General features: G+C 43.0%; 3 protein-coding genes across 5 annotated transcripts in view; 2 read left to right on the top strand and 1 right to left on the bottom strand.

Moving 5' to 3' along the window:
- LOC129868075 (creatine kinase M-type) overlaps positions 1 to 2,646 on the bottom strand; it is an 8,500-nt gene extending 5,854 nt beyond the window's left edge. The window contains exons 1-2 of the mRNA XM_055941682.1: positions 2,540 to 2,646; positions 825 to 1,033 (exon numbers count right to left, since the gene is read on the bottom strand). Coding sequence (XP_055797657.1) covers positions 825 to 1,017 — 193 coding nt within the window. The 5' untranslated portion in view covers positions 1,018 to 1,033; positions 2,540 to 2,646. The remainder of the gene's footprint in view (positions 1 to 824; positions 1,034 to 2,539) is intronic.
- Positions 2,647 to 37,775: 35,129 nt separating this feature from the next.
- On the top strand, positions 37,776 to 40,624 carry nccrp1 (P1, F-box associated domain containing). The gene is made up of 6 exons (XM_055941281.1): positions 37,776 to 38,051; positions 38,735 to 38,815; positions 38,956 to 39,052; positions 39,678 to 39,773; positions 40,057 to 40,195; positions 40,314 to 40,624. The coding sequence occupies exons 1-6, from the start codon at positions 37,910 to 37,912 to the stop codon at positions 40,458 to 40,460; spliced, it is 702 nt and encodes a 233-aa protein (XP_055797256.1). The 5' UTR covers positions 37,776 to 37,909; the 3' UTR covers positions 40,461 to 40,624.
- Positions 40,625 to 41,353: 729 nt separating this feature from the next.
- Positions 41,354 to 106,037, top strand: slc8a2a (solute carrier family 8 member 2a). 3 transcript variants are annotated; one of them, XM_055941678.1, is made up of 15 exons: positions 41,354 to 41,542; positions 72,707 to 72,769; positions 73,525 to 73,949; positions 74,240 to 74,377; positions 75,000 to 75,227; positions 75,355 to 75,636; positions 75,852 to 76,307; positions 76,992 to 77,356; positions 83,336 to 83,439; positions 91,976 to 91,993; positions 92,238 to 92,350; positions 92,490 to 92,528; positions 97,033 to 97,135; positions 102,997 to 103,263; positions 103,849 to 106,037. In XM_055941678.1, exons 3-15 carry the CDS (start codon positions 73,587 to 73,589, stop codon positions 104,223 to 104,225), a joined length of 2,853 nt encoding a protein of 950 aa, XP_055797653.1. In that variant the 5' UTR covers positions 41,354 to 41,542; positions 72,707 to 72,769; positions 73,525 to 73,586; the 3' UTR covers positions 104,226 to 106,037. The 3 variants fall into 3 exon arrangements, with proteins under 3 accessions (XP_055797653.1, XP_055797655.1, XP_055797656.1); XM_055941680.1 differs by lacking the exon at positions 72,707 to 72,769; XM_055941681.1 differs by lacking the exon at positions 92,490 to 92,528.
- The last annotated feature ends 1,036 nt before the right edge of the window (positions 106,038 to 107,073 follow it).

Raw genomic sequence — 107,073 nt, 5'->3', positions numbered from 1 at the left:
ACCGCAAGGCACTACAGAGATTCATCTATGCATAGTCACTTTAATAAATCTACCTACATGTACATATTACCTCAACTAACCGGTGCCCCTGCACATTGACTCTGCACCAGTACCCTCCTGTATATAGTCTCGCTATTGTTATTTTACTGCTGCTCTTTAATTAGTTGTTACTTTTATTTCTTATTCTTAGCCGTATTTTTTTAACTGCATTGTTGGTTAGAGGCTCGTAAGTAAGCATTTCACTGTAAGGTTTACACCTGTTGTGTTGTATTCGGCGCATGTGACTAACCAAATTTAATTAGATTTGAGTTATATGGTTGTGGTGTTAGTATGTCTTGAGCTAGCTGAGGATTTAAAAACAAAGTATGTATTTCAGCATCCCGGTGCTGAAATACACAACCATATAAATAAAATCATCCCGGTGCTGAAATACATACTTACATTTTTTTTAAATCCTCAGCTAGCTCAAGACATACTAATACCACAACCATATAATATACTATACCACAACTATATAATATAACATTTCAGAATTGACATTATTACAAGTAAGTTGACTGATGGTCTCAGTGTTGTTGCTAGCAAGTAGCGTGAACAGGTCTTGAGCAATGTATGTACAGCTTTGTAAGTCATTTTGGATATAAGTGTCTGCTCAATGGCATATATTATTTTCATATGTAATTATTGCAATGGTATTAGAATGATCAATCCCTAGAGCGCTAACTTGGTTGTGCAGACCGTCTCAGTTCTACCTTTGACAGTTGTGTGTTTCCGATGGTTGGTGGCTATCCTCAGCAGGTGTTTGGGAGATATGTGGCACTCACCAGGGTTGTCGACACCGGTCTGGATGACGTCATCCAAAGTGAAGCCAGAGGGGGTCTGCTTGTCCCTCAGCTTGGCGTACATGTCCTTGGTCAGCACCTTGGCCATGTGGTTGTTGTGCTTGGTGAGGTCAGGGTACTCCTCCTCAACTTTAAAGTTGAGTTTGAAGTTGTTGTGGGTGTTACCGAAAGGCATGATTGCGTTTCTAACACTGCAGGAGGGAAAGAAAATAAGAAATCTTCAGATATTTATTGTCTAGTTGCACAGAAAATAATCCACAAATCCTAATAGTGACCGATTTGAAAGGAAGTTCCCTGACACTGACAGCTGAGTAAAGTCTACAAGGAGTGCTCTGTCTCAGGGCAAGAGAAACTTCCTTAGCCCAACATTTAAAAGATTACTGCCGGATACTCAATAGAACAGCTGCAAAAACCCCTAGTGGTGTGGATACCCCGTATCCTAGTTACAAATGTCAGTCAACGTCCCCGTCCATTGGGTCATGTTTCTGTTCAGAATAGATAAGGGGGAGGAGCACTTGTGTGTTGGGTATTTTTAACACCCTCAACCCAAACCTCACATCCTCTTCAACATTCCACCCTTATCCTATATTCCCTTTGCCCTCTTACATATGCAACATATTTCCAACCCCTCCTCTCCACTCATGCAAAGAGCCCCCCTCTTCATGTCATTACCCTTTGCAGCCCCTCTTGGTTTTCCATCACAATATCTTGGAACATTTAGCTACCTTGATGCTCATCACACATGAAGTCTTATGAAACAACATAGCTGTTTTAAAGGTCAACTCATCAATTAAATTGTATTCACTATACTTGATAGGCCATTCTCAAATTCACAAATTGTATTTAATTTATTTTCCTTAAATGCATTTGGTTGGCATGGAATTTACCTCAACCTTTCTTGAAATATTTATTTAAAAAATTAGCACATGATCTGGACTTAACTATTGACGCATTTGTTGCATCACATGCCCATGTCCAACAGCAATGAAAATGGTGTGACTGTTACAGTAACTGTCCGAAAGCAATTGCTGGACATTCTAGACCAGCTAACTTTTTACACCTGTTCCACAGCTGCGTATAGCCCTCATACTGTATCTGATTGTGATACACTTACTTATTTATTTCAGTATCTGCACCAGAGAACCATTTGCTGACACAAAGCTTATAAAACTTTGCAACAGTTCACAACTTTGCAATTCACATCTTCATTTCCAGAAAAATAAACAATCATCAAATGAGCCAAGAGAATCAGACTCCTACTAAAATATGCTGTTCATTATCGAAATTCTGATCTAAAACCCTTCCAGATTGCCCCCATATGTACATTTACTGACCCAGGACTTATTTTTGCATCATTAAGTATATGCCTCATTTAAGTATATTGTTATTGAATTAATTATTTGCACAGAAGAAAAATACCAAATTATATGATTCAACTAATAAACAAAATAAAAGTGTGTAGGAGAGGTAAAAAAACCCTGAGGAGCTTAAAAAGCACCTCTCCATTTCAAATAGGGACACGCCAAAATAACAGAACTCAGCTAACTCAAAAATGTGCACCATTCAATTTTTCAAACCTTTTCTCCCAAAAATGTTTTAGGTCAGAAGCCTTTCCGAGTCCAACTAATCCAAACCGCCACACTGCCCTTATCCCAAAGCATTAGCTATTCATACAAAGCACAGCGTTGCATTTTTACCTGCACACCAGACAAGAAAAAAAGTAACAGTCCTTGGGATCAGATCCTGTTCACCAGAGCCAAAATATAGAGGTCACCCAACTCCAAAGATTCTTGAGCTCTTCTTATATACCGGGCAGACACGCAGCCATTGGCTGCACATTTTACTGCATGCTGGTCTCTCATTGGCCCAATCCTGTCTCTGATACCCAGTTTAGTTTACGGAAGGACTGGATTTACATCTGTCATCCAAGGTACGGCTGCAGCTGCACCCTCACCCCTCCCTGCTCTCCCCTCTCTGTCCGCCGCCATAGTGCCTGTGGTAGGGGATCTAGTGTTTTAGTGGAGTCGATCCAGGATTTTTGCAGTCGACTCCTGACTCTAGCTATAATTGAGAGTGTGTGTATACGCACTCATGAACTGTGTGATTGACTAGCGATGTATACGGAGCTGTCTGACAATCTACTAACCAAAATAATCAAGGCTAATCAGTACATCAGCCTAGCTGCCTAAACCTTCATTCATTAATTCAAAACTCAATGAACAGACAGCTTGAAGCTGCTCTTTAGTCTAAGAACATGCTATTGTATTGCAGATATGTGTTACTTACATTATTCTAAAATAATCAATATTAGCAGCAATCAATTCTTTTTTTAATAAAATGAGAGTAGACTCACAGAGTCGATGGTCAAGGAGTCGAGGAATCGAGTATTTTGGAGTCGACTCTCCACGGGGTCATCAGGATGGTGGGAGGGGTTGTGCGATGGGGTGGGAGTAGTAAGTAACACGCTCCAAAAAAGCTGAGCAATGCTTTTGCCAAACATGCCATGGATAGCAGGGGTCCTTATGTCAGTAGCACAGGTTGGGAAAAGCTGGAATTCTTTTTTCTTATCACATGGATTCTTATACCCCACGAACGCTACTTAGTTTAGCCTATATTAGGTTTGTCTTTTAATGTGTTTTGTATATTACAGATTAATTAGTAATGCATGTGTAATGCATCCTATTTACATGTGAAGTGAATGATATTAATGTTATCTATAATGTCACCTTAGATCAATGCAGGCCATATTAGATCAACGATCTGGCATTAATGATCACATGTACTCTTAAATCTCTACCCGGTACAGCCAGAAGAGGACTGGCCAATCTTCTGAGCTTGGTTCCTCTCTAGGTTTCTTTCTTCCTAGGTTCCTGCCATCTAGGGAGTTTTTTCTATGCACTGTGCTTCTGCATCTGCATTGCTTTCTCTTTGGGGTTTTAGGCTGGGTATCTGTAAAGCACTTTGTGACAACTGCAGATGTAAAAAGGGCTTTATAAAATGCATTTTATTGATTTATTGAACAGCAGGTCTAGTTTGCTCATCTTTATGTTTTTATCCAGACAGAATATTTGCAAAAGGACATTTTAGCAGCGTTGGAAGCCCATCATGTGGGCGGGGATGTGCATCTGTTGGCAGATGAGGGCAGGCCCATTGCTGATGATCCAGGTTTGACAGATGCCTCCGTGATGGAGCGTAATGACCCCCCTGACGGGGATCAGTCATTTCTTCACCACGGCAGCCCCGGAATAAAGATGATTGAACATGCCACTGCAGTAGAACAAAAACATCAAAAACAAAGCAATGAAAAATAAAGCAAAGGAACAATTACAACTTTAAAAAAAGTATACTCTGACCAATTCCTGTCTAGTGCAAATTCATCCATGCATCTGACACTATAATTTTAATACACTGCTCAAAAAAATAAAGGGAAAGGGCCTCCCGGGTGGCGCAGTGGTCTAGGGCACTGCATCGCAGTGCTAACTGCGCCACCAGAGTCTCTGGGTTCGCGCCCAGGCTCTGTCGCAGCCGGCCGCGACCGGGAGGTCCGTGGGGCGACGCACAATTGGGCTAGCGTCATCCGGGTTAGGGTGGGTTTGGCCGGTAGGGATATCCTTGTCTCATCGCGCTCCAGCGACTCCTGTGGCGGGCCGGGCGCAGTGCGCGCTAACCAAGGGGGACAGGTACACGGTGTTTCCTCCGACACATTGGTGCGGCTGGCTTCCGGGTTGGAGGCGCGCTGTGTTAAAGAAGCAGTGCGGCTAGTTTGGGTTGTGCTTCGGAGGACGCATGGCTTTCGACCTTCGTCTCTCCCGAGCTCGTACGGGAGTTGTAGCGATGAGACAAGATAGTAATTACTAGCGATTGGATACCACGAAAATTGGGGAGAAAAGGGGATAAAATTTAAAAAAATAAAAAAATAAAAAATAAATAAAAAAATAAAGGGAACACTAAAATAACACATCCTAGATCTGAATGAATGAAATATTCTTATTAAATACTTTTTTCTTTACATAGTTGAATGTGCTGACAATAAAATCACACAAAAATTATCAATGGAAATCAAATTCATCAACCCACGGAGGTCTGGATTTGGAGTCACACTCAAAATTAAAGTGGAAAACCACACTACAGGCTGATCCAACTTTGATGTAATGTCCTTAAAACAAGTCAAAATGAGGCTCAGTAGTGTGTGTGGCCTCCACGTGCCTGTATGACCTCCCTACAACGCCTGGGCATGCTCCTGATGAGGTGGCGGATGGTCTCCTGAGGGATCTCCTCCCAGACCTGGACCATCCGCCAACTCCTGGACAGTCTGTGGTGCAACGTGGCAATGGTGGATGGAGCGAGACATGATGTCCCAGATGTGCTCAATTGGATTCAGGTCTGGGGAACGGGTGGGCCAGTCCATAGCAGCAATGCCTTCCTCTTGCAGGAACTGCTGACACACTCCATCCACATGAGGTCTAGCATTGTCTTGCATTAGGAGGAACCCAGGGCCAACCGCACCAGCATATGGTCTCACAAGGGGTCTGAGGATCTCACCTCGGTACCTAATGGCAGTCAGGCTACATCTGGCGAGCACATGGAGGGCTGTGCGGCCCCCCAAAGAAATGCCACCCCACACCATGACTGAGCCACCACCAAACCGGTCATGCTGGAGGATGTTGCAGGCAGCAGAACGGTCTCCACGGCGTCTCCAGACTCTGTCACGTCTGTCACATGTGCTCATGTGCTCAATGTGAACCTGTTTTCATCTGTGAAGAGCACAGGGCGCCAGTGGCAAATTTGCCAATCTTGGTGTTCCCTGGCAAATGCCAAACGTCCTGCACGGTGTTGGGCTGTAAGCACAACCCCCACCTGTGGACGTCGGGCCCTCATACCACCCTCATGGAGTCTGTTTCTGACCGTTTGAGCAGACACATGCACATTTGTGGCCTGCTGGAGGTCATTTTGCAGGGCTCTGGCAGTGCTCCACCTGCTCCTCCTTGCACAAAGGCGGAGGTAGCGGTCCTGCTGCTGGGTTGTTGCCCTCCTACGGCCTCCTCCACGTCTCCTGGTGTACTGGCCTGTCTCCTGGTAGCGCCTCCATGCTCTGGACACTACGCTGACAGACACAGCAAACCTTCTTGCCACAGCTCGCATTGATGTGCCATCCTGGATGAGCTGCACTACCGAGCCACTTGTGTGGGTTGTAGACTCCGTCTCATGCTACCACTAGAGTGAAAGCACCGCCAGCATTCAAAAGTGACCAAAACATCAGCCAGGAAGCATAGGAACTGAGAAGTGGTCTGTGGTCACCACCTGCAGAACCACTCCTTTATTGGGGGTGTCTTGCTAATTGTCTATAATTTCCACCTTTTGTCTATTCCATTTGCACAACAGCATGTGAAATTTATTGTCAATCAGTGTTGCTTCCTAAGTGGACAGTTTGATTTCACAGAAGTGTGATTGACTTGGAGTTACATTGTGTTGTTTAAGTGTTCCCTTTATTTTTTTGAGCAGTGTATGATCAAATGACCCCCAGTATTCAATCACATTACTTTGCACGCATAATGGACACTACAGACCCCTTCCCTAATTAAATTAATTTATTCATTCTTATGATGTCGTGCTGCTCTCAAATGCTCCTCTGTGTGTTATATTTCCTAGTTATTGAGGTCATAAATATGACATGATGGCGTTCAAGTGTTTTTTATTCAGAACAATTCTTTTGCCAATTTAGCAGGCTAGATAAGCTAGCTAACATTGCTGATAATAAAGTTGTCTAACTTTCTAATCTTGACAGTATCGTCTTGGTTGAAAAGGTGAAAGGAGGGGCCTCCCGGGTGGCGCAGTGGTCTAGCTGCGCCACCAGAGTCTCTGGGTTCGCGCCCAGGCTCTGTCGCAGCCGGCTGCGACCCGGAGGTCCGTGGGGCGACGCACAATTGGGCTAGCGTCGTCCGGGTTAGGGAGGGTTTGGCCGGTAGGGATATCCTTGTCTCATCGCGCTCCAGCGACTCCTGTGGCGGGCCGGGCGCAGTGTGCGCTAACCAAGGGGGCCAGGTGCACAGTGTTTCCTCCGAAACATTGGTGCGGCTGGCTTCCGGGTTGGAGGCGCGCTGTGTTAAGAAGCAGTGCGGCTTGGTTGGGTTGTGCTTCGGAGGACGCGTGGCTTTCGACCTTCGTCTCTCCCGAGCCCGTACGGGAGTTGTAGCGATGAGACAAGATAGTAGTTACTAGTGATTGGATGCCACGAAAATTGGGGGGAAAAGGGGATAAAATTTTTAAAAAGAAAATTAAAAAAAGAAAAGGTGAAAGGTCAGAATTTTTGGACAGCACTTGAAGGCAGCATCATTGTCATCCTCCTGTCGAATGTACTGCTTGGTCTATTTGCAGCAGGGTTACAGAGCCTGGACAAAGCGAGAGGAGACCAACACTGATGCAGAGAAAGTCCAATGAGCGAGCCATTGTGACGGGTGAAGTGCCTTGAGATAGCCCCAGGGGAGACGGGCATCCTGCCAATGCTGCAAGTCTATGGTGTGATCTGGCCAACAGGCAACAGCAACAGCTTGCACCCCTGGTTTGTCCCACCACAACACTTGCCTTACCCAATCACACCTGTCACCCACCACGCCACCTTGTTCCTAACCCTAACCGAACACTCAATCCCACACACTATGTCTTCACTCTTTCTTTCTTGACCCCTGATAACTCCCTCGGTCCCTCTGCCTTCCCTCACCCCAATTGCAACCTTACCTAGTAAACCCCAACCCATTAGTCTACTCCCTCCCTCCTCTACCACTGTGAGGGGATACGGAGGGGTGGAGTGTGGGCTGGTCACGCTGCCCTTGCCCTGAATTGACACTCTGTCTCTTGTTACACAGCTGTCTGCGGCATGTCCACCTTCAACAGGGGGCTGACCAAATTAGTCTCTTTCCCAGCTCCTGCCACCAACCCCTCTCCCTATGCCCAATCCCCCACACCCCAAGACTCATCAGCAATCTTAACTGTCAGACTTTCTTTATTTTATTTTTATTTAACCTTTATTTAACTAGGCAAGTCAGGTAAGAACAAATTCTTATTTACAAAATGCCTCCTGCGGGGACGGGGATTAAATATAGACATATAAATATAGGACATAACACACATCATGACAAGAAAGACAACACAACATAAAGAGAGACCTAAAACAACAACACAGCAAGGGAGCAACACATGACAGCACAGCATGGTAGCAACACAACATGGTAGCAGCACAAAACATGGTACAAACATTATTGGGCACAGACAACAGCACAAAGGGCAAGAAGGTAGAGACAACAATATATCATGCAAAGCAGACACAACTGTCAGTAAGAGTGTCCATAATTAAGTCTTTGAATGAAGAGATTGAGATAAAACTGTCCAGTTTAAGTGTTTGTTACATCTTGTTCCAGTCGCTAGCTGCAGCGAACTGAAAAGAGGAGCGACCCAGCCCTGATTAAAGCTGACCATACAACTTTTTGCAATGGATACACGTTGTAAATTAAAGATTGTGTTGTTTTTGCATTATGAAATTGGAATGAGTCTACTGGGCTGGAATGGGTTGACAACACTGTTAACTCACAATTTGATAATGGTAACCTAAGCAGTGCAGTAATTGGCCTGTGTGTTTTGAGTGTGTTTCTTCCGTACCGATCATTAGTCGAGCTGTAGGTTGAGAGACAGTCAAGTAATAGCGTCTAAGAATGACTCTCTCAGTCTCCTTGATATAGCAGCTGCAAAGTGCAAACGTCACACACTACAGCCGCCCAGATCCGAGCTAGAACAGTTATGCAACGGAGGGCCGTTATACGATGCGTGTGAACCGACAGACCACACTACAGAAGCTACGGAATCACTGCGACTTCACAAGATATGGAAACCCCTCTGCTCCAACCTCAAAAATGAACTCACAGTCTGTCCACCTCGCTACATACAGATGTAGGATCTTAATTTGACCTGTATTGTCACAGCAAAATAATACTGCAGCAACAGGATTTGAACGTTTAGTCCATAATGTCGCTTGATCGTGGTTAAGCTAATAGCTGGACAAAATGAGGCTACATGAAAAGTGGAATAAAGTTAATATACAGGTGTGTTAATGCAGGTTTTCAGCGAATTTATGTAAATCATAAAGCTCATCTGCATTTCCTGCGGCAGAGAAATTCTCAGCAACGAAAGAGTGATCGAATTAAGATCCCACATCTGTAGACTACAGATGCTATTTATACTGTCTTGTTGTCAATGGTCAATGGTCAATGTTTCCTAATGCAGAGAGTTGGTTAATCTTTTTGGGGTTATGCAGGGATGACGAGTTCAGGAACCACCGTCCAAGGCTGGAGAAACCTAAATGCCAGTGCCTTCTCACCCCATAGACTACAGACTACAGCCACATGTTTTGGGCATACACTATCCTTTCAAACGCAGACAGTCCACAGACACTCTCCTAGCGCACTGCACACTGATCAACGGATGTTTGAGCCAAATTTGGTTAGAAATGTTGTTTCATGTAATGTTGTAGCTATAAAATATGAACATACTGATGTATGGATTACTTATTTATCCGGCACTTTAATGACTACATTGGTCAATGTAGTCATTGAGGTTTGAGGTTTCATGATTTATATTGATTGAATTGATTTATTGATGGATTGATACACTTTTTGGGGGTAAAACTATTTGTACAGTTTAAAAACTACAAGAAGCCCAGAGGATGACACATGAACAGACCTGGGTTTACATACATGTTTATTTGTGTATTTATTATTTAAAACCTTTTTCTGTGTATTTTTGTATTTTCAAATGCACAGCCCAAAACAAGTACATTTGTTTGAGTATTTGAACATTTTTTTTTTTTACCAAATAGTGTAATTGAGTTTGTATTTGAATCAGTGTACTTGGGTATTTTCAAATACTTTCCAAGTGTATTTCCAAATACATCAACATTTTAAACTAGAAGATATCTGAATACTTACGTCGAATGCATGTGAAAGTAATTGAGATATTTGAAATAGTATTTGAACCCAGGTCTGGACGTGAAAGCGTAACAACACTTATTTCAATGTGTCCTCGGTGTAAGACCAACACAGGACAGAAAACATAGGAAAATACATGGAAATACACAGGAAAATACATCGGCCTATGATAAGCAACTAACTAGTCTACATCTCAATTTATACATAATTAATACAAAAATGCAAGACTAAAATAAGTCTATTTCAGTCATTCTCTTTTGTGGGCCTGTAGACGTTTTCTAACCTGCCCTCTAAAAATATTTTTGGACTGGGACAGCTTTATGGCTATTGGGAGGCTATTCCACAGTTGAATTCCAGTATAAAAGAAAACGCTCCGTGCCGCATCATTGGCTCTGGGCACCTTGCAATAGCGGACACTGGCTCTTGTATTGTGGCTATATGCTGCACCATGTGTATATGAGTGTTCAAGTACCAAGGGGCAGTACCTTGTTAGACGTTGTGCATGTGGCTAAGTTTCAGCTGTGCTACTTTTTGCTCTTCTGGAAGCATACCAGCGTGCCTTGCACTGACTAGCTCCTACATGGGTTCTGGCGGAGACGTCCAGCAGATATATGATTATGTTGTTCTTTGCAACCTGCATTCTCTTATTTTGCTTCACTGTCAGCCCACTATACCATGTTGAACAGGCATAACTTAAAGTGGTGTACTGTATCAACATTGTCACCGGCAACTTCTTGATCAAGTTCTTGGTCAAACACCCTAGTTTTGGGAGCACGTGATGCCGCGGAGCTGAGCAGACGTTGACAAACCGAGCTCTTCAAAGTTATTCTATTATTACCTAAATAACAACGTTGAAACAATATTCTAACATCGGCTGATAAATTGTCAAGTACTTACCTTCCCAAAGAGCCATGGACCTCCGACCGAGAGGCAAGAAGGACGACCAAAACGTCATTGATTCCCAAGATAACGATAACACTACAGCTAGCAAGATTAGCATTAGCCCTCATAACTCAGACGACAGTTCCAGACTGTTGCTCTCGGCAGCCTCTTGCGAGCCTGCCGGCATGCTGTCTACTCTCCTCCGGGGAATTCAGGATGGTAACAAAGGTCTTTCTATGAAAATTGATAAGAAATCGGCTGAACTCCATTCTTCCATTGACGACCTGAAATCCTCCATGAATGATCTCCTTTTGAGAACGACTGAGGCAGAGTTGCGCATTAGCACAGTTGAAGATACCATCGCTCGACATGACCAGGTCTTGATACAACTGCAAAAGGACAATGCCTACCTCAAAAACAAGGTAGATCAGATGGAGAACCAGAGTAGACGTAGTAATATCCATGTGGTGTGATTGAAAGAGGACAGCGAGGGCCGTGACCCGGTCCGTTTCTTCACTCAATGTATCCCGGATGTCCTAGGCATAATCAACTTCACCAAGCCACTGGAAATCGAACGCGCCCACAGAACATCAGCGCCGAAACGTAAAAGGTCTTAACAGCCCGATTTAAAAGGAAAAGAGTCTATACATACCTTAAGAAATTAAAGGCTGACATTGTGTTTTTACAAGAAACACATCTTACAGCCAGTGAACACAAGAAATTGAAGAGGGAATGGGTACGACAAGTTTTTGCGTCCTCTTTTAACTCCAAAGCAAGAGGAACTGCAATTTTGATAAGTAGACACATCCCCTTCTGCGTCAACAACACCATCTCTGATCCCTCGCAGGTTTGTTTTGGTGCAGGGGCATATGTTTTCAGAGTTTTGGACCCTATTGAATATTTATGCTCCTAACTTCGATGACCATACGTTTATTCAGAATGTCTTCCTTCAGGTCGCTCAAGCACCACCAGGATGGCTACTGGTTGGAGGAGATTTTAATTTTTGTTTAGATACAGTTCTTGATAGGTCCTCTGATAAACCCTCACTTCTTACCAAGGCCGGCAAGCTCACCATGTCATTCATGAAAGATCTCAATTTACTAGACATCTGGAGACAGTTGCACCCACAGGATAGGGACTACTTTTTTTATTCACACCCACACAAGACACACACACGCATAGATAACTTTTTACTATCGACACAACTGTTTCATAGAGTGTTAGATGTCGAGTATCACCCCAGATTGCTTAGTGACCATTCTCCTCTGGTATTATCAATCTCCATTCCTACCAAGGTAAATGGAGCATATAGATGGAGACTAAATTCTACACTCCTAAAGCAACCTGAATTTTGTGCATTCATCAAAGAGCAGATCAATATTTTTATTTGGACAAACAAACCCTCCGCTCCTGACAGTTTCATTCTTTGGGACACATAGAAGGCCTATCTGAGGGGACAGATCATTTCCTATACTAAAGGGCTGAAGAGAAAACACGGTGCGGAACTGAGTGCCCTTGAATCTGAAATCTCCGAGCTAGAGAAACCCTACCAGAGAGTCCCGACTAAAGATCTATACAGGCTTTTGGTAAATAAAAAACTGAAATATAATATTCTGAACTGTAACGGCTGTCGTCGGTGGAAGAAGGTGAGGACCAAGGTGCAGCGTGGTAAGTGTTTATGATATTTAATAATAATCAAAACTGAACACTTAATAACAAAACAACAAAGAAACAACCGAAACAGTTCTGTCTGGTGCAGACACACAAAGACCGAAAATAACCACCCACAAAAACCCAAAAGAAAACAGGCTACCTAAATATGGTTCCCAATCAGGGACAATGATTGACAGCTGCCTCTGATTGAGAACCATATCAGGCCAAACACAGGAATAGAAAATCATAGAAAAACTAACATAGACCCAACTCACGCCCTGACCATACTTAAACAAAAGACAAAACAAAGGAACTAAGGTCAGAACGTGACATGAACACATATCAAGCTGAGAGGGCCATCACTAAATCAAAACAGCGTTATTACGAGCTTGGAGAGAAAGCTCACAAAGTATTGGCATGGCAACTGAAAGCAGAGGAAAGTAAGAGGACAATTAATGCTATAGAAACTCTTACTAATGAGATATCTTTCGACCCTACTGAAATTAATAATACTTTTAAGAAATACTATGAAGACCTCTACACTTCCCAATCAAGCGATGATCTATCAGAGATCGACTCCTTTCTCTCCTCTCTCAACCTCCCATGCCTGTCAGTGGAAGACAGCGAGCGCCTGAGTGAACACTTCTCAGTTCCTGAATTGTTGGAGGCCATTAAATCCTTAACTTCTAATAAATCTCCTGGGGAGGATGGCTTCCCTCCAGAGTTCTATAAAGAATTTAGGGAGCTGTTGGTCCCCTACCTTATGGAGGTACTTAAAAAAGCCAGGGAAGACAACTGCTTTCCAGAGTCTTTCTCTCAAGCAGTGATTACTGTAATCCACAAGCAAGGGAAAAACCCGCTAAAGTGCGCCTCCTATAGACCAATCTCTCTCTTTAACACAGATTGTAAACTGGTCACCAAGATGCTATCTAAGAGACTGGAGTCATGTCTTCCCCTGTTGGTCAACCCAGATCAGACTGGCTTCATAATTAATAGATTGTCCTCCAATAATCTCAGAAGGTTCTTTGATATAATTCACCTTGCTAACAAAAACAAAACACCGAGTGTCGCAGTCTCCCTCGACGCTGAAAAGGCCTTTGAAAGGGTTGAATGGCCATACCTCTTTCGCGTCTTGGAAAAGTTTGGTTTAGGTACCGTGTTTGTAAATTTGATAAAATCACTCTACAAATGTGCTAAAGCTAGGATTGCTACCAATGGGATTACTTCCTCCTCTTTCCCTCTCTATAGGGGGAACAGACAAGGTTGCCCAATTAGCCCCCACCTCTTTGGCCTCGCCATCGAACCGTTGGCTGAGGCTATTAGAACGTGCCCTGACATACATGGCTTTGAGGTGGGCCCCCATACCCATAAATTATCACTCTTTGCGGACGACCTTATCTTATTTCTAACAAACCCAGAACACTCCCTCTCTCACTTGCAGATCCTACTACAGTGTTATAGTTCTTTCTCTGGATATAAGGTCAATTTAGATAAAAGCGAAATCTTACCGTTGTCTGTCTTTGACCATCATATCATCAAGCACAAGTTTCCTTTTAGATGGTGGCATATTTGGGCATAATGGTGGATGGTAACCTGAACAACCTCTATAAACTCAATCTGGCCAGTTTGTTGCAAAAGGTGGAGGGTGACCTTTGTAAATGGATGGACTTACCTCTCACCCTACTGGGTAGAATCAATGTAATTAAAATGAATACCCTGTCCAGATTTCTATATCTGTTTCAATCCCTCCCTATCCCTGTTCCCGCAGCATTCTTTTCCTCTCTCGACAAGCTGACCAGACGGTTTATCTGGCATGGCAAAACCCCTAGGGTTGGCCTGGATAAACTGACCCTTGATTACAGTCAAGGGGGCTTAAACCTCCCCAATTTTAGAATGTACTACTGGGCTGCACAGTCTAGGTTTCTGGCTCAGACGTTTGACAATGGTCCCTCTCCCTCATGGTTGAACATTGAAAAGCTTGAGGTAAATGATGACACTGGGGCAGAATTGTTTTACAAATGGGACAGAAAATCTGTAAAAACCATCACAGACAATCCTTTAATCATACATTCTGTCCTGGCATGGTGCAAACTGCATGAGCTGTTCGGACGAGGGGGATTCCTTTCCCCTAAAACCCCTTTATGGAACAATAGATTGATTCCTATGTTTTTCCAGAATAGTAACTTTAGACCATGGTCTGATAAGGGGATCACTCTTCTGGAACATTGTTACGAGGAGGGAGGTCTTATGTATTTTTATCAGCTGAAACAGAAATACCACTTGCCTAACAGGGACTTATTTAGCTACCTACAACTTCGAAACTTTATTAGGGTGACTCTCAAGGGACAATGGAACCTACCTAAGATGTCACCTATTGAACAACTCTGCCACGCAGACCAACCACTGTTCAAGACCATTTCCCATGTTTACGATGCCCTTATGTCAGGACTAACACTGCCTGAGCTAGATAAACCCCGACTTAGATGGGAAAAAGATCTGGGTATTGATCTTGATGAGGGTCTATGGAGTGACCTATGCAGGGATGGTGTTACATCCACATTGAACTCCAGATACAGACTGATTCAGTTTAATTTCCTCCATCAGCTCTATATCACCCCATCTAGACTGCACAAGTTCAACCCTGATATCTCCTCCCTATGTTTTAGATGTGGCTCAGATGAAGGAACATTCCTCCATTCCACTTGGCAGTGTTCAAAACTACATGGTTTCAGGCAGGGGGTATGCAATACCATATCCTCAATTCACGGGGTTGCATTCCCTTTAGACCCGGAGGTCTGTCTGCTGGGAAACTTTACTAACACCAATCTTAGGCAAAGCCATACTATAAAGCTAACAGAAATATTGCTAGCGATTGCCAAGAAATGTATTGCCTTGAAATGGAAATTGGATTCCGCCCTGCCAGTTGCAATGTGGTTATCGGAAGTTAATAGTTGTATCCCACTGGAGAAAATCACTTACTGCTTGAGGAATAAGTTAAAGACATTTTACAGAATTTGGCAACCTTTTATTGACTATATGGAGAATCTCCCCGCACATCACATTGATTGAATCTCTATATAATCCTTATATAATGTTTCACACGTAATGTATAGTATGTAGCCTACGGCAGGTGACCATATGATCCAATGTCTCATTATTAATTGTTTTATTGTATGTTTGTATATATAATTATATATATATATTTATTTATTTATTTTACGCTCGTCTGTTACTGTCACTTTGTCCTATTGTTGTCTAATATCTTTTCACTTTTGTTTTGAATGTTCTTAATTGGAAAATGCAAAAATAAAATATAAAAAAATATTTAAAAAACACCCTAGTTTTGCGATTTAAAAACTTGAGCTTGTTGGCACGCTTGATGAGGACTCTTGTTGCAATAGCTTGACATGAGAGAGACTGATCCACAGTCACTCCCAAGTAAGTGACACTTTCTTTCGACACTATGTATTTTCCTGCACAAGTCACCTTGATCCCATCCACTTTGTTCAGTCTCCGTTTTGATCCAAATCATATGGATTCGTGGCCGGGGACCCTAAGCGAACACTTATGTTGATTATTCCCAGAGCTGGCCCTGCATTTCACTGCTGCTGGCATGTCATTCACAAATATCAGGAACAGTAGAGGGCCAAGTATGGACCTGAGTTCCATTCTCAGGTCTCTCTGTAAGAGAGTAATGGTTCTCTCTGTAAGACCTGAACCATTTCACTGTCATCTCGTTAAGATAAATATATATATATTTAAATGTATTATATGATGAAATGCACATTTATGTTTGATAAAAAAGTTTTTGACACCAACTCCATTCACCACACTCAACAGATGTGGGTAGAGCAAGTCTACTAAAGGGTGAAACAAAACATATCACAAAAGATCTGATGAAGGCCGAGAGGCAGACACGTAAGCTTGGTAAACCAAAGTGATACTGGCAAAAGCGGTGTGTGACTTTTTGTAAAATGTTGGACTTTTTTTGTGTAGAGCACTAATAGTACTGGATCAAAAAACAAAAGCACAATCACACTGTAAGGTTTCCTGAAAGTTACAAGGATGGCATTTTAAGGAAAGTGATATGTTGGGAACATAAAAACATTGTACATGGAAGATATTTTCACTTGTAGCCTACTCTGGATACGTGTTGGAAGAGGTGAGAATTGAAGCCCCTGAGGGCGCCTTGCTTGGAATCCATACAACTTGACCCTTTGGAGGAGCTAGCCATGTTAACTGTACATCCCATGTCAGAATATCATGGTGGCAAGCTGCAGCTGCCCAAAATACGTGTAGCCTTTTGAAACCTGATTCTGAACACTACATACATAACATGTTCCTCTACAGGATCGCCCCCCCCCCCCCCCCCCCCCCCTTAGCATGAGGTTATAAGTAACATGAACATTTGCCAGGACATAGACATACCTGATATGGGCAGAAAGCTTAAATTCTTGTTAATCTAACTGCACTGTCCAATCTACAGTAGCTTTAACAGTGAAAGAATACCATGCTATTGTTTGAGGAGAGTGCACAATTATGAACTTGAACATGTATTAATAAACCAATTAGGCACATTTGGGCAGTCTAGATACAACATTTTGAACAGATATGCAATGGTTCATTTGATCAGTGTAAAACTTTGCACATACACTGCTTCCATCTAGTGGCCAAAATCTAAATTGAACCTGGGCTGGAATACTACATTATGGCCTTTCTCTTGCATTTCAAAGGTGATGATACAAAAAACGCATGTTTTTTTCTTTGTATTATCTTTTACCAGATCTATTGTCTTATATTCTCCTACATTCATTTCACGTTTCCACAAACTTCAGTGTTTCCTTTCAAATGGTATCAAGAATATGCATATCCTTGCTTCAGGTCCTGAGCTACAGGCAGTTAGATTTGGGTATGTCATTTTAAGTGACATTTTTTTTTAAAGGTTTGGATCTTTAAGAGGTTGGGGCTTCAACTGGTGGCTCAATGCTTAAGGTGGGAGACGAAGGATTAGGGTTGTGGAGGGGCTTACTCATCCAAAGCAGGGGGCTCCATTAGGATTCCACATAGTCTTTCCTAGACCGTTATCTTACCCTGATCCATAGTCTTGTGGAATACTTAAGAAACATGACATAGAAATAAGATTTCAAAATTGTTCTTCACCTCTTGTCCTGAACAGCAAATCAAGTTGTTCCAGCTTTTTAAAAGCCCCCAATAAATATAATCTTAATGGTGACAATTGTTTTCACCACCATGTTAGCTTTGTTCACCTGTCCAACTGCTAAGACATTTTAGAGAAAATATGTGTAAATCCCACAAAACGTTGTCCACCTGTCTTTTGAAAACAGACTAAGAAACATTAAGAAAGCTAGTGAACACAGATTGTGTTTATTGAATTTTCTATTTGAAGATCAGTGCTGTTATATGGTTGTCAGTGAGAAGAGAGAGGAGTGCTTGTTTGCGTGGTACCGAGCCTGCAGGGTCACGTGTATGAGGTCAAGAGGAGGCTATATTTATCACACCCCAAACACTGCCACCCACGCCACCACCTACCTAAAGTGGTGATTACATTTCATTGAGTCAGTTGCTTGTCTGTCCACCATCCCAAAGATCTAGTCCAGGCAAACTGTTCCCAGAAAGCCTGTAGGTTCAGCAAAAATGTCATGCAATTGACCACAGTATACTGTATCATGTAGGTGCTAATGGGCATAAAAATGCATGCTACAAAGCCAACAGCCCAGCATATGTGGAACATATATGTATAGGACATACTCTTTTATGTTATCATGTTTGTTTGTTTGTTTGTTTGAATGTGCAAAGGACATGTATTTATGTACAGTGTGTGACCATAGATGACACGTACTTATGTATATTATACCACTGGGTTGGCACGTTTCTAGTTGCTGTGGCAGAATATTTTCCTATCCCATCTGAGCACCAGACAGCCTGCATCCTTACATACCCCGAAATCCCCCAGCACCGACGATGCACGGGTGTGTGATGAGTAACATCCGGGTAAATCCGTTTGAATTCAATCACTTTTTGACAGCATCCCTTTGATTAAAAAATACACTTTCCATACATGTTTGCCAATGGAAGAAGTGGTCAGAAAGTTACTTTTTGTACCTGAATGCCAAAACATTCAGGAGATAAAGGTACTCAAAGTTGACCCATTTGCACAGGAACAGACACGTGGTCTTTGCCAGCTGTCCCGTGGGCATCACCTGGTGTGGGTGCACGGATCCCGGTATAAACAGCCTCTAGCACAGGCATTCCCAAAACTAAGCACAGGCTCAGACAGTACACAGGCCTTCACCCAGTGCAATGGAAAACATCCTATGCCAGCACCACTCCCTTCTGTTGGGGCCTGCCTAACAACACATGCTGCTACATACTGTGCATATATGAACACACAAAATACACATACGCACTTGTTCATGTCATTGCAAAATATGTTATTGCGTAGTTCGTGCCAATCCCAACCCCACCGATCCCCACCCTTAAAACACATCAAGTACAAAGCAACAAAACTTCAAGCAAATGCCGATCGTTGGACAGCTCAGCTATCTACAGTCTACATCCTTGAGGCTTTTTCACTGATCTCAGTACAGTTCTGTTCAATAAGAACGCAGTGTTTTCTTGTACCGCGTTTCACAGAGCGTTGAAATGTGTACTGTGAAATACAGTCTTGGCACTTGACTTTCAAACGTATTCAATTTGTTGGTTAATAAGTGTCTTGGCTCAATGAGAGAATTCGGGTACATTTCACTGTGTCATTCCCCAGTATGATTCCAGGCCCTGTGCTGCCCCCTGACAGATTTTTGCCAGCCCATATAGGGTGTGGTTGTCTCTCTATGCCACTAGCAGCTGAACCATAAATTAGCTTGTATAAAACTCCAGCCGTAGTTGCACACACACACGCACACACGCACACGCGCACACGCACACGCGCACACGCACACACGCACACACGCACACACGCACACACACACACACACACACACACACACACACACACACACACACACACACACACACACACACACACACACACACACACACACACACACACACACACACACATACACATACATAGTGACAGACAAACACCCTTTCAATAATTCTTGCACCTAACATGCTCTACTAAAGGGCTTAGTACATTGCATGCCCATATAGCTCAGGGCCGACCAAACTGTGGCCCGACAATGTTTGGTTTAGACCGTCAAGGGAGGGGGAGGTGATAACTTAGGGCTCTATTCAAGCATTACAGATTCTGCAATAGAAGTTTAAAAGTAATGTCCGATTGAGCTGACTTAAGCATTGTTTTTGTGGAAGCAGTCTCCGCTAAGTAGCTAAGTAGAAGGTAGCCTAGTGGTTAAGTGCTTTGGCCATTAACCGAAAGGTCGCTGGTTTGAATCCCCTGAGCCGTCTAGGTGAAAAATATGTCCGTGTGCCCTTGAGCCTAGATGCACTGGATAAGAGTGTCTACTAAAATGTACAATGTCAATCATGCTGTAAAGCTGAACTTCTGCAATGCGGAACAAATATAGCCCTTAGTTTTGCTGTTTGGAGTTAGAAAATTAAAATACACAGGTGCAAAATTGAAAATTAGTAGTGCATAAGCATCTTTCACTTTTCAGCACTCCACTCACAGTGTGCACAGCCCCGTTGCTGTGCGAAGAATGTGAGGATGGATTTTACCCTCTGCAGCAACAGGGCTGTGCGTACTGTTAGTGAAGTGCTGAAACTGAAATATTCATTTTTAGGAGCGCGCAGGGATAGAAGTTGTTCCTTGTGTTTCTTGGCTATTTACATTGTTTTGTTCACACGCTAGGTTGGAGAATAGCGATTGGAGAAGAGACATCGGGGTATCTCCTCTCTGACATGCCAGTGCAACCAACCACCCGCATTTAAAGGCGACAGCTGAACATTTTTGTCTCACCTAAGTGATTCAAATATTTGAGGGTACATTGTGCTTGATTGAGCATTGACATTTTCAATACAGTTTTGATGCATTTCAGTCACTTACTGATGCAAATACAAATTGTTACACCTTTCCCTCAAGTAATTTGACACATATCCTAGTTATTATTCTTAGGAACTGTGGCGTACAGCAGGTCAGCCACCAGGGGGAGACTCGTAGAGGCCTGGTGACAGACGGAGTATACATCACGAAGCAATGGCTCCCTCTGCTGGACGTGCCAGGTCTCGACGGGATCTCCGGCCAGGACTAATTGGGGCTGATTGGGGTTGGTGAGTAATCAAGAGCTGATTGCTCACCAGTCGTACGAGTCCCATAAAGCTGCCAGAAGGGCAGCACACAGGGGAGAGGCTGGGGGAAGAAAGGACTCTCGTATAGTTGGGGATGGTTCCAGACATAACAGGAGGGAGTTCAGTTTTTGATCCCCACAGAACACAGCAAGACCCGGAGCCCAGAAGACGCTATCCCGGAGAGGGTCTCATGGGTGAGACCTGTTCTTTTCTTTTGAACTATCATTTTAATAAACACCTTTGAAACTGAGCTAATCCTACTCTGTCCTTGTCTGATCTGTGTAAACGTTTTGACCCAACCCCCTGGTTTGCCACAAGTGGTGGAGAATGCGGGCATTCTGATAACGTGGTCAGATCAGGGTTGACGTTTACGCAGCATCAGCATAGACGAGTTGATAGCTCAGTTCATCCAGGCCCAACAAGCCCAACAGGCGGTTCAGCAACGAACGCTGAAGGAACAGCGGCTACAAAACATCCGCCTCATTGAGGAAATCAGGAAGCTACAAGGAGGAGCGTCTACTGAATCACATCCAAAACAGTTTTTAATCAAGCTAACAGAAGATGACGACATCGAAACCTATCTCTGTACGTTTGAACGGACAGCACTACGGGAAGGATGGCCAAGGCAGAAGTGGACCAGTCTGCTGGCCCCATTCCTCTCTGGGAATGCCCAAAAGGCGTATTGGGACCTGAACGATGAACAGGCGACTAACTACGACGGACTCAAACGGGAGCTACTCAGCCGCTACGGGTACAGCCTGGCCCATTGGACTCAACTCTTCCACAACTGGAGGTTCGTAGCCGACGCATCCCCCCGAGCCCAGATGAGCGACCTACTACGCGTCACCAGGGGATGGCTCCTAACCGACGTATCCACCCTCTCCATCCTAGACAAAGTGGTCCTGGATCGCTTCCTACGGGCACTACCCCACGACATGAAGAGGGCAGCGAGTCTATGCGTGCCCCAGACCTTGGAGGGCCTCCTGGAAGCAGTGGAGATGCATCAGAACACTCAGGCCCGGCTGAGTGGGAGCTGGGCCGAGTCGTTGAGGAGGACAGCCCCACTGCTGTGTACCCCGAACCGACAGTCAGCAGGGCCAAAGGACAAAAAAACCCTGGAGAGACGGCTGGGCACACTGCCTGGAATTGCCCAGCTCGAGAGGAGTCGATGTCATCAGCAAGCCCCGGAGGCGAGGTGGGTCACGCAGTGAACTACGTCTCCTCCTGTTGGGCACACCACAAATCAACTGCACCCATGGTCCTGGTGAAGGTTGAAAGACACGACACGGAAGCTCTGTTGGCTCCGGATGTATGGTTATCCTCGTAACCACGAGCATGCTGAACCAGGTGACCGAACGTGGTAGGGAGATGTGGCCTGCTGGAGGTCATTTTGCAGGGCTCTGGCAGTGCTCCTCCTGCTCAAAGGCGGAGGTAGCGGTCTTGCTGCTGGTTTGTTGCCCTCCTACGGCCTCCTCCACGTCTCCTGGTGTACTGGTCTGTCTCCTGGTAGCGCCTCCATGCTCTGGACTCTACGCTGACAGACACAGCAAACCTTCTTGCCACAGCTCGCATTGATGTGCCATCCTGGATGAGCTGCACTACCTGAGCCACTTGTGTGGGTTGTAGACTCCGTCTCATGCTACCACTAGAGTGAGAGCACCGCCAGCATTCAAAAGTGACCAAAACATCAGCCAGGAAGCATAGGAACTGAGAAGTGGTCTGTGGTCACCGCCTGCAGAATCACTCCTTTATTGGGGGTGTCTTGCTAATTGCCTTTAATTTCCACCTTTTGTCTATTCCATTTGCACAACAGCATGTGAAATTTATTGTCAATCAGTGTTGCTTCCTAAGTGGACAGTTTGATTTCACAGAAGTGTGATTGACTTGGAGTTACATTGTGTTGTTTAAGTGTTCCCTTTATTTTTTTGAGCAGTGTATATACATCTTTAATACAGGTAATCAGAATGTGTTATTAGGTGTCAAGTTATATGGCTACAATTGTATTAATGATTGAAGTGTGATTTTTAGGATTGCTTACTAAAGACCTATTGTTTAAAGACCATAAATAGCTATTGTTTGCCTTCTATGTGTCTAAATGCATAGGCCTAATGTGTATTTGTTTGGCCCGCAGTCCAACACGCAAGGCCAAAGATTTGAGCACCCCTGCTTATCTAAGCACATACAGTCACATCCTAAATGATTGCCACCCTTCATGTTATGGTTATGCAACTTGTCATGGATAGGGGGCAGCATTTCGGATGAAAAGCGTGCCCAGAGTAAACTGCCTGCTACTCAGTCCCAGTTGCTAATATATGCATATTATTAGTAGATTTGGATAGAAAACACTCTGAAGTTTCTAAAACTGTTTGAATTATGTCTGTGAGTATAACAGAACTCATATGGCAGGCAAAAACCTGAGAAAAAATCCAACCAGGAAGTGGGAAATCTGAGGTTGATCGTTTTTCAACTCATTCCCTATTGAAGATACAGTGGGATATGGGTCATGTTGCACTTCCTAAGGCTTCCACTAGATGTCAACAGTCTTTAGAACCTTGTCTGATGCTTCTACTGTGAAGTGGGGCCGAATGAGAGGGGAATGAGTCAGTCTGGCAGAATGCTTTGAGCTTGTGACGCTCATTCACGTTAGAGCGAGCTCTGTTCCATGGCTTTTCTACAGACAAAGGAATTCTCCGGTTGGAACATTATTGAAGATTTATGTTAAAAACATCTATAAGATTGATTCTATACTTCGTTTGACATGTTTCTACGGACTGTAATATGACTTTTTGTCTAAACTTTTGCCTGGACCTGCCTGCGCGTCGTGAGTTTAGATTGTGTACTGAACGCGCGAACAACAAGGAGGAATTTGGACTTAAATTATGGACTTTATGGAACAAATCAAACATTTATTGTGGAACTGGAATTCCTGGGAGTGCATTCTGACGAAGATCATCAAAGGTAAGTGAATATTTATAATGCTATTTCTGACTTATGTTGACTCCAACATGGCGGATATCTTCTTGGGTTGTGTTGGTCTCTGAGCGCCATACTCAGATTATTGCATGGTTTGCTTTTCCCGTAAAGTTATTTTGAAATCTGACACAGCGGTTGCATTAAGGAGAAGTATATCTTTAAATCTGTGAATAACACTTGTATCTTTTCTTAATGTTTATTATGAGTATTTCTGTGGTTTGATTTGGCTCTGTGCAAATTCACGGGATGTTTTGGAGGCAAGCGAAATGTAAACTGAGGTTTTTGGATATAAATATGAACTTGATCGAACAAAACATACATGTATTGTGTAACATGTTGTCCCGGGAGTGTCATCTAATGAAGAATATCAAAGGTTAGTGATTAATTTGATCAATATTTCTGCTTTTTGTGACTCCTCTCTTTGGTTGGAAAATTGCTGTATGCTTTCTGTGACTAGTTGCTGACCTAACATAATTATATGTTCTGCTTTCACCGAAATGCTTTTTTGAAATCGAACACTGTGGTTGGATTAACGAGAATTTTATCTTTAAAATGGTGTCTAATACTTAAATGTTTGAGAAAATAGAATTACGAGATTTCTATTGATTGAATTTGGCGCCCAGCTAGCGGAACCCCAGTCCTAGACAGGTTAAGATGAGCAAAAATACTGTATAAAATAAATAATATAAATACTGATCTATATAAAAAAATAATGAAATTATATTATTTTTTACTAATGCATTTGCACAGAGAAATATAATTTGTTTAACAAGTGAAAAAAATCTAAAACAGATAGCTGTCAAAATTATTGCCACCCCTTATGATTCTTATCAATAAAATCAAGCACAGTTATAAGGAACTGTATTGTGGCCTTACACGGCTTTGGGTTTCACTGAGCTATAAAAATGAGGTAACCCGCATGTAAAATCCATTTGTCATCCATCATCCATCACCATGGTGGAAGTCGGATGGCTCTGGAAAAAAAGACAGACGTTTTACGTGCCCCCAGCCGATTGTGTTTTCTTGTTTGTTTATTTGCGTTGTTGTAATTTTTAAACTTATTTTGTACATAATGTTGCCGCTACCATCTCTTCTGACCGGAAATAACTTCGAGACATCAGGACTGCGATTACTCACCACGGACTAGCAAAATATTTTTTTTCCTTTCATGACTCTGACAAGCCCGACGCAAAGGATATACTGCTTCCTCGGGAACAGGCCCAGATACCGGTGATCTGCGTGAAGAGGAGGCGGAGAAAGAGGGGCCGAAGGTCGGCTGAGAATTTGTAGGCGATCGAATGAACCCGAATAAACATTCACAAGGCCGCAGGGCCAGACGGATTATCAGGACGTGTACTGCAAGCATGCGCTGACCAACTGGCAAGTGTCTTCACTGAAATGTTCAACCTCTCCCTGTCCGAGTCAGTAATACCAACATGTTTCAAGCAGACCACCATAGCCCTGTGACCAGAACACTAAGGTAACCTGCCTAAATGACTACAGACTCATAGCACTCACGTCTGTAGCCATGAAGTGCTTTAAAAGGCTGGTCATGGCTCACATCAACATCATCACCTCAGAAACCCTAGACCCACTCCAATTTGTATATCGCCCCAACAGATCCACAGATGATGCGTTCTCTATTGCACTCCACACTGCCCTTTCCCACCTGGACAAAAGGAACACCTATATGAGAATGCTATTCATTGACTACAGCTCAGTGTTCAACACCATAGTGCCATCAAAAGCTCATCACTAAGCTAAGGACCCTGGGACTAAACACCTCCCCCTGCAACTAGATCCTGGACTTCCTGATGGGCCGCCCCCAGGTGGTAAGGGTAGGTAGCAACACATCTGCCACGCTGATCCTCAACACAGGGGTCCCTCAGGGGTGCGTGCTCAGTCCCCTCCTGTACTCCCTGTTCACTCATGACTGCACGGCCAGGCACGACTTCAACACAATCATTAAATTTGCAGATGACACAACAGTGGTAGGCCTGATCACCGACAACGACGAGACAGCCTATAGGGAGAAGGTCAGAGACCTGGTCGTGTGGTGCCAGGACAATAACTTCTCTCTCAACATGAGCAAGACAAAGGAGATGATTGTGGACTACAGGAAAAAGAGGACCAAGCACGCCCCCATTCTCATTGACGGGACTGCAGTGGAGCAGGTTGAGTGCTTCAAGTCCCTTGGTGTCCACATCACCAACAAACTAACATGGTCAAAGCACACCAAGACAGTCGTGAAGAGGGCACAAAAAAACGTATTCCCCCCCAGGAGGCTGAAAAGATTTGGCATGGGTCCTCAGATCTTCAAAAGGTTCTACAGCTGCACCATCGAGAGCATCCTGACTGGTTGCATCACTGCCTGGTATGGCAACTGTTCGGTCTCCGACCGCAAGGCACTACAGAGTGTAGTGTGAATGGCCCAGTACATCACTAGGGCCAAGCTTCCTGCCATCCAGGACCTCTATACCAGGTGGTGTCAGAGGAAGGCCCAAAAAATTGTCAAAGACTCCAGCCACCCTAGTTATAGACTGTTCTCTCTACTACCGCACGGCAAGCAGTACCGGAGTGCCAAGTCTAGGTACAAGAGGCTTCTAAACAGCTTCTACCCCCAAGCCATAAGACTCCTGAACAGCTAGTCAAATGGCTACATCTAGTCACTTTTATAACTCTTCCTACATGTACATACTACTTCAACTAACCGGTGCCTCCGCACATTGACTCTGTATCGGTACTCCCCTGTATATTGTCTCGCTATTGTTATTTTACTGCTGCTCTTTAATTGCCTGTTACTTTTATCTCTTATTCTTATCTGTATTTTTTAAAACTGCATTGTTGGTTAGGGGCTCGTAAGTAAGCATTTCACTGTAAGGTTTACACCTGCTGTATTCGGCGCATGTGACTAATAAAATTTGATTTGATTTGATAGGCAAAGAACTAACTGGAGTTTGCTAAATGGCATTGGCACTTGGATTAGAACCAGGTGCTATGGTCAGATGAGTTGAAAATGGAGCACTTTGGACACTCAGACCAGTTGTGGGTTTGGCCTTAAAAAAAGGATGCATATGCAGAAAAGAACCTCATACCTACTGTAAAACATGGTGGTGGTGGATCCTTGATGTTATGGAGCTGTTTTGCTTCCACTGGTCCTGGGGCTCTTCTTAAGCTCAACAGCATCATGAACTCTACCAAGTACCAGGATATTTTAGCCAAAAACCTGGTTGCCTCTGATAGGAGGCTGAAACTTAGCTGCAAGTTTTTATATTTGTACTTTTATTTATTCAGTGTAATCCAATTGAGACCAGTGTCTCATTTACAATGGTGCTCTTAGGACAAAAAGTTACATCAATACAGAAACAACAAAAATATTTAAAAAATAACAATACATCTATAAATTCATTATAATAATCAACTGAAACAATTGCACACCTCAGTGAACTCATCTGACAACAGAGTTTTAATATTTCCTATTGCTACCAGGGAATCCAGGTGTAATTTGTTTTGTAAGGAATTCCAAAACTGTGGTGCATTGAAACTAAAGGCGGATTTACCAAACTTTGTGGAGACAGGCGAGACCTCAAGAGTTAACCTACACTGTGAATGACTTTGGTACCTACAATTTTTATAGTAAATCTTCCAGTAAAACAATAACTCCAATTATACAGTGCATTCGGAAAGTATTCAGACCCCTTCCTTTTTCCACAATATATGACATTACAGCCTTATTCTAAAATGGATTAAATCATTTTTTCCCACACACAATACCTCACAATGACAAAGCTAAAACAGGTTTTTAGAAATTTTTGCAGATGTAAAACAAATAAAAAACAGAAATAGCTTATTTACATAAGTATTCAGACCCTTTGCTAGGAGACTCAAAATTGAGTTCAGGTGCGTCCTATTTCCATTGATCATCCTTGAGATGTTTCTACAACTTGATTGGAGTCCACCTGTGGTAAATTCCATTGATTGGACATGATTTGGAAAGGCACACACCTGTCTATATAAAGGTCTTACAGTTGACAGTGAATGGACATGATATGGTGAAGCCCCAAAATTGCCCTCCCTGGAAGCCTGTGTTTCAGACATAAGGAAGTGGATGGCTGCAAATGTTTTACTTTTAAACTCAGGCAAAACTGATTTCAAGGTTTTACTGCTAACCTACAAATCAAAGCAAATCAAAGTTTATTTGTCACGTGCGCAGAATACAACAGGTGTAGACCTTACAGTGAAATGTTTACTTACAGGCTCTAACCAATAGTGCGGAAAAAAGGTATGTGTATGTGTGTAGGTAAGTAAAGAAATAAAACAACAGTAAAAATAAATTTGAAAATAAGAGTAGCAAGGCTATATACAGACACCGGTTAGTCAGGCTTATTGAGGTAGTATGTACATGTAGATATGGTTAAAGTGACTATGCATATATGATGAACAGAGAGTAGCAGTAGCGTAAAAGGAGGGGTTGGCGGGTGGTGGGACACAATGCAAATAGCCCAGTTAGCCAATGTGCGGGAGCACTGGTTGGTCGGGCCAATTGAGGTAGTATGTACATGGATGTATGGTTAAAGTGACTATGCATATAAGATAAACAGAGAGTAGCAGCAGTGTAAAAGAGGGGTTGGGAGGGGGAACACAATGTAAATAGTCTGGGTAACCATTGGTTACCTGTTCAGAAGTCTTATGGCTTGGGGGTAAAAACTGTTGAGAAACCTTTTTGTCCTAGACTTGGCAGTCCGGTACCGCTTGCCATGCGGTAGTAGAGAGAACAGTCTATGACTGGGGTGGCTGGGGTCTTTGACAATGTTTAGGGCCTTCCTCTGACACCGCCTGGTGTAGAGGTCCTGGATGGCAGGCAGCTTTGCTCCAGTGATGTATTTGGGCCATACGCACTACACTCTGAAGTGCCTTGCGGTCAGAGGCCGAGCAATTGCCGTACCAGGCAGTGATGCAACCAGTCAGGATGCTCTCGATGTTGGGGCTGTAGAACCTTTTGAGGATCTGAGGACCCATGCCAAATCTTTTTAGTTTCCGGAGGGGGTATAGGCTTTGTCGTGCCCTCTTCACGACTGTCTTGGTGTGTTTGGACCATTCTAGTTTGTTGTTGATGTGAACACCAAGGAATTTGAAGCTCTCAACCTGCTCCACTACAGCCCCGTCGATGAGAATGGGGACGTGCTCGGTGCTCCTTTTCCTGTAGTCCACAATCATCTCCTTAGTCTTGGTTACGTTGAGGGATAGGTTGTTATTCTGGCACCACCCGGCCAGGTCTCTGACCTTCTCCCTATAGGCTGTCTCGTCGTTGTCGGTGATCAGGCCTACCACTGTTGTGTTGTCTGCAAACTTAATGATGGTGTTGGACTAATGCCTGGCCATGCAGTCGTGGGTGAACAGGGAGTACAGGAGGGGACTGAGCACGCACCCCTGGGGAGCTCCAGTGTTGAGGATCAGTGTGGCAGATGTGTTGCTACCTACCCTCACCACCTGGGGGCGACCCGTCAGGAAGTCCAGGATCCAGTTGCAGAGGGAGGTATTTAGTCCCAGGTTCCTTAGCTTAGTGATGAGCTTTGAGGGTACTATGGTGTTGAACACTGAGCTGTAGTCAATGAATAGCATTCTCACATAGGTGTTCCTTTTGTCCAGGTGGGAAAGGGCAGTGTGGAGTGCAATAGAGATTGCATCATCTGTAGATCTGTTTGGGCGGTATGCAAATTGGAGTGGGTCTAGGGTTTTTGTGATAATGGTGTTGATGTGAGCCATGACCAGCCTTTCAAAGCACTTCATGGCTACAGACGTGAGTGCTACGAGTCTGTAGTCATTTAGGCAGGTTGCCTTTGTGTTCTTGGGCACAGGGACTACAAAGCATTACATGGGCTTGCTCCTACCTACCTTTCTGATTTGGTCCTGCTGTACATACCTGCACGTATGCTACGGTCACAAGACGCAGGCCTCCTTATTGTCCCTAGAATTTCTAAGCACACAGCTGGAGGCAGGGCTTTCTCCTATAAGCTAATTTTCTATGGAATGGTCTGCCTATCCATGTGAGAGACACAGACTCTGTCTTGATCTTTAAGTCTTTATTGAAGACTCACCTCTTCAGTAGGTCCTATGATTGAGTGTAGTCTGGCCCAGGGGTGTGAAGGTGAACGGAAAGGCACTGGTGCGACGAACCGCCCTTGCTGCCTCTGCCTGGCCGGTTCCCTTCTCTCCACTGGGAATCTCTGCCACTAACCCTATTACAGGGGCTGAGTCACTGGCTTACTGGTGCTCTTCCATGCCGTCCCTAGGAGGGCTGCGTCACCTGAATGGGTTGAGTCACTGACTTGATCTTCCTATCCGGGTTGGCGCCCCCCTCGAGTTTGTGCCATGTGGAAGATCTTTGTGGGCTATACTCGGCCTTGTCTCAGGGTAGTAAGTTGGTGGTTTGAAGATATCCCTCTAGTGGTGTAGGGGCTGTGCTTTGGCAAAGTGGGTGGGGTTATATCCTGCCTGGTTGGCCCTGTCCGGGGGTATCGTCGGACGGGGCCGCGGTGTCTCCCAACCCCTCCTGTTTCAGCTTCCAGTATTTATGCTGCAATAGTTTGTCGGGGGGCTAGGATCAGTCTGTTATATCTGGAGTATTTATCCTGTATTATCCAATGTCCTGTGTGATTTTAAATTTGTTCCCTCTAATTCTCTCTGTCTCTCTCTTTCTTTCTCTTCTCTCTAAGAACCTGAGCCCTAAGATCATGCCTCAGGTCTACCTGGCCTGATGACTCCTTGCTGTCCCCAGTCCACCTGGTCGTGCTGCTGCTCCAGTTTCAACTGTTCTGCCTGCGGCTATGGAACCATGACCTGTTCACTGGACGTGCTACCTTGTTCCGGACATGCTGTTTTCGACTCTCTCTCTCTCTACCGGACATACTGTCTCTAACTCTGAATGATTGGCTGTGAAAAGCAAACTAACATTTACTCCTGAGGTGTTGACCTGTTGCACCCTCTACAACCACTGCGATTATTATTATTATTTGACCCTGCTGGTCATCTGTGAACATTTGAACATCTTGGCCATGTACTGTTCTAATCTCTACCTGGCACAGCCAGAAGAGGACTGGCCACCCCTCAGAGCCTGGTTCCTCTCTAGGTTTCTTTCTAGGTTCCTGCCTTTCTAGGGAGTTTTTGCTAGCCACCGTGCTTCTAAATCTGCATTGCTTACTGTTTGGGGTTTTAGGCTGGGTTTCTGTATAGCACTTTGTGACAGGCTGATGTAAAAAGGGCTTTATAAATACATTTGATTTGAAATTCGATTGATGTCAGAGCAAAAACCAAGCCACGGGGTTGAAGGAATTGTCCAAAGAGCTCCGAGACAGGATTGTGCCGAGGCACAGATCTGGGGAAGGGTACCAAAACATTTTGGCAGCATTGAAGGTCCCCAATAACACAATGGCCTCCATCATTCTTAAATGGAAGAAGTTTGGAACCATCAAGACTCTTCCTAGAGCTGGCCGCCCCGGCCAAACTGAGCAATCGGTGGAGAAGGGCCTTGGTCGGGGAGGTGACCAAGAACCCGATGGTCACTCTGACAGAGCATCAGAGTTCCTATGTGGAGATGGGAGAACCTTCCAGAAGGACAATCATCTCTGCAGTACTCCACAAATCCGGCCTTTATGGTAGTGGCCAGATGGAAACCACTTCTCAATAAAAGGCATATGACAGCCCGCTTGGAGTTTGCCAAAAGGCACCTAAAGGACTCTCAGACCATGAGAAACAAAATACTCTGGGCTGATGAAACCAAGATTGAACTATTTTTCCTGAATGCCAAGCGTCACGTCTGGAGGAAACCTGGCACCATCCCTACTGTGGAGCATGTTGGTGGCAGCATCATGCTGTGGGGATGTTTTTCAACGGCAGGGACTGGAAGACTAGTCAGGATCGAGGGAAAGATGAAAACTTGCTTGATGAAAACCTGCTCCAGAGTGCTCAGTAACTCAGACTGGGGCAAAGGTTCAGCTTCCAACAGGACAACAACCCTAAGCACACAGCCAAGACAACACAGGAGTGGCTTCAGGACAAGTCTCTGAATGTCCTTGAGTGGCCCAGATTTGAACCCGATCGAACATCTCTGGAGAGACCTGAAAATAGCTGTGCAGCGACGCTCCCCATCCAACCTGACAGCACTTGAGAGGATCTGCAAAGAAGAATGGGAGAAACTCCCCAAATACAGGTGTGCCAAGATTGTAGCATCATACCAAAGACTCAAGGCTGTAATTGCTGCCAAAGGTGCTTCAACAAAGTACTGAGTAAAGGTTCTGAATACTTATGTAAATGTGATATTTCAACAAACAAAAAAACAGTTTTTGCTTTGTCATTATGGGATATTGTGTATAGATTGATGAGGGGGAAAAAAACAGAATAAGGCGGTAATGTAACAAAGTGTGGAAAAAGTCAAGGGTTCTGAATACCTTCTGAATGCACTGTACATCCACAAATAATGGTTAATTGACCACAAAATCATTTTGCAATGGCCATCTCAGTCTCGGGACATGAACCCCATTTGGAAACCTGTGGTTTGATTTGAAGAGGGCAGTCCATAAGCGCAGACCAAAGAATATAAAGGATCTGGAAAGATTCTGTATGGAGGAATGGTCAAGATCTCTCCCAATGTGCTCTCCAATCTCATAAAACATTATAGAAAAATCCTCAGTGCCATTATCCTCACAAGGGAAGGGTACACAAGGTATTGAAAACAGCGGTGCCAATCATTTTGACACCTATCTTTTTTTTAACATTATTTTTATTTCAACTTTTTTGTATTACTTTTTCTTTTAGCAATTGTGCATGTATAAACAAATATATTTTTTTATTTTCTTTTTGCATACAATATAGCTCAGTTTTTGTATTATTTATACCGTCTTTTTTACTCATCTATATCAAGGGTGCAAATCATTTTGGATGTGACTGTATATTCCACTGAAATCACAGTATGATTGAAGTAAATTATTAAATCATTAAAGAGTTAAACAATTGTATAATCCCGTGGATTTTGATGGTGTCTAAAGCTACCAAAATCCTGAGTGAAGATACAGCACACATTTCTCTACAGCGCTCTATGATTTTGGCGCTATTAAATAAGTAGCTTCAGACACCATCAAAACCCACTAGGTGGAGCCATTTCCACAGTAAGCACTGTCAACTAGCCCCTCAAAATAGTCAGCCTACATTGTCAAGTAAAGGAACAGAAAGTGCAAATATTCTACTCTATATGACATATTGTGCAATGTCAACTAAATCAATAAACAATCAAATAAATAAAATCATAAATGCCTTATAACATTCTGTAGGAATGGATAGAAATGTATTAAGAAAGGTCAAAGGTCAAGTGCGGTGTGACGCCGTGGGTCAGTGGGTCTCTAGGGCGTCCTGAGGTTTCTGTACTGGAGCAGGTAGAGAGATCCAAGGCCACTGAGGACAGTGAACAGGCACGTGATGATTCCTCCCCTCCAGGTCTGCCACTGTGTGGACCCCACCTAATACACACACACACACACACACACACACACACACACACACACACACACACACACACACACACACACACACACACACACACACACACACACAAACAGAACATCAGGTGTGAATGAATGACAGATTGTATTAGGAATCTCTATGAAGGAGTACATCAAGCAATCAAATGTATAAAGGCCTTTTTACATCAGCAGTTGTCTCAAAGTCCTTTAACAGTATCCTGGCCCAGTATGACACATTCTCTTTCTTCTTGATTGTTATCCCTCTGTTAACCTATTGTTCTCTTTCTCCCCTCCTACCCCATTGAACTTACACACCTTTCCCTTGGAGAACATGCTGTTCACCTCATCCCCAATCACCCTCAGCTGGCCCCTACAATGCTCAGAGGATTCCTCTACAGGACACAGTCTGTGGAGTCGAATGGGCTGTCCTATTGCTCTTATCACACTGGCCCTCTTCACTGGTTCAAACATGAATAGAAGAGGAAGAACACTTTTATCCATATCTCACAATATATGAAAATCTAGAATTGTTTGGGTATTACCTATCATAAATGTTAACACAGAATTGAGTAATTACATTACTAAATGGACATGACTAAATTGTCATATCACATAAATAGAAATGCAATAATATATGCACGAACTGTTTAGGTTGGGAAGCATGCGGCCGCCCTAAAGGCATCAGCATGCTTCAGTTTGGCTGTGCTCGCATACTTTTAAAGACCTTAGTTTGGATTTAGGTGAGGATTTTTTCCGCTCTTCGGGCACACAAAATGTTTTCTAGAGGCAAGCCAAAGTTCAGAGCCGAAGTCTACATTCCTTCGTCGCACACAAAATTAATGACAGATTTCTTGAGATCATTTAGATTCATTCGGACTATTTCTCAAAATGGACAAACAGCACTATTGCCGCTTTTTTCTCGTATTTCAAGTGAATTTTAAGGGAGTATGCAAGTACACTCGTTCGATTAAGCTAGCCGAGTTCGCCTAGATGCTAGCCCAACTGGAACATGCTGACGCTATTAGTCGAGCAATTTTACATCCAACTAAGATGTTTGGTGCAGTATTTCGCAATGATAAAAAAAAATAATAATGCCAACTAATACTTTATTGAAGAATCCCTACAGCTGTTGACCAATCACGTACACTTCAGCTGCCGAATTTAGGGTGGTCTTGAGCAAAAATGTAGTGTGCCCGACCACCCGAAAAAAACTTTACTGAAGTCCAAACTGACAAAAACAAAATTGCATCATAATATATGCATGAACTCTTCCAAAATGTTTCGGCTGGGAGGCATGCGGACCCTTGCCTATACTAATAGAATACAGGCAGTCTATGCCGCATTATAAACAGATTACACGGTTCATAGACATTATTATAATTTCCGACTCCTAGCACTCAACCAAACAAAAAATGCAAGGCTGGTTGGAATATGATCCTTATTAATTAACAGTGCACCAGCTGTTTTCTGAGCGAGTAACTCTGCTTAAAAGTAATAAGGACTGGCACACTGACAATAAACAAGTATACTGCTAGCTGGTTAACTGACAAACATACAGTAATCTACACAGTTAAACAATTTCCATGACCAATCGACAAGCCAATGTAGGTAAGACAGACCTACTGTGTGGGATCAATGTTTTGTCTTCTGAATGAAGATGCAGGATTATAAAAGGCTCACACACCCTCAATGGAGGACAAATCAACCTTCTAACTTTTATTTAATCTCATTGAAATGTAAAGTGTACCCCTGATGTTTGACACCCACCTGCCTCCCCTGTTTTCAGTGCAGGTGTGTGGGTAAGGGCACAGATATAGGTCTGAGTGACGGCATCACGGGAGGAGCAGTAAGGCCCTATGTCTTTCTGCAGGACCACCTGATGTGAAATGGCCATAGGTTGGTGCTGCTGCCGAATGCTGCTGTGCTGGTTCCTTTCCATCGCACTTTCCCTCTGGGCCCTAAACACTACAGGCCAAGGTTATAATAGGAAGTAATCAAACAATGAAAAATGGTTAAATTAAATAATGTACCTTTTTGAGATACAACAACTGATCTGAAACTAACATATTTTCTCTCTCTTTCCTGTTGCACTTGTGTTCTGATGCTTCCTGATGAACGATGATAACTTACCCATGATAGGTTCAATGTCAGGGCCTGGGATGGAGTGAGGACTCTGGGCTAGGGCAGTCAGGTGTGTGCCAAAATCACAGAGCAAGGACCTCGACTGATATCTGGCACCTCCGTCCCAAACCTGCCACGGGTGCAAAACATTGGACTGGGATGGTGATGTCCCAATGATGTTGGTCTCCAGGTCCTTTGACCTCTGGTCATCTGAGACTCCAGAGTGATGATCTGCAATGTCTGGCCTACGGAGGTCTCTACCCAGATCTATCCCAATGCTGTCTGCTTTGGGGTGGACTGTCCGAAGTTGGTCCATTCTGAGCTGCTTACAATCATTTCTAAAGTGAGTGTCTTCTCTTAGGGCCTCTGCCCTGTAGCTTAGGTGGCCCAACTTCTCTGTGCTAATGTTGTCTCTCACAGAGATGCCAGTCCTGATGTCTGTCCTGTCACTTTGGCAGTTGTCTATTTCGACTGTTTTGGTGTTTTTCCTTCTCTCTGTGCTGAGAATGTTGTCTTTGCTGAAGTTGTCTGGCTGTAGTGCTCTACGGTATTCTTCTATGGTAGTGTTCCCTGTTCTGTGGCTGCCTATACCATGGCTCTTGGTTCGACCTGCCATTGGAAGCACTGTTACAACTGGTGTCTCAGGAGACAGCTGTCCAGGAGACTAAAGGGAATAATGTCTGTATGAGGGCAGGCCATTTTTGTTTATGACACATTTTTAGCAATAGTGGGCCAACCCCTTCTTATTAATTTCCATGGCTTGTGTTTGAACAGAGGACTAGTGTTTCCCATCAAACATTTTCGTAGGCAACCAGATAAATAAACATGTTCATTTCATGTGCTACAGGTGAAATTTACCTTCAACCGGTGGCAATGGTCCTTTTCAGTTTTCAGCACAGCTTCCCTCCACACACGTTGTGGCGTTTTATCTTTCTGGAAACTCATAATTGAAAGGCGGTCGGCGTATGCTATGTTCCTGAAGGTTCAGACCCTACATAGCGTCATTCCTAGACCTTCTTGTTTGCCTGCTATTTTGTGTTTTTATCCTATTGATTGTGCTTCATTAGAACGTTGGTTTAGAATCCTATTTGAGGTCATAATTAAAAACGAAAACCTTCATTGTGATGCCCATAGAGAAGCCACCAAACATCAGATAGACCTAAATAACCTCTGGCATAGTCTGTAAAGCAATATGTAGCCTATAATAAAGTCTAAATTAGCTCTAATGAAAGTGTAGTCACACATTATTTTATTTTTTTCACCCAGACCCTGTCCCCACAGGAGGTCTTTTGCCTTTTGGTAGGCCATCATTGTAAATAAGAATTTGTTCTTAACTGACTTGCCTAGTTAAATAGGTTAAAGGTTAAATAAAATAAATAAATAAAATAGTGAATAATAGCCTAGGCTAATCCTTAGTTATTGAACAGATATGCCCTATTCAATCTCTATTTTCCCCAATGTTATTAGTGTTTTCTAATAAGGAAATGGGTTGATGCTTCAAGTTGACCAAATTAATGTAAACTAAATGAATGAATGAATGAATGAATATCCTTTATACATTACTTAGAAGTAGTTCTGCTGCGTTCATAACCAAGTGGGAAGGTGCTGTGAAGTCACCAGTCGGATGCATTCACATGCTTTTAACTAGTTGAGAAATGCTAATTGGTTAATGGCCAACAAGCTGCATCAGCCATAAACAAAAGGTAGGTTACAGCTATCATGCTTGTAAACAAATGTTAGTGTTAAAAAATATATATGAATAGATTGCTTTTTATAAATAATATTTTGTTATTAGCGAAAAAGGCTGTTATCAAGGTAATTTCCTTAGTAGGTCATTTATTTAGTAGGTGAGGTCATAGGTCAGCATGTGGGTGAGTCTGAGCCAGGGATAATAGATGAGTTTCCCACTAATAGCCTAATTACGAGTTGGATGGGAGTTCTTGTGGATTTTTCCCAGTCCTATATGGTAAATACCACTTTCCCAATTGGTTATGAATGCAGCATTACTTGGGCATCTATGACAACTGCAACTTTAAGAAGTAGGAAATAAGAGTAAATGTCACAATCTTCTCCAGAGGTGGAGCTTGCCTAGAAAAGTTTCCTCAACTGACCTCTCAAAGACATGTTGAATAAAATAAAATAAATGTTTAATGTTTCTTTACCCTAAATCTGAACGCACTATCAGGGCTTTAAACAGTTCATGTAGCCTAATTGCACTTTAGTGTGGATATGTCTCACATTCCTATCGCCAAACGGACCAAATTTTTATTTAACCAGGCAAGTCAGTTAAGAACAAATTCTAATTTACAATGACGGCCTACACCGGTTCAATTTTGCGCCGCCCTATGGGACTCCCAATCCCTGCCGGTTGTGATACAGTTTGGATTCGAACCAGGGTGTCTGTAGTGACGCCTCAAGCACAGTGCCTTAGACCGCTGCGCCACTCTGGAGCCAAGCACACAGACAACCAGTAAAGTAGGTTAAAATATAATTTTATTCAACATTCCTGCTTGTAGAGGTCGCGAGAGCAAACTTTCCTTATTCCAACGCTCATTTCTGCGCGACGTATCTTCGGGTTTCCAGGTAGGCTAAGGGTGGGGCATAAACTACTATTATCAATTGCAGCTTTCGACTTTACACTTCCTGTTTCACTGTACGCTGGATACGAACACATCACACAATGGCGACCAATGAATGGAAAAAAAGATGCGAGACAGAGTGGAATATCAAAGGCATTTCGATGCCCGATGGAGTGGATTGGAAGTTCGTCTACGAAGCAAAGCCGTTCGGTCGAAATTTGTTGAGGAATCCTGCGCCTCACGGTAGCTACGTCACAATATGTCGAATTGTATTGAAAGTGTTGTATGTTTACTGCAGCTGTCGTGTTAGGTTTCACTGGAATAAAAAGTATAGTAAGTAGTAAAGCTTGATCTGGCATAGTACCTTAGTCTATGTTAGATATGTAGGAGGCAAGGGTTGCCAGGGGGCAAGGGTTTTGAATAACTAAATGGTACAAATTCAGGAACACTACGACCTACAGAAAATAGTGTAGTGTTTGAACATCAATCGTTGGTTTGCTTTTATTTAAGACCGGGTTGGACTACTAGAGGGTAGGTCAGTGGTATTCAAACTTCTTCAGCCGGGACCCCATTCTTTTCTGCAATAATGGCTCGCGACCGCTCCAAAGCTAATGACACTATTTTCAAATGGGTGAATTGTCGATTTTTACATCAACAAATAGCCTTAAATTCTTTGCATTTTCATCTCTTATCAAAATGAAAATAAACCAATAAATACATTTACTAGGGAAATTGTGTTTTTAAAAGTATTTTTCAAAAACGTTTGTATATTGGCCCATACAATAATATGTACTCTTAATCTTTTGTTACATTTTTTGAAATATCTGTGTAAATGTTGACTCACGACCCCGACTTTGAATACCACTGCTGTAGGTTAAAGTCCTTTTGTTGTTATATTGACTCTGTCTTCCTCCTTCCCCACCCAGGTGTGAGTCAGGACTCCCCTCCTCCCGAGCGGGAACTGACAGAGTTTCCTCCAGAAGGACCTCCTCGCTCTGAACCAGAGGGTACATAGTTACAGTATACAAGAAGAAAATGTTGACTATTATTTCCATTTATAAGACCATAAAGCAATAGAGGTGTAGGCCTAATTGATTTTTAACATTAAGAGAAATTCCTTTCATGATTCATATCTTTCAATCTATAGGTGACTATACTGGCTGGACCACCAGCAGAGAGGACCTTGGTTATGATGCCAGCGGCGTACCACCAGGGGTCACCATCTGTTACCTGCCTAACTACAGGTGACATGAGCGACAACCAACTGTCACCTTTGTTCAAATGAGCTACCCCTCTTTACCTTGTCACAAGCCTCACTATCAGTCAAGCTAGTCGTATAACCACTCCCTCTAAAGGCACATTTCCTGGACCCAGATTAATGGAATATGTCTAAAATGTTCTACTTCATATTCATCATCTCCAGCACCACCCTAACATCAACACATGTGAAATGGTGTGTTTGTATGTTTTGTAGTAGAAAATAGAGGAAGATAAGTGTTTCAATGTCATCATCAAGCAATTAGTAGGCAATGCCTACTCATAATTATTTAGAATAACACTATGTACACTGATTATGAAATTGGAAACACTTATCTTCCTCTATATTTTTTACTACAAAACATAGAAATGTGCAATTTCATACATGTTGGGGTGGTGCTGGAGATGTTGAAAAATTGTGACATTTCTCTAAGCCTTCCCTGAATTTAAAACATTCTCATTGGAGATTCTTCATTGAAAGTGCTTTTTGTCCAAGACTAGTCTTAATCTGGGTGTGGCCGGTAAACCAGACCAAATGCTTTAAGTCTTATCAGAGACGGTGGTAGATAGTTCAGTATCTATCTCTGACTGGTGCTGTGTTTGTGTTCTCAGCTGGTTTACCTTGGAGCAGAGAGTGAACCTAAAGGCTGAGGGAATATGGGACGAGCTGCTGGATGTTTTCCAACCTGACATTGTCATCAAAGACTGGTGGGTTTCAACCTGACAGCCTAAGCATGCATTCATGACTCATGGTACATTACGATGAGTCTATGTCAACATCACAACCTGGGACTCAATCGCTTGAAGTCAGATAGCAATAGGCAATTGCAATACCAACGGCCTCCAATAATGTTGCAATCAGTGTAGAGTTTCACTACCTCTATCCAGAACCACAACATTATGTAACAAACACTGCTTTAGATTGACCCTCCTTGTATTCATATTTAGTTTTTTAAAACATAGGAACTGTTTTGACCTTTGACCACTGTAGGTATGAGGAGAGCCAACTGCACGAGTCCATCTACCAACTGCGGGTGAGGTTGCTGGGAACAGATGGACAGACGGTCATCTCCGAATACACCATGAGCCCTACTGAGGAGCTTAGTGAATACTCCCACAACTGGAAAGAGGTGGGGCCTAGACATGTTTTGTTATGAGTTTGTATTATACATATTAGCTTGAAAGACTGATTGTGTTTGATCATTTTATATACTTATTTGTGCAGTAAGTCATTTTCTGTCTATGTAGGTGTCCCATGTGTTCTCAGGCTACGGGCCTGGGGTGAGGTATGTCCACTTCCTTCATAGACTGAAGAACAAGTTCATGGTGGAGTTCTTCCCCACCCTGGTCACAGGAAGTACTGTCGTTGTCAAGCCAAACAAATCCAGCCAATAGAAAACCTTCTAAAGGACCACAATGGACACTTTGGAAGTGATCTCCACAATGGACTATGCGTCCAATGTCCATATTGTCAGTCATTGGTAGTGGAAATGTAGATCATATTCTACATTACAAAGCACTTTTGAAAATAAAATAAAGAAACCATCTTCAATGAAAAACTTTGATATTCTTTTTGAGAACCAAGCATTTGGAGTACACATCATTCGACATCTTTCAGTCTGCTATTTACAAATAGATCTACAAGAGCAGTGAGGACCAATCTTCATACCGCTCTATTATATAACCCTAATAGGCTCAAATGCAACTAGAAATGTGTAGACTAATATTCCATTTAAGTAGGATATAAACATGTAGAACTTTAAGGAGGGCTGAACGAAGGTCTGCTATCAATCCAAATATTTTTTTCCTGAATATATATATATATATATATATACTTAAATGCAAGTATTTTTTTCTGAAATTAAAGGTAAGTTCTCTAGTACTTCATATTTGTTATAAGTAGCCTAGCTTACATAATGTTAAACTTAATACTTTGATTTAGAGGGGTTGGGTTAAATGCGGAAAGACACGTTTCAGTTGAATGCATTCAGTTGTACAACTGACCAGGTAACCCCTTTCTCTTTAATTTGCTTCTTTAAACAGGCCTACTTTTGTACTTACATTTTTTTTTTTTTTTCATAGGCCTTCTATATATGCCGCATTCACGTGCTGGTCGGATCTAAACTCGGAATGTCCGACTTGCTAACTGGTTGAACGCGGTACGTGTACAACCAGAACCAGTAAGGAATTCGGAAATATGCAGGTTCCAACTAGTACGTGAACGCGGCAATATTCTCTGCTATAAAGAGACGGGTTCGTTGTAGGACCAATGATCGTGTCGGTTTCGCGGTTGCGCAGTTTACGCTGTGTGTGATCACCCGCATGGATTCCAGCATCAGTAGGGGATTGTGAGTAAACGGGAACGTGCGTCTGTGAGTCCACCTGTTTGGGAAGAAGAGGACAGTTTTACTGGGAACTTGTTCTGATTGTTTCGACGCAATGTCAGCATTACGGCGAAACGTGCCATAGGCGACGAGGTAAGAATTAATGGTTAGAATAAATGACAGGTGGACGCAAATACTTGATCATAGTTGATCGTTATACTTTTCTCGGTTATTCACAATATCTTTGTTTTAACATTGTGCGTGTGTACAGATTGTTTCATGTAAATAATGTAATGTAAATCAGCTATTATTTTTGATAAACTTCAGCAGATCAGCTAGTGCGCATCTCTCTGTTGATTCTCGTCGCTGCGTAGCCTACGTTCATTCTAGGCAATTGTAATTGTCATGACTGGAAATGTACAATGCTTGAGCATGTTTAATATAATGCAGGTGTTCATGTTATCCATGCTGTTTGAATTTAAATAGAATATAACGTTTAAATATCAGACACCTTTTGTCATGTCAAACCACAGAACATAGTAGCTTACTAAATTGTTGTCTACATTTCCCATTTATATCTTACAATTTCAGTGTTATTCAATGGAATACAAAGTATCTTATTCGCATAGGCCATGTTTATTAGCCTATTATAAGTGAGTAATGTCCGTGATTTGAACCTAATTTCCAACTTTATCGCCTACATTTTATTCTGTTGCGTCCTATTTATAGACAGTCAGTCGTTAAAATCTGTTGTAAGACAACAACAAAAAAGTTTTAGGATGGTGTTACATTTTTTCACAATCGCGTACAATCGCGTATAGCAGAACAGAAATGATCAAATGTTTAAATACATTAATAATGTATTAATAATGTAAAATACTAATAATCATTTTCTTCGCTTTGTACCTGACTTGCATATCTTAGACCACCCTTTACTAAATGATCAACTGATACAAATGTGTATCAGTGAATACAAAATTCACTGTTAAGGGTTTTGTTCACCGAATATTATCACATTGTTTTCATCAGAAGATAAATGTGTGCAATTGTGTTCACTTTTTTCGGCAAACAGTAAATACTACTGCACAAAATTCTAAATCACCCCATCAGTGTCATACCATGTACAATATAGGGAAATATCTAGGCAATGGCGACTCTAATTTAATGTGTTTGCTTTAAAAAATATATATATTGCAGACATGCAGAGAGGTAGAAAATGTAGTTGGGTTACTTTCAAGTAACTCTGGGTTACTTATAAGTAATCTCCAACATTGTGACCTTTCATTTTAGAGCTTTGCATTAGTGTGGGTTGTGGCCTATACAATCATATCAATTGTGTTCCTTCATTTTCTTCACCTTTCCTTATTTCTACAGTGGATTGTGTTTCTGTACGCCAATGTAAAGTCTACAAAACTATGAGAAAAAAAAACTATGTATTGATTACATGGATTTGGATTGTGATTATACCAGTGAATGAATCTTGCACACAATGTGCTTTTGCCCATAATTCTGAACCTTTGGATAGTTGCACTTTCAATTTTGATCATCATGATTTTGTGACAGCAAAGAATATGCATTGATCTACTTGGATATTTTCTGTTTTGCTTGCTTGGACCCGAGATATAAGTATGGTTGCATTGCTCTTTTTGCAGGCAGTCATGTTCTTTTGATGAATGTATTTGCAATTCTGAGTGTATAATATAGTTTTGATTAATGAATTTGTTGTGAGAAGCCAACTACATTTTTTTTAAAGCATTTACTGTTTTGCGAAAGGCCACGGAGTTCTGTGGCTTGTGGACTCTGTTTTGTCATTTAATTTTTTTTATTTCACCTTTATTTAACCAGGTAGGCTAGTTGAGAACAAGTTCTCATTTGCAACTGCGACCTGGCCAAGATAAAGCATAGCAATTCGACACATACAACAACACAGTTATACATGGAATAAACAAAACATACAGTCAATAATACAGTAGAAAAATAAGTCTATATACAATGTGAGCAAATGAGGTGAGATAAGGGAGGTAAAAAGGCAAAAAAAAGGCCATGGTGGCGAGGTAAATACAATATAGCAAGTAAAACACTGGAATGGTAGATTTGCAGTGGAAGAATGTGCAAAGTAAAAATATAAATAATGGGGTGCAAAGGAACAAAATACATAAATAAATACAGTAGGGGAAGAGGTAGTTGTTTGGGCTCGACATTGTTCCGAAAAATGTTTGTACACGTTTGATTAAAACTGTAAGACATAGCCTCCCTAGGAGTAAAATCGACTCATAAAAGTTTCTCAGCTGGTAATCACGACAGTTTGATGTACCGCAAAGGAAAGATAGTGATGACGCTTATTGACGTTTTTGCAAATTGTGGGGAATAACCAATCACGATGAGGCATTGCCAGCTGTGAACTAATAGCGCACTTCAAACAACCACAGTGAATGTGACTGTACATCAAATGTTGTAATGGTAAAGCGTCTGATATAATTTCCGGCTGACATATACTGTATGTTGGTATGCATAACCCCCTTTTCTTATATATATATATATATTTACAAATTCAGATGTTTTGAATAGTGTGATATTGCACTGAATCATACAAAGCTTGTTAAAAGTGGAATTTTGTTAATATTACCGTTATATCAACCAACCCGTTCAGCAACTCTAAATCCCTTTTTTCACAGTAGGCATCAAGTCACTTGTGATAATGTTACATAAAACGTTTGAAAACATTAGTCACGACCACTTATGGGTATGTTCAATGATTTATATATACACTAGATTACATATAGGGGGCGCTGTGTAGAAGCCACCATGTCGCCATCTTGGCACTTTCCCACCATTGTAAAAAATATTTTGAATGCTATTGAAATGCATTTATCAGTGGTGTGTATTCATGAATGCCAAGGCTTCCCCCAAAAATTGACCAAGAAAAAATGCAATAATAATAATAACACATATTTGTTTCTGTGTTTCATAATTTCCCTTCATGTCACAAGCGGCTGAATGTATCTCACAGGAGAAAGCATCTGAGCGAGTGAAACAGCACCCCTCTGTCTCTCTATGTGTAGGCCATCTATCTGATGCTGTCTGGACCAAACCACTATGACATTGTTGCCGCCCATAACATTGAAGGCAAGGGAAGCCAGCGAGCATCTGGCCTCTCTTGACAACAAAAAGTATACAAAATTTGTCAATCAGCGTTGAGCGAAACTGAGCAAGCTCAACTGTGAATGGTCCAGGTGCACCAAAAAAAAGTGAAAACGTGATTATGGAGGCGAGGTCATCTGTTGCAGCACTCCATCACTCTCCTTCTTGGTCAAATAGCCCTTACACAGCCTGGAGGTGTGTTTTGGCTCATTGTCCTGTTGAAAAACAAATGATAGTCCCACCAGATGGGATGGCATATTGCTGCAGAATGCTGTGGTAACCATACTGGTTAAGTGTCCCTTGAATTCCAAATAAATCACTAACAGTGTCACCAGCAAAGCACCCTCACACCATCACACCTCCTCCTCCATGCTTCACGGTGGGAACCACACATGCAGAGATCATCCATTCACCTACTCTGCGTCTCACAAATACACAGCAGATGGATCCAAAAATCTCAAATTGGGCCTCATCAGACCGGTCAAATGTCCATTGCTCGTGTTTCTTGGCCCAAGTAAATCTCTTCTTATTATTAGTTTCCTTTAGCAGTCGTTTGTTTTCAGCAATTCAACCATGAAGGCCTGATTCACGCAGTCTCCTCTGAACAATTGATGTTGAGATGTGTCTGTTACTTGAACTCTGTGAAGGATTTATTTTGGCTGCAATCTGAGGTGCAGTTAACTCTAATTAACTTATCCTCTGCAGCAGAGGTAACTGCGTCTTCTTTTCCTAAGGCGGTCCTCATGAGAGCCAGTTTCATCATAGCGCTTGATGGTTTTTGCGACTGCACTTGAAGAAACTTGAAGAAACGTTCAAAGTTCTTGAAATTTTCCGAATTGACTGACCTTCATGTGTTAAAGTAATGATGGACTGTCGTTTCTCTTTGCTTATTTGAGCTGTTCTTGCCATAATATGGACTTGGTCTTTTACCAAATAGGGCTATCTTCTGTATACCACCCCTACCTTGTCACAACACAACTGATTGGCTCAAACACATTTCGAAGGAAATAAATTCCACAAATTAACTTTTAACAAGGCATACCGGTTAATTGAAATGCATTCCAGGTGACTACCTCATGAAGCTGGTTGAGAAAATGCTAAGAGTGTGCAAAGCTGTCATCAAGGCAAAGGGTGGCTACTTTGAAGAATCTCAAATATTTAACACTTTGTTGGTTACTACATGATTCCAAATGTGTTATTTCATAGTTTTAATCTCTTCACTATTATTCTACAATGTAGAAAATAGTGAAAATAAAGAAAAACCCTTGAATGAGTAGGAGTGTCCAAACTTTTGACTGGTACTGTATATACACTGATCAAAAATATAAGTGTTGGTCCCATGTTTCATGAGCTGAAATAAAATATCCCAAAAATGTTCCATACACACAAAAAAACGTATTTCTCTCAAATTTTGTGCACAAATTTGTTTACATCCCTGTTCGTGAGGATTTTATCCTTTGTCAAGAGGAGTATTTCTGTCTGTAATAAAATCAATTTGTGGGGAAAAAATATTCTGATTGGCTGGGCCTGGCTCTACAGTGGGTGGACCTGACTCCCAAGTGGGTGGGCCCATTCCCTCCCAGAAATCCCTAGATTAGGGCCTAATTGATTTATTTAAATTGACTGATTCCCTTATGAACTGTAATTCAGCAAAATCTTAGACATTTTTGCATTTATATCTTTGTTCAGTATATATAAAAAACATTTTCCTTGAAGTGTAATTTTGATAGATTACAAATGTTACTTAAATGTCACTGAAGCTAAGCAGGGTTGGTCCTGGTCGGTCCCTGGTTGGGAGACCTGATGCTGGAAATAGTGTTGGAGGGCCAGTAGGAGGCACTCTTTCCTCTGGTCCCCCAAAAAACATCCCAATACCCCAGGGCAGTGATTGGGGACATTGCCCTGTGCAGGGTGCCGTCTTTTGATTGGGACGTTAAATGGGTGTCATGACTTTCTGTGGTCACTAAAGATCCCATGGCACTTATCGTAAGAGTTGGGGTGTTAAACCTAGTGTCCTGGCTAAATTCCCAATCTGGCCAGCTTCCAACTTGATTCCCCTGGTCAGTCTGTCATGGAAAGTGCAGGTGTTGTTAATGTTTTGTATATGTGACCCTCTTTCTTCAGGCAGCTTTTTTATGACTAACTAGGTTTGTACTGATAGAGAGATAAGACCTGGGTTCTATCAGGTGGGGCCTATACTGTATATAGGTGAGGCAATAGTCGACAAAGGGGGTGTATATGGTAGCATGTAGGCCTACAGGACACTGTATGTGTATTACCATGAGTCAGTATGCCCATGGATGATACAGGGTAAAATATACCATAAGAATGTATGTGTATAGAATAATGCGGTGACTCCACCTAATAACCATAAACACTTCATAGATTATTACTAGCTTATTAAGAAACTATAATACATACTGTAATGACCTCCCAGGATCGTTAAAATACTATGAAACACCCACAGAAACTATGATACATCCACACAATGGAATACAATTACCTTTTTCCTCCACGTTAGTGGAATTCAATAAAACAAAAGATAATGGTCAAAAATAGATTAAAATGTAAAGGTAAAACATTTAAGGACATAGCAATTATCACAAAGGACACACAAGAGGACAACATAATAATCCTGGACCTAATTAAACCCTGAGATGAATTGTTAACAGGAAAAATATTACAACTTAAAAATGTGCAAATTATTTGAATAAGACAAATAAATAATCACCGGTATTGCAATTGTTCAGTCGTGGCTAAAGGTTTTGAGAATGACACAAATATTAATTTCCACAAAGTTTGCTGCTTCAGTGTCTTTAGATATTTTTGTCAGATGTTACTATGGAATACTGAAGTATAATTACAAGCATTTCATAAGTGTCAAAGGCTTGTATTGACAATTACATGAAGTTGATGCAAAGAGTCAATATTTGCAGTGTTGACCCTTCTTTTTCAAGACCTCTGCAATCCGCCCTGGCATGCTGTCAATTAACTTCTGGACCACATCCTGACTGATGGCAGCCCATTCTTGCATGATCAATGCTTGAAGTTTGTCAGAATTTGTGGGTTTTTGTTTGTCCACCCGCCACTTGAGGATTGACCACAACTTCTCAATGGGGTTAAGGTCTGGGGAGTTTCCTGGCCATGGACCCAAAATATTGATGTTTTGTTCCCTGAGCCACTTAGTTATCACTTTTGCCTTATGGCAAGGTGCTCCATCATGCTGGAAAAGGCATTGTTCGTCACCAAACTGTTCCTGGATGGTTGGGAGAAGTTGCTCTCGGAGGATGTGTTGGTACCATTCTTTTTTCATGGCTGTGTTCTTAGGCAAAATTGTGAGTGAGCCCACTCCCTTTTCTGAAAAGCAACCCCACACATGAATGGTCTCAGGATGCTTTACTGTTGGCATGACACAGGACTGATGGTAGCGCTCACCTTGTCTTCTCCGGATGCCCCAAACAATCGGAAAGGGGATTCATCAGAGAAAATGACTTTACCCCAGTCCTCAGCAGTCCAATCCCTGTACCTTTTGCAGAATATCAGTCTGTCCCTGATGTTTTTCCTGGAGAGAAGTGGCTTCTTCGCTGCCCTTCTTGACATCAGGCCATCCTCCAAAAGTCTTCGCCTCACTCTGCGTGCAGATGCATTCACACCTGCCTGCTGCCATTCCTGAGCAAGCTCTGTACTGGTGGTGCCCCGATCCCGCAGCTGAATCAACTTTAGGAGACGTCAGATTCACTGACACAATGTCTTTTTGTGGCAGGGCTGAAATGCAGTGGAAATGTTTTTGGGGGGATTCAGTTCATTTGCATGGCAAAGAGGGACTTTGCAATTAATTGCAATTCATCTGATCACTCTTCATAACATTCTAGAGTATATGCAAATTGCCATCATACAAACTGAGGCAACACTTTGTGAAAATTAATATTTGTGTCATTCTCAAAACTTTTGGCCACGACTGTACAACCATATATAAAATATGGGTCAAACCTTGTAGACAGGTGCATAACTACGGGAAGTAGTTTGGGGGTTGGTGTGCTGCAACTTTCTTTGTCGCCTGGGGCGAGGGGGGGGGGGTAATGTTTTGTCCACAGGATTTTTTGTGTGCCAGTGCTGCAGTCTGTCCACTAATACAGGACTATTAAAGGCCCAGTGTGAACATTTCCATTTTTTTGTTATATACATTTCTTTAATATTCCGATCTTTCAGGGAGTGCTTTCCCAACCTAGAACCCTGGAAAGCTGAAGCTAGTTTGAAACTGGTACAATAACGTTATACACTACATGACCAAAATTATGTGGGCACCTGCTTGTCGAACATCTCATTCCAAAATCAGGGGCAATAATATGAAGTTGGTTCCCCCTTTGCTGCTAAAACAGCCTTCACTCATCTGGGAAGGCTTTCCAATAGATGATGGAACATTGCTGCGGGGACTTGTGTCCATTCAGCCAGAAGAGCATTAGTGAGATCGGGCACTAATATTGGGCGATTAGGCCTGGCTCGCAGTCTGCGTTCCAGTTCATCTCAAAGGTTTTTGATGGGGTTGAGGTCAGGGCTCTGTGCAGGCCAGTCAAGTTCTACCATACCGATCTCGACAAACCATTGCTGTATAGAATTGCTTTGTGCATGGGTACATTGTCATGCAGAAACAGGAAAGGGCAGTTGCCACAAAGTTGGAAGAACAGAATCGTCTAGAATGTAATTGTATGCAGTAGGATTATGATTTCCCTTCACTTGAAGTAAGGGGCCTATCCCAAACTATGAAAAACAGCCCCAGACCATTATTCCTCCTCCTCCAAACTTTACAGTTGGCACTATGCATTATGGCACGTAGCATTCTCCTGGTATCCGCCAAACCCAAATTTGTCCGTCAGACTGCCAGATGGTGAAGCGTGATTAATCACTCCAGAGAATGCGTTTCCACTGTTCCTGAGTCCAATGGTAGAGAGCTTTACACTACTCCAGCCGACGCTTGGCATTGCTTATGGTGATCTTAGGCTTATATGCGGCTTCTTGGCCACAGAGGTAGCCAGCATCCGTCTACGAGAGGGCCAAGGATTCCATGGGATTTAACAGGTGGAAGAATGATGTGATGATGTAGTGGTAGGATGCTCCTGGTAGGCTAGGTAGCTTATCTAGCCGTACCGACTAGCTTGGCTAGCCAGCAGTTTGTTTGTCTGTCCCTCGAGGATGATGACGACTCGGTGAACCACAAAATTAAAAGAGAATAGCGAGTGAAAAGGACCTGGCTAAACTCATACTGTCCCTGACTATTCAACGAAAAGCTAATCGAACAATACACTGGTGTCTCACTCTCAATAGCGATCGCTGTCGTTGTTCCTCAAGATCACCTCAGTCCAATCTGCGCGTACCCGGCCAATATACTTGGTGCCACACCGTACGTGGACGCGGTTAATTCCAGAACGCGGACATGAGTATTGCCACACATAATAAATTAAATCCAGTCTTTACAGGGGGTTACAAATAAAAAAAGCTTATAGATCTAACTTCATTAGATTTTATATATAACTTTTTCTAAATGACAAAATATTAGATAAATTTAACTCAAAATTGTTTTGTTGATTTAAAAATGTTGAGATGAGACAGATTACATTTTTAGTTGAGAAAGAGTAGTGGCAGCCAGGTAAAGTGTGACAGAATGTGGTTTCTGTGAGAATTACAGGCAGGGGGCGTTTTACCCCAAGACACCCAAGGCCAGCAGTTCCCAAGCTAGAGTTCACGACCCCATGTGAGGTCGCAGGAGGAATTTCCACATTTCTGAAGAAAAAAATGTAATATAATATATATTTGTAACTCGCATCATTACTTTGTAACTCGCATCAGTACTGTTAGAATGTTTTTCATTTGACTGCCATAGCTCCAAATAAAAAAGTTAACATTTCCTGTTCATTACGCTTTTTTCCCCCGCATGGTTGTGGTCGTGAGCAAAAAAGTTTGGGAACAGTCCCCTAGGTCTTAGATGCTGTCAATTGCATGCCCAATTTAGGGATATTTTTTAACAATGTGATATTGCACTCCAAAGGGATAACTTGAAATAACATGATGTAGGTTAATTAAATAATCAAAAGAAAATGATGTGATTATTTATTAGGCTAGTGGTTATAAGTATTTAGGCATATCATGTGAATTAGGCCTCATGTAAAATCATTGTCAAAAGCACAAAAGATACTGTTGCATGTATGGGTCTAGGTTAGGGTTGCAAAGCTACTGGTAATTTACCAAAGTTACTGGAATCTTCAGTAATTTTTTGTAATTAACAGAAAATCTATGGCAATCTATCCTAAATTTGGTAATTTATAATTTAATGTATTCCTATATACAGTGGGGCAAAAAAATATTTAGTCAGCCACCAATTGTGCAAGTTCTCCCACTTAAAAAGATGAGAGAGGCCTGTAATTTTCATCATATGTACACTTCAACTATGACAGACAAAATTAGAAAAAAAAATCCAGAAAATCACATTGTAGGATTTTTAATGAATTTTATTGCAAATTATGGTGGAAAATAAGTATTTGGTCAATAACAAAAGTTTATCTCAATACTTTGTTATATACCCTTTGTTGGCAATGACAGAGGTCAAACGTTTTCTGTAAGTCTTCACAAGGTTTTCACACACTGTTGCTGGTATTTTGGCCCATTCCTCCATGCAGATCTCCTCTAGAGCAGTGATGTTTTGGGGCTGTTGCTGGGCAACACAGACTTTCAACTCCCTCCAAAGATTTTCTATGGGGTTGAGATCTGGAGACTGGCTAGGCCACTCCAGGACCTTGAAATTCTTCTTACGAAGCCACTCCTTCGTTGCCCGGGCGGTGTGTTTGGGATCATTGTCATGCTGAAAGACCCAGCCACGTTTCATCTTCAATGCCCTTGCTGATGGAAGGAGGTTTTCACTCAAAATCTCACGATACATGGCCCCATTCATTCTTTCAGTCGTCGTCCTGGTCCCTTTGCAGAAAAACAGCCCCAAAGCATGATGTTTCCACCCCCATGCTTCACAGTAGGTATGGTGTTCTTTGGATGCAACTCAGCATTCATTGTCCTCCAAACACGACGAGTTGAGATTTTACCAAAAAGTTATATTTTGGTTTCATCTGACCATATGACATTCACTCAATCTTCTTCTGGATCATCCAAATGCTCTCTAGCAAACTTCAGACGGGCCTGGACATGTACTGGCTTAAGCAGGGGGACACGTCTGGCACAATATCTGTGTCCATATCTTCAATGAGTTTCTAGTAGATAGACTATATGGTTCAAGAGAAAATGGCCTAATTAATTTTAAAAAAGCATCTACTCAACAATGGCATTATTTTCACTCTGAACCTTTTTTAGGACTGCCACCAGTTTGAAGCAAAAACATTGACAGCAAATGCATATTCACATAGTTAAAATAAATAAAAGTTTGTAAAAATAATATTTCATGCTGAAACCCACATATTAAACACAAATGGTATTCACTAAGTTGATGGTATATATTTAGGATGACGTTTTACTCCTTTGTCATTCTATGTTTTTTGTAATCATCATTCAGTTTTTTCATATATTTTGAATGGGAAGAGACTGTCACTGGCAAACAGGGTTACAGACCCAACAACATTATATAGCATCCCCTGCTTGAGGAGAAAAGCACATGAGCTAATTATAATACTTGGCGGTTGAAAACAATATCCTCAGCTAAACCCCATGCAATATACCACTAAAGATCACTGAAATGCGACCTTCCCTCTTCGCAGGCATGAGCACAGATTGGGGTCTACCTGTGCCCGAGCACCTGCCCCTTTGCCCTCCCACTCGCCAAGTGCCCTTTTGGGTGGTGGTATAATTGTTTTTTTTTTGTATACAGTTTTTGTCGTTATTGTTCTGAAGCCACTGCCCCCAACTCATTGTGACATCCTGAAGTTTGTGTGTTTCAACCTATCCCCAAATTAATATAGTTGGTTCACAGTTGGTTTTAGTATTTTAACCTGCATGTCATGAACATGTATGCATAGTCACTTTACCCCTACCTAAATGTACAAATTACCTCGACTAACCTGTAGCCCCGCACATTGACTCGGCCTATTCGTTCAGCACTTTCGAAATGGACAGTAACAGAAATTCATATAGATGTTAGTTCAGATAAATTCAAGCAACATGTTGAGTTCTTTCCCTTTTAGTCTTCTTTAAGTCACAGACAGGGTGATTAGATTCACAGACAGGGTGGTTAGACTACCATTTGAAGTATTTTATTTTGTGGTCTAAAAAGGAAGGAAAATACAATCACAAGGATCCACTTTTATAGACAATATATCAACACACAGACAGTGCATTGCGCAAACAAAGCGACCCTCGCTGTATGAACTGGAATTACATGGGTCTATTACTGAAGTTTTTGTTGAACAAAAATATTTGAATGGGAAGAGATTGTCACTGGTAAACAGGGTTATAGACCCAACAACATTATATAGTATGCCCTCCTTGTGGAGAAAAGCACATGAGATAATTATAATACACAAAGTAAGCAAAACAATGACATGCATCATTCTAACATTTCCTAAAATTATGTATAAGATTCTAATGAGAGAGACCTACAGTAACAGTTAAAAGTTGGACACACCTACTCATTCAAGGGTTTTTCTTTATTTTTACTATTTTCTACATTGTAGAATAATAGTGAAGACATCAAACTATGAAATAACACATATGGAATCATCTAGTAACCCGTTTTTTTTTAACAAATCAAAAGATATTTCATATTTTGGAATATTCAAAGTAGCCACCCTTTGCCTTGATGCCAGCTTTGCACACGCTTGGCATTCTCTCAACCAGCTTCATGAGGAAGGCTTTTCCAGCAGTCTTGAAGGAGTTCCCACATATGCTGAGCACTTGTTGGCTGCTTTTCCTTAACTCTGCGGTCCAACTCATCACAAACCATCTCAATTCGATTGAGGTTGGGTGATTGTGGAGGCCAGGTCATCTGATACAGCACTCCATCACTCTCCTTCTTGGTCAAATAGCCCTTACACAGCCTGGAGGTGTGTTGGGTCATTGTCCTGTTGAAAAACAAATGATAGTCCCACTAGCACAAACCAGATGGGATGGCATATCGCTGCAGAATGCTGTGGTAGCCATGCTGGTTAAGTGTGCGTTGAATTCTAAATAGATCACTGTCAAGGGAATTTAATTATTCCTCTATGTACTCATTAATTAAAATCAATCTGTCTATTTATAAGAATTTGTAAGATACTTATTAACATAAAATAGACAGGATACAGTCTTATTAAAATTACATAATACTATTTATTCTCGGAGCACGCTCCCATTTAACCATAAACAACGGTTTATATACAAGATATGACGTCATTGGTTACAGAATAAATCTCCTCCTCTTGACCAAGATAAAACAGGGTTAAAAGTTCATTCCAAATCTCCAGCGCACACACATGACACACAATACAATTTATTCTCCTGAAGGCTCACTATAATTTATTACCACTTTAGCAGACAACTCAAGATAATGGAAGACCTAAGAAGTAACTCACTGCCTTATCTAAACATCTCAGGGCTAAGTTGGGTCAGTTCAACCATAGTTCAACGAACATTTTTGCTTACTTTATAACCCTTCCTTATGAATTAGTATTATTAATCTGATATAATAATACTAATAATACAGGCAAAGTTTAAATTAGTTATAGTTTTATCTAAATCTAGAAATTGTTTAGTTATTATTCATAAAATTCCTAACAATCACTTACAGTGTCACTAGCAAAGCAACACCACACCATCACACCTCCTCCTCCATGCTTCACGGTGGGAACTACACATGTAGAGATCATCCGTTCACCTACTCTGCGTGTCACAAAGACACAGCAGTTGAAACCAAAAATCGAAAATTTGGACTCATCAGACCAAAGGACAGATTTCCACCGGTCTAATGTCCATTGCTTGTGTTCTCGGCCCAAGCAAGTTTCTTCTTCTTATGGTGTCCTTTAGTAGTGGTTTCTTTGCAGCATTTTGACCATGAAGGCCTGATTCACGCAGTCTCCTCTGAACTGTTGGTGTTGAGATGTGTCTGTTACTTGAACTCTGTGAAGCATTTATTTGGGCTGAAATCTGAGGTGCAGTTAACTCTAATGAACTTATCCTCTGCAGCAGAGGTAACTTTGGGTCTTCCTTTCCTGTAGCAGTCCTCATGAGAGCCAGTTTCATCATAGCACTTGAAGGTTTTACGACTGCACTTGAAGAAATGTTCAAAGTTCTTGAAATTTTCTGCATTGACTGACCTTCATGTCTTGAAGTAATGATGGACTGTCGTATCTCTTTGCTTATTTGCGCTGTTCTTGCGTAAATATGGATTGGGCTTTTACCAAATAGGGCTATCTTCTGTATACCACCCCTAACTTGTCACAACACAACTGATTGGCTCAAACACATTTCGAAGGAAATAAATTACACAAATTAACTTTTAACAAGGCACACCGGTTATTTGAAATGCATTCCAGGTGACTACCTCATGAAGCTGGTTGAGAGAATGCCAAGAGTGTGCAAAGCTGTCATCAGGCAAAGGGTGGCTACTTTGAAGAATCTCAAATATTTAACATTTTTTTGGTTACTACATGATTCCAAATGTGTTATTTCATAGTTTTAATGTCTTCACTATTATTCTACAATGTAGAAAATACTGAAAATAAAGAAAAACCCTTGAATGAGTAGGTGTGTCCAAACTTTTGACTGGTACTCCTATGGAGATATTCCATTCTGCCGTTTACAACTACAATAGTCATTTACAACATTAACAATGTCTACACTGTATTTCTGATCAATTTGATGTAATTTTAATGGACAAGAAATTTGCTTTTCTTTCAAAAACAAGGACATTTCTAAGTGACCCCAAACTTTTGAATGGTTGTGTATATAGAAATTTCAACAACAAAAAAACGGTGGATTTTTCTCCAATACATCATTTTAATAGTCAGGCACGCTTGGTTCAATAGCTATTGACGAGAGAAAAATTAATATCACTTTTTTTTTTTTACCCCTCGGTAGTTAACCACCATGTACAGTGCTAAAATATCTACACATGTGACTAGCCAGCCATATATAAAGAGTTGGAAGATTATGTATATTAGGCTATATTATGAAGTTATTATTAAAGAGCATTGAAGATAAATAAATTATCGAGCTGGCTTTACATCAGTCATCAACATCAATTATCAGCTGATAGGCTACCCTCTTTTCCCATTGTCAATCATGTATTTACGAGGCACTGTAACTAGCTTACTTAGAATTTTCGCTACAGAGGCAGTTAATATGTTATACATTTTGAGATATTAATTAGGAGATATTCATTTTGAGCACCTGCCCCCTGATTTTGAGCACCTGCCCACTGAAAGGTCTGTGCACGTCCCTGCCCCTTCGCATGTGTCGTCAGAAGTAAACCAATGCTTCAGTATTGTAGCACATCCCACTTGGGTAAAGTGGAGGAAGATGAAGAAGGGGCCATACGGTTCTCTAACACACATACCGGATCAATCATTAGATGAGCCATATAGGCCATCGGACACACTGTCTAATAGACTGTTTCATCCCGACCATTCAAACAGGCACAGGTGGATTGATGACTGATGGATGATTGATGGATTCCCTTGATGATTGATGTACTCCCTATCTATCTCCTAACTATGAGATCTTCTTCCACTTTCACTGTCTCCCTATGTTCGCTTATAATGAGGGTGGAGAAAACGCAGCATATCCAATAACAAAAAAGGCATTCATAGCTTTGTTTCTATGAACAGTTAGTAATACCATGGTTTAGAATATTGATTATGATGGAAAAGTATTGAAGGTTGGCTTTACTGGCTACAAATGTGAATTGGTCATGCTTCAAGGCTGTCCTACGTAGCAGGACAAAGTGGTGTGTTTCCTATTGGGAAGTTAGCAGCGGTAGTGGCACAGAGTAGCGCGGTCATGGGGAGTACTCTCTCTGGTACTGGGAATGAAGTGCTTATTGTTGGGTATTATTAGCCTGGTCCGAAACAGCAACTGTGTGAGTGTGTTAGGGTGCCTGTTTTGTTTTCATTCAGTGTCTATAGCTTTGTCTGTGAGGGCCTGCTGGCTGCCTCTGTGCTTTTGTTTAACACTTTGTTGTTCTGACTAAATTGTTGCCCTGAATTCAAAGAGCAGCTTGGAATGGCTTCAAAAGGCACTGCTATGTATTCATCTCTGATATAATCTGACTTGTTTAATCTGTTTTGTTTAAAATATTTAATTCCCTCATTTGTAACTAGTAACTCATAAATTAAATTGTAAACTGTTACCTATTTTCCACACACAACATGATTATGGCTTGAATCCGTATTAATTAACACTGGCCATCCGGATGAATTGTTTTTACAGTGTAATGACATCACTTTGTGCTTAAACGAGTTTTGCGTCATAACGGTCTCTTCTACCGTGTCGAAGGCTTTATTCAACTTTAATGTATAACAAATGGTTATGTCATGTTCCGTCACATTTCAAAAAATAGTTTTAGGCTTTTATACTCAGTGATCTGAAGAAGATGTTTCTGTGGGATTTCTACGAAGTTTGGAGTGAAAACACTAAAGTCCTGTTTTTGGCACTAGCAGGCTACAATGTCACTCTCCCAGTCCCGGCCAGTGTGTGTACGTACGTGTAGTAAGGGAGGCACAAGCCCTGGCTTTCATGCTGTATGTGTTTGTTTTTCGCTGCCTCATTGTTTCTTGCTCAGCCTTGAATATTGCACAACCAGTGTTTCTCTCTGGGTCCGTGCTGCTCCTTCTAAGGTGACAGGACCGCAGGACGATTGCTGGGCTGGGCGGGGTGTCATGGCAGTAATAAAAACCTCAGGAGCGGAGTCGCTGTCTGCTGGCTGTCACTGGTTCATCTAGCGTCCTCTTTCTGTCCACCTCTCTTCTTTTGGCGTGTACCCATGGAGCCTCTCTCTTTTTCATGATTTTTTTTCTCTCTCATAATTTTTTCTGTCTTTCTTTCTTTTTGTCTTTCTCTCTTTCTTTGGTATTACTTATATGGATAGTTCCAAGTAGATGGTTTGTAGATGTTCAGCAAATGTTAAATAACTGTCAATAACATTTCAAATAACTATCCACTAACTCTAACCTTAACCCTTATCCTAACCCTAAACTCAACCCGTACCCTAACCCTAACCCTTAACCTAACCCTTATTCTAAACCTAAACCTAACCCTTACCGTAACCTTGGCAAGGAGTTGTATATTAACTGATTTTTTGACCATCTGTAGATCGTCTATAGGGACTACCCAAATAAAGTGACTTTCTTTCTTTCTTTCTTTCTGTGTCTGTCTCTGTGTCTCTCTCTCCTGTTACGTATTCCCAAGGCACATGCAGGGGAAACTTTAGTGGGTAGAGGGCAACATTTTGATACAAAGAGGAGATATCCAGAGAGTGTGTGTGAGAATTTCTAAAGAGCGAGGAAACAGGTACCAAAGAGAAACCAGAGAGATGAGGACAGAAGAGGGCGATATGCTCAATTCCAAATTGACCCCCCTCTTCAGCCCTCTTCAGCACTTCGATCTAACATTGGGCCCTTTGAAAGGTGGGAATGTTGACCAATGGGGTAATATTATTTAGTCAGACAGTAGAAAAGGAGTCTGACTTGGTCTGACTGAGTAAGGGAGATTTTGGAGCGACGACAAAATTTTATCCTGAACCACCAGAGACGGATGAGGAAAACAGACTGTTCACAGCTTGAGTTGTCTTTTCAATCCACTTAAATCTACAGTGCCTTTGGAAAGTATTCATACCCCTTGACTTATTCCACATTTTGTTGTGTTACAGACGGAATTCAAAATATATTCGTTTTTTTCAACCATCTACACATAATACCCCGCAAAGACAAGTGAAAACATGTTTTTATATTTTTTTTGCAAATTTATTGAAGATGAAATTTAAATGTAACCTTCATTTAACTAGGCAAGTGAGTTATGAACAAATTCTTATTTACAATGATGGCCTAGGAACAGTGGGTTAACTGCCTTGTTCAGGGGTAGAATGACAGATTTTGGCCTTGCCAGCTCGGGGATTCAATCCACCAACCTTTCGGTTACTGGCCCAATGCTCTAACCACTAGGCTACCTGCCGCCCCAGAAATACAGAAATATCTAATAACATAAGTATTCACACCCCTGATTCAATACATTGTAGAAGCCCTTTTGGCAGCGATTACAGCTGTGACTCTTTCAAGTCTCTAAGAGCTTTCCACACCTAGATTGTGCAACATTTGGCCATTATTCTTTTAAAAATTCTTCAAGCTCTGTCACATTGGTTGTTGATCATTGCTAAACAACCATTTTCAGTTCTTGCCATAGATTTTCAAGTAGATTTAAGGTAAAACTGTAAGTCGGCCACTCAGGAACATTCACTATCTACTTGGTAAGCAATTACAGTATAGATTTGGCCTTGTATTTTAGGTTATTGCCCTGCTGAAAGGTGAATTAATCTCCCAGTGTCCGGTGGAAAGCAGACTGAATCAGGTTTTCCTCTAGGATTTTGCCTGTGCTTAGCTCCATTCCGTTTCTTTTTCATCCTGAAAAACTCCCCACTCCCCAGATTACAAGCATACAGTACCCATAACATGATGCAGCCACCACTATGCTTGAAATAAGGAGAGGTGTACTCAGTAATGTGTTGTATTGGATTTTCCCCAAACATAACACTTTGTATTCAGGACAAAAAGTGAATTGCTTTGCCACATTCTTTTGCAGTATTACTTTAGTACCTTGTTGCAAACATGATGCATTCTTTGGAATATTTGTATTCTTTACAAGGCTTCCTTCTTTTCCCTGTTGTTGATCCATCCTCAATTTTCTCCTATCACAAACCCAGAGCGGTTTCCTTCCTCTCCAGGCAACTGAGTTAGGAAGAACGTTTGCGTCTTTGTAGTGACTGGGTGAATTGATACACCATCCAAAGTGTAATTAATAACTTCACCATGCTCAAAGGGATAGTCAATGTCTGCTTTTTCTTTAACACATCTACCAATAGCTGCCATTTTTCGCGAGGCATTGGAAAACCTCCCTGGTCTTTGTGGTTAAATCTGTCTTTGAAATTCACTGCTTGACTGAGGGACCTTACAGATAATTGTGTGTGGGAGACATGGTAAACATTTATTTCAGTGTAAGTGAGTCCATGCAACTTATTATGTGACTGGTTAAGCACATTTTTACTCCTGAACTTATTTAGGTTTGCCATAATAAAGGGGTTGAATACGGGGCGGCAGGTAACCTGGCGGGTAGGAGTGTTGGACAAGTAACCGAAAGGTTGCTGTATCGAGAATCCCTGAGCTGACAAGGTAAACATCTGTCGTTCTGCCCCTGAACAAGGCAGTTAACCCACTGTTCCCCGGGCGCCGATGACGTGGATGTCAAGTAAGGCAACCTCTCTGATTCACATTTCAGTTGAATGTTTTCAGTTGTACAACTGACTAGGTGTCCCTTATTGACTCAAGACATTTCAGCTTTTCATTTTTTATTAATTTGTAAAAAATTCTAAAAAAATAATTCCAGTTTGACATGATGGGGTATTGTGTGTAGGCCAGTGACAAAAATCTAAATTGAATACATTTTAAATTCAGGTTGTAACACAAAGAAATGTCAAGGAGTGTGTATACTTTCTGAAGGTGCCATATGTCTGTCCAGTACTGATTTGGTAGTGGTGATACATTTACAGCACTGACTAACCCAGTTCACACTACACTCTCAGAAAAAGGGTACAGTTAGGTTACAGTATTGTTCCCTGGGGTACAAAAATGTCAAAATACACAATGTACTTTCAGAGGTACACATATGCTTTAACATGGTACTCTTCAGTACCCTTTTGTATGTAAAGGTAAATCATCACACACTCTCCAAAAAAGGGGTACAGTGAAGATACATCTCTGTTTCCAAGGGGGGACATGGATTTCAGTTTGTTATTTTTGTCCACCCGTGAGTGGAAGCGTTGTACCAGTTGAACTGGTCTATGGTTATGTTAATTAACGATTGAACATGTTCTGAAGTCTTTATAAAGGCTTGCATAAGAGCATGTGACAATAAAGAGCTGTAATTAATATTGTAGAGACCTTTATCTACCTTGTTAACCTCTCTAGGGTATGTGGGATGGTAGTGTCTCACCTCGTCAACAGCCAGTGAAACTGCAGGGCGCAAAATTCAAAACAACAGAAATCCCATAATTAAAATTCTTCAAACATACATGTATTTTACACCATTTTAAAGATACACTTGTTGTAAATCCAGCCACCGTGTCCGATTTCAAAAAGACTTGATGACGATAGCAAACCAAACGATTATGTTAGGTCAGAGCCAAGTCACAGAAAAACACAGCCATTTTTCCAGCCAAAGAGAGGAGTCACAAAAAGCAGAAATATAGATACAATTAATCACTAACCTTTGATGATCTTCATCAGATGACACTCATAGGACAATCCATGTATATTTTGTTCGGTATAGTTCATATTTATATCCAAAAATCTGAGTTTACATTGGCGTGTTATGTTCAGTAGTTCCAAAACATCTGATGATTTTGCAGAGAGCCATTTACAGAAATAGTCATCATAAATGTTGATAAATACAAGTGTTATACATGGAATTTTAGATCCACTTCTCCTTAATGCAACCGCTGTGTCAGATTTCAAAAACACTTTACGGAAAAAGCAAACCATGCAATAATCTGAGTACGGCGCTCAGACGACAAATCAACCCAAAGAGATATCCGCCATGTTGGAGTCAACATAAGTCAGAAATAGCATTATAAATATTCCCTTACCTTTGATGATCTTCATCAGAATACACTCCCAGGAATCACAGTTCCACAATAAATGTTTGTTTTGTTCGATAATGTCCATCATTTATGTCCAAATTCCTCCCTGTTGTTCGCGTGTTCAGGACACAATCTAAACTCACGACGCACGGGCAGTTCCAGGCAAAAGTTTAGACGAAAAGTCATATTACAGTCTGTAGAAACATGTCAAACGAAGTATAGAATCAATCTTTAGGATGTTTTTAACATAAATCTTCAATAATGTTCCAACCAGAGAATTCCTTTGTCTTCAGAAATGTGATGGAACTCAAGCTAACTCTCACATAAACGCGCATGGTCAGCGCATGGTCAGCTCATGGCAGACCTTACTCAATCCCCTCTCCTTCGCTCCCACTTCACAGTAGAAGCATCATACAAGGTTCTAAAGACTGTTGACATCTAGTGGAAGCCGTAGGAAGTGCAACATGACCCCATTTCCACTGTATCTTGGATAAGCAAAGAGTTGAAAAACGAAAAACCTCAGATTTCCCACTTCTTAGTAGGATTTCTTTCTCAGGTTTTTGCCTGCCATATGAGTTCTGTTATGCTCACAGACATCATTCAAACAGTTTTAGAAACTGCAGCGTGTTTTCTATCCAAATATACTAATAATATGCATATCCTAGCATCTGGGCCTGAGTAGCAGGCAGTTTACTCTGGGCATGCTTTTCATCCGGACGTGAAAATACTGCCCCCTACCCCAAAGAAGTTAAGCGCTACGGACCTCTTGGCGTAATGGTTAAGGTGTTGGCGTTGACAGTCGTGAGACCCAGTTGGGCCTACTCCCCAAAGTGGGATGGCAGGGCCTCCCGAGTGGCGCAGCGGGGTTGCGGCGTCACTACAGCCTGGGGTTCGATCCCAGGCTGTGTCACAACCGGCCGTGATCGGGAGTCCCATATGACTGCGCACAATTGACCCAGCATCGGCCTGGTTAGGGGAGGGTTTGGCCGGGGGGGCTTTACTTGGCTCATCGCGGTCTTGCGACTCCTTGTGGTGGGCTAGGCGCCTGCAGGCTGACTTTGATCGTCAATTGAATGGTATAGCTGGCTTCTGGGTTAAGCAAGCGGGTGTTAAGAAGCACGGCTTGGCAGGTCATGTTTCGGAGGACGTATCTTACAGGGTACCACTACAGTGACAAGCGTTTGTACCCCTTTAAGTACATTTTGGTAAAAAAAAATCTTAGAGTGTAGTTGTTGTAGATGGTGTTGCAGAGTTGTACCAATATGACGAAGTGCTGAGTCATAATTATTTTTTACTATAATGCACTGAGTCACCCCATGGCATGAAACAACATTTAGGCTGCCATATTGAATGGGTCAAATCTGATACTGTGTAAAAGTTTAGGCTACTCAAAAGCTCACTACAAATTCCGGTAGCCACCATTACATACTAGACATGCACTACCATCTGAAAGGTTTCAAATTATGTCCCCCCCCCCCATTGCAATGGTTCTTGGGAAGCTTTTTTATTTAATTAACATGTCTGTTGTGTAGTACCATACATGAATAGATTTGTGCCACAGATTAAAGTTTCACAGTAAATATTTTCAATTTGAAAATTGTAACATTTTATTTTAAAATTATCTTTCATATGACATACAGGTAACTGCCCAAATAAAGGAAACACTTGAGTAAACAAGGGATACAAAGTATATTGAAAGCAAATGCTTCCACACAGGTGTGGTTCCTGAGTTAATTAAGCAATTAACATCCCATCATGCTTAGGATTATGTATAAAAATGCTCAGTTGACCATTATATTGGCTATCATGGTTAGGAGAAGAGATGTCAGTGACTTTGAAAGATGGGTCTCAAAGGAGCACATGGGGTTTAAAGAGTGTGTTTGTGTGTTTGTCTCAGTCACCAAATCTCAACCCAATTGAACACTTATGGGAGATTCTGTAGCAGCACCTGAGACAGCATTTTCCAACACCATCAACAAAACACCAAATTATCAAATTTTGCGTTGAAGAATTGTGTTTCATCCCTCTGGTAGAGTTCCAGACACTTGTAGAATCTATGCCAAGGCGCATTGAAGGTGTTCTGATGGCTCTTGGTGGCCCAACACACTATTAAGACACTATGTTGCTGTTTCCTTTTTTTTGGCACTTACCTGTATAAAGTCCTTTCGGAAATGATTAAGACCCCTTGACTTTTTTCCATATTTTGTTACGTTACAGTCTTATTCTAAAATGTTTAGTTTTTCCCCCCCATCTATCTACGGTACACACAATACCCCATGATGACAAAGCAAAAACAGGTTTTTAGAAATATCACATTTACATAAGTATCATGTAATGGGGTATTGTGTGTAGATTGATGAGTGGAAAAAAATAAGTTAATACATTTTAGAGTAAGGCTGTAACATAACAAAATGTGGAAAAAGGGAAGGGGTCTGAATACTTTCCGAATGCCCTGTATCTACTATGTACACTCTTAGAAGAAAAGGTGTTATCTAGAAAAGGGTTCTTCGACTGTGCTCATAGGAGAATCCTTTGAAGAACCCTTTTTGGTTCCAGGTAGAACCTTTTTGAGTCCCATGTAGAAGCCTTTACACAGAGGGTTCTACATGTATACCCAAAAGAGTTTTTGGAGGAACCAAAAAGGGTTCTACAGTACATGGAACCAAAAAGGGTTATCATATGGGGACAGCCGAAAAAACCCTTTGGAACCCTTTTTTCCCCTAAGAGTGTAGTAAGAAACATTTGGCTCAATTCTAGTACTTCAACATTTTAACATCCTGTAGTTCGCATTAACATTTCCACAGAGATACGTTTTAACTCGTTTCATAGTTACATACCTAGTTATATAGGTCAACATATTTACATTTCAACACAGTAACTACCTGGTTCCAAATCGTACATAGTCACAACATAGCAATACTTGTTTTAATGAATCTCACTCGCACAGAGACCCATATGTATTTTTCATGTAATAACAGTAACATGCTATTACCATTTTACCTTTAATCGTGTAGGATAAAGTTGAACAGGAATTAAATTGTTGTTAAAGGGACATTACACCCCCGCCCCCAAAAAATGGTCAGATGTTCAGACCTCCAAAGTAGTCTAATGTCAATACAAGTACACATTTTATATCATCGGTTGTGTAGATCCATCTACATGCCTCAACCCCAAATGAATGGAAAAGATAAGCGCTGCAAATATGGAAATTACATGGTGCTTCTTTTTTCCATTTGTTTTGGATTAATTTGTGTAGTTGTGATTGTCATATTTTCTTGTATGTTGTTTTTATGTATCTGCACTCCTACCTTGTTGGATAGATAAACTATTTTGATTTGAAAAAATATATAAATATTGGCAAATCACCTTTTAAAGACATGCTCCAGAACTTTGGCGACTACTAAGTATGATTTAACCCTCCCACTTTGGTCTGGATGTGTCAATGTGTAATTCATACATCCATAATCTATGAGCAGAATTGTTTTACCTCAATTAGCCACAAACTCCTTAGTTTGAAAGCAACTGTTTTTCTGGAAGCTGTGCTGAGACCTTTTCCTTACATTTTCTACCACATGGGCCAGCCCCCTAGCAATTTGAGTTCAACCAATGAGCTTCAGCCCCTCGCCATATGAGTGACAGCTAGCAAGACGCACATCATGCACACACAGCAGAGCGAGAGAGTAATGTATGGTGCACATATCTGCACATATGTGATGTTGTATGCATGTTACGGGGACCACTTTTGGTTCGTGAGCTTTACTTTCAGAAATACTACCTAAGGTATACAAAAGTACGTCATGTCAAACAAAATAATGAAGTTAATTTCAGTTGATTTGGCCATGACATTTTGTAAATTGCACGGTTGAAGTTGCCCCTATTACACCCATTGACTTTTAGCTAGCAGTGGCGAAAGTTCACTGAAGTTTGTAATGACTGTTTGAAGAAATCTGAACCATGGATTACAGTTTATCCTGGCCCATAGATTACTTTCAGGCTGAGTAACCATCTAACATTAAGTTGTGAAATACTGATCTTCCCTTTAAATCAGACATTTGCATCCCTATTATCATCCCTTTGTTAATGGAAAGTTTCAAAACTGAAAAGGTTCACATATATCTGGACATTCATTATGTGTGGAAAAACTTTATATGGAAAACAACCTAACCGGGTGATTGTTTAACAAATCCTAGGTTAGGCCTAACTTTGAACCAGAGGTCCAGGATCCAATTTATTTTCAAGTGGTAATTATTACCTCTGTCTTAACAGATGCAATGTGTTGGCCGTAAATTGCTCTTCGAAAAGGCGTTTTCCAGTGAAGTCACAATTGTAACATTATGGAAGTTGCTTTGGATAAAGCGTCTGCTAAATACTGGTAACCATAAATGACTGTGTGTCCGGCAATCCTATTCTTAATAATCTTGAACATCTGCATGTACATATCCCTCACTTATATCAGAATTGTAACAGTTTTATGATAGTAGGTCTAATTGTAACAGTGCTATGATAGTCTGTCTGTGTGGCCCGGGGCCAGAGGTAGATTTGTTTACACTCTGACTCATCTGGTTCTTACAGGTTCCATGGACAGCCCTCGCTTTACTTATTAAAGGGATGGATCACTTTCCTTTCTTTCGTTTAACGGCAAACAGGGTGACTGTCTAACTGCCATGATTTGTGGGTAACTCAAACTAGCATTACCATTACGGCATAATGGATCGGTTGCTTTATTGCGAGTAGCTACATTTCGCTATCACATTTGTGGTTTTGCTTTGGCATATTTTCAAGGGCATTGAATAATAAAGTGTGTTCCGTGAAAAGACCAAAAGGGTTATTTCTAAGCTGTCCTTGTTAGAAGTAATGCTGTATACAGGCCTCTGAGTGCTCACAGAACCGAGGCAGACTTTGGCATGCTAACCCTCCTGAAACACATTCACTTTAGGAACAAAAACACAGTGAAAGACTTGAAACTGGGTTGTCTTTGAGCCAAAACAGAGTCACTGTAGAGAGTCCAGCGTTTTGTGTTTGAGCCAGAATGGAGCCAGCATGCTCTCATTGACAAAATGAATGCACATGGAGTATACTGCCACCTGCACCATGATGGTTACAGTTCACTTGAGTGAAGGTTTGTGGTCTTCTTTACTCCTGTTAAGTGCCATAAAATGTCAACACAGGCATTCTATTAAAGGAACAGTTCAGATAAATGGCATATTTAGACATTTGTTTCCTTATCTTGAAAGAGCTTTGTGTACAAGAAGTGACTGCAATCCACACTTTGGTATTTTTAAACTAGCCATTGCCAATATACGGATTGGTAATATAAGCATTTTTGGACCTAATAACAATGTAGCATGTTTAGGCTAATACTGTACTGTTATATACTGTATATTGTTTGATTATGAAATAAAACAACAACAAAAACATTTTGATAGTGACTTTTTTTCTCCATATAATTTTAAAATCCATTCTTGGCCCATTTGAGTGAATTCTCTTATATTATTCCTTCAGCAGTGGGATCCATTTACATAGAAAGACCTCACTTTGCTTAAGTGTAAAACACTCATTTCTGTCTCTTCCTCTCTCACTTTCTCTCTCTTTCTCTTTCACTCTCTCCCTCACCTGAACCTAGAGAAACAGTATCCCTTACCTTACCTGACGCTTCCCCTCCGTCACCATGTGGGGAGAGAAAATATGAAACGGTAAAAGGTGCTAACTCCCATTTTGTTGACGCTGCTATCTGTGTAAATTAATCCCAGGCAATCACTTATCGGCGTCGCTGACAGACAGCAGCCGTGTCGCTGGGGTTAACGGGAGAAGAGCTGTCACACAGCTCAGTGTCCTGTACGGGAACAGAACAGGCGACGGACGAGACGGTTTACGGTACCAGAGTGGACAGGGGAAACGAGCTTCTCCATCAAAGAACAGTTTGCTTGGAAGGCGCGTGGAATGCTTAAATCTCATTATTGGTCATTGTTAGAGAGTTAGAAAGTAGTTAAATACTTTCAAATATTAAATTATAAAAATATTTACAACCATTATAATTTCTACATACTTTCTGGTTTTAGTCAACAAGCACACAAAAAAAACTGTGACAAATGCAAGAATTGACCAGTGAGTGATTTCAGTGCAAACAGAATTTGAATTTAATAATGTTTCATTTGTATTAAGCTGTTGAATTTGAATGTCATTTTTTTTAATGTTTAATGCACAAATTGAATCATTCAAATAATAAATTGAACTTGTATTTCATGATTTTAAACTGAATTTAATGAACATTGCATTCAGTTTTTAAATGTTATTTAAATTACATTTTATATTCAATATTTATATATTCAGTTTCAATATTGTAGATACTGCATTCATTGTTTGTGTATCAAGTTTATAAACCATAATTTCAGTCAGGAAAGGTAAAGGAGAACAGATGGAATCAAATCAAGTTCAATTTATGAATTCAATGATTCAATTTGTGCATTACAAATGCAATAATATTAAATTCAAATTCAATATCCTAATACAAATTCAAAATTTGCTCCATAAGTGGGCTGCATTTGGCCACATAAGACTATTAAAACACAGTCAGGGTCTCACCGATCTAAACAAGGAGGCGCAAACAGCTGAGCAGCAGCCACAACCCCAACAGTTTGCCCTCTGCAGATCGGAGGCCACATCTGCTAAGCAGAGAGACTGAAACACAACGGAATTCATAAACCCATCTAAGCTCTCACCCATTGTGAACTGAATTAAAATGCACTCTAGCCCGGGAACTACAGTGCATTTGGAAAGTATTCAGACCCCTTGACTTTTTCCATATTTTGTTACATTACAGCCTTATTCTAAAATTTATGAAATTGTTTTTTCCCCCTCATCAATCTACACACAATATCCCATAATGACAAAGCAAAAACAGGTTTTATTTTTTTTGCAAATGTATTCAAAATAAAAACGGATATCACATTTACATAAGTATTCAGACCCTTTACTCAGTACTTTGTTGAAGCACCTTTGGAAGCGATTACAGCCTCAGGTGTTTTTGGGTACATGACACTACAAACTTGGCACAACTATATTTGGGGATTTTCTCCTATTCTTCTCTGCAGATCCCTCAAGCTCTGTCAGGTTGGATGGGAAGCATTGCTGCACAGCTCTTTTCAGGTCCCTCCGGTGATGTTCGGTCGGGTTCAAGTCCGGGCAACTCAAGTACATTCAAAGACTTGTCCCGAAGCCACTCCTGCGTTGTCTTGGCTGTGTGTTTAGGGTCGTTGTCTTGTTGGAAGGTGAACCTTCACCCCAGTCTGAGTTACTGAGCGCTCTGGAGCGGGTTTTCATCAAGGATCTCTCTGTACTTTGCTCCGTTCATCTTTCCCTCGACCCTGACTAGTCTCCCAGTCCCTACCGCTGAAAAACATCACCACAGCATGATGCTGCCACCACCATGCATCACCATAGGGATGGTGCCAGGTTTCCTCCAGACGTGACGCCTGGCATTCAGGCCAAAGAGTTCAATCTTGGTTTCATCAGACCAGAGAATCTTATCTGTCTGAGAGTCGTTTTTGTGCCTTTTGGCAAACTCCAAGCGGGCTGTCATGTGCCTTTTACTGAGGAGTGGCTTCCGCCTGGACCTGATTGGTGGAGTGCTGCAGAGATGGTTGTCCTTCTGGAAGGTTCTCCCATCTCCACAGAGGATCTCTGGAGCTCTGTCAGAGTGGCCATCGGGTTCTTGGTCATCCCCTGACCGGGCGGCCAGCTCTAGGATGAGTCTTGGTCGTTCCAAACTTCTCAAATTTAAGAATAATGGAGGCCACTGTGTTCTTGGGAACCTTCAATGCTGTAGGAATGTTTTGGTACCATTCCCCAGATCTGTGCCTCAACACAATCCTGTCTCAGAGCTCTACGGACAATTCCTTCAACCTCATGGCTTGGTTTTTGCTCTGACATGCACTGTCAACTGTGGGACCTTATATAGACATGTGTGTCTTTCCAAATCATGTCCAGTCAATTGAATTTACCAAAGGTGGACACCAATCAAGTTGTAGAAACATCTCAAGGATGAGCAATGGAAACAGGATGGACTTGAGCTCAATTTCTAGTCTCATAGCAAAGGGTCTGAATACTTGTATAAATAAGGTATTTCTGTTTTTTATTTTTAATACATTTGCAAAAAAATAAACTGTTTTCCCTTTGTCATTATGGAATATTGTGTTTTGATTGATGAGGATTATTTTTTTTTTTAATCAATTTTAGAAATACCTTATTTATATAAGTATTCAAAACTAAATTTGTAAAAAAGTCAAAAAGTCAAGGGATCAGAATACTTTCAGAATGCATTGTACGTCTATTAGGGGACTTATGGGAGTGATAAATAATCTCTACACCTCTGTTACCCTAATGAGTCTATCGATTGACTGTTCTTATAAACGGGTTTCATCTGCAGTGTTGCCTGATGGTGGTCCAGAGGGAGAACCTAAAGGCCATTGATCTCAATATGGATTGTGAATCCAGAGTGAGTGCACCACTTAGTAGTGCCTTAACCCAATCAGAATCACAATGCAAACACATTTGAACTGCTACAGATGGGTCTGGGTCCCGACCAGAAAAGGCCTCAATAACGAACAATGCAGCACCCGTAAGCACTTGTGGAGATTTGAAATAATTTGACAGATAGAAGCAATATGGTGAAAGTCCTACCAAGCCTATCAAATGAAGTTATTAATACACTGAGTGTACAAAACTTTAAGAACACCTGCTCTATCCATGACAGACTGACTAGGTGAATCCAGGTGAAAGCTATGATCCATTATTGATGTAATTTGTTGAATCCACTGCAATCAGTGTAGATGAAGTGGAGGAGACAGGTTAAAGAATACTTTTTAAGGCTTGAGACAATTGAGACATGGATTGTGTATGTGTGCCATTCAGAGGGTGAATGGGCAAGACAAAAGATTTAAGTGCCTTTGAATAGGGTATTGTAGTAGGTGCCAGGCACACCGGTTTGTGTCAAGAACTGAAATGTTGCTGGGTGCGCAACTCAGTATTAGGACAGTGTACCAAATGTTTGGAATACTCAGTGTATATTGCTCATATCTATTCAGTCCTCTCAGATCTACATGAAGTGTAGTGGCACAGCGGTTTAAGGCACTGCATCTCAGTGCTAGAGGCGTCACAGACCCTGGTTTGATTCCAGGCTGTATCTCAACCGTCCGTGATTGGGAGTCCCACAGGGCGGCGCACAGTTGTGCGAGCGTCGTCCCGGTTAGATTTTGGCCAGGGTAGGCCGTCATTGTAAATAATAATTTGATCTTAACTGACTTGCCTAGTTAAATAAAGGATAAATAAAAAAGGTTTACCGGTGTGGGGTTGTTTCTGGACCAGGCCTCAGAGTGTGAGTTTACAGGCAGCTAAGGTTTATTTTCTGGTATGGTGTGTTAGCGGTATCCTATGAGTGCCTGTACGAAAATATGTATGTGTTTGTGTGGCTCCCTCCTCTATTTGTGTGTATGGTGTCCATATTAGGACAGCCTAAGGGTCACAAGGAGTGTTTATGTATTTTGTAAGTCTGTTGATTAGTATTACAACAGTATCTCTCTTTGCTGTGCTCTGTCACCTGTTCAGTATTCCTGTCCAGGTGTGAACAGTCGGTGGGTTATTTTTGGTTCGGGCCCCTTGGCCTCGCTGCCCGGTGTAAGGTGGCCCTCAGTCTGAGGCCATGGTAACCATAGCAGGCCTTGGAAAGTGAAATGTGATGCGGTGCATGGTGCTCGGGGCCACATTTCTCAATCACAACCTAATAATGAGCTTGCCAAGGCACAGGCGGCATCAATGATGCAGCACTGCGGTGTCTGTTACCGTGGGCAACGCACACCTGCCAGCACGCTTCCATTTCCATCACTCACTCTCACTCACTCACTTACACCCCCTCACAGATACACACACACAAGCTCATGCTCTACACATTCTTTCAAGTCCATAGATGACCCATCCCCATTTTTTTCACCCACACATGCATATATGATCCATGTTACATGCATGCATACACGCACAACCTCGCATGCACTGACTTACTCAAACATACACTCAAGCATGCATGCACATTTTTTATGCAGTAAGTGTGTGTGTTCCCTAGATCCGGTGTTCCCAAACGTTCTGCTTCCTGACCCACCAATTTAGGTGTCTGTTCAGTTGCAAAACGGGTTGAGTGGTGAAAAAATATACCCAGACCAGACAAAAGTAAAAAATAATTATAAAATCATCCTCTTTAAAATATTGAACTCTATGTAGATTTGACTATGAGCTCTTGTGACCAATTCTAATGAACTGAATTGTAACAATGCACAAAAAAACTCTCACCTGGACTCCTGCCGTGGCCCACAAGTGGGTCCTGACCCACAGTTTGGGAACCACTGCCCTAGATGACATACATGGGGTTTTAAAGTTCTTACCTATTAACAGTTCAAATTAGCATTAGCCTAAAGCATAGGTCTCGTGAAAATGTACCCCGTATTTAGTAGTGTAGATAAATATAAATGTATCTGTAGCTAGTAACAGAAAAGTATCATCAAGAACCATTAAGATGTCTGCCTCCATTTTGTTTTTCAAAGTTATCATGTCAGTATGCTTGACCTGCTAATAGACAGATTATTTCCATTGTAAGGACCCTTTTTTCATAATGCATGTTTATTGGGGACCAGTCACAGCCAGGCTTGGGCCCGTCATAACTAATTGAACAAGTAATGACCTTAAGTTCTCAATGAATAAGACATGGTGCCACACACACCAACCTAGGGTTACCTGTGCAGAGAGAGGGGGGGGGGGGGGTGGTGACAGGTGACCCTATAGGTGGCCTCACGCTGTGACATAAACCCCCATGGCCAGTGGGTAGCTCCACTCCAGGGTAAGGATAGGTTTAAGTCAGATAGGGTGGTTAGTGTTACCCCACCTGCATCTGGTCTCCACCTTCAAAGGTGCTCTGGTAGGACTTTACATTAAGGTTCTGTTTGAGGGGGGTGGTAAAGGGTTTTCCCTTTTAAAAGAAGTTTAGATATTTAGTTATTAGTTCATGATTTATTAACATATTAAAGCTATAATTAACTGTCTATAACCTACATGCAAAACCTTCCATTAAATGGTACCTACATGTAGTGTTACCGCTGCACCACCTTTAGTACTATCCAGGCCTCACATCTTTCTGTGTTTGAATGTTCTTTCATGTTTCTGTTTATGTCATTGTAACTCTTTGCCTCCTGCAGTGGTCTTATATCAGTGTCTTTATACCTTCTCTCTCAGTTTGTGTTTGTTTGCACCTCTACTCTCTCTCCCCCTCCTCACTCTCTCTCCCCCTCTCTCTTGTTTCTGTCTCCTCTCCTCTCTATTAGATCGCTGCTGACTGATAGCACTCTGCATTTGTCTAGACTGGCATTTGATACAGCCAGAGTGAGGTAACATGCACATTGACTCACACACTCATTAGTCCTTGTTCTTTTCATTTTGACGTGTATATTTCCTTACCTTGAGAATGGGCTGTGTGTCAGAAGAGACTGCAATCCACGCTTTGGGTTTTGTTTACTAAGCTCCAGTGCCCAACCACTAGCATTGGCATTGATGACTGTAAAACAATGGTACGTTTCTAGAGAACTCGGGTTTGAAGTAACTAAGGTAATGTTGGACAATGTAGAGCATGCTAACTCGGGTCCCTTAACTTCCATTGTGTATTAGTCCTAGCTGCTAATATTAACCGTTGGTGACTGTAGCTAAGTAAACAAATATGAAACATCCCCAGTCTTAATCCCCCCCCACCAAGGCACATACAAAAAACAGCACAAAAAACAGATAAACAGTTCAAAACAAACAAACAATAGCAATAAATATTATACTAATACTTATAAAATGGTTATTATAGCAGCATTGCTGACATTCAGAATGTTAAAATAAACTAATTTAAAGTAAGTAGGTTAGGAACCATTTATTTATTTTTTATTTTTGGGTGAACTATCCCTTTAATTCATCTCAGAAGTACCCCTATGGCATTCATGTATGTGGGGAGGGGCACAGTTGAATGTATTGTAGACCTTATTAATATACCCTAGTGAACATTTTAGAGAGCCACATCCTCAACCCCAGTTGTTCTTTTGGACTCTCTCTCTCTCTCTCTCTCTCTCTCTCTCTCTCTCTCTCTCTCTCGACTCTCTCTCAGGAGAGTGTTCCTACCCAGCTGCTCTTCCGGTGACCCCAGGCACCACCTAACTCAGGGATAGCATGGGACCCCACCCTGTGTATCCCCCACTCCCATCCTTCCTACTCCTCCTCTCCATCCTCCTCCTCCTGCTCCACCCGGCCACCTCTTCCTTCCACTCCAAGCCTCAGGTGGTGGAGCGGGCATCTTTATCAGGCACCCCATCTTCCCCATCTGGTAACACCACAGGGGGCAAGCGGACGTGCACAGACAAGGTGATGTGTAGACCTGGCATTGTGCTGCCTGTGTGGCTACCACTCAGCCCTCCACTGGCAGAGCAGACGGGGAGGGCGATAGTCTACTTTGCCTGCCTCATGTACATGTTCCTGGGTGTGTCCATCATCGCCGACCGCTTCATGGCCTCCATTGAGGTCATCACCTCCCAGGTGACCAGTGACCACTTCTCTCTTTGTTTTGTCCTTCAGTCATTCTCATGCTGTGGTGATTCTGAAAACGTTCCCCAAAGTTCCCAGGTTTTTCAGAAATTTAGCTGAAATGATTCTGGGAATTCTCAGACCAGGATTTCTGAAAAACCTGGGAACTTTGGTGAAAGTTCTGGAACTTTTGAAATACTGTCCTCTAGCATCAGCTCATAGGCAATATCACTGAATTGTTGTATTGGTAAAACACTAGCTGCATGTTCCCCTAACTGTGATGTGTGCCCTTGTCCTTGTAGGAGAAAGAGGTGACTATCACCAAACCCAACGGGGAGACGTCAGTGACCACTGTGCGGATCTGGAACGAGACTGTGTCTAACCTCACGCTCATGGCCCTGGGCTCCTCTGCACCAGAGATCCTTCTCTCTGTCATCGAGGTATGCTGGTTACACCACAAAACCTTCATCACTATACATCACCCCAGAGTATATACACAACACACTACCCCAGTGTCCCCACAAACCCCAAACCCATCAGGTTAGGGCTGGGTAGGTCGTATTTTTCATCAATAACTAGGGTACGGGCAGGGCTCAGGTATCACAAATTGATCACTAACATTTTGAAGCTGAGCCATTTGCGAGTGCTCACCTGCGCGGTACAGTCATATCTGAGTAAGATCATAACATGATGTCAGAAGTGCTTCAACCTGTACGCAGGGAGCAAGTGACAGACAGAGAGGAGCGGCTAATGCATTTACTAATGGAGGAAGTTATTTCTGATCTTGGGTTTCGGGCAGGGCCTTCAATTTGGCCTGAGTAGGGTAGGGCCTGAACGTTGCGAGTATGGGTAGGGCTCGGGCTTAAAATTCATGCCAGTGCAGGGCTCTACACACTACCCCTGAGTGTCCCCACAATCCCTTTGTACTACATGCTACACCTGACGGACCCTTGATTTGCTTGAATTAGACTGGGTTCCCCATTGACAGATACCGTAATGGAGGTAGCGTAACCCTAGCTTATTTTGTTATTCAACTTGATTTCTTTGCTGTCTTGTTGGCAGGTGTGTGGTCACAACTTTGACGCGGGTGAGCTTGGACCGGGCACCATAGTGGGCAGCGCTGCCTTCAACATGTTTGTGATCATCGGAGTGTGTGTGTGGGTCATCCCCGACGGGGAGTCGCGAAAGATCAAACATCTGCGAGTGTTCTTCATCACAGCCTTCTGGAGCATCTTCGCTTACATCTGGCTCTACCTCATCCTGGCTGTTATCTCCCCGGGAGTAGTGGAGGTCTGCATTATTTGCGTGTGTGTGTGTCTGTGTGTTTTTGTGTGTCAGCGGGGGTTTATAGACAGATTTTGTATGCATTTGTGTGTTTTTTATTATTATATAGAAACGTTGTGTGTTGATTCTGCAGGTGTGGGAGGCTCTGGTCACTCTGCTCTACTTCCCAGTGTGTGTGATCTTGGCTTGGATCGCCGACCGCCGCCTGCTCTTCTACAAGTACATGCACAAGCGTTACCGTGCCGACAAGCGGCATGGCATCGTTGTGGAAACGGAAGGTGACCTGGCGCCCAAGGGGATCGATGTAATCATGGACGCTAAGTTCTCAGATAGCAATTCCACGGCTGGAAACTCCTCCAGTGTCTGCACAGTCTCTGTTCAGACAGGCAAGGAGCTGGACCAGAACAGAGATGAGGTAGGCTGAGCCAGGAGATCAGGAAAGAGAATAGTCAGGACGAGTCAGAAGAGTTTAGCAATATAGGAGAGTGGAGTGGGCAGGGAGATGGTATTGGTCCTTTACGTGTCTTTAACATTTTTGTTCTTCCAGCAGCTATGTTTTTTCAAACATTGTGTCAACGTTGTATTTCAAACATTTAGTTAATATTGTGTTTACGTTGTGACCTAATTTAGGTGGTACGCATCCTGAAGGACCTGAAGCAGAAGCACCCGGACAAAGACCTGGAGCAGCTTATCGAGATGGCCAACTACTCAGCTCTGGTGCAGCAGAGGAAGAGCCGCGCCTTTTACCGCATCCAAGCCACACGCATGATGATCGGTGCCGGGAACGTGCTCAAGAAGCATGCCGCCGAGCACACGCGACGCAAAGCCGCCGCTACGGAGGGCGGAGCCCTGGAGAAAGACGACAGGGCCACGTGTACCCACCTGTCCTTTGAGCGTGCCCAATACCAGTGCACGGAGAACTGTGGTACCCTGAGCCTAGCAGTGATCTGTGAGGGTGGCATGGGGCAGCACACCTTCTATGTGGACTACCACACGGAGAATGGCTCGGCAAATGCCGGGGCGGACTATGAGTTTAGCGAGGGGACGCTGGTGTTCAAACCAGGGGAGAGTCGGAAGGAGATTAAGGTTAGATGGAGAGGAGAGAGAAGGAAGGAGAGGGGAAAAGAGGGTGGGAAATTATGAGAGGAGGGAGGTGAATAGTCGCTGTTTACTGTAGTTTTGAGTAATACTTCAATCAACCAAACAATCAATCAATTAACTCATTGACTAGTATTTGTTTACTAGTCAATTTACTCGTTTACTAGTATAATACTTGTCAGCAACTTGTCATGGCCTGCACCTCCAAAGAGTGGCAAGGGAAAACTTGCTCTTGGATGGATTAGAGATTAGTTTAAATAATTTCAGATGAGATTAGATTAAAGGCACAATGCAGCTGTTGTTACTTCAATATCAAATAATTTCTGGGTAACAATTAAGTACCTGACTGTCTGGGATTGGTCTGAGTGGGGAGGGGAAAAAATAGCTGTTATTGGCAGAAAGGTCTGGAACTCTCTTTCTTATTGGAGTGATGTCAACAGGCAGGCTAAAACTCCATCCCACCAAAACAGCATGAAATTTCCAACAGCTCTTACACTAAAAGTGCATTATCATCATGTTCACAATTTCACAGTATTATTCCTACATGGAAATATATATAAAATATGACATGGAAAGTCATATTTTTAACTGCACTGGGCATTTAAATAAGATTGTCTCAATGCATACAGTAATTCCTATCACAACTTTTTGTGTGTCCCCTGTCCTTTTCAGGTGGGCATCTTGGACGACGACGTCTTCGAGGAAGACGAGCACTTTTTTGTGCGGCTGCAGAATCTCCGTCTGGATGAGGGCGGCAACAAGGTTTCACTGGGAACGCCGCCCAAGGGCCGGCTGGTGGAGCCGTTAGTTGCCATGGTTACCATCCTGGACGACGACCACGCCGGCATCTTCACGTTCGGCGAGCGCGTGCTGCGAGTGAGCGAGAGTTCGGGTACAATGGTGGTGACGGTGGTGCGGAACTCTGGCTCGCGGGGCACCGTGATGTTGCCCTACCGCACTGAGGATGGCAGCGCCCGTGCCGGCGTGGACTACGAGGAGACCAAGGGCGAGCTTGAGTTCTCCAATGAACAGACCAGGTGAAGCCTGCTCTATGCCAACCCTAAAGTAGGGGGATGGTACCCAGCCGGAAAAACTGTTTGAAATGGAGTCATTACAACCAAATTACAACCTGTTGGTTGTAAACCGGTTGTAATGATATAATTTCATTTGGTTGTAAACTAGTTGTAATCTGGTTGTAAATACATAATTTCAACCAGATGTCAATGCTAGGTAATCAAGAGCCTATAGCCTGGTACATGAGGTTAGACCAGGGAAGGGTTACTCTGGATTTTGCTAGCCACAGTATACTGATTGCTGCTCTTTCCTTTTAACTGGTGTCTGATTACACTTGGAGAACCAGCTGTATGCACTTAGTTACACAAACAAATCAATGAAGTGCATACAGGAGGCTGAGAAACCCAGTAGACACTGTGGCTCCAAAACAAGATTGCCTAATGCCTACTCTCTCTGCTAAAGCATCAGATGGAAGGTTTGTTAGCAGCAGTGCTGTAATTGGCCAGAGTACAGATGAGGGTTAAGGTCTAGAGGGAACTGTCATACAGTTCCATGTAAATGCATCGTTGTATGTTGGTAAATGTGTTTTTTCATCAGTTTGTGTCCACATTTGTCTATGTACAGTATGTGTCCACATATACTGAATGTTATACGTATCCCTCCCATTAAGCAAATGGGATCAAAATTATATTGATGTACAGTATGTGTGTGTGTCTGTGTAGGTGTCCACATGTACTATGTTATATTGATGGAAATGTATCCTAAGGCTACAGTAACTGTGGTAATGGGGATTATTATGGGTTGTCACTGTGTCAGTCAGTGACTCCCATGTGGAGCAGCGTCCATTAGTTGATGATTGGCAGCCTCTTGCTAATGTTAGCGGACAGATCCTTTCCCTATTAAACTTTCAGACGATATAAGCTGTGTTTGCACGTTGGACTAATTGTGCCCTTACAGGTAGTACTCATACTGTAAAGTGATGTAATTTCAGGTCATATATTGTAGGTATTACTGTAATGGTGCACTAACACCTCGATCACACCTACAGCGTCAATGCGCAAAATGGTACGCAGCATCATCTGGATATGTGTGCAACAAAAGTTCAACATTCACCTTTTGCTACCATTTCTGTCAAGCCGTCTATGCATACAGTTTGATGCATACGTTCGATAAATCCAAATGAATATACTTCTGGTGTACCAAAACACAATGATGCTGTCGGTGTGATCGAGGCGTAAGTGGTAAGTGATTTAAGGTACTGTTTATCTGTTGTTTAGTTCATGTTTGTATTTCTGTGTGTGTACAGTACCGTGTGTGTATGAGTGTTGTGTATGTGATGCACTGTGAATTATTTAGCCTCCACTATGTGTTACATTCTTTATTGCACCTCAGCTACTGATGTGATTTAAATGACAGGGTGTTTGTTAATGTTTCAGAGGGTAGGAAATGATTGTTTGCTTGCTTCACGGGACTGTTGCGAGACCGTTCCATCACAGTTGACAACTCCAGGAGTTCACCTTCCAGAGTTCAAAGAACCTTGGCGTGATCCTGGACAACACCCTGTCACTCTCTGCAAACATCAAAGCAGTGACTCGCTCCTGCAGGTTCATGCTCTACAACATCCATAGAGTACGACCCTACCTCACACAGGCAGTGGCACAGGTTCTAATTCAGGTCATCTCCCGTCTGGACTACTGCAACTCTCTGTTGGCTGGGTTCCCCGCTTGAGCAATCAAACCCCTGCAACTTGTCCAGAACGCTGAAACCCGCCTGGTGCTCAACATTCCCATGCTCTCCCATGTCAACCCACTCCTTTGCACATTCCACTGGTTCCAGTCGAAGCCCGCGTCCACTACATGGTGCTTTCCTATGGAGCAGCAGAAATTAAACCCTTGCATTTCGTGAACTAACTGTAACGTCCTGACCAGAGTTCTTATGTGTTTTGCTTGTTTAGTGTTGGTCAGGACGTGAGCTGGGTGGGAATTCTATGTTGTGTGTCTAGTTTGTCTGTTTCTGTGTTCGGCCTAATATGGTTCTCAATCAGATACAGCTGTCAATCGTTGTCCCTGATTGAGAATCATATATAGGTGGCTTGTTTTGTGTTGGGGATTGTGGGTGGTTGTTTCCTGTCTTTGTGTTTTGTCTGCACCAGCTAGGACTGTGACGGTTAGTTTGTTTTGTCATTTTGTATAGTGTCTTGTTTTGTGTTAATTATATCATGGAAAATTACCACGCTGCACATTGGTCCTCAGATCCTTCTCGCCTCTCCTCGTCTGAGGAGGAGGACAACTTAGACTGCCGTTACAGAACCACCCACCAAACTCGGACCAAGCAGCGTGAGTACGAGCAGCAACGGCCCACTACACAGGAATCCTGGACATGGGAGGAAATTCTGGAGGGTAAAGGACACTGGGCTCACATTGGAGAATATCGCCGCTCTCGGGAAGAGATGGAGGCAGCTAAAGCCCAGGAGTGGTGGTATGAGGAGGCAGCACGGAAGCGTGGCTGGAAGCCCGTGAAGAAACCCCAAAAATGTCTTGGGGGGGGGCTAAAGGGTAGTGTGGCGAAGGTAGGTAGGAAACCTGCGCCCACTTCCCATGCTTACCGTGGAGAGCGGGGGTACAGGCAGACACCGTGTTATGCGGAAGAGCGCACGGTGTCTCCTGTACATGTGCATAGCCCGGTGCGGGTTATTCCACCTCCCCGGAATGGCCGGGCTAGATTGAGCATTGAGCCAAGTGCCATGAAGCCGGCTCTACATATCTGGCCTTCAGTACGTCTCCTCGGGCCGGTGTACATGGCACCAACCTTACGCATGGTGTCCTCGGTTCGCCAACACAGACCAGTGTGGGTTATTCCACCTCCCCGCACTGGACGGGCTACGGGGAGCATTCAACCAGGTAAGGTTGGGCAGGCTCGGTGCTCAAGGGAGCCAGTACGCCTGCACGGTCCGGTATATCCGGCGCCACCTTCCCGCCCCAGCCCATTTCCTCCAGTTCCAGCACCCCGCACTCGCCTTATGGTGCGTGGCCCCAGCCCAGTACCACCAGTGCCTACACCACGCACCAGGCTCCCAGTGCGTCTCCAGAGGCCTGTTCCTCCTCCACGCACTCTCCCTGTGGTGCGTGTCTCCAGCCCAGTGCCTCCAGTTCCGGCACCACGCATCAAGCCTCCTGTGCGTCTCCAGAGCCCTGTACGCACTGTTCCTTCTCCCCGCTCTCGCCCTGAGGTGCGTGCCCTCAGCCCGGTACCACCAGTGCCGGTACCACGCACCAGGCCTATAGTGCGCTTTGAGAGTCCAGTGTGCCCTGTTCCTGCTCCCCGCACTAGCCTTGAGGTGCGTGTCTCCAGTCCGGTACCACTAGTTCCGGCACCACGCACCAGGCCTACTGTGCGCCTCAGCAGGTCAGAGTCGGCCGTCTGCCCAACGCCGCCTGCACTGCTCGTCTGCCCAGCGCCGTCTGAGCTGCCTGCACTGCTCGTCTGCCCAGCGCCATCTGAGCCATCCGTCTGCCCAGCGCCATCTGAGCCATCCGTCTGCCCAGCGCCATCTGAGCCATCCGTCTGCCCAGCGCCATCTGAGCCATCCGTCTGCCCAGCGCCATCTGATCCATCCGTCTGCCCAGCGCCATCTGAGCCATCCGTCTGCCCAGCGCCATCTGAGCCATCCGTCTGCCCAGCGCCATCTGAGCCATCCGTCTGCCACGAGCCTTCAGAGCCGCCCGTCTGTCCCGAGCCGCTAGAGCCGTCCGTCAGTCAGGAGCCGCTAGAGCCGTCCGTCAGTCAGGAGCCGCTAGAGCCGTCCGTCAGTCAGGAGCCGCCAGAGCCGCCAGCCAGTCAGGAGCCGCCAGAGCCGCCAGCCAGTCAGGAGCCGCCAGAGCCGCCAGCCAGTCAGGAGCTGCCAGAGCCGCCAGCCAGTCAGGAGCTGCCAGAGCCGCCAGCCAGTCAGGAGCTGCCCTCCAGTCATGAGCTGCCCTCCATTCATGAGCTGCCCTCCAGTCATGAGCTGCCCTCCAGTCATGAGCTGCCCTCCAGTCATGAGCTGCCTTCCAGTCATGAGCTGCCTTCCAGTCATGAGCTGCACTCCAGTCATGAGCTGCCTTACAGTCATGAGCTGCACTCCAGTCATGAGCTGCACTCCAGTCATGAGCTGCACTCCAGTCATGAGCTGCCTTCCAGTCATGAGCTGCCCTACAGTCATGAGCGGCCCTACAGTCATGAGCGGCCCTACAGTCATGAGCGGCCCTACAGTCATGAGCGGCCACTCAGTCCGGAGCTGCCATTCAGTCCGGAGCTGCCATTCAGTCCGGAGCTGCCATTCAGTCCGGAGCTGCCCCTCTGTCTTGAGCTACATCTCTGTCTTGAGCTACCTCTCTGTCCTGAGCTACCTCTCTGTCCTGAGCTACCTCTCTGTCCTGAGCTACCTCTCTGTCCTGAGCTACCTCCTAAATCATGTGGGGGGCCTTGGGGAGGATTCTTAGGCCGAGGTCGTGGGCGAGGGTCGCCACTCAAAGGACGCTAAGGAGGGGGACAAAGACAGTGGTGGAGTGGTGTCCTCGTCCTGCGCCAGAGCCGCCACCGCGGACAGATGCCGTTCGGAGTCCGCACCTCAGGAGGGGGGTACTGTAACGTCCTGACCAGAGTTCTTATGTGTTTTGCTTGTTTAGTGTTGGTCAGGACGTGAGCTGGGTGGGAATTCTATGTTGTGTTTCTAGTTCGTCTGTTTCTGTGTTCAGCCTAATATGGTTCTCAATCAGAGACAGCTGTCAATCGTTGTCCCTGATTGAGAATCATATATAGGTGGCTTGTTTTGTGTTGGGGATTGTGGGTGGTTGTTTCCTGTCTTTGTGTTTTGTCTGCACCAGCTAGGACTGTGACGGTTAGTTTGTTTTGTCATTTTGTATAGTGTCTTGTTTTGTGGTAATTATATCATGGAAAATTACCACGCTGCACATTGGCCCTCAGATCGTTCTCGCCTCTCCTCGTCTGAGGAGGAGGACGACTTAGACTGCCGTTACACTAACAGTCGCACTTATTGAGGAACAATTGAAGAGTTTCATTCCAAAACGCTAAATATCCATTTTCAGAAATGTTTGAAAATGAGCTTTTATTTTTGAAAGAAATTATGAAAGAGATTGGTGTTTTTTTACTGTCTAATCATGGCATAGGGTTGTTCAATGACAAGACATGTATTTGTTTAAAATCTGTTACTTGATGGTTTCATTTAAGAGACAAATAATCATGTTTTTTTAATGCTATATATCCACGTCACTCTGAGAAATAAGTAGTACTGCTGGGTTTTACACAGTTAACTGTAACAAATAACTAAATTTTTAATAAAGAACTGTACAAATTACATATTTGTGACAAAAATAAATAATTCAATACAATTATGAGATCTGTATGTAAAACATTTACATTTTACATTTTTGTCAGATGCTCTTATCCAGAGGGACTTACAGTTAGTGCATTCATCTTAAGGTAGCCAGGTGAGACAACCACAAATCACAGTCAAATATACAGGATACGAACCATTCCAGCTATACAATGGATATACTGTCCAGTGTTTTGCAAAATAACACATCTAAACTCTTATGTATAAAAACATGAAGGTACCCATAAGCAATCATTTCTGATGAAAAAACAAGTGAATAATGTGTGGATACAGTGTTTTATAAATACTCTTCAGTTGTACTTGCTATTACTGAGATGTGGTTGTCTCACCTAGCTATCTTAAAAGATGAATGCACTAACTGTAAGTCGCTCTGTCTGTGTGTGTGTGTGTGTGTGTGGTTGTATTATTCAACAAAATATTTAACTTTGGTGTCCTGTGATTGTAATCATAACATGTTTTCCTTTTATCCTCATCAAATGTGTTTAAAACGTCTACAAATATAACAATGTCTATTGATGACAACCTTCTTCTCTCTCTCTCTGTGTGAGTGTGGGTGTGTATATGTATGTACGTGTGTGTGGGTGCATGCTTGCATGTCTCTCCACAGTCAGACTCTACAGGTACGCATTGTAAATGTGGAGGAATATGAGAAGCAGGAAAACTTCTTCATTGTGCTGGATGAGCCCAAATGGCTAAAGCGAGGAATCTCAGGTCAGTGGGGTGTGTTGTGTGCGAGGGTTAGTGTTAGTGAATAAAATGGCCATCTCAAAAGGTTTGTTCAACCTACTATCCACTGTTACACTCAGCGAAAATTGCCATTTGACACATATTGTGAGAAATCTTTTCCCACTACACTTGCAGTCTCTCTAGAATAGTTTTATAAGATAAGATTAAAGGGATACTTCGGGATTTACAGGTTTGGTTTCAATCCTGCCCACATGCTCATGGTTGGCAGTGTCAAAATAACGAGTGATTCGGAGCTCAGCAGCAAGAGACCCGATCTCACTGCAGACTCAACCTAAAGTACAGCTGCATGCTATCCAATCGTAGCAGTAGAAACAAACATAGCCCGCCCTTTTCTTTATTGAGGCATTAGCGCACAGCGTCTCTGGACTAAGAACAAGACATACATCATCGCCAATGTTATGTTGACAGAACGAGACTTGTTCGTCATAAACAGCTTGGGTTTTTCCAACTCGAACATCTTCACATTTTTGAGTTAATGTTAGCATCACAAACACAACTGTCATCAAAGATACTACTCTTCTTCTATTGTATAATTTTTATTTTATTATTATTTTTATTTCACTTTTATTTAACCAGGTAGACCAGTTGAGAACAAGTTCTCATTTACAACTGCGACCTGGTCAAGATAAAGCAAAGCAGTGCAACAACACAGAGTTACACGTGGGATAAACAAATGTACAGTCAATAACACAATAGAAACGTGTATATATAGTGTGTGCAAATTGCGTAAGGAGGTAAGGCAATAAATAGGCCATAGTAGCGAAGTAATTACAATTTAGAAAATTAAGACTGGAGTGATAGATGTGCAGATGATGATGTGCAAGTAGAAATCCTGGTGTACAAAAGAGCAAAAAAAGTTAATAAAAACAACATGGGGATGAGGTAGGTAGTTGGATGGACTATTTACAGATGGGCTGTGTACAGCTGCAGCGATCGGTAAGCTGCTCAGATAGCTGATGCTTAAAGTTAGTGAGGGAGATATAAGTCTCCAACTTCAGCGATTTTTGCAATTTGTTCCAGTCATTGGCAGCAGAGAACTGGAAGGAAAGGCGGCCAAAGGAGGTGTTGGCTTTGGGGATGACCAGTGAGATATACCTGCTGGAGCGCGTGCTACGGGTGGGTGTTGTTATGATGACCAGTGAGCTGAGATAAGGCGGAGCTTTACCTAGCAAAGACTTATAGATGACCTGGAGCCAGTGGGTCTGGCGACGAATATGTAGCGAGGGCCAGCCGACGAGAGCATGGTATATGGGGCTTTGGTGACAAAACGGATGGCACTGTGAAAGACTGCATCCAATTTGCTGAGTAGAGTGTTGGAGGCTATTTTGTAGATGACATTGCCGTAGTCGAGGATCGGTAGGATAGTCAGTTTTACGAGGGTATGTTTGGCAGCGTGAGTGAAGGAGGCTATGTTTGGCAGCGTGAGTGAAGGAGACGAAATAGGAAGCCGATTCTAGATTTAATTTTGGATTGGAGATGCTTAATATGAGTCTGGAAGGAGAGTTTACAGTCTAGCCAGACACCTAGGTAGTTGTCCACATATTCTAAGTCAGAACCGTCCAGAGTAGAGATGCTTGTCGGGCGGGCGTGGGTGCGGGCAGCGATCGGTTGAAAAGCATGCATTTAGTTTGACTAGAGTTTAAGAGCAGTTGGAGGCCACGGAAGGAGTGTTGTATGGCATTGAAGCTCGTTTGGAGGTGTGTTAACACAGTGTCCAAAGAAGGGCCAGATGTATACAGAATTGTGACGTCCGCGTAGAGGTGGATCAAGGAATCCCCCGCAGCAAGAGCGACATCGTTGATATATACAGAGAAAAGAGTAGGCCCGAGAATTGTACCCTGTCGTACCCCCATAGAGACTGCCAGAGGTCTGGACAACAGGCCCTTCGATTTGACACACTGAACTCTATCTGAGAAGTAGTTGGTGAACCAAGCGAGGCAGTCATTTGAGAAACCAAGGCTGTTGAGTCTGCCGATAAGAATGTGGTGATTGACAGATTCGGAAGCCTTGGCCAGGTCGATGAAGACGGCTGCACAGTACTGTCTTTTATCGATGGCGGTTATATTGTTTAGTACCTTGAGCGTGGCTGAGGTGCACACGTGACTAGCTCGGAAACCGGATTGCACAGCGGAGAAGGTACGGTGGGATTCGAAATGGTAAGTGATCTGTTTGTTAACTTGGCTGTTTGTTAACTTGGCTATAATGGCGTTCGCAATAATTGGATGTGCATTCCGCCACCTACTGTGCGGGTAAATATTAAGGATCCCTAAAAGGAAAAAATAATACACAAAACTAACAACAAAATAATTACTAAACCAAATCAACCCGCTTTTCTGTAAACCCCCCCCACCCCATTCTAATCAGGTACACAAGCTCAGAAGACTCCTGTCAGGGTGGGAACATTTCCCAGTGACAATAGTCCTTGCAGTCTTTGAGCCCCAAAAAACTATTGGCTGCAGATATAATGATATCCAGTAGTGATATCCAGCTTCTTGGACTTCTTAGACACTTATGCTGTACAATTAATCACTGTGGCTATAAATGCCACAAAATCCACCTTCTTCACAATGAATGTATCAGGATCACTCGATTGACTTAAAACACTAGCAACTGGTTGTAATGCATCTTCAACACTGTTGCCTCTTGCCCCTTGGACTGTCTTCAACACCTCCACATATATCTGCTGCACAGCCATGATCCTTGACACCTCCTTCACCCTAACAGGGCACTTAAGGAAGTCTGGAGTATGATCCCCACCACAGTTGCAACAATTTACATTCACAGATTCTTCAATGCCATACTTCTCCCGTATACAAACATGTGACCATATAATACCTACATGTTTCAAACAGACCTCCCTGTGCCCCAGAAAGCAAAGGTAACCTGCCTAAATGATTACCGCCCCATAGCATTCATGTCGGTAGCCATGATGAGCTTTGAAAGGCTGGTCATGGCTCACATCAACACCATCATCACTGAAACGCTAGACCCACTTCAATTCGCATACCGCCCCAACAGATCCACAGATGACGCAATCTCAATCGCCTTTCATACTGCCCTTTCTCACCTGGACAAAATGAACACCTATGTGAGAATGCTGTTCATTGACTACAGCTCAGCGTTCAACACCATAGTGCCCACAAAGATTATCACTAAGCTAAGGACCCTGGGACTAAACACCTCTTTCTGAAACTGGATCGTGGACTTCCTGACGGGCCGCCCACAGGTGGTAAGGCTAGGCAACAACACATCTGCCACGCTGATCCTCAACACGTGGGGCCCTCGGGTGTGGGTACTTAGTCCCCTCCTGTACTCCCTGTTCACCCACAACTGCGTGGCTAAGCACAACTCCAACGCCATCATTAAGTTTGCTGACGACACAACGGTGGTAGGCCTGATCACTGACAACGATGAGACACCCTATAGGGAGGTCAGAGACCTGGCAGTGTGGTGCCAGAACAACAACCTTTCCGTGAGCAAGACAAAGGAGATGATCGTGGACTACGGGAAAAGGAGGGCCGAACATGCCCCCATTCACATCGACGGTACTGTAGTGGAGTGGGTCGAGAGTTTCAAGTCCCTTGGTGTCCACATCACCAACAAACTATCATGGTCCAAACACACCAAGAAAGTTTTGAAGAGGGCGCGACAATGCCTTTTCCCCCTCAGGAGACTGAAAAGATTTGGCATGGGTCCCCACATCCTCAAAAAGTTCTACAGCTGCACCATCGAGAGCATCCTGACCGGTTGCATCACCGCCTGGTATGGCAACTGCTCGGCATCCGACCGCAAGACGCTACAGAGGGTAGTGTGTACATCACTGGGGCCAAGCTTCCTGCCAGGACCTATATACTAGGCGGTGTCAGAGGAAGGCCCAAAAAATTGTCAAAGACTCCAGTCATCCAAGTCATAGACTGTTCTCTCTGCTACCGCTAGGCAAGCGGTACCGGAGCGCCAAGACTAAGTCCAAAAGGCTCCTTAACAGCTTCTACCCCCAAGCCGTAAGACTGCTGAACAATTCATTTGCATTATTTGCTAAAATATTTGCCCCCCCACCCCCTTTGTTTTTACACTGCTGCAACTTGCTGTTTATTATCTATGCATAGTCACTTTACCCCTACCTACATGTACAAATTACCTCAACTAACCTGTACCCCCACACATTGACTCGGTTTTATTGTTATTTTATTGTGTTACTTTTTTAAATTGTTGGTTAAGGGCTTGTAAGTAAGCATTTCACAGTATTCAACGCATGTGATGGATATAAAATCACATTTTATCTTTTACAATTCCCACACTATAATGGTTTGGGCACAAGTGTGCTCACCGCATACCTCACATATCCAAGCTTCACATATTCAGGTAGAGTCTCCTCAAACAACAATAATAACGATAGGCTTTTCTCCTTCCTTCCATTTACTATACGGGTCAGGCAACATGCACTGACGACTCCTAGGATTTTCTGACTATATCCAACGAGACTCCAGCTATAGCTCCTTTGGCAGGCGCCCTACTCCGAAGATCAATAGATGTTACTTCTGACGTGGACAATTTTGCCAGATCCAGTGCAGCTTCTTCTGTTCTTCATCGACACAATAAACTAAAACAAGGCCGCTTCGAGTCACCTTGATTGAATGCACCTTTCCCACTGCTTTCTTCACAGTCCTCGATATATTACAAATGGATTTCCCAAATTAATCTCCTTGTCCAAAAATCGCAGTCCAATAAGAATAAATATTGGACCGGTCCTTGTCTTCTACTACAACTTTTGCTTGGTTTGTTCCATTCTTTTGATTTCCCTATTTTCGATTCATTGTCACACACTTCACTTGCCACACTTTCAGATTTAAACACATTCAAAGATACTACTTTAGAGATGACGACATTTTAACACTCGGAGCTTGGGATTCTTGACCAATTACGTTCACGTTGTCATGCTGCGTCACGCAGTTGGTACGGTGGCTGTTTGGGATATCACAGCCACATCAAACCACACCCCCAAAACGAATGGCTTCTTGCATTTTTTGTGAGCAGGCTAAAATACTAGGCCTAATCAATGAGTTCAGCCCCTCTTTGAAGGGAGAATGTAGTGAGGCTGGGAGATGTGCCAAAGATGTTTAACTATACTGACAAGATTATGGACTTGCCATGGGAATCGTTGTCCATGAAGTCGGAGGAAAGGCTGGAACTCTTAGCCAATAAGATGCCAGAGAGATTTGTCACTAGGCAGAGCAAGACCTGAAATGAAGTTGTTTTCCTCAAATTCCTTGTGATTGTTATACACTGCTCAAAAAAATAAAGGGAACACTTAAACAACACAATGTAACTCCAAGTCAGCAGCATACCACCCTGCATACCACTGCAGGCTTGCTTCTGAAGCTAAGCAGGGTTGGTCCTGGTCAGTCCCTGGATGGAAGACCAGATGCTGCTGGAAGTGGTGTTGGAGGGCCAGTAGGAGGCACTCTTTCCTCTGGTCTAAAAAATATCCCAATGCCCCAGGGCAGTGATTGGGGACACTGCCCTGTGTAGGGTGCCGTCTGTCGGATGGGACGTTAAAACGGGTGTCCTGACTCTCTGAGGTCATTAAAGATCCCATGGCACTTATCGTAAGAGTAGGGGTGTTAACCCCGGTGTCCTGGCTAAATTCCCAATCTGGCCCTCAAACCATCATGGTCACCTAATAATGCCCAGTTTACAATTGGCTCATTCATCCCCCTCCTCTCCCCTGTAACTATTCCCCAGGTCGTTGCTGCAAATGAGAACGTGTTCTCAGTCAACTTACCTGGTAAAATAACGGTAAAATAAAATAAATAAATAAAAGTCAATCACACTTCTGTGAAATCAAACTGTCCACTTAGGAAGCAACACTGATTGACAATAAATTTCACATGCTGTTGTGCAAATGGAATAGACAAAAGGTGGAAATTATAGGCAATTAGCAAGACACCCCCAATAAAGGAGTGATTCTGCAGGTGGTGACCACAGACCACTTCTCAGTTCCTATGCTTCCTGGCTGATGTTTTGGTCACTTTTGAATGCTGCCGGTGCTCTCACTCTAGTGGTAGCATGAGACGGAGTCTACAACCCACACAAGTGGCTCAGGTAGTGCAGCTCATCCAGGATGGCACATCAATGCGGGCTGTGGCAAGAAGGTTTGCTGTGTCTGTCAGCGTAGTGTCTAGAGCATGGAGGAGCAACCAAGACACAGGCCAGTACATCAGGAGACGTGGAGGAGGCCGTAGGAGGGCAACAACCCAGCAGCAGGACCGCTACCGCCGGCTTTGTGCAAGGAGGAAGAGGAGGAGCACTGCCATAGCCCTGCAAAATGACCTCCAGCAGGCCACAAATGTGCATGTGTCTGCTCAAACGATCAGAAACAGACTCCATGAAGGTGGTATGAGGGCCCGGCGTCCACAGGTGGGGGTTGTGCTTACAGCCCAACACCGTGCAGGACGTTTGCCAGAGAACACCAAGATTGGCAAATTCGCCACTGGCGCCCTGTGCTCTTCACAGATGAAAGCAGGTTCACACTGAGCAAATGAGCACATGTGACAGACGTGACAGAGTCTGGAGACGCCGTGGAGAACGTTCTGCTGCCTGCAACATCCTCCAGCATGACCGGTTTGGCGGTGGGTCTGTCATGGTTTGGGGTGGCATTTCTTTGTGGGGCCGCACAGCCCTCCATGTACTCGCCAGAGGTAGCCTGACTGCCATTAGGTATCGAGATGAGATCCTCAGAGCCCTTGTGAGACCATATGCTGACACATGCACATTTGTGGCCTGCTGGAGGTCATTTTGCAGGGCTCTGGCAGTGCTCCTCCTTGCACAAAGGCGGAGGTAGCGGTCCTGCTGCTGGGTTGTTGCCCTCCTACGGCCTCCTCCACGTCTCCTGATGTACTGGCCTGTCTCCTGGTAGCGCCTCCATGCTCTGGACACTACGCTGACAGACACAGCAAACCTTCTTGCCACAGCTCGCATTGATGTGCCATCCTGGATGAGCTGCACTACCTGAGCCACTTGTGTGGGTTGTAGACTCCGTCTCATGCTACCACTAGAGTGAGAGCACCGGCAGCATTCAAAAGTGACCAAAACATCAGCCAGGAAGCATAGGAACTGAGAAGTGGTCTGTGGTCACCACCTGCAGAATCACTCCTTTATTGGGGGTGTCTTGCTAATTACCTATAATTTCCACCTTTTGTCTATTCCATTTGCACAACAGCGTGAAATGTATTGTCAATCAGTGTTGCTTCCTAAGTGGACCGTTTGATTTCACAGAAGTGTGATTGACTTGGAGTTACATTGTGTTGTTTAAGTGTTCCCTTTATTTTTTTGAGCAGTGTATCTAGCTAAGCTGTAGAACGCACGTTTGCACGGTTTCACATTGTAAATCACTCTGACGTTTAATGTACATACTACCTCAATTGGGCCGACCAACCAGTGCTCCCGCACATTGGCTAACCAGGCTATCTGCATTGTGTCCCACCACCCACCACCCGCCAACCCCTCTTTTACGCTACTGCTACTCTGTTCATCATAAATGCATTGTCACTTTAACCATATCTACATGTACATACTACCTCAAACAGACTGACTAACCGGTGTCTATATGTAGCCTTGCTACTGTATATAGCCTGTCTTTCTACTTTTGATTTATTTCTTTACTTACCTATTGTTCACCTAATACCTTTTTTGCACTATTGGTTAGAGCCTGTAAGTAAGCATTTCACTGTAAGGTCTACACCTGTTGTATTTGGCGCACGTGGCAAATAAACTTTGATTTGATTTGACATGTGCCACTCATTCTGATAATCCATTCCTATATAAAGCAGCACACTGTCGTAAACCATAACAACCGCACAGTATGACGTACAGTGCATAACAGTGATGTCAAGCTTGTCCACTCATACCAGTACCTTCGTTACAACGTAAACATTATGCACCTCCTAGTCGATCAAATAGGCCTCACACAGTGAATTAGCTTTCTTTTTTTTATGTTAATCGAACTCGATCGACCCTCTCCCATTGCATCCAGTGAAAAAAGCACTTCCACATTTTTTTTCACATGGATGGAAGTCAAGCCTATACCTCTTTGGATGAGCTCACTGGACTATTGCATTTAGTAGAGGATGGAGACGCAGGAATATTTGAATTTGGTGTCGATTAATTTGTACTGATTCTTTCCTCACTGCATGGTTACTTTCAGAATGCACATTGTGATCTGATGAATCTGTCATTCATTTATTGTTTGTACATTGTCCCAAGTATAATGTTTCTCTGTTGATCAATTCCTTGCATGTGTACTGTGTATTAAGGTGTGTCACTTCTGTCTTTTGTCGACTGCTGCTATTTTGACAAGGTCTCTCTTGCAAAATACATTTGATTTCAATGAGACTAACATGAATAAATAAAGGTTCAATACAAAAATCACTTTAGCTTGAATAGCATTATAAGTAATCACATCTCAAAATCACGCATTTCTTTTTTTCTCTTCCTATTGCAGCTCTGCTGCTCAACCAGGGTAAGATCTCATAAGTTTTGCACACAGTTGAAAGGCCCACTGTGATTTTTACAGACGTTTTTGAACATTAAAATTATATATACCTATTGATTATTTTACAATATCGCTTATAAATGCATCATGAGCTTAGTTCAACTGTCTAACCCCATCATAACTACAAAATATGTATTTGTTTAACTCCATTTAAATTAGTCCCATCATGTATTGTAGTAAGAGAACGTTCCCCTTTCCTCTCCCCCTTTAGGGAACCCTACTCCAGAAGAGGAGGACGCCAGACGTATCTCAGAGATGGGGAAGCCCATTCTAGGGGAGCACAGCAGGCTAGAGGTCATCATAGAGGAGTCCTACGAGTTTAAGGTGTGTGTGTGTGTGCGTGCGTGTGCGTTTGTGCGCGTGTCTGTGTCTGTGTCATATACAGTGTGTGCGTGCGAGTCTGTATGTGTGTTGTGTTATGTTTGATTAACCCCTCTCACTGTGGCACCCTCTCACCCAACAGATCCGACAGGGAATGACTCCAAATGGGATACTAGACCCGGTATTGTAGCCACTAGCATGCAGTGTGCTCTGGGATTTATTAGACAGGACTGAGGTGTCTCAACTGAGAGCCTCTAAAACTGGAGGATCTCTACTTCCATCTACATGTTCTCATCTTTCAGAATAGAACAGAGCTGTTGCTCAACCTAGTTTTGCCCCCTCCCAGCCATTACACATTTGGTCTATTCAACCACCAGAACACCTGATTCAAATTCTTAAGGGCTTGGTAATTAGATTACTAATTGAATCAGGTGAGCTAGTTCTAAAAATGTATTTTAAGCTAATGTGGAATCGCTGGGGTAATCTCTTGTGGGGGGATGTCCGAGGACCAGGTCGGGAAACACTGGAATAGATACAGTATATTCTGATGTTGATAGAATGTATATCAAAGCCAAGAAACCTTTTCACACAAACTGTCCTGTAAGTGACAAGACAGGAAATGTATGTAATGTAATTGAAAAATAGGGGTAGGGTTGTATAGAATCGAAGGACTGTGAATATAATAAGAAACCTTAGGTGCTGGCTTGAGCCCGGTAGCAACCACTACAGAATGTCCGGTCAGAACAAGGATGAGGCGGATGTCCAGGTTAAAGGGAGTTTAATGGAAGATGTCCACACTCACACACACATCTGACCACTCATGGTTCAGATAACTGAGAATCATGTCCAGTGATAACTATGTGGTCCTGAAAGGAAAGAGGAGAAAGAAAAAATATCACATATGGCATCATGTAGCAACAAAAAAAAGTGTTAAACAAATCAAAATATATTTTAGATTCTTCAAAGTAGCCACCCTTTGCCTCGATGACAGCTTTGCACACTCTTGGCATTCCCTCAACCAGCTTCACCTGGAATGCTTTTCCAACAGTCTTGAAGGATTTCCCACATATGCGGAGCACTTGTTGGCTGTTTTCTATCACTCTGCGGTCCAACTCATCCCAAACCATTTCAATTGGGTTGACGTCGGGTGATTGTGGAGGTCAGATCATCTGATGCATTACTCCATCACTCTATTTATTGGTCAAATAGCTCTTACACAGCCTGGAGGTGTGTTGGGTCATTGTCCTGTTGAAAATCAAATCATAGTCCCTCTATGCGCCAACCAGATGGGATGGCGTATCGCTGCAGAATGCTGTGGTAGCCATGCTGGTTAAGTGTGCTTTGAATTCTCAGTAAATTACTGGCAGTGTCATCAGAAAACCCCCACACCATCACACCTCCTCCTCCATGCTTCACGGTGGGAACCACACATGCAGAGATCATCAGTTCACCTACTCTGCGTCTCACAAATACACAGCAGATGGATCCAAAAATCTCAAATTTGGACTCATCAGACCAAAGGACAGATTTCCACCGGTCTAATATCCATTGCTCGTGTTTCTTGGTCCAAGCAAGTCTCTTCTTATTGATGTCCTTTAGTAGTGGTTTCCTTGCAGCAATTCAACCATGAAGGCCTGATTCACCCAGTCTCCTCTGAACAGTTGGTGTTGAGATGTGTCTGTTACTTGAACTCTGTGAAGCATTTATTTGGGCTACAATCTGAGGTGCAGTTAACTCTAATGAACTTATCCTCTGTTGCAGAGGTAACTCTGGGTCTTCCTTTCCTGTGGCGGTCATGAGAGCCAGTTTCATCATAGCGCTTGATGGTTTTTGTGAGTGCACTTGAAGAAACTTTCAAAGTTTTTGAAATGTTCCGCATTGACTAACCTTCATGTCTTAAAGTAATGATGAACTGTCATTTCTCTTTGCTTATTTGAGCTGTTCTTGCCATAACATGAACTTGGTCTTTTACCAAATAGTGCTATCTTCTGTATACCACCCCTACCTTGCCACAACAAAACTGATTGGCTCAAACGCATTATGAAAGGAAATAAATTCCACAAATGAACTTTTAACAAGGTAAACCTGTTAATTGAAATGCATTCCAGGTGACTAACTCATGAAGCTGTTTGAGAGAATGCCAAGAGTATACAAAGCTGTCATCAAGGCAAATGGTGGCTACTTTGAAGAATCTCAAATATAAAATACAGTGGGGCAAAAAAGTATTTAGTCAGCCACCAATTGTGCAAGTTCTCCCACTTAAAAAAGATGAGAGAGGCCTGTAATTTTCATCATAGGTACACTTCAACTATGACAGACAAAATGAGAAAAAAAATCCAGAAAATCACATTGTAGGATTTTTAATGAATTTATTAGCAAATTATGGTGGAAAATAAGTATTTGGTCAATAACAAAAGTTTATCTCAATACTTTGTTATATACCCTTTGTTGGCAATGACAGAGGTCAAACGTTTTCTGTAAGTCTTCACAAGGTTTTCACACACTGTTGTTGGTATTTTGGCCCATTCCTCCATGCAGATCTCCTCTAGAGCAGTGATGTTTTGGGGCTGTTGCTGGGCAACACAGACTTTCAACTCCCTCCAAAGATTTTCTATGGGGTTGAGATCTGGAGACTGGCTAGGCCACTCCAGGACCTTGAAATTCTTCTTACGAAGCCACTCCTTCGTTGCCTGGGCGGTGTGTTTGGGATCATTGTCATGCTGAAAGACCCAGCCACGTTTCATCTTCAATGCCCTTGCTGATGGAAGGAGGTTTTCACTCAAAATCTCACGATACATGGCCCCATTCATTCTTTCCTTTACATGGATCAGTCGTCCTGGTCCCTTTGCAGAAAAACAGCCCCAAAGCATGATGTTTCCACCCCCATGCTTCACAGTAGGTATGGTGTTCTTTGGATGCAACTCAGCATTCTTTGTCCTCCAAACACGACGAGTTGAGTTTTTACCAAAAAGTTCTATTTTAGTTTCATCTGACCATATGACATTCTCCCAATCTTCTTCTGGATCATCCAAATGCTCTCTAGCAAACTTCAGACGGGCCTGGACATGTACTGGCTTAAGCAGGGGGACACGTCTGGCACTGCAGGATTTGAGTCCCTGGCGGCGTAGTGTGTTACTGATGGTAGGCTTTGTTACTTTGGTCTCAGATCTCTGCAGGTCATTCACTAGGTCCCCCCGTGTGGTTCTGGAATTTTTGCTCACCGTTCTTGTGATCATTTTTGACCCCACGGGGTGAGATCTTGCGTGGAGCCCCAGATCGAGCCCCAGTATGTCTTCCATTTCCTAATAATTGCTCCCACAGTTGATTTCTTCAAACCAAGCTGCTTACCTATTGCAGATTCAGTCTTCCCAGCCTGGTGCAGGTCTACAATTTTGTTTCTGGTGTCCTTTGACAGCTCTTTGGTCTTGGCCATAGTGGAGTTTGGAGTGTGACTGTTTGAGGTTGTGGACAGGTGTCTTTTATACTGATAACAAGTTCAAACAGGTGCCATTAATACAGGTAACGAGTGGAGGACAGAGGAGCCTCTTACAGAAGAAGTTACAGGTCTGTGAGAGCCAGAAATCTTGCTTGTTTGTAGGTGACCAAATACTTATTTTCCACCATAATTAGCAAATAAATTCATTAAAAATCCTACAATGTGATTTTCTGGATTTTTTTTTTCTCATTTTGTCTGTCATAGTTGAAGTGTACCTATGATGAAAATTACAGGCCTCTCTCATCTTTTTAAGTGGGAGAACTTGCACAATTGGTGGCTGACTAAATACTTTTTTGCCCCACTGTATATTTTGATTTGTTTAACACTTTTTTGGTTACTACATGATTCCATATGTGTTATTTAATAGTTTATGTCTTCACTATTATTCTACAATGTAGAAAATAGTACAAATAAAGAAAAACCTTTGAATGAGTAGGTGTGTCTAAACTTTTGACTGGTACTGTATATAGAATAGAAAATAGCTTAGCACAAGAAATTAGTAATGCTAATAAATGCTAATCACTAACAATTATGCTGAAATGCTCATGCATTCCAATACAAAGTGCTAATTGTAGTGCTAACGTGAGCGGGAGCTTGAGCTAGCTAACAACCTCAAAACACAGTAATTGTACACAATAAACCACAAAACTTAGCTCCACATAATATGACACAGATCTCAAGACACTTACTTAGATGCACCCACAATTAAACATCAGACATACAGAGATTCAGTCCACAGCAGGAAAAGTTCAGCAGGAGGTAAAACTGTGGATATGCTCAACAGGATGGGGATAGCACGTTTCTGACCACACAGAGTGCTGGGGTCATAAACTAACTGAAACTGAAGTCCTGGGAATCAAGGCCAGTGATAGACTGAAGGAGATGTGGTGATAATTATTTGGACTGACCTTGACCAATAAGACACTAACAAAAGTGGGGGTCCTCTGAATGGGAGACTAAGCTGCCGAAGGGATGGCTAGAATCAGCTGACTGAAGCTGGCCGTTTTAACAGTAATGATACTTCTCTTCTGCCCTCATGTCTATCCTGACTTCAGTTTGATAAGAACAGAAGTCATGAGACAGAATGTGTGTGACATTTTATGTGTTTGTGCTTCAGAGCATGCCGTGTCAGCTTTTGTTGTTGAATACTTGCCCACTCTCATTGCTAATCTTTTTTGTGTTTTGATAGAGCACCGTGGACAAACTCTTGAAGGACACCAATCTGGCTGTGGTGATTGGAACTCATTCCTGGAGAGAACAGTTCATTGAGGCGGTCACAGTCAGTTCAGGAGGTCAGACTTAACCTGAGTTATGTCATGTAAATAATTCACAAACATGTAATGATACATACAGTGCATTCGGAAAATATTCAGACCGCTTGACTTTTTCCACATTTTGTTACGTTACAGCCTTATTGTAAAATAGATTAAAAAACAACTTTTATTTATCAATCTACACACAATACCCCATAATGACAAAGAGAAAACAGAAACACCTTATTTACGTAAGTATTCAGACCCTTCGCTATGAGACTCGAAATTGAGCTCAGGTACATCTTGTTTCCATTGATCATCCTTGAGATGCTTCTACAACTTGATTGGAGTCCACCTGTGGTAAATTAAATTGATTGGACATTTTATTTATTTTAATTTTTATTTCACCTTTATTTAACCAGGTAGGCTAGTTGAGAACAAGTTCTCATTTGCAACTGCGACCTGGCCAAGATAAAGCATAGCAGTGTGAACAGACAACAACACAGAGTTACACATGGAGTAAACAATAAACAAGTCAATAACATAGTAGAAAAAAAAGAAGAAGAAAAAAAAGAGAATCTATATACAATGTGTGCAAAAAGCATGAGGAGGTAGGCAATAAATAGGCCATAGGAGCGAATAATTACAATTTAGCAGATTAACACTGGGGTGATAAATCATCAGATGATCATGTGCAAATAGAGATACTTGTGTGCAAAAGAGCAGAAAAGTAAATAAATAAAAACATTATGGGGATGAGGTAGGTAAATTGGGTGGGCTATATACCGATGGACTATGTACAGCTGCAGCGATCGGTTAGCTGCTCAGATAGCAGATGTTTAAAGTTGTTGAGGGAGATATAAGTCTCCAACTTCAGAGATTTTTGCAATTCGTTCCAGTCGCAGGCAGCAGAGAACTGGAAGGAAAGGCGGCCAAATGAGGTTTTGGCTTTAGGGATGATCAGTGAGATACACCTGCTGGAGCGCGTGCTACGGGTGGGTGTTGCCATCGTGACCAGTGAACTGAGATAAGGCGGCGCTTTACCTAGCATAGCCTTGTAGATGACCTGGAGCCAGTGGGTCTGACGACGAACATGCAGCGAGGGCCAGCCGACTAGAGCATACAGGTCGCAGTGGTGGGTGGTATAAGGTGCTTTAGTAACAAAACGGATGGCACTGTGATAAACTGCATCCAGTTTGCTGAGTAGAGTATTGGAAGCTATTTTGTAGATGACATCGCCGAAGTCGAGGATCGGTAGGATAGTCAGTTTTACTAGGGTAAGTTTGGCGGCGTGAGTGAAGGAGGCTTTGTTGCGAAATAGAAAGCCGACTCCTGATTTGATTTTGGATTGGAGATGTTTGATATGAGTCTGGAAGGAGAGTTTGCAGTATAGCCAGACACCTAGGTACTTATAGATGTCCACATATTCTAGGTCGGAACCATCCAGGGTGGTGATGCTAGTCGGGCGTGCGGGTGCAGGCAGCGACCGGTTGAAAAGCATGCATTTGGTTTTACTAGCGTTTAAGAGCAGTTGGAGGCCACGGAAGGAGTGTTGTATGGCATTGAAGCTCGTTTGGAGGTTAGATAGCACAGTGTCCAAGGAAGGGCCAGAAGTATACAGAATGGTGTTGTCTGCGTAGAGGTGGATCAGGGAATCGCCCGCAGCAAGAGCAACATCATTGATATATACAGAGAAAAGAGTCGGCCCGAGAATTGAACCCTGTGGTACCCCCATAGAGACTGCCAGAGGACCGGACAACATGCCCTCCGATTTGACACACTGAACTCTGTCTGCAAAGTAGTTGGTGAACCAGGCAAGGCAGTCATTAGAAAAACCGAGGCTACTGAGTCTGCCAATAAGAATATGGTGATTGACAGAGTCGAAAGCCTTGGCCAGGTCGATGAAGACGGCTGCACAGTACTGTCTTTTATCGATGGCGGTTATGATATCGTTTAGTACCTTGAGCGTGGCTGAGGTGCACCCGTGACCGGCTCGGAAACCAGATTGCACAGCGGAGAAGGTACAGTGGGATTCGAGATGGTCAGTGATCTGTTTGTTGACTTGGCTTTCGAAGACCTTAGATAGGCAGGGCAGGATGGATATAGGTCTGTAACAGTTTGGGTCCAGGGTGTCTCCCCCTTTGAAGAGGGGGATGACCGCGGCAGCTTTCCAATCCTTGGGGATCTCAGATGATACGAAGGAGAGGTTGAACAGGCTGGTAATAGGGGGTGTGACAATGGCGGCGGACAGTTTCAGAAATAGAGGGTCCAGATTGTCAAGCCCAGCTGATTTGTATGGGTCCAGGTTTTGCAGCTCTTTCAGAACATCTGCTATCTGGATTTGCGTAAAGGAGAAGCTGGGGAGGCTTGGGCGAGTAGCAGCGGGGGGGTCGGAGCTGTTGGCCAAGGTTGGAGTAGCCAGGAGGAAGGCATGGCCAGCCGTTGAGAAATGCTTGTTGAAGTCTTTGATTATCACTGATTTATCGGTGGTGACCGTGTTACCTAGCCTCAGTGCAGTGGGCAGCTGGGAGGAGGTGCTCTTGTTCTAAATGGACTTTACAGTGTCCCAGAACTTTTTGGAGTTAGAGCTACAGGATGCAAATTTCTGCTTGAAAAAGCTGGCCTTTGCTTTCCTGACTGACTGCGTGTATTGGTTCCTGACTTCCCTGAACAGTTGCATATCGCGGGGACTATTCGATGCTATTGCAGTTCGCCACAGGATGTTTTTGTGCTGGTCGAGGGCAGTCAGGTCTGGAGTGAACCAAGGGCTATATCTGTTCTTAGTTCTGCATTTTTTGAACGGAGCATGCTTGTCTAAGATTGTGAGGAAGTTACTTTTAAAGAATGACCAGGCATCCTCAACTGACGGGATGAGGTCAATATCCTTCCAGGATACCCGGGCCAGGTCGATTAGAAAGGCCTGCTTGCAGAAGTGTTTTAGGGAGCGTTTGACAGTGATGAGGGGTGGTCGTTTGACCGCGGACCCGTAGCGGATACAGGCAATGAGGCAGTGATCGCTGAGATCCTGATTGAAGACAGCAGAGGTGTATTTGGAGGGCAAGTTGGTCAGGCTATCTCTGCAGTAGATTGCAACTCCTCCCCCTTTGGCAGTTCTATCTTGACGGAAAGTGTTATAGTTGGGTATGGAAATCTCAGAATTTTTGGTGGCCTTCCTAAGCCAGGATTCAGACACGGCAAGGACATCAGGGTTGGCAGAGTGTGCTAAAGCAGTGAATAAAACAATCTTAGGGAGGAGGCTTCTGATGTTGACATGCATGAAACCAAGGCTTTTTCGATCACATTAGTCAACAAATGAGGGTGCCTGGGGACATGCAGGGCCTGGGTTTACCTCCACATCACCCGAGGAACAGAGGAGTAGTAGGATGAGGGTGCGGCTAAAGGCTATCAAAACTGGTCGCCTAGAGCGTTGGGGACAAGGAATAAAAGGAGCAGATTTATGGGCGTAGTAGAATATATTCAGGGCATAATGTGCAGACAGGGGTATGGTGGGGTGCGGGTACAGCGGAGGTAAGCCCAGGCACTGGGTGATGATAAGAGAGGTTGTATCTCTGGACATGCTGGTTATAATTGGTGAGGTCACCGCATGTGTGGGAGGTGGGACAAAGGAGGTATCAGAGGTATTAGGAGTGGAACTATGGGCTCCATTGTAAACTGAAACAATGATAACTAACCCGAACAACAGTATACAAGGCATATTGATATTTGAGAGAGACATATAGTAAGGCATAAAGTAATCGCAGGTCTTGATTGGGAGAGCTAGCTAAAACAACAGGTGAGACAACAGCAGCTAGTCAGCTAACACAACAACAGCAGGTAAAATGGCGATGACTAGGCAGAGAGGGTCGGATTAACTACACACAGAGCCTGAGTTTGCGGCTGGGGCCGACAGATAAACACAAATAAACAGAATGGAGTACCGTGATTAATGGACAGTCCAGCAGGCATCAGCTATGTAGCCAAGTGATCATAGTGTCCGGGGGGGAGCAGTGGATGGAACAGGGAAGCCGTCACCACGCTAGCACGCGACGTTTAAAGTTAGTAGCCCGGGGGTGGTCTGCTCAGACGGAGGCCGGTTGAGGGCACAGCGGATGGAGTATTCGTCGGCAGACCAGACGTGGTGGTGCGGCGGGGCGCCGTGTCGACAGAGAATCCAAGCCAGATGGCGAAAGAGGTATTGTAGAATTTTGTTTGCTAACTGGTGCAAGCTAGCTGTGAGCAAGCTAGCTGTGAGGATCAGAAGTAGTGGCTCAGGGATTACGGCAGGAATCCGGCATTGTTGTGGAGAGACAGTCCGATGCTGGTAGATTGGCGAGTAATATCCATGCTAAGAACAGGGCTGGTGTCTGTGCAGAAGGTAAAAGCCGCTAGCAGTGGCTAAAAATTACTAAATAGCTTGTAGCTGGTTAGCTACTGGAGGTTCTTGAAAGTGTTCCAAAGTTAAAAAATAATAGCGATTCCGTATCACATTGGGTGAGGCAGGTTACCGGAAGGTATAATCGAATTAAAAATCGAAAAGAGATAGATTATATATATTTTTTTTTATGTATACAAAAAATACGAAAAATACAAAAGTACAAGGGAGGACGAACAAAAACACGCCTACACTGCTACGCCATCTTGGATCGATCATAACAACGTGACATGATTTGGAAAAGCACATACCTGTCTATGTAAGGTCCCACAGTTGACATTGCATGTCAGAGCAAAAACCAAGCCATCAGGTCGAAGGAATTGTCCAGCCTCCATCATTCTTAAATGAAAGACGTGTAGAACCACCAAAACTTCCTAGAGCTGGCCGCCCGGCCAAACTGAGCAATCAGGGGAGAAGGAGGAGATGACCAAGAACCTGATGGTCACTCTGACAGAGCTCCAGAGTTCCTCTGTGGCGATGGGAGAACCTTCCAGAAGGACAACCTTCTCTGCAGCACTCCACCAACCAGGCCGTTATGGTAGAGTGGCCAGACAGAAGCGACTCCTCAGTAAAGGAACATGACAGTCCACTTGAAGTTTGCCAAAAGGCACCTAAAGGACTCTCAGACCATGAGAAACAAAATTCTCTGGTCTGATGAAAACAAGATTGAACTCTTGGGCCTGAATGCCAAGCGTCACATCTGGAGAAAACATGGCACCATCCCTACGGCGAAGCATGGTGGTGGCAGCATCATGCTGTGGGGATGTTTTTCAGCGGCAGGGACTGGGAGACTAGTCTAGAGACTAGAAATATGAATGGAGCAACGTACAGAGAGATCCTTGATGAAAACCTGCTACAATGCAGGAGTGGCTTCGGGACCGGTCTATGAATGTTCTTGAGTGGCCCAGCCAGAGCCCAGACTTAAACCCGATCGAACATCTCTGGAGAGACCTGAACATGTGCAGCGACGCTCCCCATCCAACCTGACCAAGCTTGAGAGGATCTGCAGAAAACAATGGGGAAAAACTCCCCAAATAAAGGTGTGCCAAGCTTGTAGCGTCATGTACCCAAGAAGACTCAAGGCTGTAATCGCTTCCAAAGGTGCTTCAACAAAGTACTGGGTAAAGGGTCTGAATACTTATGTAAATGTGATATTTCATTTTTTTATTGGTAATAAATGTACAAAAATGTCTAAAAACCTGTTTTTGCTTTGTCATTCTGGGGTATTGTGTGTATATTGATGAGGGATTTAAAAAATATATACAATAAGCCAGTAACGCAACAAAATGTGGAAAAATCAAGGGGTCTTAATACTTTCCGAATGCACTGTACATATGCATGTTCGTTTGTCTGTAGGGTTTGTATCATGGTTTGGTATTTTTTCCGGCAAATGTATGCTATCGATAAATACTAAATACTCATCGATAACACTGTTTGTCAATGTCCTCTACCTGCCTCATTTTGCCAGGTGACGAGGAAGAGGGAGTGGAGCGGCGAATTCCCAACTGCTTCGACTACTTCATGCACATTGTGACAGTTTTCTGGAAGATTCTGTTTGCCTGTGTGCCACCTACCGAGTACTGGAATGGCTGGGCCTGCTTTGTGGTGTCCATCATTGTCATTGGCTTACTAACCACCGTCATCGGGGACCTGGCCTCCCACTTCGGCTGCACCGTGGGCCTCAAAGACAGTGTCACTGCTGTGGTGTTTGTGGCTCTGGGCACCTCCATCCCTGGTGAGTGTGTGTGTGTGTGTGTGTGTGTGTGTGTGTGTGTGTGTGTGTGTGTGTGTGTGTGTGTGTGTGTGTGTGTGTGTGTGTGTGTGTGTGCCAGAAAGAGCTTGTCAACAAGGCAGGGGCGGGGAGAAAGATCTCCAGTTAATCAGATGAAAGGTGAGAAAATGACTACAGGGAAGTGTCAAAATATGGAGGGGAGAGACGTGATAGAGATGGTACACGTTCCCCCTCCGTGCACCATCTCTATCACACTGCCAGAGCCCCATTCACCTTGCACATGGTGTGTGTTGTCTGTTACATTAAGACAATACACTTCACATTGTTTCAAATCTCATAGACCCAGTCGAGCATATCAAGGAGCCAGGTATATTGATTCAGCAATCATTTACATGTGATTGAGTGTCTGCTTTAAGTTAGTTATCTTCAATCCAAGCTAGCTATTTACCCTAAATCTAACTCTTGAACCAACTATAACCCAAAACCATACCTCCTTACCTCTATTTAAACCTCTCCCAGCCTTAGGCATACTAGTCCTAACCTTATTCTAACCATGTTCTAAACTCTAACCCCAACCTCTTTCCATAGACACCTTTGCCAGTAAAGTCGCTGCCACCCAGGACCAGTATGCCGACGCGTCAGTGGGCAACGTGACGGGTAGCAATGCGGTCAACGTTTTCTTGGGCATCGGGGTGGCGTGGTCCATCGCTGCCATCTACTGGGAGACCAAAGGTCAAACTTTCCGCGTGGACCCTGGCTCACTGGCCTTCTCGGTCACGCTCTTCACCATCTTCGCCTTCATCAACATGGGGGTGCTGATGCTCCGCCGCCGGCCGTCTGTAGGGGGTGAGCTGGGGGGGCCCAAGGTCACCAAGGTGCTCACCACCCTATTCTTCTTTGGCCTCTGGTTCATCTACATCCTCTTTTCCAGCCTGGAGGCCTACTGCCATGTAAAGGGCTTCTGAGGGAGCACAGGGCTAGATAGGTAGATGGGTAGATTGAGAAACTCACACATGCACACAGACACACACACATGCGCATACATGCTGGCACGCACGCACACGCACACACACGCACATCATGATCATTGCCACTGCAACCACACACACACACACACATCATCATCATCATCATTGCCACTGCAACGACACATCTTCGACATCTAGCAGAAGATCCACTACCAGGAGTAATGATGCAAATGTCTATTTTCTGTACTCACTGCCCACTGCTCACAGAGAGAATGTCAGACTCTCTCTCTCTCTCACACACACACACACACACACACACACACACACACACACACACACACACACACACACACACACACACACACACACACACACACACACACACACACACACACACACACACACACACACACACACACACACACACACACACACACACACACACACACACAATTTTAGGGTGTAGAAGAAAATGTAGAAGGAAAAGCTGGTTATTAGTAGAGGAATGTGGTGGTGATGGACTATGTGATGATCAGAATCACAGGATGTTAATATGCCTGGTATAGAAAGTGGAGGGGACACCATGCAAAGACACTCTTTAAAAAAGGCTGCTCAGGTTAAGAGGAAAGACTAGGATGGAGTGTGAAGTCTGGATATTGACACCACTGGAGACCACATCAACATGATTCTGGTCTGAGTCTGTCTGGGCCTCAGCTCCTGAGGTCTGGGTATAGTTTTACAGTTTTGGACCAGGCCATGATCTTTGATAGTCTCTCAACTCACGTGGTCAAGATCTGTCACTGAATATCATCTCTTGTCAGAGTTATTTGGCCACGTAGCTCTGGTCCATCGTGCAACGATAACAACGAGTTACCTCTTCAGAGGCAACTTGTTGTTATCATCACGTGATGGACCAGAGCTAATGGCCAAGTAGTGCTGACACAACACTGAGGGGACACCTTGTTCTGCATGCCTTGCCGGCGGCAAAGTATCAGCACCCCAATGTTAATTCCCTAATGTGGGAGCCGGGTAGGAATGCAATGGCTAACACTTAGGTGGACCCATTGTGCAAAACTGTTTGAAATTATATAATTTCAATCAGTGTTGCCCACTGGGGAAGATGCCTTATTTAACTGTAAGGTCAAATAAGAGTCTTGGTTTGAGTTTAGGTCTTCATCTTGCTGCTTATGGCCTACCTACGTTAGTTGAACGAGGGCACTACGGTGGCTGATCCAGATAAACTTGATGAACAGAACAATGTAAACTACACATGGCAGATAAGCATCTCCCTTTCTCCCTTTTTGTCCTGTATGGCTCAATGGATACAGCTGCCTCCGACACCCACAACAACCGCTTCCCCAGCTTTTGTATTATACATTTCTCTTGGAAACAGTTGTATCTCTATTCCCTATTATGTCATCTTGTGGCAAGAGGTGAAATGCTAATAAAATGCGCCTATCTATCCCCTTTCATTTGGGCTCACCCCAGTCTTCATAGCAACAACAACCAAAGACTATGGGCTCAATGCTGTTTAGTAGCATGCTATTGCATGCTGTTTAAAAATGCTGAGAAGCTGCTATGACATTAAATACTGTAAATTATAGAGAAATAACTGAGTATCTGCCATTTAGAGTGACCATGTGACAGAGATAATTCATCCAACTCAAAATGAGTAGTCTTATCATCAATTTATTTATGAATTTTGTCATTAAATGTATGTATATTTTAATGTAAGAACTTACATTCACAAGAAATGACATTGTAATTTATTTCAAGTTGTAACAATTACATTTAAAATGTATCACAGTTCTCAGTCTCTGTTTGATCTATCTCATATTTTATTGTAATATTTTAATAATCTTTTTGTCTAAGATTTGAGAGGTGTCTCAGAAGTATCTGCTGGAGCCAATGTCTATGGCTGGAGCTAGCTCAATATTGGACTATAGGAGCGTAACGTTACTCCTTAGTCCTAGGACCATACATGTTCTGGTTAAAGGGCAAATTGGCTCTGGAAGCCAAAACAGCCAAATACTCCATCTAAATGTGAATCGATTCTCAATTGCGGTATAGTCCTAGAAACATAAATGCCTCTACTTTCATATTAATTTCACAAATGCAAAATACACACTTACTGTACACTGTTTTAATCCATTTTTAACACAGTTGCAATTGACAGTATTTTTCAGTGACAACATGTTTGTGGTGTCTGTCTTCTGTTTACACACAGGTGTTCAGAAAATCAGATAGCTAATTAGCACAGGTAGTCCACACCAATGTTCCCTCTAAACTGCGTGCGTGCGCGGGACTGCCAGAAGAAATATAAGCCCACACAGAGAAGCACAAGATTGAACTTCACTCAACGTTCTAGTTTTCCCCCTTAGTTATTAACACTATCAATGTTTCCCTTTACTGTTGGAATTATGATCGAATAAACACAATATTAACCATCAGTGTAACATACTGAAACAAAACCAACTATGCAAGAATAAGTATGCAAAATGAATTATGCAAGAGGCATAGTTGTAGACAGAACGTATTGTAGTAGGATTCTATTGCATTGACATGCACGACACTACTCTACACAGACCTGTGTGGCATAACCAATCAGAACTCTAGTAAGTCTACAGTTGAAGTCAGAAGTTTACATACACCTTAGCCAAATACATTTAAACCCAGTTTTTCACAATTCCTGACATTTAATCCTAGTAAGAATTCCCTGTCTTAGGTCAGTTAGGATCACCACTTTATTTTAAGAATGTGAAATGTCAGAATAATAGTAGAGAGAATTATCTATTTCAGCTTTTATTTCTTTCATCACATTCCCAGTGGGTCAGAATTAGTATTT

The sequence above is a fragment of the Salvelinus fontinalis genome, chromosome 13 (assembly GCF_029448725.1).
Source record: "Salvelinus fontinalis isolate EN_2023a chromosome 13, ASM2944872v1, whole genome shotgun sequence".
NCBI classification, from domain to species: Eukaryota; Metazoa; Chordata; class Actinopteri; order Salmoniformes; family Salmonidae; genus Salvelinus; species Salvelinus fontinalis.
This window is presented reverse-complemented; position numbering and strand designations above follow the sequence as displayed.

What these genes read in the sequence shown, in the direction of transcription:
- slc8a2a (XM_055941680.1), top strand. Translation starts at nt 73,587, where the DNA reads ATGGGACCCCACCCTGTGTATCCCCCACTCCCATCCTTCCTACTCCTC. An exon ending in TCCTTCTCTCTGTCATCGAG is followed by an intron (nt 74,378 to 74,999) that starts GTATGCTGGTTA and finishes TCTTGTTGGCAG; the next exon opens with GTGTGTGGTCACAACTTTGA. An exon ending in TCTCCCCGGGAGTAGTGGAG is followed by an intron (nt 75,228 to 75,354) that starts GTCTGCATTATT and finishes TTGATTCTGCAG; the next exon opens with GTGTGGGAGGCTCTGGTCAC.
- nccrp1 (XM_055941281.1), top strand. Translation starts at nt 37,910, where the DNA reads ATGGCGACCAATGAATGGAAAAAAAGATGCGAGACAGAGTGGAATATC. An exon ending in TCCTCGCTCTGAACCAGAGG is followed by an intron (nt 38,816 to 38,955) that starts GTACATAGTTAC and finishes TTCAATCTATAG; the next exon opens with GTGACTATACTGGCTGGACC. An exon ending in TGTTACCTGCCTAACTACAG is followed by an intron (nt 39,053 to 39,677) that starts GTGACATGAGCG and finishes TTGTGTTCTCAG; the next exon opens with CTGGTTTACCTTGGAGCAGA.